Genomic DNA, 144,179 nt, shown 5'->3' with positions numbered 1-144,179 from the left:
CCTTTGAAAATCCCCTAGGTTCCTATTTGCATCTTTAGGTGCCTAAATACCTTGTGAATCTTGCCCTAGGGTCTAGGTTTACAAAAGGACTTAAGCACCTAACTTCCACTTTAGGTACTTATATCCCAGAATCAGTCCGCACTGGGATTCACAAAACTCCTACTCAACTGGCTCAGAATCTTATAGGAACCTAAACTCATTTGATGCCTAAATTTTTGCATTAAAAGTTCCCTAGATGCCTACATTTCTGCCTCTGAACATGTGCACCGCCTCACCACACCAAATGTCCAGACACTTGAGCTTCCAGAGTGAGTCATGAATGGGAGAAGACAGGCATTCCTTCACCTAACTTGTTGGCAAGGCGCAGACAAGTAAGCATACTCAGATCTCACCTACCAGCGTGGGCTCCTATAGGTGGGGAACAGAAACAGCAGAGTGGGGGTGGGGAAAGAAGAGGGCTCACCTGAGATGGTGCTCTGGTACATTTCTTGGTACTTATCTGAGATATGGGAGCCATCCAGTTCTAGACCCCCTTTACCTGAAAGAATTTGAATAGGCATCTGCCACCACTCATGTGAATACCCTAACCACGGAAATATAGGATATTCTGATGTGGGGCTCCTTCAGTCTCTTCTATTGAAGCTGTTTCATGGAGGATAAATAATTTTAAAAAATCATTGGAGCATGAGGACTGGATCTTGGGTCTCTCACAAGTGCTCTAACATGGCTACAGTGTCATTCCCATGGTTTTTCTCTCTCTCTCTGGCCCAATAATGAAGCTATTGAAGTGTGGCTAAATAATGGAAGAATCATTGGGCCAGGGACAGCACAAGCACAAGACTGACTCTGTGCTCTTTAAAGCATTGACCTGAGAAACCCAGAATTTAGTCCTCCTGTTCCTATGGATGTTTTAATTATTTCTCCACAGTGAAACAGGTTCAACAGAGGAGACCAAGGAAACCACAACAGAATATTCCGTAGCCCTATGCACTTAGGACATGTAGAAAACAAGATGCTCTTAAAAAGTTAATAACTATTTTAACTTGTGTAATACAGTAGTTAAAATATACCTTTAGCTGCCTTCTAAACTTTCAGAGGTGCTTGTGCTTTAGCAATTCAGTTCCTACTGACTTTAGAGGGAGTTATAGATGGTAGTTAAATCCTGTTCAACTTGGGTAATTTTTCCTAACAGTGACACAGCTAGTAACAAGATAACACCAATTACAATGATAAACATTCTTACTGTAAATGACAGGTTTCAGAGTAACAGCCGTGTTTGTCTGTATTCGCAAAAAGAAAAGGAGTACTTGTGGCACCTTAGAGACTAAACAATTTATTTGAGCATGAGCTTTTGTGAGCTGCTCACGAAAGCTCATGCTCAAATAAATTGGTTAATCTCTAAGGTGCCACAAGTACTCCTTTTCTTTTTGCCGTAAATGGTAAATCAATAAAATGTAATTGGCTTCTATAGCCAAAGTCACTACAAAAGCTGTATTATTTGACACATGGCACTTTATAGTTTCCTTTACAGCGTTTAGTGTTGTAAAGAGATTTAAATCCAACTGAGGTGGTATGAGCCTTATTTTACTAGCTTCAAAACTACATTGTATAAAACCAAATTATAAAGGCATCTGCAGCAATTGCATAATTAAGGTTGTGTTGAGATTTGCACTTAAAAAACCTGTTTCTTAGGTGCCCAGCTGTTTTTAAAAACCCAACTAGGTATCCATCAGCATCTTAGGCACCTAAATACCATTAAAAGTTGAACAGGACTTAACTACCATATAGAACAGGCCAGCAGCAGGACCCACCACTACTGATGGAGAGGGAGAAGAGACAGAAAACACAGGACAATTTGCCCGTTTTTAAGAAAAAGTTGGGACACCTGTAGGAGGGCTTAAATAAGGGACTGTCCCTTTAAAAATGGGACATCTGGTCACCCTACCTGTGGCCAACCAATCAGAGTCAGAGAGTCTGGAATTTGTAGGATTGTGGTTGTTTAGCTAGAGTAACCCAAAGAAATGTGGGCCAAAAGGGAGCATTTGAAAGTGTTTTCTCTACAATAGTAAATATTTTCCTGAAAAAAGTATGTAGAAAAATCTATAAAACGTTATTGTGCCAAATGTGCAGACTAAAATCAAACCTTAAAGTGTAAAACAAGGATTTTAATCCTGCTCTAAGTGCAAATCAGGCTGTGCACATGAGCTGCGGCAGCTGGTGAGTGCAGACAGGCTCCAGGCAGTGTCCGGTTACGTGTCACCTCTGCTGCCCACCCATCGGCCTTGCTGTCCTCTCTCTGCTTTGCCCCTTCACCTGCCCCCCTAGCCTCGCTGCTCCTCCATATCCCCCCTGGCGGGGCGCCTCCCACTCCCAGTGCTGTGGGGAGAACCAGCCCCTGGTCGGAGCGCTCAGCTCACCAACAGCTTGACCGGCAGGCTCCTTCCTTCCCCCACTGCTTCTCGCTGGGCTGGCGTCCCGAGAAAGCCCAAGACCATGGGTGGTGGGTGGAGCCCCACTCTGGAGAAGTTAACCCCCAGCTCCGCCCCTTTCACCCACGCCTGGAGCCTCAAGACCTCCTGCACCCTCCCCAGCCCAGAGAGCCCCCCCTGCCCAAAGGAGCCCCAGCTGGTCAAAGCCTTGAACCTCCCTGCCCCTACACCTGCCCGGAGGAGCCCTGGGCCAGCCGCAGCTCGGAGTGCTCCCCTCACCCTGCCCAGAGGAGCCCCACCTGGGGTAGCCGAAGCCCCAAACCTCCCCTCTGGCTCAGAGGAGCCCCGGTTGGGCTGGCTAAAGTCTTGAGCCTCCCCACACCTGGAGGAGCCCAGGGCTGGCCGCAGCCATGCCATGCCTCCCCTCCCAGGACCCAACCCGCCCACTGCCCAGGGGAAAAGCATCTGTAGAAGATGCTTTTTGATATGCCCATGCAGTTCCGGGGCGGCTAACGAGGTATGTGCCTCCCCTGGATATTATACCCACTTCCCAGGCCCAAGATCCTCCAGCCCAGGGCACTGGCCAGGAGGAGCCGAGCCCTGCGTGTGCCAAAGCCCTGCACAGTGCTGGCACAGGGAAGCCTCTCCACCCCTCAGCTAAGCTCTGGAGTGCCTTTCGACACTGTGCAGGCAAGACGGGATGGGAGCTGCTTCCAGCCCGGGGGTGGGGGGAAGGGGAGAAAGAGATGAGTTCTGCAAAGTCACAGGCCAGGTCATCGCTTCCCCCCACCTCCTCCTCCCCTGCAGCTGGAAGCAGCTCCCATCCCTTCTCTCCTGCACAGTGCCACAAGGCTGCTGCTGGCCACATTCTGGTGTGAACCCTGACAGAAATATGGGGAAGGGGGCATGTGACCCTGTGTGGCCGCCCTCCCCCACGTGTTGCCTTGGGAAGATGTGGCGCCTGGTATCAGGAGAGGCGAGTCCATCCCGGGGGCCCAGCCAGGCATGGAGGGCGGAGAGCGCCAAGCAGGGAGGGTTGGGTCGGTCAGTCACACACCCCCACCCCCGCGTGTGAGAGAGGTGTACGGGAGTGTGTCACCCCTCTCTGTGTGAACCCTAAAGCCTTAAAGATAAGGTAAATGAAAAGAATCCAACTACACAGTATTTCTTTTTAACAGGAACTCAGTCAACTTGATGTTAATTTGAACTGCATAGTTCTGATTGATTGCCATTGAACTCGCTTGAAAATGAGTAATTTTACCAGGTGTCCCATATTCAGCATAGGGAAATATGGTCACCCTAGACATAGGCTACTTCTGAACTTTTTTAAAAAGTCATTCCTTTGATTCAGGATAGCTGGTTTGAGCTGCACTGAGAGTAGCTGATGGAAATGTCAAGTTCGGCACTTCTTCTGTTTTTCTGATGATGCCAGCCTGCTCACTAGTCCATTCATCCCAAAGACTATAGGGAGATAGGCTGGGCAGTAGCAGGCAAAGCTGGCGCATTGCCTGGGGCTTTAGGGACTTAAGGGGTTGCACAGGGCTTTGGGAAGACGGGATAAAATTCTGTGCTGTACCATTTAGAAACCCAGCACAGAAATCACAGGCCAGCAGTAGGATGGACTGAGGAGGTGCTTCCCTTGGGGTGTTCTGGTTAGCCTCATGTTAGAGGCCCCATGGTGCAAATCATATAATTGGCACATTTAAAGAAACCCTATTGTAAACTATGTCCACATTAAAAAAAAAAAATCCTTCTAATCACAATCTTCCTACACATCACGCTTCAACATAACCATCAACTGAATATCTACAGTTTACACAAACCTTCTATTTCAGTTCAACTTCCATTTTTAACCTCTCTACGCAGCAAGAGATAAGAGATGGCCATCTTGTGTGGTGAAGGTGGAGGCATGCTATTTTGGGAGAGATAATGAGTAGGAAACAAAATGCTGGGTCTAGTTTGCAAGGGTGATGACTAAATTAGGGATTTTCTGGCTTTTTACGGTTGTAACAGGGCATGCTGACCTATTACACACAGGCCTTTCACTAATTTCATCCCAGAAAGAGGCATCTGGGGAGTTGTACATCTCAGGGATCCTGGGAACTTATGGGAACAGAGGCAGGTCTATAAATCATTTCCCTCTTCTGAGCGAGACCTGTGCTGAAGGAGCTGAGAAAGAGACCAGAGAACTCTTGGAGGAGGTAGAAGAGTAAAATTGTTCATTTGGTAAAGGATGGCTTGTGAGTCCCCCTCCGAGGGGTGAAGATTTGGGATTTGTAAGAAAGGGTGTTCACTTGCTAGCTTTGAGAGTTGTGTTATCTGGAAGGGATGGAGTATTCAGTTTGCTGAGGGGAGCAAGGGAGAAAAAGAAGTGGCAGCAGCACCTGCTTTTAAACTTTTTTTCATTTCTTTTCATTTCATTTCATTTTTTATACATTTCTATATTGTTGTGCTGGAAGAACTTAATGGCTGCCATCTTTGATCTGCAGACAATTGCAGACCTGGTTAAAGCCAACTGGTGTTTCAGTCTAAATGGAAGAAGTAATTAAATACTCCTTTATGTAGTGATAACTGGGAACAGTAAGAGGCTATTGGCCCAGTGTCTTGAGCAGATGGCAAAGCTTGAGCAGGGCGAAGGCATGTGGTCCGAGGGGTTTCCCTTGGATTGGTTACAAGCAGGAGGGCTGGGAAAATGTTTGTCAAGCTGTGTGTTAGATGCAGAAAGCCAGGATGCAGCCATTGAAAAAATCAAGCATGGCCTTGAGTGAGGGCAGAGACCCAGAGCTCCTGGTGCACAGAACTGACTGGAGGGGCATATTTGGAAATAGTGAACAAGGAAGGCATGCTGTCTGTTCAAATTATGATCAGGGAAACAGGATTTTGAACATTCTTTGTAACAGGGTGGATTGATCTAAATCAAAGTGATTTAAAGTGCTGATTTTATTATTTATATAACAAGCAGGAAACCTTGATTTAAATCATAAATTTTAATCTTGGTTTATATTTGTACTTTTTCTAAAGAGATGTTGATTCTCATTAAAACATGTTGATTTGCAATTAAATATAACTTTACACTAAATATGGTACTTTTTTTGCTAACCAGGATATACTATCTATGCACACTTTTTATACAAGTAATTATTTACTTTAAATTACATTTATTCAGATTCTTAAATTTTACATTTTAATTATGTTAGAAAATGGTTAATTATGCATTTCTTATTGAATAGATTATTTTTTTAATTGCAACTTACATCAAGCTGTATTTGGATGGAAGCTGGAATTCAATTAAAATTTCACAAAACTAGTATTTTAAAATAGTTTTATGTAAACTAATAAACAAACTTAAATATGTGGGATACATAAGGAAAGTATCAAAACATGTTTTGCATTTATAACTGGTTTATTTTTAAACAAAGGAAGTTTTGTAGTTGAAGTATTGAACTGATTGCTTCTGGTCACCATGTCCTTCAAGGTTTTAAAACTAAGGCCTGGTCTACACTACGAGTTTATGTCAGATTTAGCAGCGTTAAATCGAATTAACCCTGCACCCGTCCACACAACGAAGCCATTTTTTTCAACATAAAGGGCTCTTAAAACCGATTTTTGTACTCCTCCCCAACAAGGGGATTAGCACTGAAATCGACATCATCGTTTCGAATTAGAGTTAGTGTGGACGCAATTTGCAATGGGCCTCCGGGAGCTATCCCACAGTGCACTATTCTGAACGCTCTGGACAGCACTCTCAACTCAGATGCACTGGCCAGGTGTACAGGAAAAGCCCCGGGAACTTTTGAATCTCATTTCCTGTTTGGCCAGGCGAACTCATCAGCACAGGTGACCATGCAGAGCTCATCAGCACAGGTGACCATGCAGTCCCAGAACTGAAAAAGAGATCCAGCACGGACTGAACAGGAGGTACTGGATCTGATCGCTGTATGGGGAGAGGAATCCGTGCTATCAGAACTACGTTCCAAAAGATGAAATGCCAAAACATTAAAAAAAATCTCCGAGGCAATGAGGGACAGAGGCTACAGCAGTGACACAACACAGTGCCGCGTGAAACTTAAGAAGCTCAGACAAGCGTATCAGAAAGCCAAAGAATCAAACGGACGCTCCGGGACAGAGCCCCAGACATGCTGCTTCTACGCTGAGCTGCATGCAATTCTAAGGGGGGCAGCCACCATTATCCCACCCCTGTCCGTGGACTCCGATGATGGGGTACTCTCCGCCATGCCTGAGGATTTTGCGGACGGGGAAGATGAAGAGGAGGAGGACAAGCTTGAGGACAGCATACAGCACACCATTCTTCCCGACAGCCAGGGTCTTTTTATCACCCTGAATGAAATACCCTCCCAACCCAATGAAGCCGGAGAAGGGACCTCTGGTGACTGTACCTTTTTAAATATAATACATGTTATAAAAGCAAGCGTTTTTTAATGATTAAGTAGCCCTGAGGACTTGGGATACATTCGTGGCCAGTACAGCTACTGGAAGAGTCTGTTCATGTGTCTGGGGATGGAGCGGAAATCCTCCAGAGACATCTCCAGAAGATTTCTGGGAAGAGCAGCCTTATTCCGTCCTCCATGGTAGGACACTTTACCATGCCATGCTAGTAGCAAGTAATCTGGTATTACTGCATGACAAAGCCTGGCAGCGTATGGTCCCGGTGTTTGCTGGCATTCAAGCAACATCCGTTTTTTATCTCTCTGTGTTATCCTCTGATGAAGTGAGCTTTAGCTCACGAAAGCATATGCTCAAATAAATTGGTTAGTCTCTAAGGTGCCACAAGTACTCCTTTTCTTTTTGCGAATACAGACTAACACAGCTGCTACTCTGAAACCTCAGGAGAGTGATATCGTTCATGGTAACCTGGTTGAAATAGGGGAATTTAATTAAGGGGACATTCAGAGGTGGCCATTCCTACTGGCCTGTTTGCCTGTGGCTGAAAAGAAATCCTCCCCACAGTTAGCCACGTGGGAGTGGGGGTGGGGAGGCTTTTCCTTCCCTCCTCCCACACCCCACCCGGGCCACCTTGTGAGTTCTCTCCCTATTTTTATAATCAATTAATAAAGAATACATGTTTTTAAAATGATAGTGACTTTATTTCCTTTGCAAGGAAGCTGTGATCGAAGGGGGGAGGGCGGGCGGCTTTCAGGGAATTTAGAGGCACCCAAGGGGGTGGGTTTTCCTCAAGGAGAACCAAACAGAAGTGTCACACAGTACCCTGGCCAGTCATGAAACTGGTTTTCAAAGCTTCTCTGATGCGCAGCGCTTCCTGCTAACCGCCCTGGTGTCTGGCTGCACGTATTCAGCAGCCAGGCGATTTGCCTCAACCTCCCACCCTGCCATAAACGTCTCCCTCTTACTCTCACAGAGATTGTGGAGCACACAGCAAGCAGCAATAACAAGGGGAATATTGGTTTCGCTGAGGTCTGAGCAAGTCAGTAAACTGCGCCAGCGACCCTTTAAATGTCCAAAAGCACACTTTACCACCATGCTGCACTTGCTCAGCCTATGGTTGAACAGCTCCTTACTACTGCCCAGGATGCCTGTGTATGGCTTCATGAGCCCGGGCATTAAGGGGTAGGCTGAATCCCCAAGGATAACTATAGGCATTTCAACATCACCAACAGTTATTTTCTGGTCTGGGAAGTAAATCCCTTCCTGCAGCCATTTAAACAGACCAGAGTTCCTGAAGGCACGAGCTTCATGAACCTTTCCCAGCCATCCCACGTTGATGTTGGTGAAACGTCCCTTGTGATCCACCAGTGCTTGCAGCTCTATTGAAAAGTACCCCTTGCGGTTTATGTACTGACTGCCCTGGTGGTCTGGTCCCAAGATAGGGATATGCATTCTGTCTATAGCCCCACCACAGTTAGGGAATCCCATTGCAGAAAAGCCATCTAGTATGACCTGCGCATTTCCCAGAGTCACTACCTTCGATAGCAGCAGCTCAATGATTGCGTTGGCTACTTGCATCACAGCAACCCCCACAGTAGATTTGCCCACTCCAAATTGATTCTCGAGTGACCGGTAGCTATCTGGCATTGCAAGCTTCCACAGGGCTATTGTCTCTTGCTTGTGAACTGTGAGGGCTGCTCTCATATTGGTATTCTTGTGCTTCAGGGCAGGGGAAAGCAAGTCACAAAGTTCCATGAAAGTGCCCTTACACATGCAAAAGTTTTGGAGCCACTGGGAATCATCCCAAACCTGCAACACTATGCAGTCCCACCAGTCTGTGCTTGTTTCCTGGGCCCAGAATCAGTGTTCCACAGCATGAGCCTGCCCCAAATTGCCGGGGACCTGCGGTTTTAGAGAAATCTGTGTTCATGTCCTCATCACCGCGCTGCTGTCGCCTCCTCGGCTGCTTTTTCAGGTGCTGGTTCTACATAAACTGCACAATAATGAACGAGGTGTTTATAATGGTCATAATTGCTGCAGTGAGCTGAAAGGGCTCCATGCTTGCCATGCTATGGTGTCTGCTAGGGCAATCCAGGGAAAAGGGCGCAAAATGATTTTCTGCTGTTGCTTTCACAGAGGGAGGGAGGATTGACTGACGACATTTACCCATAACCACCCACAACAAATTTTTGGCCCCATCAGGCATTGGAAGCTCATCCCAGAATTCCAATGGGCAGTGGGGACTGCGGGAACTGTGGGATAGCTACCCACAGTGCACCGCTCAGAATGTTGACGCTTGCCACGGTACTGTGGATGCACACCGCTGAACTAATGTGCGTAGTGTGGCCGCATGCACTTGACTTTATACAATCTGTTCCCAAAAATCGACTTCTGTAAAATCGGAGTACTTTCATAGTGTAGACATGGCCTAATAGATCCCATCCTCACATCTCATTTTTATTCATAGAGTGGTAGAGGAAACAAACTTTCATGCTTTTTCAACCACTTGGTTTCTTAACTTTGAATGAACTAGTCATTGAACTGAACTAGTCGAGTAAACTGAAATGAAGACAATACAGTATTCTCTCTGTACCTGCTGTCAAAAGCTGGTTTAGCATTTCAACAAATTCTGGTTCCATGTGCTTAGCCAGTGATTTCCACCAATTCAGTGGTTTGACTTTCTTTAAAGCTTTGGCAGCAAATATTGGCTTGAATATTTTTTATTTAAACTTTAAATTATTTTAATAGATTATACTAAATTGAGGCCTTAATATAGGTTTCATAATTTCAAATTTATATATATTTTTAAAAGAAATGTATTTTAAAAATCTAAATAAATAAACCAAATTTTAAAAATATTTTAACCCATACTGCTTTGTAAATAAACAGGATTGTACCAAAGAATATATCTGACTCATATAATCAATTTTTCCTCCTCACAGAAACAAGCCTGCAAGGCCCAGAATATTGGCTGATCACCCAGGCTAACTAGACAACAATATCTATGGGGTAGATGAGAACCCTATATTGTTTTTTAATGAAATATTTGGTGAAATATAGCTAATGCAACTAAATAAAACTGAGCATTGATATTCTTTTGCACAGTCTTACATCACTGCTTCTGGTGAACTTAGTTATCCCTGGATAATTGCAAGATATAAAAACCGGAAGAATATATTGAATGTATTTAGATAAATCAGTGGCTCATAAAATATAGCTCTGATTTTTCAGACTAAACAAGAACATAAATTGCCAAGACACATAGTGATAAAAGCTCATGCTCAAATAAATTGGTTAGTCTCTAAGGTGCCACAAGTACTCCTTTTCTTTTTGCGAATACAGACTAACATGGCTGTTACTCTGAAACCATGAAACTTGATACACTATCCATTCATAATAGTCACAGATTGAAGCCTGCGCACATCCTTGCTATTGGTGGAAATGTTGACTTCTCCAGCTTTTACTCTAATAGCAAGCATTGTTAAGAAATCACTGTTACAGTTTACTACAGTGTTACAGTTTAGAGTTCCAGATTTCAATCCAGTTTATTAACCGCATAACCACACACTAATAGAAATGAACGGGTTTTATAATTGCTGATAGTGTACAGAGCAAGAGTTTTCTGACTGCATACAGAGTATGTATAAATAAATAAACCAGTCTTAATTACTGAATTGGAGCCATGGTATTTGTCATGCAGTCATCTGAAGCAAGACAGAAAAATATAATCACCTCTGTTAAATTAGGCTTTTATTGCCACCTGGTGGACAATTGCTAGTAACTGATTTGAAAAAACACATGAAAACGAGTAAAGAGAGATGGACTTGTAAACACAGGGCCAAGTTCATTCCATTCTGTGAGGATTCTTAGGCTTAAGGGGTGCGTGTGACGTTGCACTCGATATGATTTTATAAAAATATGCTAACGAGAGTGAATATAATGTAACTGGACCTTCAGGCAAATGGTCTCTTGTAAGGTATCGTTACAAAGTTTATAATCTACTGAGTGTGGTCATCCAATTTGTATAAACTTATCACTCCTGTATCTGAAACTAGAAATATGAAATATAACTCTGAGGTCCTATTGTAGTTATGCAAAGTGTAGGCCATTAATAGTGGTTTGGAATCTTGATGGCTCCTATTAACCAGGAGAATTGTCTGTAGATGGCTCTGTTTTACTTGTAAGTCTTCTTGTATACGTGTGTGCTGGCAAGTGGGTAATGAAGTCTTAGTGACATGTGATCATGTCACCTGAACTGGAATCCATCTTTAACCTGGTGCTTTTCCATTTAGAAGGAGGGGTGGGAACCCAGAGAGGGACAAAGGATTCCTGTCTTATGCAAAAGATATATAAATGGGTGGAACAGAACGAAGAGGTGGTCATCATGAGAAATCCCCTAGCTACCACCTGAGCTGGAACAAGGGCTATACCAGGGGAAAGGATTGTGCCCAGACTAGGAAGGTGTTCAGTCTATGAAAGAAACTTATTGAAACATCTCTAAGGGTGTTATGTTGGATCATATTAAAGAAGTTCTGTATTAAAATCACAAATGAGTTTAATTCCCCATAGTTTGAATTCCAGGGTATTGCTAATTAAGAGGTCTCTCGGGTTTTGGTCTCTTGTTTTTACTGTTTCTCTCCCTCTCTGTGTGAAATTTGCAAGCTGCTAATTGTGTAAGTACATGCTAAGACAGAGTCTGTTCTCAAAGCAATACTTCGTAACAACTACTCACAGAGAGACAGACTCAAAGCGATACTTTGTAACAACAGAAACACCACACAGAGATTCCCCACCCTTTTGTTGTATTCATCTCACTTTGTTAACAATTGTGATTAAAATAGAGATAGAGGATGGGTGATTGGTGTGGATAATAAATGAATGATCAGGGAGGTGCCAGCCTAAGAATCCAGTGTCCATCGGCCAAAGAAGGCATCAAGTGGAAACAACCAGAGGACCGCTGGAGGGCAGACTGGGATCCACCCAACAGCCTCAAGGATGGGAGAACCGAAGAACAAGATAACATCTGGCAGCACGGAGCCGTCAGGAATGTGCCATCTGCTAATTGATTCAGCAACAGCATGATGAAACAATTCCTATAGATTGGCATAGGAATAAATTCCTATAAAAATGGACTCTAGAAACTGAGAACTTTGGGGTCTGATGCTCCAAACCAACTTCCAGGAGCATCAGATGAGCATCTGACAAGACCTTGCTCCCTCCTCATGTCCAGGCCACCTTGGCACGAGCAACTCTAACGCTGAACCTGTGTGTGTGTGTGTGAATAAATATGAAAATGAATGGAATGTTATAGCTATAACTAACTGCTTACTATGATTCTTTCTGGATTCACAATAAATGTGGCATTTTGCTTATCCCTTTAATAAGATCCTGCTGGTTTTTATTTTATTGGTATAATAAGGGTGAGATTTTATCTGTATTCAGTTTTATTATTGTATTAGACATAGACTTGCGTGTTCTATTTTATTTTGCTTGGTAATTCACTTTGTTCTGTCTGTTACTACTTGGAACCACTTAAATCCTACCTTCTGTATTTAATAAAATCACTTTTTATTATTTTATCATCACTTATTATTTAACCCAGAGTATGCATTAATACCGGGGGGTAGGGGGACAAACAGCTGTGCATATCTCTTTATCAGTGGTACAGAGGGCGAACAATTTATGAGTTTATCCTGTATAAGCTTTATACAGGGCAAAACAGATTTATTTGGGGTTTGGACCCCATGGGGAGTTGGGCATCTGAGTGTTAAAAACAAGAACACTTCTCAAGCTGCTTTCAGTTTAAGCCTACAGCTGTTAGGGGACCTGGTTCAGACCTGGGTCTGGATTTGCAGCAGGCTAGCGGGTCTGGCTCAAACCAGGAGGGCACTGACGTCCCAAGCTGGGAGGGCAGGAAAGCAGGGGCAGAAGCAGTCTCGGCACATCAGTTGGCAGCCCTAAGGGTTTCTGTGATCCAACCGTCAAAGTGCAGGGGGGGTGAGAAAGAGTGAGTGCATGCACAAGAAATTTGACTTCTCAGATCATGTTTAAGATCAGGCACAGTTGCAGACAGGAAGAGGAGTTAAATTTACAAATTAGGGGCCTAATTCTGCTAAATTTATGCTGGTATTTATTCACTCAGTCATATTAATAGATTATAAAGCCAGAAGGGACCATTATGATCATCTAGTCTGACCTCCTGCATAACACAGGCCAAAGAACTTCCCCTCACCTAATTTCTGAATCAAGCCCATCGCTTCTGTTTGAGCTAGGCCATAACTTTCAGAAAGATATCAAGTCTTGATTTAAAGACTTTGAGTGATAGGGAATTCACCACATCCCTAGATCACTTGTTCTGATGGGTTAATTACCATTGCTGTTTCAAAATGTGAACCTTATTTCTAGTCTGAATTTGTCTAGCTTCAGCTTCCAGACATAGTATCTTCTCATAACAGAGGGAGGAAGATGAGGAGTTCAGAGGGGTCATTAGATTTCCTGGCTGTGCAGTAGCCTGTCTTCAGCTTCTTAATCCATACTTTGCATTGTTCTGTTGTCCAGTCAATCCTCAGTGCCTCCAGCCACTTGGATATAGCTTTGTAGACATGATAATTTCTTATATTCTTACTGAAGACAAACATCTTGCTTGCCTTATATTAGAGGTTAACAAGAATCCAGCTGTGTTCCTCTGGTCACCTAGCAGTGTGCTTGATGCAGGACTTCTTCTTAGTGATGGCCACGCTAGTACACAAGAGGTTTAGCTGTTTCCAGTTGAGCAGTCCACATGGTAATGAAGGGTTAAATGCCAAGTAGCTGCATTTGAACCAAGAAGTTGCTTCCAGTTCCTGGAAAGTGAGTGGGAAGTTTGGGGATGAAAGAGCTGGCAAACTCAGCCCCAGAAGATTGGAGGTTAGCATTGGCAGACTCTCCAGACCCAAGTCTGGTGACTCAGGTTTCAGCTGCATCCATACTGCAAAATACCCACATCACAGAACTCAGGCTCTGACCCTCCCTCTAGCAGGGTCCACCGGCCTGAGTCCAGAAGGGTTCCTGTGTGGATAGAAATGGGGCTTGGGCTTAAAATGGAGTCAGAGATCGGGTCTAGTGTGTTATGTAGCCATACCCTATATCTCTAACAGCATGAGAAATTTTGCCATCTACTTAAAAAAACAAAAACAAAACAAAAAATCCTGAACATTACAGAAATAGAAAACTGTTAATCACCATGATCACTTCACCATTTCCAAGCTATAGAACAACTTTGGAAGAAACCTGGACAAACTCATGGGTTTGTGTCAATCCATATCGTTTTCAGATAACAGTAAGAATGAGCTTTGCTTTGTGGATTTTTGATTTCATTCAAATTATAAATGCAAAGTGAATTATTAGGATGTGGAGGGTGCTGTCTTACAGTGACAGGTTTCAGAGTAACAGCCGTGTTAGTCTGTATTCGCAAAAAGAAAAGGAGTACTTGTGGCACCTTAGAGACTAACCAATTTATTTGAGCATGAGCTTTCGTGAGCTACAGCTCACTTCATCGGATGCATACCGTGGAAACTGCAGCAGACTTTATATACACACAGAGATCAAAGGAAGATGATGTCTGTCTGTATCTGTACAAGTTTTTTCATAAAGGAATATAAAGTCTGCTGCAGTTTCCACGGTATGCATCCGATGAAGTGAGCTGTAGCTCATGAAAGCTCATGCTCAAATAAATTGGTTAGTCTCTAAGGTGCCACAAGTACTCCTTTTCATCTTACAGTGAATTACTTTTAAGTTAAATTTACAAGTTTCATATAAATGGAGACTACTTACTGTAACAGGAAGTTCTTCAAGATATGTTGTCTCTATCTGTATTCCAAACTTGGTATGCATGCACTCCATGGTCCTGAGACTGGAGATTTGTAGCAAGTAGTGTCTGTTGGACTGCACCTGGGCAGGTGCCCTTCTTGTGCTTTGGACTGACAGCATAAAGGTTGGCAAGGACCTACGCCTCTCCAGTTCCTTCTCTTACCTGGAATCAGAGAAGATCCAAAGCAGAGGGGAAGGAGGGCAGAGTAGTCAAATACAGATATGGACCACACATCTTGAAGAACCCCAGGAAACCTCCATTTCTTCGAGTGCTGGTCCCTATGTGGTGGGTGATTTGTAAACAGTATTTAAACAAGAGAAGGGTGCAAGGATGCAGCTAGTATAGATGTCTGTAGTACTGCTGTCCCCATAGCTGCATCTGCAGAAGAGGCCTAAACTCAGGTGCAACTCTTCATAATGGTATGGCTGGAACTCCAGGTAGCTGCCTTACAAATGACCTGCATAGGTACCTCTCAAAAAGATGCTGTTGAGGTTGCTTGTGCTCTCAAAGAGTGGGCCCCCACCTTGTCTGGTGGACAAATACATGCCAACTGATTACAAAGAAAGATACATCCAGAGATCCACTTAGAGAGTCTCTGGAAAGATGTTTGTCATTGCAATTGCTCTGCTATAGCAACAAATAGCCTCAATGTTTTCCTAATCAGTTTCGGTCTTCACAGATAAAAAGCTTAGGCCTGTCTGATGTTGAGGGAACGCAGTCTCTTTTCTTCGCTGGAAGCATGAGGTTTTGGGAAGAATACCAGTATGTGAATAGGTTGGTTCATGTGAAACTCAGAAATTATCTTGGGATGAATGTTTGGGTGCAAATGAAGGGAGACTTTTTCCCTATGAAATATGGTGTACAGCAGGTCAGCCATGAGTGCTCCCAGCTTGCTCACCCATCTGTCTGATGTGATGGCAACAAAGAAGGCAACCTTCATGGAAAGGTGTGACAAGGAACAACGTGGTCATCACTCCGAAGAGTGGTGTGGTAAGAACTGAGAGTACCAGGTTGAGGTATCATTGCAAAGTGGACTATGAGTGGAAAGGCACTAATTAAACCTCTCAGGAACTGAATCATGGTCAGGTGAGTAAAGATAGAATAGGCTTCCATCAGGGGATTAAGGCACTGATTGCTGCCAGGTGGACTCGCAACAAACTAATAGAAAGTCCTGAAATCTTGAGGGACAGGAGATAGCCTACAATAGCAGGACTACCTGCTGATTCTGGTGATAACTGATTATGTTGTGTACAGGTAGAGAAATGCCTCCATTTAGATAGCAGAAGAGTTTCCACCAGAAAGCATTAGCATTGAGGACAGCTTGGATGGCCTCTGAACATGAATATTCTAGGTCTGATGCCCATCCAAATACCGGCTGAGATGAAAAGGATCTGGGTTGGGATGTTTGATCCTGCTGTTCTGCTGAGTTAACAGATCTGGAAAGGGACAGATATTGACAGGAGAATGGGATAACATTTGTAAGAGATCCAGAAACCAAAACTGTCTGGGCCAATTTGGTGTAATGAGATTGACCCTGACATAGTGAATTTTCCACAGAACCTGAGGTAGAAGGGAGGTAAAGTGTACCTCAGATGGTCTGTCCAGGATAAAAGAAGGGCATAACACCTAGAGTCTCTGTCTAATGCTCCTCTGGAGCAGGAGAGATTGAATTTGTTTGTTTGTTTCGGAAGTGAACAGGTCCCAACATGGTGTTTCCCACCGGATGAAAATTTTGTTGAAGACAGAATTGTGTATTTCCCATTTGTGATCTGTGGATAAGTGCCTGCTGAGATTGTCTACCAGAGTTCTGAACACTGGTAGGCATGTTGACAAGAGTGTGATGTGGTTTCTGGTGTACTAGTTTCATAAACTCACTGCCTCTATGGACAGAGGAAGAGATTTTGCTCCGCTCTATATTATCTGGATGTGATGGAACAAATAAGGAGCAGAAATGTGTTGCAGACTAGATGACCTGTCCTTACCTCCTAGAGACTGGTATGCATTTTGGCTTCCCGGGGGACCATGTGATTGTTCATGTGGGCTCCCCATCCTATGGGGGATGCATAATTAGAGTTGCTTCAGAGGTGGGTGGAAGGAAAGGGACTCCTGATCGCACCTGTTTCAGTTTTGCCCACTAGAGAGGTTCTGACCTTTTGGGGAATGGTTACCTTGGTATCTATGTTGTCTCTGTCTGATGAGTAAACAGACCGAAACCAGGTTTGCAGACAATGGAGGTGAATGACATTATGTATGTATGTGAAGCTATGTGGACTAGTAGGAAAAGAGATGCAAATTGTGATTGTGATACAAAGTCTGAGGGTGAACTGAGTTATCAGGCTATTCATGGCCTGAAACTTTCTATAGGAAAGTAAGAGAATGAGTCTAGGGTTGCTCCTATAAAATCTATAGTTTTTGTGGGAGTCGGAATGGATTTTACTTTGTTTACACAGATCTCCAATGCTATCAGAAGGTGGAGTAAGAATAGAGTCGCCAACTGGGTCTACTGGCTCAATCTGCCTGTTAGTAGTCAGTCATCCAGATATGGGAAAATGGTATAGCCACTGCATCTCATCTGGACCACTACCTCTAAGAAAACCTTTGTGAAGAACCTAGGTGCTGTTGCCAGCCCAAATGGGAGACTCTGAACTGGTAGTGCTCCAGTACTACCACAAATCTGAGAAACTTTATGTGGGACTGGTGACAATCCACATGAAAGTAAACCTCTTTCATGTTGAGAGCCACAAACTATGTGTTCTCTTCTACGGAGGGAATTATTGATGCTGGTATCACCCTGCAAAATTTTGCTTTGTGAATAAAGACATTTAGTTGACGTAGATCCAGAATAGGTCTCCAACCTCCATTTTTCTTGGAAACTATGAAAAATGGGGGGTATAATTCATTTCCTGGATGTTGGGATGTCACTTGTTCTATGGGCCCTCATTGAAGGAGAGCCTCTACCTCCTGATGAAGGATTTCCTCATAAGACTGCAACTGGAGGCTGGTTGATGAAAATACTTTCCTCCCAGAAGATCAAGGCATTTAAAGCCCTGGTCAGTTGGAGTCGACTTGGGATGCTGTCCTAGACCTCTCTATAGCCTCCTGCACCACTAAGGAGTTGGGGGCTGGGTGTGTAAATAAAAACTTTACCCCTTTGGTTGGAATGAAAAAGCATTTTTTCAGGGTAGGAGCACAGGAGGAAGGGGTATGCCCCACCATCCTGGTGGGTTCCAAAATGTCCTAGTTAACTGGGAGGGCCACCCTATTAAGGCCAGAGGGTTGCAGGATGTTCAAGAGGCTGTGTTGAGTATCATGGGACTCCTCATGAGGGATCTGGAGCTCAGCTGCCACCCTCTGCAAAAGCTCCTGGTACTGCCTGTGGTCATCAGGTGGAAAAGGGGATGATGGAGCAATTGCCTCAACTGGTGAGGAGGATGACACACCCATTGAGACTGGCAGATCGGGCTTGACTTCCTCCTCTGCAGACTCTGACAGCGGCAGTGTGATTCCTCCATGCATCCGAGAGTATCTAGTATATGGATTCCATGGAGCCCACTAGGGCCAATAGGAAGGATCGGACAAGGGTGAGGATGTGCAGCCAAGGCTTTGGGTACCAACGGTCCCCTGGGTAGTTGTAACCAGGAGGAGGAGAGCTCCAAGACCTCCAGTTTGTTCTGTCTGGACTTGTTTCCCTTAGGGGGAAAGGTTTGTCTGGAACAACAGATTCAGCCAAAGAGAAGGTAGATTCCTGTTCTACCAGCGGTACTGTCAGCCCCAATGAAAGAATGCTCCAGCTTGTGGTCATGGTGGGAAAGTATCCTCTCCTCCTCATGGTGGTTTATTCTGGTGTTGAAACATCTTTGAGGAGGACTGTCCCAACAGGCGAGGAGACTGATAAGGTAAGGCAAAAATGTCCTCTGTCAGGATCAGCTGATTAGGTGTGTCCAGTGACATGGTACTCTGAGAATCTTATCCGGAATGTACCAGAACCATTGAATGGGTCCATCATAGAACTCCCAGTCAGAACCAGCTGGTGCTGATCTTTCAGCCTGTGAGATCAAGATGAAGCCAGTACCAGCAGATCCTCTTTCCTTTGCGCCTTCCCTTCCTGGAGGGGAAGATTTATGTGGACTTAATTCCTTAGGATCATGCACAAGGACTCACCTGACTTGGACCAACATGGGGAGGGATCATTTTTCTTAGAGGCACATCTGGACAGGGATCCTTTCTTATGCCTGTGATCACATCCCCTACTCTCATGAGAGGGGTTTCTTACACATAACTAATCTGGCCTCTGTTCTGGAGCTTGTGCTCAGCAGGGCACTGCTCACAGTCTGAGGCTAATGTACAGGAGAATCTCCTCAGCTTGGATCCAACTGTGGTCTCATGGCCTTCTCTGTGAGATGTTTTCACAGACACAGCTCTCATTCCTCACAGGTTCAGGGAGGGAAGGAGCAGCAGATGCTGCACTTAGCAGCCATGAGCCTCCCCAAGGCAGTAAAGTTTGTTGCTGATTGAGAAGGAACGGAGCAAGAGATACTGTTCTGAAACCCCGGGACTCTGCATATTCCTTCTTCACAAGGAGAAGTTCCACCAGGGTGGGAGGAACTAAAGAAACTATAAAAAGAAAAGGAGTACTTGTGGCACCTTATAGACTAACACATTTATTTGAGCATAAGCTTTTGTGAGCTACAGCTCACTACATCGGATGCATTCAGTTGAAAATACAGTGGGCAGATTTATATACACAGAGAACATGAAACAATGGGTGTTACCATACACACTGTAACGAGAGTGATCAGGTAAGGTGAGCTATTACCAGCAGAGGAGTGGGACGGAAAAAAACTTTTGTAGTGATAATCAAGGTGGGCCATTTCCAGCAGTTGACAAGAATGTCTGAGGAACTGTGTGTGTGTGTCGGGGGTGGGGGGGATTAAAAATGGGGAAATAGTTCTACTTTGTGTAATGACACATCCACTCCCAGTCTTTATTCAAGCCTAAATTAATTGTATCCAGTTTGTAAATTAATTCCAATTCAGCAGTCTCTCGTTGGAGTCTGTTTTTGTAGTTTTTTTGTGAAGAATTGCCACTTTTAGGTCTGTAATTGAGTGACCAAAGAGATTGAAGTGTTCTCCAACTGGTTTTTGAATGTTATAATTCTTGACATCTGATTTGTCCATTGATTCTTTTACGTAGAGACTGTCCGGTTTGGCCAATGTACATGGCAGAGGGGCATTGCTGGCACGTGATGGCATATATCACATTGGTAGATGTGCAGGTGAACGAGCCTCTGATAGCGTGGCTGATGTGATTAGGCCCTATGATGGTGTCCCCTGAATAGATATGTGGGCACAGTTGGCAACGGGCTTTGTTGCAAGGATAGGTTCCTAGGTTAGTGGTTCTGTTGTGTGGTTGCTGGTGAGAATTTGCTTCAGGTTGGGGGGGCTGTCTGTGAGCAAGGCCTGGCCTGTCTCCCAAGATCTGTGAGAGTGATAGGTCGTCCTTCAGGATAGGTTGTAGATCCTTGATGATGCGTTGGAGAGGTTTTAGGTGGGGGCTGAAGGTGATGGCTAGTGGCTTGAATAAAGACTGGGAGTGGATGTGTCATTACACAAAGTAAAACTATTTCCCCATGTTTATTTCCCCCACACACACACAGTTCCTCAGACGTTCTTGTCAACTGCTGGAAATGGCCCACCTTGATTATCACTACAAAAAGTTTTTTTTTTCTCTTTCCTGCTGGTAATAGCTCACCTTACCTGATCACTCTCGTTACAGTGTGTATGGTAACATCCATTGTTTCATGTTCTCTGTGTATATAAATCTCCCCACTTTATTTTCCACTGAATGCATCCGATGAAGTGAGCTGTAGCTCACGAAAGCTCATGCTCAAATAAATTGGTTAGTCTCTAAGGTGCCACAAGTCCTCCTGTTCTTTTTGCGGATACAGACTAACACGGCTGCTACTCTGAAACCTGTCATTAAAGAAACTATACTAGCCATTAAAACACTAAGTCTAAGATGACTAAAACTATTTACAATATATATTTACAGCTTCTGAAAAGAGAGAAAAATTCTAGCACGCACAGAGGATTCCGATTTGGGCTATGTGACAATAAGCAGGAACTGGAGAGATGTCAGTGCATGCCACCCATTATTCCCTTGGTCCACAGCATGAAGGGAGCAACTGTGCAGATGCAGACCAAGTGACACCACTTGCTCCACGTGTCTAGTCTCAGGCACGTGGAGCACATACGCACTCACGTGCAGAACATATCAAGGGAACCAGCACTTGAAGAGCTACTAACTCTTCTGCCACTCGAACAGTTGTTCTGTGTTTTACATGTGAACCTGATGTAACGTTATGATACAACTTTTTGTATCTCGGCATATTTTCCTGTATGTGATTCCCCTGTGCCCTAGCTTCTAAAATCAAAATTTAAAAAGGTTCTGGGTCTGAGGGGGAGGGGATGGAGGAAGGGAAAGAGTGGTGTTGCAAACAGTGTAGACTGTTTGCTTTACAGCATTGTCTTTTAAAGCACATTAGAAGTGTTAAAATATGCTTAAGATGACAGGAGTGATTCATGACTAGAAGCTGCTCAGGCACATCAGTGACGGGAGAGAAATCTGAAATGTAAATTACTCAGAGAAAAAAACCTAAATGCCTTTCTTCCTGGAGCTCAGAATTTAGGAATTATTTTAATGACTCATGAAATGAAATTCAGTTATGTCCCATGAAGCTGTCAGAATTTCAACCCCCAGACTTGTTTCACAGGCTCTCTCCTTAACAACTTGCCTGATGCGACCACTGTCTCTACTCCTACTCCCTGGGTAGGAAGAGGTGATTCTAACTGAGAGCTAGTGTTCATCTGTCCATTTGCTGTTTTGTTATCTTAGGAAGTTGTGAGCTGAACTCCATATCAGGATTTAAGTGTTTCATTATGTATGAGCACAAGCGAGTACTGTCCTTCATATCAGACATTTAACTGAGGTCCTTCCTGTCTGAGTGGAAGTTAAGATCTGTTTAACAAGAGAAGGGGATAAACTAGTACCCTAGATTATTAAAATCAGTTCTAATGGTGACTGGCATCCAAACCTTAAAACAATTATCAGAATCTTTTAATGTCAGTTTGAACTTTCTACGGTCCCGGATGTGTATCTCTGCCACTGGTATTCCCTGTTGATAGAATACGGTGGTAAGAAGACTGGCACCTAGTCTATACCAGTATTCCCACTATTGCTTCATGATATATTCATGTAAACAAGGCCCAAATGACTGAGTTACTAGCCTTCAGACTACGGTCCCTCATCTACAATAGAGCTAGTACAGTGTTATCTGAACCAGTTTTAAACATAGTTTAAAAACTCTATTTAGCCTGCCAGGGTTGACATGGCCTAAAAATTTTATTAAGATGATGTTAAAATAAAAACAAAACGGTACAGCGTTTAAGAGTAGACATTTCTGCTCATCAGGGAATAAGGTACAGAGTATCAAGGGATGCAAAGTTTGGTTTAGGATCGGATGGCGTAAGGAATACATAATCTGCAATATCCCCAATTGGGGGTAAAAGGTTAACGGATCAAAGTACAGACATTGAAATATGAAGGTATGTTGTTCATATAATGACTATGTTCAGGTGTGGAGTATGAGTGGATACGAGGATGAGGCTGGATTTACCCTCATTTGGTGAGATTTAATGTTCAGTGAGTTTATGGTTCCAGTTCATATGGTCCAATGGAAAAAGTCTCTCATACTACTAAGCAACTAAGCTCCCTTTAGAAAAAAGGTTACCTCAGGTACTGGTAACATAGTTTAGATTGCATAAACAGAGGTTTACTGTAGCAGCCCAATACTAGGAGAAGAATCCTTGTAGCTTCCCCAATTTGGTGCTGCAAACTTTACATGCAATGGTATGGAAACATCTTCTAAAAGGCTCTAGATAGCTGTGCTCTGATAGCTCAAAAGCTAGAGTATTCACCCTGCATTTTTTACTATAATTCACTCTTTTTAACTTGACCTTTCCCTGACTCTGTTTACAGTATTTCCTTGCTAATTAACACTTAGGGCAGCTCCACACACAGAAATAACAAGAAGGGGGAGTTAAAATAATCACCAAAGAAAGTGGTTTTAACTCCCCCCTCTTGTTATTCCAGTGCAAATCTTGATGTGGAGAACACTTATTTTGAAATTGAAGTAACTAAGTTTATTTGTTACTACATTTTAGTTATAGCAAAATTGACTTTAGCCACTTCTATTCCAAAGTAAGTATCTCCCACCCCAACATACCAAAATCACTAAATTGATTTAGATAATCAATTTGGTTACATGGGTGCAAATTTGTGTGTAGTCTATCCCTTAGTTACAATGAGGGTGAGTTTTCCACTGCTTTGTTTCAGTGGAATACTTATTGTCTACTTAAAATACATGAACTGAATAGATGTCCACTGAGGTTGATTTATTCTAGTTTTGTGATTGAAAGGTTATGAAAGGATGTCTGAGCACAAGCTGGCCTCCCTTTGATCCTCTCTATAATTGCAGGATACATTTTCACATTTAAGATCATTCCCTTCTATCTCAAAGGCATAGAGCTACTTACAAATATTAACTGCAATCATGCTGACCTATCTCTCTGGTTCCAGTCATCTGTTTAATATAGAGTAGAAGGTCAGCTCTACATTAAAAGAGCCTGAAATAATTTATATCACTATACTGACCCCTGCAGAGCTTAACAAAAAGCAGGCAGATGTGTAACTCATGAATGCAGCTCCTCAGAACAGCATTGTGTGGTTGCATTAACAGGGGCTTTGTAACCTTCAAGGAAAAATTCCCTCATCCCAAGAGAACAAAACTATTGGCAAATCACAAAACCGCTGTGAATATCAAATACAACACCCTTCCCCCTGTATTTAAACAACATTATGGGTGTCTTTTTAAAAAATTAAATACTGAGATGTCATACCATTTAAAGATAGTATTTTTATGCAACAGGTAAAATAATTTTTATCTCCATTCACTAGGATAGAGATTTAATAAGGAGAGATGGAGATTGACTATTTAGAGACACCAAATTCAATATTAGGTGGCAGTAAGGATTAAGGAGTCAGGCTATGGGTCAGAAAACACAAGTCAACGTGTATTAACACAAAAAAAAAATCTATTTGCAGTAGAGTGGAACACAGGTCATTCTAAAATCATTATTTAATTACATTAAAAGACATCTATGCTTAAGGCTCTTGTATTCTGTTGGCAATTTATTTTCCAAGTGACTCCATTCTCATATTTCAAATCATCCTGTAAAACTCACTTGGTTTGGCTGGCTTTCCACCACTAACTTTCTCTTCAGCTAACATCATCTACACGTATTCTTGTACTTGACCTTTTGAACTCTAAGCACAACTCCCCAAACAAATCCGGAAGCAAGAAGATACAAAAAATACAAATTATCATTACTCTTCCCTGTTGAATTCCTCACCCCACCCCCATCTGTTTTCACTCTGTTTTGACTGGGGCTGGCCAGAAAACCAGAATTCCATTTAGCAAGAAATCAAGGTTTTGACATTTCCTTTCATTCTGCATCAGAAGGACACCAAGACTTTTTTAACTTTTTCTCTCTCACGCACCAACCCCCACCTCCAAACAATATCTCTCTGTCTCACCCACACCCACCCACTGTGGTTAAGACACTTGCCTAGGATGTGGAAGACCTAGCTTTAAGTCCCTGCCCAACCTGATTTGAGGTGGAAACCACAAAATGAATAGGCAGGTTAGTGCCCTAACCATCAGTCTCTCTCTGGCCCATTCTGGGAGCGGTCTCTTACTTTGACCAGAAACTCTACCTTGGACCTGAGAAATCTTCCCAGTGAAATTTGTGTCAAAACAAAAATGTTTCCATGAAAAGTTCTGGTTTTGACAAAAATGCCCAACCAACTTTAGTTTTCAGGAAATTATATTGTAAACTTCTCAGGACAGGGAGCTGTGCTTTCAAGGGCCATGCAGACCTATTAGTAATAACAGTGCATACAGTTCCCCTGTATGCACATGCGAAGGGTTGTAATCACAGAACTTTACCCTTGGTTCTTAGTAATTAAATCCAGATATTAGTCTCTAAGGTGCCACAAGTACTCCTTTTCTTTTTGCGAATACAGACTAACACGGCTGTTCCTCTGAAACTAATATCATTAGAAGTCTAAGCGCTAACACGGTCTAAAGTTCTCTTAATTATGGTGCAGAAATTAAAGAAAAAAGGGTAACTAAACAATGGGCAATTAGTAACATGTATCAGAAGCAACAAGTGATTCAAGTACACAACATAAACTGAATGGCAATGCTAAACTGCAGGATACCTTTTATAATAAATAACTAATTAGTAGGTACTTTATTTACACCACATTAGGTCATATCATTCCAAGAAATATTGATTTAAAAAACCTACCCAAGGTCCTTACACTGATCATAATGGCATAGCAGCAGTGCCTGATGCTTATGCGCATGGCTAGGCATGTGAGCAGCAGCTATATGAATTTTCTGCTTGTAGAAACACTGTCCCCACAAAGCTAGCTGAATAATCATGTTGTGGTTTTCACCTCAAAGTGAAGATGCAGCTGCTGGTCTCTGATTTGGCCTTTTTCTCCCCAGAGGCAGGATCGTTTTAGTTGCGCCACCGTTCCCATTCACACTCAGAAATGCTGCTTTCAGGTTGATTGAATAATTTGTCATAGGATTCTTTCCATATTTCAAGGAAACACTATCCCTTTCAAAGCATTCTTCCAGCGAGAGACCCCGCTGTAAAAGACACTGAATTGCACTTGTTATGGCACATTTAGGGTGACTAGATTTTCTAAATGCAAAACCAGAATGTATTTTGGTGGGGGGGGGGAAGAAGCATACACACAGCAATGAGGAAAAGGAAGGTGCCTATTTCACCCCTTAGCTTCCGAGATTCCCTCACCAAGCATGCAAGATCATCCCCTTCCTCCACCAGTTTGTCCCTCTCCATTGCTCAACCCCTTCCTCAAAGGTCCTTGAAACAAGCAAGTATAGCTATTGGACCTCAGTGCTGCTACAGTAATTCCTGCTGCCACCATGACTCTTCCTCCATCATCTGTTACTGCGGGACCCAACTGCGTCTGTGTTGAGTGCATGCTGTTTTTCTCTACTTCCTTACTGAAAATGCATTGGATTATGAGAAGCCTCAAACAGCACTCCGTAATTCATAGCCTGGCAGCAAGTCAGAATTGAATCTTTGTGCATTTGGGCAGGAACAGGGTCGCAGAGGGGACTGCAGAAAAGGGGGAAGAGAGTGTCTTCAACTTGCCCTTTGTACAATGTGGCTGCACTCATTTGGTATGTCCCCTCTCCAGCTGCCAAGTGGACGTGCATGCAGCGGGGCTGAAGGCTGTTGTTTCATCTAAGACAGTGGTTCTCAACCAGGAGTCCGGGGCCCCTTATGGGGCCGCAAACAGGTTTCAGGGGGTCTGCCAAAATAAACCAGAGAGCAGGGTCAGTACTGGACTTGCTGGGGCGCAGGGCAGAAAGCCCAAGCCCTGCCATGTGGGGCTGAAGCCACAGGCTGAACAAAGCAGCTTCGGGGGGGACGCCTGTGCCCTGCTTGATATCCCCTAATGCCAGTCCTGGCTTTTAAGCTACTGGATATGCAGAAAAACAGTTGTGGCACAGGTGGGCCAAGGAATTTTTATTGCATGTTGGGGGTCTCAAGAAGAAAAAGGTTGAGAACCCCTTTTCAAAGAGAAATCCTGCAACAAGAGCCCCCTACAATGTGAACAGATCTACCCAGCATGAAAGAGATGGAGGAAGGAGTTTGCAACACCTGCAATGTCCCCCAAATGTTCCTCTATCTGGGGGGAGAGGGACAGACTGTCCCAGGGCATCTCCAGAAGCAGAAGGGAGGGTGAGAGATCCACAGGGTCACTGGTTTCTCCCTTTCTCAGTGACAAAGGCTGCTAGATTTACCTTTCATCTTGGATGGGACAAACCTGCTTGTGGGACCTGACAAGTAAGGGCCAAAAGGCACAGATGGGTTTTCCTTGCTCTTGACTGATGCCTACTCACACTTTGCCTCTGGTACTGGGCCCAAGGATGGTGGTGGAAGTGTGAGAGTGAAAGAGAAACAAACAGGGGACAAAATAAGGTCTGTTGAATAGATGAGCTGTTTTCACAAAGGCCTTTGGTGTTGACCAAAAAGCAATCGTAGGGGGGAAAGAAAACAGGGAGAGAGAGAGAGAGAGAGAGAGGAAAAAGCTACAAAAAAAGGTTCAAAACAGACAGCAGAAATTCTTTCCCATCTTCTCCAAACAGAAACCACTGTGGCCTACCAGTTAGAAGCTTTTGTTTTTTCTTCCAGTCTGCACCTGCTGGCAAGAGGTCACAGTGTTTCCCTAAGCATGTGTGGACTTCCGTCTAAGGGATTATATCAAATCTCTAAACTGTTTTCAAGTGTCTTAGCTTTTGTGTAAAACAAATGATGTTATAGTTGTGAAAAAAAGTTGTCATAACATGGAGTGAAACAGATGCAGAGATTCTGCCTGAGTTTCCAGAGAGTCTGAAACAATAGCTAATGGACACATCCTATTCTTGTATGGTGATAGCATTTTTCTACTTCCAACAGGCCCACATTATCAAAGATGAAGCTGAAAATAAAACAGGGAAGCTGAAACCTTTTAATTATGTTTTTTCTGGTATAAAATAAAGACATTGTATAAACTGGTACCTAGACCACAGGTGGGTTTCCTAGCTGCATATAAAGCCATGCTTTTTTCAAATAGGAATGGCAATGTCATCATTTCCTGATGAGAACATACAGATCTCCTTCACTGCCATAGAACACTGTCAGCAACTCCTCGGACTACTAACTAGGTCTTTTGGTCTTAACTTTCATGCAATCAGTTGTTGTTTCAGGAGTTTTTTTCTGGTTTGACACATGACACTGTGTCAAAATGATGCAGTCTTAAATGGAAATATCTAAATATTTTCAACACAAGTGAGGTACCAAAGCCTAACAAGAAGCAAGGTTATCACATTGGCTAGGGGACATCAGTGCAGAGAGTTATCTTCCCGTGCACAAATCCAGAAGCTCCTTATAAAGAAGCCAACAGTATGCCCTCTAGGTTATAAGAGTCTCCAGACACCAAAAAAACTTCAAAAGAAACAAGATTAGTGGGAGTCATTTAAATTTCAAAGACTTTAATATCTGTAAAGACGTTTTGGCACAAAGCCTGAAAACGCACTTAAATGGTTTGTAAACTTGCTTGGCCTGTAACACTTGTTTGATGGCAGCAACCCAGTCTGTGAGGCAGGACCAAAGAGATACTGAAAATGAAAACCATCAGCCGAACACTAAGGCCTCTGGACAACCTCCTTTGAGTCCATTAATCCCAATAATTTGCCAACATTTTCCATTAATTTACCAACAAACATGACAGTTTGTTGGTGCACTGACCATGAACTGTAGTGCAGCTCTGCTTGTCTTAATAGCAACAGTGTGAGAGCCACCAGGAATAAATGGAATTATACTGTTGAAATAGCTACCAACAATTTTCATTGCGTCTTTACTAATTCAGAAAAGTGCAACACACTGAACAATTAAGATGTTACGTAAAATAACTTCCCTTTATTCAAATTAAATTATCATTTCTTTACTGTGTTCTACATTCTACAGATAAAACTTCTGTGCAAAATAGTTTATAAAATACGACAAAAGGCTTTTATTGTAAAAATAAAGTTTCTAGATATACAATTACTTTGCACTATTGACAAATATTGTACAGTATTTGACAATCAGTTTTAATATGTCACATTACTTAAATATATGAAGTCATGTAAACCAATGAACTTACTGATAAGCATTCCATTATTGGTACTTCAGCTTTTTGTGACTGGAACACTATTCTTTTCCCACACCTTACCCTAAGTACTGATTTCGCTTACACACTCTCTATTCACCTTTGTGCACTTTAATAATGAAACTGGGCCTTGGAACAACTCAAGTTCCATTGAAGGATAGAGCATGCACAATCAAATGGGAGGAAGTGAACACTAGCTGGAATATGTGGTCTTAGTCTGGTAAATTAAAACAATTCCCCTAAAAGGTTGTGAATCGGTAACATGAACCCTCATTGATCCAACTCGCTTTCATTCTGCAAGGTCTTCATAGCTAAGCCCCACAAGGTCATACTGGAAAAGAATGGTCCCTCATTACTCCTATATGCAGCAGAAGATGCACGATTGCCCAGTGGGTCACCACAATGACCATCCAGGGTTGTCATTGATGAACGAATCATAGAAATATTATCGGACTGTAGGGGTTCTTCTGCAGATGATACATCTACCTCTGTGTAAGTGAAAGGTGGCTGAGGAGTTTGTTGTGTCTGAGGTTTTGGGAGTTCAGCAGGATCCAGACTCAATTTCTGCTGGATTGTAGACTCCTGGTGTTGAATCATTGACCGCAACTTGCAATAAGATCCTGCAGAACTATCAAATTCATTAGCTGAATTTCCAGCTGGACGAACAGGAAATTTAACAGATACTGGTAACAAAGTAACAGACATTTCTTGGGCAAATGAGTCGGAACCCTGAGATTTCTCAAGATCAGAAGTTTCAATTGCCTGAGTAAATTCCTCTAGAGTATTTGATCCCTCATCACTGGACTTGCAGTGCATTTTCTTGTGCCGCCGCAGAACAGCAGAACGAGTGAAGCATTTGTTACAGGTCTCGCAGGTATAGGGCTTTTCTCCTGTATGAGTCCGCACATGTCTGCGTAGGTCACCAGACCCTGCAAAACACTTTCCTGAGAGACAGAAGTAATACTTTTAGATTTTGTTCCTCTCAATGTGAGTGCCATGAACATGTTTGATTAGAGGGAATATCAAGAGTTTGAGTTAAAACTACATATCAATTCCTATTGTGTCATGTTCTCTGTCTACAACAGTCTCAGACTTGTTCCTTCTATTTTTAAAACTCAATTATTTGTACTTTTCTTCTTCTTGACCCGACTTGCTCTCCTGTATTTCCATATCCTTCCGTTTACAGTCTATAGTCTCAGAAATCCCCTCTAGCACTGGAATGCTGTGACAAGCATTAGTAGCAACCGCTTTTCTCAGTTTGTCTCTGTCTTTGCTGAACTGAATCCCTTTGATCCCTATAGTAGCAGTCTGAGGAACATGGCATGTTGATGACATTTCAAAATACATTTTTCATAAAAGAACTGCACTACCTCAAATACACCTTACAATAATTCCCTCAGTACAGAGGTACTATTGGTCAGATACTACAGGGATGGGTACTGTTATAAAAACTTAGCTGCATTGATAATGTAAACATAAAACCCATTTTGGCTATAGAATAATTTTCAGTGTTGCAATTTTATTATTGCTAGGAGCATTCAGGTACCATGAAAAACTATCAACTTCTTAACATGCAGTATTTACATATTTTCAAAATAAACAGAAGCCAGAGGTAAAATAACTCTTATAAAATTATAGACAGCAATATAGTAAGTGACTGAAATTGGACAAAGATACCAATGTCATAGTGCACCAGGAGAAAAGGATGTTTCTAATTTCTAAAATTGCTACCTTAATTATACACAGTGATTCTGAGATTTTACATTCTTCAAAATAGTATAATTTGACTTTATATAGTTTTGTCCATATTAATGATTGTTTTAATGCTGTACTTTATGTGGACAGGTACCATGAAAATAAAATGTGTTATTTGAAAGCTTAGGAAATTGCAGTTGATCTACTAGCCATTCATTTAAATATATTCTTATTTTTTTGCCATTAAACTTTTGCATACACCTGTTTATATTAATCTCTAATTTTACAAAGCCCAGGCTTTTCTGCATAGCCAATTATGCTGCACTATCACTGGGTCAGTAGGTGTTGAATTTTTGCATATGGTGGACTATTTCTTAAGAGGTGGATCCTCTTGTGGGTCATTTTTGCGCTCAGTCTAGATTTCACACCTTCTCTGTGGAAACCAGATGAACTCGCTATAAGAAAAACTAATCAGAACAATATTAAAGTTTAAAGTAAGCCTATTTTAATGTGATGGGAGAAAATGCTTGCTTACGCTTACTCTAATTTGTATCTGCTGTTTGTTTCCTCTGACTGGGTGAAAGGCTTTACATTAGTTAAGACTCACCTTGTTGCCTCAAGACCCCCATGCCAAGACATACTCTAGTTAGGTGTTTTTATCCTGTGTATTTGCTATCCCTCTCCAATGTTGGTGTTCTTTGAACATGACTGAACTTACACCAAAAGCAACAATAGTCACAGGCAGATAATTAAATACCATTGCAGGATGCTGAAAGGTGCTTGGGGTGTGAGATATTAGATGATCAATAAAACCTCTGTAAACTCACAAGCAAAGATGAATCGCTATCAAAGACAGCAGCTTTGCAGACCACCAGGAAGTGGGATCCATCTGATACAATTTGAGAACTAATATTCTCAGCTATGACCCAGTTATGCTTTATAATTCAAAAGAGCCTTCCCTTTACAAATTAAAGTGAAGGACTAAAGGTTGCTTCCAGCTTTCACTAGGATTCAGTGAGATCTCATTTGAATGTTGCAACCAAATGTTTAGGACAAAAGCACTAAGGCTGCTATTTCAACATACTTCTTTTGGAGGGAGGCTAAGCATGTCCTGGTGATAAACAGAAAGTAAATCAAAGCTCTGAAACAGCTATGATCAGTATTGCTGTTGAAAACCAGACTATAGGGTCCAGAAAGAAGATTCACCACTTTAAACAACATTCACTCTTCCAGTTTCCTTTCTGTATTCTCCATTCAAAATTCACTTGTGATCTCATTTGTGCTCAGCCTAGCACTGTTTTAGGCTTAAAGAAAAAATAACTACCGCATAGGTGATAACAACAGGGCACTTTGTTGAAAAAGTAACATTTGTACCATCAATAATGTTAAAGTCCTATGTATGAGATGGTGTAAACAAGTAATAAAACCAAGCTGAAAACGATTTTAACCATCTGCTATGCCCAATAGAAGAGATCCAGGAAAGGGTATTTCAATCCAGTTTTACTTTGTCTATTTCCAAGTCATCAGTGAATAAGGTGAATTTCCACTAGCTTTTAAAAATAAATATGTATGTATTGTAAACCTTACTTACCACATGCTGAACAGCTGTATGGTCTTTCTCCTGTGTGTCTAATTCTGTGCTTTACTAACTTCCGTTGCATGTTAAATGACTTTCCACACTCATCGCAGGTGAATACTTTATCTGCTGTATGGGTCTTTTTGTGTTCCTTTAAGTTACTAAAGTTACTAAACCCTGGAAGAATGTAACAGACACTAAGATTAAGACGACTACTCACATTTCAATCATAAACCCTAAAGACAGAAAAAATTAATTCTAGCATACCTCTGCCACAGATATCACACAGATGAGGTTTTTCTCCAGAATGAATAATAATGTGACGCTGTACATCACCAGAAGCAGCAAACCTGGAACAGAATTTGGAAACTCAGTTAAAGTGTTTCTACATACCTACTACCTTCCATAGCTGTGTATCATATGGGGAGCAGCTGTTATGCATGCTTCATCAGCCTAGCAAATTCTAGAATGCTTAGAGGACTGTAGTCTGAAATATTAAAAACTCCTAACACTAGATGCTATTAAGGGGACATTGTCAGGTTCAAAATATTTTTTTAACAAACATAATGCCTTAAATTTCAAACATCTATTTTAACAATCAAATTTATTTTTTGCCATTAATACTATTTCTTTAATTTTTGTATTTTGCCCAGTTTGAACAAAAATAGACAAGCCAGTTACAAGTTTGTGTATTTTCTGTCATGTGCTGAATGCAGCAATATTTGTGTTATAAAGACTTCAAGGAAATATTTTAAAAACTCAAATAAAAATAATGAAGACCTATCTATTGACCATAGCTTTTGTAAAATTTAACAAAACCCTAATCATTCTGAGTCTAAATCACGACAATGTATAGCTTTAAAGGAAAAGCACAGAACTGTGCGTACTTTGACTCAACATTTCCAAAAGTTCTGTTAAGTTAAATAGTTTAATTAGACATTGGATATTTTTAGTTAATTAAAAAGTTGCCAATGAACAGAAATCCAAATAAGACCATATAGACTCACCAGATGTGCTGATTTATGGGATACGGCACTAAAAATATATTTGCGTAAAGTAATTTAACCCATCATTCTGTACTTGCTTTTAAGAAGCAATTCCTAATGTTAATCTCTTGTCATTTACCAGTATCCAATAAAGGCAGAAGTGCACAAAGAGTGATGGGCAAATAGACAATAGAAGCCTATGGTGGTATAAATCAACACAGTCTACTCCTGTTACCTAAACCTTGGCCTCTGAGTTGTTATAAGGGTTAAGAAAATGTTTTATTAATACAATCTTAAAACACTGACATACTAACTGTATAGGAGATTAACAACTGTACTAACCTTTTCCCACAGATTTCACAAATATATGGTTTTTCACCAGAGTGCCGACGTAAATGAGTCTGAAGGTTACCTGCCTGAAAAGATGGGAATAAACGGTTTAAAGAGGCCAGAACTAGCTAGTTGGTGTCTGTAGATGAAGAGGTGTAAAGAACAGAATCCAGAAGCTGGCTTTCAGTTCCTAATTTTAAAACGGTCAAGCTTATGCACCATTTGGAGAATGAAGAATTATGCTGTTTGATCAAGAAATACTGTTGTCTACACTAATAGCCAGCTATCTATCTATGCAGCTATAAATTGACAACAGCAAATTGGGAAACAGAAAAAAGAGCAAATTAAAAAAAAGAAAACCGAAGCCCAGATTCAAACAATTTGGAAACAAGCTACATCTGAAAGACTGATCCTGTTAAGTGTGAAAACCTAGAACAACCACCAGGATTACAGTCATGGGGAGATGATTACTTACCAGTAATTAGATTTGTCTTAGTCTCCTTCTCTTCCCTATCCTACAAATAAAACACCACTACATCATGATGTATGACTTCACCTACCAGGAGGCAAAGAAAAATGGTCAGTTATTATCTATATATAATGTACTCAAGTCTGGGGGGAGAGATAGCTCAGTGGTTTGAGCACTGGCCTGCTAAATCCGGGGTTGTGAGTTCAATCCTTGAGGGGGCCATTTGAGATCAGGGCAAAAATTGGGGATTGGTCCTGCTCTGAGCAGGGGGTTGGACTAGATGACCTCCTGAGGTCCCTTCCAATCCTGGTATTCTATGAAAAGCCACACATATTTACCCCCAACAAAAGAAGAAAGTAGGATAAGGAAGAAGAGAAGACTATGAACAAAACAAATTACTGGTAAGTAATTTTTCCTTGTACATCTTCCATCTTCCCTGTCCTGCAAAAGTCATGTTGGCATATCAAGCAAGGCAGATAAGAAACCCAGAAGCATGAAGCACACTTCTTCCTAATAACTCTTTGGCCTAGGCTAAACCTAAAACTTAGGTCAACCTAACTACATCGCCCAGGGTGGGAAAAATTCACAGCATAGTTAAGCTGACCTAAGTCCTGGTGTAGAACCATTAGGTCGAGGGAAGACTTTTTGGAGGGATGGATTAACTACAGCAACAGAAAAACCCCTTATGTGCTGGAGCAAGTATCTATACTGCAATGCTACAGCACCAAACCTGCAGGGCCATAGCTGTGTCACTGTAGCTATAGTGTAGACACAGCCTTAGTAGTGAAGATCAGTGATGGCTCTGAATAGGTAATCAACTGAGACTCCAACTGTATATGCAAGACATAGACATGTTGGAGGGAGGAACCCCAAACATTGTCCAGGAATGTTTTACTTGAGCCCAAGCTCCCTTGTTAACACTTGGCAGCCTTTTTGCAATTCTAGAACTGTTAAGGAAAGCAACTGATTTGGCTTTATTTAAATACAGCTCGAGTAGGAAATGTAAGATACATCTCTCTTATTAAGTGTACAGAGATTCTGGATAATGACCTTTATTCAGTAACCTCCCTAGATAAGGAAAGATCAGAGAAACTGACCTCAAGGCACACACTCCTGACTCTCTCTCTCCTTGAAATCCTCGTAGGCAATGATATTAACTCTTGACAACCAAAGTTTATGGATATAACGTAAGGTGGTGAAAGGAACTATCAGGGGATTAAACAACAAAGAAAAGATTAAACTGATTGCAAAGAACCCATACAAATGAAAAATGACCATGGACTGCACCCTGAAACAGCTTGCTTTTAACCATTTCAAAGTCTTTCAGAAAGAAATCAGATTGACCCTTATGCTCTCAGTCAAAGAGTCAGAAGGCTGAAATCTATAACAGGAAAGGGAACTAGGACAGATGTTCTGGAGACTCACAGAGTCTATGAGCAGATCTCTGGAGCTCTGAGAACAATGGGCATCTCGACTAAGATAACCTCTCCTTTGTATAACCTGACCATGTAGAACTGGGGTTTGGGAGAAGAGAGATTCTCCATGCAGAGGCACAACTTGGGAAGCTTGAAGTACACACATCACAGAATCGGCAGAACCTCTGTTTCCGTTGTACCACAGAACAAACAGGAACATAGGGATTGTCTGCACTTGAAAGTCATTTCAGATTAAGGTAGAGTGTGAATTTAAAGCGCAATAGCTATTCTGGAATAGTTTCCCATTTGGACATTCTTATTTTAGAATAAAAGTATCCACGGGGAGCTATTGCGGAATAGCTATTCTGGTTAATTTCCCTATGCAAATAAATCCATAATCCTTGACCCATCCCCTAAGGATGCCAGGTCAATGAACTTATTATTACAAATTCTGATACCTTTGTTACAGGGGTAACGTGAAGACTGGAGGAGGAGGACAGAAGTACAGTAGAACACCAGAGTTATGAACAGAGCGGTCAACTACACACTTCATTTGGAACCAGAAGTACACAATCAGGCAGCAGCAGAGACCAAAACAAAAAAGAAAAAAAGAAGAGCAAATACAGTACAGTACTGTGTTAAATGTAAACTACTAAAAAAATAATGGGAAAGTTTTAAAAAAAAAGAAGATTTGACAAGGTAAGGAAACTGCTTCTGTGCTTGATTCATTTAAATTAAGATGGTTAAAAGCAGCATTTTTCTTCTGCATAGCAAAGTTTCAAAGCTGTATTAAGTGAATGTTCAGTTGTAAACTTTTGAAAGAACCATAACGTTTTGTTCAGAGTTATGAACACTTCAGAGTTACGAACAACCTCCATTTCTGAGGTGTTCATAACTCTGAGGTTCTACTGTATATCATTGTCCTATCACCTTTGGCCTGATCCCTGGGCTTTAACTCTGCAAAGGAATAAGACTGACTGGCTAGGAAGATGAGGGATAGGCGGAGACTGGGCATTTCAGTGAAAGAAAGAGATATTAAAGATAATGGGATGGGATTTCTGAGCCTGACTGATCCTGGTTGCATTCCACACATTAACTCAGAAGAAGAAAAGGACAGTTGATATGATCCTTTTACAAATCTTTCAGAATGAAGTGAGCTGTAGCTCACGAAAGCTCATGCTCAAATAAATTGGTTAGTCTCTAAAGGTGCCACAAGTACTCCTTTTCTTTTTACAAATCTTTGTGACCAAAACAATCTCAGGCTCAGGTGGCATGTCTTAGGGAGCAGACACTCACACAAAATGTCCTGAAAGAGACTCTGCCGAGAAAGGTACAGAAGAGACCTGCAATGTTATCCTTGATTGCAGAGAAGAGGTTTGGCAAAAAATCATGCAGAAAAGCAGCTGGTATACTGATAGTGAGGGGAAGACATATGCTGGGAGGCAAAGGGCCCTTTCTCAAAGTCAAGGTTAGTGTAAAGTAGGTTCCTTTTGCTCATCTTCTTCCTATATCCAGTCTCAATTTTTACTATTTTAATCTTCCATTTATTTCTAAGTACAAAAAACAATACTGATCCAGCATCTGCTATGCACTTGGAACTGCCATAGACGTCAATAGGAGTCCATGAACTGGACCGACGTAAGACTGGGCCCAAAAGCACAGCAGATGAAGGCTAGAGAAAACAGTGCTGTTCTCATACTTCATACGTATAGGCTGTGACAACAAAGAAAACAGAGGAAAGTGGGAGGAACTAGTCATTATAAAGGCAGAAGTAAATTTTCTTTGCACCTTACTTCTTGGTAGGTGGAGTCTTACAACATGTGGTTATGGTATTGTATTTGCAGAATGGAGAGAGGAGAGAGATATGATAAAAAGACTGATACCTGGAATTTCACTATTTCACCCTTCATTTGCTAATATTCATCAGTACATTAAGCCAAGAACAACAGAATTTTAACCACTGCTTTTGTAAGTCACAACACGTTTTTGAGATGTTAACATAAGGAAAGAATAGGGAGGGAGGTAAATTCCACTTTATGAACAGGAAACTAGTTGTAGCACTTGGATTGCATTGTGGACATTATATTTTGCAAACATGCATACCCTGTATTATAATTAGTCTATCAGCACCTTCAGGAGATTAAGATAGGAGAGAAAAACTGTTTAAGAGTAGTTAAAATGAGAAATCACAGTTTGCAGTACCTTTTGTCAACAGATGGAAAATTAAAAGAATTCATTAAAAACAAAGTCTGTTCCATGAAAAATGTTTTAAGTTGGTCATAGCTGTGATACATACTTTATTTACTGTTTCCTCTCCCCTCCCACAAATCCCCCTTCAATAACTTAAACTAGCCTTGCAAAATGCTACTCCACTTGCCTGAAGCAAGAAATGTTTTATGGTCAAATAAACCAACCATTTTTTCTTATCCTCATCAACATGAAGGGCAGCAATACGTTCTTGCAGCTAGGCTGGTATATCTTCACAACAATTTTGAAAAGCTGCTTTTAATGGTTAGACCCCTTCTGATACTTAGAATTTCAGTCTTCAACCAAAAAAAAAAAATGTTTTTTCTATGGCTAATATGCACTCAAAGCTGTCCAAAATGACTGGACAAGCACAACTGAACACTGAATGTAGGGCCGGACCTCACACTTCAGTTATTAAATCTATCCCAGTATAAAACATGCACTTGACTGTTTCTCTCTCCCACCTCCTGCTCATCCCCCTCTTGTAAAGTGTAAGTATTCTGATATAAATACAGGGTATCTTATGACCAAATAAAATATGGAATAGAGTAAGACAGTGAGTACAGATAATAAATTACAATGAAAAGGTGGAGTCCTAAATTTTCAGAAGTGGTCTCCAGTATTGCTGATGCAGTTTTAGGGACAAAACAAACTGTATCCTTTTTAACAGCCTCCCTGATTGTACCTGTAAGTCAAGTAGTTAGGTGCCTGATATGTGCAAATACAAGTGAATTTAACAGTACCTGCAACTTTGCAATTTAAATATTGGAAGTCAAGTTGAGGCGCAGATAAAATTCAAGGCCAGAATACCAGGAGGGAAAAAATCTGACTTTTATTTCTTAAGTAAACTTAAACTGGATTATTGTGTCAGGCTTTGGAACCATTTGAATTTCAGATAAAAAGAAATTAGTCTGATTGTATTTATGCAATTATCATCTACTCAATGTTTCGTATTTGGACCTCTGGAGAAGTCTGTATTGCTACATTTGGTGTATAGGAAGACTATAGGGTTTGCAACAAATTATATATCTGACTAAGAGGTATTTGCTTTATAGCAGTGGTTCTCAACGTGTGGCCCAGTCAGCACAGAGCTGCAGCCCATTTGACAATCTCAGGCCCAAACAGGTGGTATTGGATGCGGCCCACATAACAGATTATGGGCCACATATGCGACCCATGATGGTAAACAGGTTGAGAACCATTGCTTTAGAGTATGTTAAAATAATAGTATGCAAGACTGACTCCACAGTTCCTATAAACACCACTCAAATTGTATTTCTAGATGAGGTACATATATATTTTAGGCCCCACATTGTTATAATTTGGCAGTGAATGTACTCTAGATTTTAAATATGCAGAGGACTTTTTTTAAAAAATCTACATAGCTAAGCACCCAACCGCTGAGAAAAAAGCATGAAAATTAAAGACAGATTGAGGGAGAGGTGATAGAACTGCTACATAAAAGTCAAAAGGCAGAAAACATCTTAAAGAAACCTAGAAAACTGTAATTTGTATTTTCAAAAGCCACCAAAGGTGGCTAAATCCTAAATTTAGGATTGTAACATTGGACAAAGCCATGTCATTTATATCACTGCAAACAGAACTAAGTTTACTTTTAGAATCAAAACATGGATGCATTTAGTTTAACTGTAAGTATCATAAAATAAAATATTCCCACCTGTGAGAAGTGTTTCCCACAAATGTTACATTCAAAAGGTTTCTCACCTAAAAGGAGAAAAGACAGAACATAGCATATCTAATAGTTTCAACAGAATACAAATGCTTTAAATTGGTATACTTCCCTCTAAAAGATATAATTTAGATACAACTTAAAGCCAAAAGGACACTTACCGAAGTAATTTAAAGAGAAAATTAAATAGGTATTGTGTTTCTGTCATTTACCTCTTAAAGGAGAATCTCTTTGAAATATAATTTATATTTCACAAACAAATAACTAGTAAAAAATGGACACGATTAGAAACGTTCTTAACATTTATACTTTCTTCCTTGCAGCATAAGGGTGAGAATGAGAATTATAAACGCTTGAAGGAAATGTGGTAACTGTCAAATTAAGACAAAATTAAAAGGATCACATCAGTTTTACACACACACACACACACACACACACACCCCTGACCTACAGACTAAAGCTAATCATTCACAGAGAAATCAAGTGTGTGTGAGGTCTTGTACTCTCCCTTTGCAAGATTCTGTACACTTGACAAATCAGCTCCAATTGGTCAGAGACCCTGGAAGCAATCTACAGCCAGTGACTTCTCACTAAAAATAAACTGTATTTAACTGCCTTTACTTTTGCCCTCTAACCCTTCACACTTAGTTGTCCTTTATAATAGGATCCGACAACTCACTTGAGCATTTTGGTCAATAAAGAGCTTTGATGTTTCTCAACCAGGTATAAACTGATATTTCAGTCTCTCTCAAAATTATTTTGTGTAAGAAGCTTGACAAATAGGGAAATCAGTCCAATACACTGTACTTTTTGAAATGTAATTCCACCTAGTTATCAGTTTGAATCAATGTATTCTCTTTTCCACCTATTCCATAGAATCACAGAATAGACTCATAGAATATCAGGGTTGGAAGGGACCTCAGGAGGTCATCTAATCCAGTCCCCTGCTCAAAGCAGGACCAATCCCCAACTAAATCATCCCAGCCAGGGCTTTGAAAAGCCTGACCTTAAAAAATTCTATAAGGACATTTAGTCACTAAATAGTTCTGCCACAGTTCTCCGTTTTAAAGGGTTTCCTAATTTTAGATAATGGGTAGTTTTCACGACTGCATCTGTGATTTAGGAGTCTAAATCCCATTTTCAAAGTGACTAGGGCCAGATTATTAAAGATATTTAGCTGCCTAGAGATGCACTTAGGCATTTAGGGCTAGGCTTTTTAGGTGCCTAGAAAATCACTGTGATCCACAAAGCGTGGGTTAGGTGACTAGGCTCCCTATACAATGAATGGGGATAGATGCCTCAGAATGGGATTCACAATAAGCAGCATGCTAGGCAGCGTGGGGCAGCTCCTCCCCCAAGCAAGCCAGTGGGAGAAGGCAAGAGGAGTGTTTGCTAAACCCTTCCAATCTCACAGAAACAGGCACTTAAGACTGGGCTGCTGGGAAGCTCTTCCCTTTGCTTGGGATTCTCAGCTGCAAACCCTCTCTTGAGATTAGGTACCTATGCTATTTTAGGAAGAAGCCCAGAGAGGGGAGGACTACATCCCTCATTATTTTTAGCCCAGTGGATAGAGTACTCATCTGGGATATAGGAGAGCCTGCTTCAAGTCCCCTCCTCCACCTGAGGAGGAGAAGGGATTTGAACAGAGTTCTGTCTCCTTTCAGGTCAGTGCCCTAACCACTGGGCTATAGGATATTCTGATGTACGGCCCCTTCAGTCTCAACTGCTGAAGCTGTTCCATTGTGGATAAATAATGAAAGCATCACTGATGGAAAAGGGGGAAAATAGGAGGGAGAGAGAATATGACTGTGTATCCTAGTGGTTATAGCATTCATCTCTGAGACCCAGGATCCAATCCCTCTGCACCAATGACTTTTTAAAATTTATTTTTACGCAATGGAACAGTTTCAGCAGGAGAGATTGAGGGAGCCACACATCTTTCATAGCCCTGAGAAGTAACAGATCCCCATTCAAATTCATTCTCCCCTCAGGTCGAGGGGGGGACTTGAACCAGGGGTCTCTGACACCCCAGTGAATACCCTAAAATTTATGAGGGAGGTCCTCCCTCCACCCACGGCTGTTTTGTGTAAGCTCACCTATTGTGTCCCGATCTCTAGTAGGTGAGTTCTGAGCACTTTTACCAGATTGGGCTCTGCAGACAAATCCAGGAGAAGAATGCCTATTTTCCTCTGGTTTGAGACTAGCCCGTGGCTCAGGCATCCAAATGCCTGGAGTGAGGCAGTAGCGCACATGCTCAGAAGCAGAAACACAGGTGCCTATGAAACTTTTAATAAAAAAAATTAGGCACTGAGCGAGTTTAGGTACCTCAGGTTTAGATGGCAACTGGGCAGGAGTTTGTGAGTCCCAGTGAGGCCTGATTCTGGGATTCACGCAACTAAAGTGGCCGTTAGTCACCCAGGTCCCTTTGTGAATCTCGCCCTTTCTGGAATTTTCAGAAGTGCCCAGGAACCTGACTTCCAGGGATTTCAATGGGCGTTAGTCATCTTGGCACTTCTGAAAAATCCCACTAAGTACCTACATACCTTTAAAGGTCTAGCCCTTTGGTACCAGGGAACCGAAGACTCATTGAAAGTCAAAGGACTAAGGGACTTTTGAAACTTTCACCCTATACCTGGTTTCTGAACCATCACTGACGTGGAAAAATAGTCTGTTATCCTTGTCTATCACTTCCCTAATTTTGCAGAACATCAGTCATACCATCTGTGACCCTGAGAACCCGTCAATGGCAACTGGCAAAGGGTTCATTCACTGTTCTGTAACAATAACCCAGGACAGGCCTAACAAACTCACTACACCCAACAAATTGATTTCATAGTATTTATCCAAAGAGCGTCAAGGGAGGTATCTAATAAAAGCTTATGTCATACTGATCTTCATAATGATTGAGAGATGTATGTATGGATGACATTTAAGGAGCTGTGTGTATATACACAAGAAAATATATTTTAAAGTCTGAGTCAAAGCATGGTTGACAAGCAGATTTTGACCAGACAAAGGATGTACATTCAATCATTTGTCTTGGTTCACATGTAAAATAAGTATTGTATGTCAACACAATGGAAGCCCATCTGCATACAACATCATGGATGTGAATGCAACATGGAGCCAGTGCATCAGGGAATAAACCACAAAGGTCATCCTGACTCCGGGGATAAAACAATGAATATTGGGGATATAGAAGGCAAAAGGACCTTTTTCATCCTTCACAGAGGAAGTTAAAAGGAGAGCACATTTTGCATTTATTAAAGGGAAATCCCAACCATGTTGGTTGGAGATGCTGTGAGCTTGCTTAGGGTGAGATTAAATATGTTAGACAAGAGTTTTAACCTGTTAAAAGTTTAGACTCTGCGAAGCATGAAGTTATACTTTTTGTTTTATATGTAACCATTCTGTTTCCATTTGTTATCCTTACTCACTAACTCTTAAATCTTACCCTTTGATAATAAACGTATTTTCACTATATCTCAGCATTGTGATATTATATTTGAGCTGATCTGCAGTTGAATCAAACAAGCTGATATGTGCACTGTTCCTTAGGAGGTAGCTTACCTTGTAATTTCTGAGAGTGTCAAATGGTTAAGGGCTGGATATTGCAGGGGAATGCTTCAAGGGGATTTGGGGATTGGGATGCACCTATTGTAAACCTACAAGGCAAAGTAAGGGCTGGGAGAACCCTGAAGAGATTGTTTCCAGTTGACAGACTGGTCGTGTCAAGGGAATTGATGTCCAGTTAAGTACAAGAAAATCTTCCGATCATTTTGAATACCCTGCTTCTAACACCCAAAAAGCTACACTGATTGTTAGCAGAGCTGTTGTATCTGACCTAGGTTGTCAAGAGGGCACTAAGAAACTACCTCTCTCCCTAGATACCCAGACTATAGAGGGATTTGTAGATTAATGTACCAACACCTAATGCCCTGAGCTGTACACACAAACAAATAGGAAGCAACCCATTACATGGCGCACAGGTGTAGTATGTTCAACAGAATTCACACCATTAAATAGATTGAGTCATAGAATACACATGACATAGGAAGATACTTAATAGGGTAAGCAAACAGAAATTATCAAATTCTCTTCCCTTTACACCCTGGTGTGTGTCCTCTTCCTTTGCCTTTCTGTTTAGTATACCTCCTACTGCTTTAGCCACCCACATGTCCTTGCTTTGTCTGTCTCAATTTCCTATTCCTGTGCGGCTATATCCCATTCCCAGCACCCCATTGACAGTTAAATGGGGCAGAGCACTGAAGAATTACATGATGTACTTCCCACCTCCCCTCCCTCTTTTTAAAACTACATAACAGGAGAATGCTGCAGAAGTCAGACGATGCCATCCCACCCAGTAGCCTGCAGTAGCTATTTGAATTGACTACGAAAATACAACAATCTCTAGAGGAATGTCACATGGAAGCATAAGCAGAATTCTGCTATCTGGTGTTCTATTCATTTCTCGGGTTATTTTGAAAAACAAGAGTTGGAGGAGCAAGGTTTCTGAAAACAACATGGAATTCCTGTACACAACTTCAACTCCCGCACGTGAATTAGCAGCGTACAGGACAGAACAGAAAACCAAATGGGATCAGTCTTGTTACATTTTATATAGTTAAGCTGAATGTGTGTGCAGCTGAAACTGCAGTTAAAAACAGTATAGACTAGCTTGACTGCAGTTGGATTGTGTGTGAATACATGGATTTCAAACAGGAGTGGTACAGTAACACCATAAAGATTACACGCAATGAATGTAAATAACCATGTAAATTTATTATTGCAACCCTGTCCTCCTTGGACCTCCCCCTGTTCAGTGTTCCTCACTGCACTGTGTCTAAAATGAAATTGTAAGATGTCAACCAGAGATCATGTTTTGTTTGCTCTATAAAGAACATAGGTCTCGCTGAATAAATAACAGTATATTTCATGAAATCCTGAATTTACAATATACACTTTTCCACAAACAATTTAAAGTGGTTTAGTAGATTGGTATGCCATATATTTTTTCTGCCCAGAGAAACCTATAAAGAATTAAAATCTAGTGTTTGGGCAACATCATTTTAAAAAAATACTCATGTGAGTGAGAGTTGTAACATGAACAACCGGAAAACCTCACAAAAACTGAATGAGACCTTTTGGAGTAGACCCTATGATGGAGAAAGTTCAAATTCTGTGCAATCTAACAATTTATGGAAATCTAAATTCCCATTACTAAAGACTATGATTTATAAAAGAAATGAATGCATGCTAAAACAAGGGCCACATTTTCTTTGACTTTTGCGCAGAAAATGCACATTCACTTGTCAGATAATATTTATTTGGCGAGATGAACCCTTATGCATTTGTAAATTATGTCATTGGCTATTGGAATATAAAGGAAAAGGAGGGGCAGAAAACATCCATTAGCTGAGTCCCCACGAAAGACACCGTGGTAAATGATTGAAATTAATGGTATTGCTTGAATAGCTAAGCCAGTGGTCACCAACTGATCAATAGCGATTGACTGGTCAATCCATGCCCCTGCAGCGGGGGTGGGGGAGGCTCCACACTGCTCCTGCCTGCAAACACCGCCCCCGCAGCTCCTATTGGCTAAGAACGGGGAGCTGTGGCCAATGGGAGCTTCAGGGGCAGCGCCTGCAGAGAGGGGCAGCACACGGAGCCACGTGCTCTCCCAGGGGCCGCAGAGGCACGTTGGCCCCTTCTGGGAGCGACATGGCTACGTGGTGCACTACTGGCGGGGGGAGGGGGTGCGTGTGGGTGTGGCTTGGCTCATGATGGGGAGGAGGTGCCGATGTGCCTGAGTGGGACTGGGGCAGGTAGGGAGCCTGCCTTAGCCCCACTGTGCCACCAACTGGGAGCCGCCCGAGATAAGTGCCCCCCCTTCCGGGGCCAGCACCCTATACCCCATCCCTGAGCCCCCTCCCAGAACCAGCATCCCATACCGCCTCCTGCACCCCAACACTCTGCCCCAGCCCAGAGCCCCCTCCTGTACCCAAACTCCCTCCCAGAGCTTGCATCCCCTGCCCCAGGCTCAGTCCAGAGCCCCCTCCCACACTGCGAGCCCCTCGGCCCCAGCCCAGAGGCCAAACCCCTGCCCAGTGAAAGTGAGTGAGGGTGGAGGAGAGCGAGCAACAGGAGAGAGGGGAATGGAGTGAGTGGAGCGGGGCTTCAGGGAAGTGGGGGGCAGATCCTGGATTGCCCTTAAATTCAAAAAGTGATCTTTGGAGTAAAAAGATTGGAGACCACTGAGCTAAGCTAAAGTTTTATAAAAGGTTTTTTGAATAAATTTACTGTAGTTCTACAAATTTATTTGTTGGGGACATTAAACATTCAGAGTGATGAGCTAAAAAGTTAGAGTGGGTTTATTTTTCACTGTGACAAAAAATACTAAGCTGTGTTTTCTGTTTTTAGAAATCACTCTGTGCTTGATTTTAAAATGAAGTTATCTGAATGGATATTAGAAGTGTACAGTCAAATTGTTCAAACTCCCTCATTTTCTTTACAAAGTACATATGTCCACTAGGACCATAGTATCCACTAAAAATCTCGATAAACACTGTAACTATCTACCACAGTGTGTTTGGCACTGTGCAAAAGAGAGGAAAAGTTCCTACCCCATATGATTTACAATGGTCTCAATTCAGTGTGAAATACTACAAATAAAGGTACGTCTGCTGGAATTTACAGATTCTTTAACTACAAGGTTTCCCTCACCCACATCCATTTGTACTGACTTTTCTCCATACATCTATGCTTTGGGGAAGTTATACACTCTGGGTATAGAGCACAAAAGGTGTCTCCTTTAAATGTGAGGAAAAAATATGACGTTTACATTTAAATATTACAAAGTGTGCTTTTGAAGAAAACCTTAGAAAATTTAGTTGAGAGAATGGAGAATAAATTGAATCTAGAATGCTTTTCTCTATTAACTTAATATATTCCTGTAACTGTCTTTTTCCCTACATCGCTTCCCATAGAAAGTACATTTTTGAAAGTGAATCCCTATGAAACAACTGTCTTTGAACCAGGAGGAAGTCTGGATGTCATTTTCCTTTTTATCTCGTTATTAAATATTTGGTCTGCAAGCAGTAAAATAACTGTACCTGTATGAGACCTTTTATGGAGCTCCAAATTGCTTGGATGTTTAAAAGCCTTTCCACATAATTCACAAGTATATTGCCTCTGTGACTGAAGAATCTGTGATTGCTCATCTTGTTCTGAAGGACCTTGAGGTCTTTCCATTTCAACAGTTTGTTCAAAACTCTCTGAACTCACAAGATCTTCAGTTTCTTTTTCTTCAACAGCATTAATATTTGTCATATCCATGGTACTTTCATTTACACATTCAATTACCCTTGTTATACTGTTGTCATCTCTCTTAGGTTCAGACAATTGTTCTGCAGACTTCTGTGACCTTAGAAAATTCAGTTTTTTAAGGTGTATTGCCTTTTTTAACCGCATCTGTTTGGTAGGCTGCAAAGACGTGCTTTCCAAATCTTGGTCTGGTGCAGATTCATTCAAGGACTGAACCAGAAAGTTGGAGGGTAAGTGGTCAGAGGATTCTAAAATACATTCAGATTGATTGACAGTACAAGAATTGCTCTCTACTGTACTTAGTTCAGTAGATGTATTGAAAGCAAAGGATTGTTCTGTTATTCTCTCATGGTTGGAACATGCATTCTGCTTGTAGAACTGCTTGCTATAAAAGTTGCGCAGTTTATAATAGTAATTTGGCTGTTTAAATGGAAGCTCTGTGCAATTACCATCTAGGGAGTCCTGTGTCTGTTTCTGTACATCACCTGAGGAAGTATGAAGATTAATAGATTGTGATCCATGGGAATGGTGGTCATCCAACATTTTACTCGCTTGTGCATCTGATGAGCATTCATGCAGTAAGTTAGTACCATAACTTTCATTCACACAGTTAGTCTCTGTAGCCAAAGTACTTTGCAAGGAGAACACACTATTGCAAGGCATGCTGGCAGGAGGCTCTACAGCTGTGGAGGATTTTAAAAAAGTGTGGCAAATGTTCAGCACATTTTGCACTTGCAGACATTGTGCAATATCCAACATAGCTTGTACATTGTCCTGGCTAAGATCAAGGTGCGAAGTGTACATGAAGTCCAAGATCTGGCCTATGCCACCTACGTTTTTAATGTCCAAGTGAAAGACATCATTCTTCTGGCCTGGAGAATTCTGAAATATGGTCCTGATGAAATAAAGCATAACCCTTTATAATATACAAGCACATACACTGCTAGTTTGAAGAGCTTTTTTATAAAATATCTATCAAACACAATATCCTAACCAATGTTCCCTCTAATTTTTGACAGGCCGTGTGCGCAAAAAATTTCTTCTGTGCAAATTTTTCACAGGATGTGCGCGCAAAAAATTTCTTCTGTGCAAATTGTGCTTCTGTGCAAATTTTTGTGTGCACAGTGTTTTGCCGTGTGCGCGTTTAGGATCTGTGTGCATGTGCACACGCGCACAGCTTAGAGGGAACAGCGATCCTAACACAATGTGAATCAATAACTCGATATGCAACATGCGGCTGAGAGACAGTTGCTCTGGTACTTACTGATAAGACTTTTGAAACTGCTTGTAATTAGCCTAACTCTGCTCCCTTTGAAGCAAATGGTAGTTTTACTGTTGACTTCAACAGGAGCAGCTATGCCACTGTTGAGTGCTTTTGAAAATCTCACCCTACACTTGTAATATCTTATGTGCTTTAAATATCAACCTTAATGTTGATGTTAGTGGACTGTTTGTGCAGATGTTAGTGGACTGTTTGTGCAGAAGTGGATAGATTGAGAAGTGGCCTTCCCCTTCCCTCCTGGCAAATAGAATGGGGAGCAAGAAAGGAAGCTCTACATTTAGCTAATCAAAATGAAAATAAAGATGGAAACCCACAGTTCGGAAAATCAATGTGCTCCCCCTTCCAGCAACTAAGCCTTTCCTTCAGGATCTGCTAGTGAACCTCACTGGGGCTCATCCTTCTTAGAGCTCTGCCTAACAAGTAGGTTTAAGTGGCTGGTAAAATGTTCAAGCTGTGGCCATATCCATAGAATAAAATCACTTTATATGCATACTACTGAAGCCTACTGTAATTCTGTTTTTATTTTATTTGTGCTACGATGTTGAAAGGACCCTAAATTAATTGGGCACCCAATGCCCATTGAAGTTCAATGGGAGTTGGGCACCTAACTCCCTTAAATTCAAACTTGACGGCCAAAACTCTTTGGGCATGAGTCAAAGTTTATTTTTACAAAGTTACAGTTTATTATTGACAGTGCTCATGACACTATAACAGATGGAGAAGCATCTGAACGTCAACTTTCCTTCCCCTCATAAAGTCACTATAAACTACCTTCTCCCAGTTATTGTTTTTATATATGTATTATTGGTATCACAAGCTTTAGAGATGGTGAGAGAAGAAACAGGGTAAAAAAAACCCCAAAACCATACCAGACGATTCACTGACAGGCAAGGAAAATTTTGTTGCCCAGCATCCCAAGACAAGTGAATATTAGATGCTGCTTGCTGCAAGGGCTACTGACACACTTTAAAAAGTTTCAGATGCATTGACTAGCACATCAAGAAATTTCAGTGTGTGACTCTGTTCCAGATACAGATTCGGAAAGGCTAAAAAAAGAAAATTGTCCTCCAGCTCAGTCTCCTTTTAAGCACCAAGCAGCAAAAGGGGATGATCTGGTTGTCTGACACACTAAATCTCTCACCTGGCTCTGCTCACCATACTGCAATCCTATACTGCACTTTTGAAGGTCTAAATTAGCTGTTACCATTCAAGAAAGAGATCTTGGGAGTCACTGTGGATAGTTCTCTGAAAACATCCACTCAATGTGCAGTGGCAGTCAAAAAGCGAACAGAATGTTGGGAATCATTAAGAAAGGGATAGAGAATAAGACAGAAAATATATTGCCTCTATATAAATCCATGGTATGCCCACATCTTGAATACTGCCTGCAGATGTGGTCACCCCATCTCAAAAAAGATACAATGGAATGGAAAAGAGCAACACAAATGATTAGGAGTATGGAATAGCTTCCATATGGGGAGAGATTAATAAGACTGGGACTTTTCAGCTTGGAAAAGAGATGATGAAGGGGGGATATGATAGAGGTCTATAAAATCATGACCGGTGGGGAGAAAGTAAATAAGAAAGCATTATTCACTCCTTCTCATAACACAAGAACTAGGGGTCACCAAATGAAATTAATAGGCAGCAGGTTTAAAACAAACAAAAGGAAATATTTCTCCACACAACGCACGATCAACCTGTGGAAATCTTTGCCAGAGGATGCTGTGAAGGCCAAGACTATAACAGTGTTCAAAAAAGAAATAGATAAACTCATGGAGGATAGGTCCATCAATAGCTATTAGCCAGGATTGGCAGGGATGTGTCCCTAGCCTCTGTTTGCCAGAAGCTGGGAATGAGCAACAAGGAATGGACCACTTGATGATTACCTGTTCATTCCCTCGGGGGCACCTGGCATTGGCCACTGTTGGAAGACAGGATACTGGGCTAGATGGACCTTTGGTCTGACCCAGTATGGCCGTTCTTATGAAGGAGCATGCATTACTATTACAGTAACTCCTCATTTAACGTTGTAGTTATGTTCCTGAAAAATGAGACTTTATGCGAAACAATGTTAAGCGAATCCAATTTCCCCATAAGAATTAATGTAAATGGCGGGGTTAGGTTTCAGGGACATTTTTTCCCCAGACAAAAGATATTATATGCATATACAGTATAAGTTTTAAACAATTTTAAACAAACAGTTTAATATTGTACATAGCAATGAATGATTGTAAAACTTGGCTGAGGTGGTACAGTAAGAAGTTGGAATATTTCCCAGGGAATGCCTTTCTGCTAAATGATGAACTAGCACTTGGCTGAGCCCTCAAGGGTCAATATGCTGTTATTAACGTAGCCTCACACTCTACAAGGCAGCATGGACTGAGGCAGGAGGGAGGAAACACAATAGATGCAGGGCAGTAGCTGCAAACACTTCCCTGCAAAAACTGAACATGATGATGAACCCACGCTATCCAGGTGGAGCGCACCACTCCCTCCTCCTGACAGCACATGCACGGCTGCATGGGCGCTGACTTTCCAAAGTGCTTGGGGGTGCGTGCATGAGTGAGAGAGAGAGAGACATGCATTGCCCCTTTAAATACGCTGAGTATGTTGCCCTTTTAAGTAGATCAGCCAGTTCAGACCGGAAGCAACAGCTTCCTGAAAGCTCCCCCAGTTCTGTTCCCAAGCCCTGTGACTGTCCCCTCCTCCACTTTGTGGAGAGGGGGTACGGAGCGGGGACGGGGCAGAACAGGGGAACATCCTGACATCAGCACCCCTCTCCCACCCTCCCTCAACAAGCTCCCAGGAGCAGCTCCAAGGCAGAGGGCAGGTCAGGAGCAGCATGGCAGTGGGGGGACGACCACCTGAACGGCTGCTGGGCAGCTGCTGAGCCACATACCTTACAGGGAATTTAGGGGAGCTGCTGGGGGGGGGGGGGCTGTGAGCCCCCCCCGTTCTAATCCCCACGAGGAGGGGTTGCTCTTCTAGAGAATCCTGCAAGCAGTGGACAAAGCAGGCAGCTGCCAAACAAGGTTACAAGGAAGCATTGCACAACTTTAAACAAGCATGTTCCCTAATTGATCAGCAACGTAACAACGGGACAATGTTAAGTGAGGAGTTACTGTACTATTTATTTGTACTGCAGTATTGGCAAGAGCCTCTAACCAGAGACTGGGGCCCCACTATGCTTGGCACTGTAAGTATATAATGAAGAGAGATCTCAAAGAGCTTACTGGCCAAATATGTACAATTACAAAATAAATTAGGCAGACCATATTTTCTAATTAGACCAAATGTGAGATACAGATTATCTCTGGACAAGTAATCCAAGGTCACCATAATTTTTAATTCCAGCCTGTGATTAGGCATTACTACTTTGTAACTAGCATAAAAGTTCTCTCCTCAGAGATTAAGACATCAGTTATATAGTATCCTGTTAATTCAATAAAAATATATTCCCAACTACATACCTGAAATACTGACTGAAAGCAGCTAATACATTTTTATGTGCTTTGAAGCAGACGCCTTTTACTACCAACATGCAGTCACAGAGAAGGCCTTGAATGCGCTGTTCATGTAGCTGCTGGAGAAGATGACAACTATGACTAGCAACAGTGTCCATGCTAGAATACCAGTTGATTACCTACAATACAATAAGATAAAAATACTCTTGGGATTAAGTTTTAAATTAAATATTGTATTTGCAGAACAAATTTAAAATGACATTAAAAATTAATGTACTATTTTCCCTACCTCGCAAGGGAAACAGAGCTAATGCAGATGTCTAATAATATTTGCAAAAAGAAAAGGACTCCTTGTGGCACCTTAGAGACTAACCAATTTATTTGAGTATAAGCTTTCGTGAGCTACACGAAAGCTTATGCTCAAATAAATTGGTTAGTCTCTAAAGTGCCACAAGGAGTCCTTTTCTTTTTGCGAATACAGACTAACACGGCTCTTACTCTGAAACCTAATAATATTTGGGCCATTTAAAGACAAATGAAAAAACTGTAGGTGATTAATGGCTGTAGCAGTACAGACACAGAAAGTTTTATTAAAGTCAATATTTCCTATTACAATGACATTTTGCACAAATATCTACTAATGGAGATGCTGCAAATAAACTGAACTTTGTAATCATACACTTTCTTTATTCACTTAAATATGTATTAGACTTTAGCAAGCAGAACACAGAATATCCACAAACTTAAAAGCAAATAGGCATTTTGTATTGGAAAAACTCAGTTTCTTAATTCTCTAAACACAGAATAGAAAATCCTGAAAAGACCAAATATATTTATATTTATATCATTTCACTTATAGTTCTCAGATAGGTAAATTATAATAGTATTAGACAAATTCAGGACTCTCATTTGTACTGGGAAAAAAGTTTACATCATATTTAAAGTCTCTTCAAGCTGTTCACAAGAGTGACCTGGAACAGAAAATATCTAACATTTGTTCCCAAATGAACAACTGTATATAATCTATGCTTTAACTTAATTTTTGCCCACGGGAAAGGAGAGGGAATCTCCCCCTTTCGTATGTTTTAGAAGTAGGAGAGGACAAAGAATCCAATCTTTTAGGGGCTTCTCTTCACTACTGGATCTCGCAGTGAAAATTAATTGGGTCACCCACCAAAATAAATTTGCATATACGCCGCATCCTACAATTAAATTAGTTATCCATCACGTTCTCAGGACTACTAGGGGGCACCATCCTGGGACTTTTTTGACATGTCTCCTTTTAATGCATCCTAATTATATGCAGCTTCTCATCTGCTATTACAGGGATGGCCAAACTTACTGACCCTCCAAACCACATATGATAATCTTCAAGAGTTTGAGAGACGGGCATGCTTGCAAGGGCTCAGGGCTACAGCCCTGCAGCAGAGTGGGGGGGCTAGGGTCTTCTGCCTTGTGGGGATGGGGGGTGTTGGAGGCACCTCCCAGGGCTCGGGGTTTCAGTCCCATTCCTTCTGTAGCCTCCAGCCCCAGCAGGTGTGCCCCGGGGGGCTGAAGCCTTCAGCGCCAGCAGGCGCCTCCCATGGGGCTGAAGCCCCTAGACTCCCCTCCCTGTTGGGCAAAAGCCCCTAGCCCCACCAAAGGACAGAAGCCCTGAGCTCCCCCTCTTCCCCAGTCTGGTAGGCAGAGAAGGGGGACAGCATGAGGAGCTACCCGAGCAGGACATTAAGTATAAAAGAGTTGCGGTTTGGCCACCCCTGTGCACCTTTTGTTAAAATTCCTATAAGAGATTCACCAAGTCACTAAAACTTACAAATGGTTCACTGAAAACCCCTTAAGCCTATAATAGTTCCTAAAACCTCTCCCTGCTCCAAAGGATCTTATAGTTTATTAAAGCAATCTGTGACCTTGGTGTGTGTGTGCTTAAGGACAGTGAGTGCAAGTGCCTCGCTCCCCCAGGGGAAGGGAACCCAAAGGCTCTGCAAGCCACTGCCTTATCGGGAGTAATTTCAGCAGCACACTAGGCTTTGTTTTTCTTTTAAATGTTCATTAAAAGTCTCCATGAAGTCTGAACATGGAAGGAAACAGCCTCAGGTATAACACAGGGGAAGGCAGACAGGGAAAGGGTTTGCTCCAATGTTAGCAGATAAGGAATATAAGAGGGACACTATCATCATGTGAATTCCCACTTTAGCACTAGCTACAGGGTTAACATCAGTGTGTAGAAGTGAGGGAGGATCTGGTCTAATGTTAGTGGGTGTGGGGAGGAGGATATACAAGGTTTATGCTAACCCCAATATTACCCCTAGCTACAAGTATACTATGAGGGGGAAGGACGTCACTCGTCTAATGTTAGTGAGTGGGGTAGAGAGATATGCAGTGGTTGTGCTAACCCCCAGATTAGCCCTACTTGCAGGGCTAACGTGAATGTGGGTGGGTGAGAAGAGCTGGTCTAATGTTGGAGGAGGGGGGGACACGCAGGGGTTAGCTCCACATTAGCCCTCACTACACGTATAACGTGTAGGGAGTTGGTCTAATGTTGGTGGGCAGAGAACAATATATATACATGCCATATACCCCCAAGTCAGCCCTAGTTACAGATATAATGTAGGGGACTAGTGTAATGTTGGGGACGGAGGAGGGAACATACAGGAGTTATATACGAATCCCCAGGTCAGCCCTAGTTACAGATATAACATGGGGGGCTGGTGCAATCTTGGAGGGGGTTATACTGAGCCCAATATTACCCCCAGCTACAGGTATAACACAACGAGGAGTCCTTGTGGCACCTTAGAGACTAACAAATTTATTTGGGCATCAGCTCTCGTGGGCAGGACGGATGCTGCTCCAGCGCTGCCGGGTACGGGCAGCAGACTCCAGGGGTCAACTGCGGAAACACTGACCCTGACGAGCGTGGCCGGGCGGCCCCTGGCCCGGCCCCGGCCCCAGGCTCCCAGCACGTGAGGTCGGGGATCTGCTCCTTTCCCTAGGGGGCCGCTCTAAGGTCTCCTCCCACCCAACCTTCCTACCGGCTCCGGCGGCTTCTCTCCTCCATCACCGCGGCCGCCCCATGCCACCTTGATCCCGATCGGGCCACTACCCTCCCGCCCCGGCACTTCCGGCGAAAGCACTTCCGCTTCCCCGCGGAGGAACGGGGGAGAAGACTGGAGGTGGCATGCGAGCCGGGAGGGAAGACGGCAGCGGGGACACCGAGGCGCACGTGCGGCGGGGGAAGGGAAACACGGTGACACCATCCGGAGCGCAGGCGCAGTTGGGGCGCGGCCGTACCTCTTGCTCAGTGGCGGCCGAGTTGGGGGGAGGCGAGGTGGTAGCCGCAGCACGTGCCGGGTGCGGGATTGGCCGTTGGAGGCGGTGGCGCAGCATTTAAAGTGAGTGGAGGGGGACTCGCCTCGGCCTGCGCGGTTCGGAGCGCCTCAGGCGCCTCGGCCGCGGTCTGAGGGGCGCTTGCCGGGCATGGGAAGCAGCTGCGAGCTCCGCGTCAGGCTGGGGCCTCCCCCGCATGGAAGCCGGCTGGAGCAGGCCGAGCCCCGGCTGTGAGGGGGTGTGGCGGGGTCTGTGGCGAGCCGCGCGCTGGCGGCACGAGCCCCTCGGGGAGGGGGAAATAATGGCAGGGTCTGGGAGGCGCGCGCTCTGCCGGGGGCCCCGCGGGGATCGGCCCGGCGTTCACGCCGGTGGGCCACGTGGGCCGTGACCCATCCACTCCTCGCCTTCCTGCGCTGTACGATGGAGGCGGGACCGGTCGTGGTCGCGCTGTCGCTGCGAGGTGAGCGCAGCCTAGCTTGCGGCCGGGGGTGGATCGCCGGCGGTAATGCTCAAGCCTGGGGTAGGCTTGAAACAGGGTGGCCTAGCTCCCTCGCAAGTCTGCCCTACAGAGCTATGTCTGCGCAGCAGCCCATCTGGTGAAGACGCGATATATCGATAGGAGAGAGTTCTTCCCGCAGCGTAACTACTCCACCTCCGCAAGAAGCGGAAGGTACATGGATGGGAGAGTGTCTCCTGCCAGCCTAGCGGGGGTGTGGACAGTGTGACTCTTGCACCGCTGGGGGGGGCTCCTCACACTGCAGAGGACGTCTAAACTTGCAATTTACAGTGCTGCAACGTTCTTGCTCGGAGGTGTGGAAAAAACACCCCCATGAGCGCAGCAAGTTTCAGCGCTGCAAAGCGCTAGTGTAGACAGCGCTGGTAGCTATGCTCCCTCGTGGAGGCGTTTTTTGTTTTTTTTAAAGCGTGGTAGTGCTTTAGCATTGCCAATGTAGACCAGCCCTGAATCGGTCTAAATTATATTGATTTAGACTAGTGCACGCCACCTGCCCTCAAGGTGTGATCATTTTTGTGCCCTGAAAGCTGTAGTAGGTCAACCTAACCTCCAGTGTAGAAGAATTTAGGTCAACAGAATTCTTCTTAACTACACTGAAAAACCCTTTGTGCCAATGTAGGAAGCATCAACACCACAGCACTGTAGCTGTGCTGCTGTGGCGTAGACATGCCCTAAATGAAAGAAATGGGTTCTACAAAAGGGATCTGAAGAAGACCAAGGATGCCTGGCATGAGATACCCCTTTGAGAGAGCCAAATATGGGAGCGAATTTTAAAAAAGGCATGAAGGCAAGACTGGGAGGAGAACTAAAATGAGAAAAGTGAGGTGGAGAGCAAGGGATGGTCAAGGCAGAGGGATAAAGCCTTAAATTTTGAGTGAAAAGACTTTGATCTTTATGCAAAATGTGACCGGGAAATGGTGATAACAGCAGAAAGTCATGATGTAGTCAAAATGCTAGGAGAAGATGGTTTTTATCAGTACAAAGTTGCATAGATTAGAGTCCATGACTTTCCACAGTTCGGAATAAGGGAGGTTAAATTAATTCAGATGTGAGACAATACCATGGTGTCTGAACCAGGATTTTAGCAGCAGAGACAAAGAGGAAGGGCATATTTCAGAAATCTTACAAAGAGAGAACAGCAAGATTTGGCAAGCACTTTAATGTGAGGAGAGAAGGAAAGGCAGGAATCTGAGGTAGTCTGAGTTTGTGACGTGCAGTTTTCAACTGAAAAACATCAGAATAATTATTTGAGTTGTATATACAAAGAAATATTTTTGCAATTAAAAATGAATGTTACATAAAAGCGCAATTAACGTGTGAATCTTATTCACATTTAAGTCTGATAGATTTGCTGTTGGTAGATTGAGCCACATGCACTTAATTTGTGTGGGTTGCTTATGTTTTTCTTAAATATAATTCTCATGCTTTTTCAGAGTTATGATATGAATTGCATTTTTTTTGTAGATTTCAATTTGAAAAAGAAGCAGTTGTAAGCACCTTTGAGAAGAAACTATTTTGATCACTTCATCAAAATGGTGGTTTTTACCTGCAGTGCATGTGGCGAGTCTGTGAAGAAAGGACAAGTTGAAAAACATGTAAACATTTGCAGAAACTGCCAGTGCCTTTCTTGCATGGATTGTGGCAAAGATTTTTGGTATGTTAATGATCTTGCACAATCAGCAGTGACCATAGAAAAGGTTCCTAGGATATGTTGGAGTTAAATTATTTTGTGAGGTATTCAGGGTTTCATTTAAAACCAAAAAAAAAACCCAAACCAACAACTCTAGCTGTAACGTTGCGCAAATACCCTTTAAGTGTGAACCAAAACATGTGCTGTCCTGAGTTGGCAGTTGGTAGACTAGTGGTTTTCAAACTGCGAGTTGCTACCTAGTACTGGGTTGCAGCGGCTCTGGTCAGCATTGCTAACCAGGCGGTTAAAAGTCCCATCGGCGGTGCTGTCCAGCTAAGGCAGGCTAGTTCATACCTGTTCGGACACTGCACTGTGCCCCGTAAGTGGCCAGCAGCAGGTCCAGCTCCTAGGTGGGGGGTATGGGGATCCATGCGCTGTCCCCCGCCGCACTGGCTCTGCACTCCCATTGACCAAGGGCGGTGCCTGAGGTGAGAGCTGTGCGGAGCCGCTTGCACACCTCTACCTAGGAGCAGGACCTGCTGCTGGCTGCTTCCGGGGTGCAGTGCAGTCCACGGTGCCAGGACAGGCAGGAACCCTACTGTGCCGCTGACTGGTAGCTGCCTAAGGTAAGCCTGTGCCCCAATCCCCTGGCTCAGCTCTGAGCCCCCCAAACCAGAAGCCCCCTCCTGCACTCCAAACCCCTCATCCCTGGCCACACCCCAGAACCAGCACCCAGAGCCCTGACCCCCTCCTGCACTCCAACCCACTGCCCCAGCCCTGAGCCCCTGCAACCTGGAGCCCTCTCCTGCACACCAAACCCCTGGTCCCACTGTGCACCCCAACCCTCTGCCCCAGCCCTGAGCCCCCTCCACACTTCAAACCCCTCATCTCCAGCTCCGCTGGGTCACGGGCATCAACAATTTTCTTCCACTGGATTGCCAGAAACAAAGTTTGAAAACCACTGTGGTAAACCATTCCAGTGGTTCTACTGCATAGATTCTCCAAAGTAGTAGCAGAGTGAGAAGATTAATTTCACAGTTTCTATTCAGAGCCTTAAATACAGCCATGAAACTGACAAGAAATTATGCTAAAAACATATAAACAACAGGGGCAGTCATTGGTTCTAATTGTGGGGTAAGAGGGCCCAAAAATTAAGGCTTGGAAGGGAGAGAATAGCATTCTGCACTTCTCTGCAGGTTGAAGTGGGTTAGTTGTTATGTTGCTCCCTCATCTTTGGTATTCTTTTGTTAGTAATTTAAGTGTTACGGCATGTAGGTGCGCATTAAAACTTTTCAATCCCTATTATATGCTACAAACATCAAAGTTACCATGGTTACTCTTTGCAGCTATGAATTATGGTACTTTGAGCTTTTGATTATGGCAAAAACGTTGCTGATTGCTGCAGAATCAGTGTGACTGGAATACTTTTTACCAAAATTGCAGCAGCTCTCCCTGTAAGTACCCAGATTCTTCAAAAATCCCCACTACAGTCTAACTTTCCAAATGCAAAAGTAGAAATTTTATCTAAATTAACAGGAAATAAAATTGTAGGTACAGACCAGTAGGCTCACTAGTGGTAGGATTAGCATTTCCATTATCAGCCCTATTTTTCAGTTATCAATAACTTGATCAGAAAAATGTCCTTAGACAGAACTTGGTAAACAATTCCGAAGTCCAGGAACCAGTTTCTTTAGAAGTGTGTTTAATCTGTTTTCCCATTTTAGCACTAGTAGCTGCTACAGAATTCAGGCCCCATTCCACTTTGCTGAAGGGGGAAGAATGGTCCAATGGTTAGGGCATTAACCTAGAATGTGAACTGAAGCCAAGTCTCCCTTGCTCCTCCACAGACTTCCTGTGTAAACTTGGCCAAGTCACTTAGCCTGTCTCAGTTCCCAATCTGTAAAACAAGGATTAAATAATATATCACAACCTCACAAGAGTGTTAAAGATTGTGAGGCACTCAGATGCTATGGTAATGGGAGCCATATAGGCTCCTTAGATTTGAGCAGTGAGTGGTGCTCTCTAAATGGTTTTTAAACTCTGCCGAAGAGCAGAAAAATATAGCTTTTCCACAATATGAGCATAGGGAAATGTTAAATATAACAATTCTATATGTAATTAGAGATGTATACTACTTTATACGTTTATATTTATTAAAGACCTAATTCTTCATTCTTTGCAAATCTTAACATCCATTGAAGTCAAGTGATATTTATCAAGCTCTAGACTGGCAGGAATTCAAGCAATCCTCAAATATACATGTACTTTACTTCACTCATGTGAATAGTTCCACTGACTTCAATGGGGCCACTAACACAGGCAGACGTGTACACATTTGTAAGCATTAATAGTATTGGAAGCTAAATTTGTATTGTACAATTACAACTCAAGTTTCGCTGCTTATGAAGGTTGCCTTGTTTGAGAGACTGACTGTGACGTGTTAAGTTTTGTTAATTGAAAAGGAACACTGTTTACTGATTTTAAGTGTGGCTTATTAATATTTAAGGGGTGATGATTATAAGAGCCATGTGAAATGTATAAGTGAAGATCAGAAATATGGTGGCAAGGGTTATGAAGCCAAAACTAACAAAGGAGATGTTAAACAACAGGAGTGGATCCAGGTAATAATTTAAAAAAATATTGTATTAATGTTTTCTTTCTGATAACTCAACTTCATTGCAGAAAACTTTGTATACTAAAAAATATGAATTCATATTGGGAAAATAAATGTACAGATGCTTTATTTTAAATAGCAATGCATGTTCTGGAAAAAATGGCCTTAAATGAGGAGAAGAGCAGACAAGCCTGACACTCTAACGTTAATGCATCTCACCAGCTGAGCATCAGAACTTCAGGTGCTGTCCTTGCTCCTGTGCTGGACACTGTAAATGTTAACATGCTCTTCCCCTGCAGGGAGTATGTCTATCTATTGTGACCCTGCTTGCTTTTTAGGGAGCTGAATTTGATTATTTCTCTAGTGGGGTGGTTGCTGTACATTGAGGAAAAGGAGAAAGTGACAACCAAAAATTGGTGAGAGGATTCTTGAGGTTTCTAAGAGGGTTTTAGAGATCTCTTTATCTCAGCCTTGAATGAATGTATGAAGTAGAGAATTGTAAGTATTTATGTAAATAATCCCATTGTCTGTCTCATAATTGAGACTGTATTGTAATCAGTAATACAGGTCTTGAACTGGATTTGTAACCTTGTTTCTTCCACCTCTATAGCAACATCATTGACAGTAGTCACTTGAATTACTTCAAAAATTATCAACTGTAAACTAAGGGCTTGTCTATGAGAACATTTAATTCTCAGCAATGCGAAGTGTGAATCAACTCAACAGTACCCTTAGCGCACAGCAGGTTATGTCTACGTTGCACCTGGGAGTATACTTCCCAGCAGGGGCAGATGAATGTGTGCACTAACTCTACTTGAGCTAGCATGCTAAAAACAGCAGCATGGCTGCAGCAGTTCAGGCTAGCTACCCAAGTACAATTACACCTGACCTGTTAGGTATATACTCAGGCAGCTAGCCTGAGCTGCTGCCCTTCCCAGAGTGGCCACACCGCTCTTTTTCCACTCTGAGGAAGCACACAGCCTTCTACAATGTAGACGTCACATAGGCTAAGTACTTGTGTGGACCGTGCTGACATGTACTAACAGTTCCTTAGTATGTTCTGGTCTCCCCTGCTTTGCAACAGAAGTAGATCAAAGCACACTAAGAAACTGTGAGCAGGTACTTAGTATGTGGCAGGGTACATTCACACCCTAGCTTGTTGCAAGTTAAGTGTTTGTGTAGACAAGCCTTAAAACCACTATCCTGCAGAGCACTGAAACCAGTACCTAACTTAAGTATTTATGTAATCCCATTCAAGTAAATGGGATTACAGATATCATTGAAGTTATTTTAGTATTTGAGTGAATAGCTAGAACAGGGCCTGAATTCAGTAGTGGATGGTAGTGTGAAGATAGGCACTAGATTGTACAATGTACTTACTGTTTAAGTTACAAAAAAGTAGCATAGCTTTACAGTGCCTCCCTGTTTATCTGGTGGTCCCGAGAGATGCACAAAACCTTTGGGGAAGAACCCATGAGCAGTCTAGTGTCTCTTGGTTATGCTTTGACAAACCTGCACACTGGGTTTCCAAATTAAAAAACGATTACTCCCCTTCTTTTAAGAGGCCGTGAAATTCTGGAGTGCTTTATGAAGAGACAACCAGCTAGCATTCTCTTCTAGTACAACTCGCAGGGTATAACCAAACTTTAGTGTAACAAAGTTCTTTGGTGTTATGCTACTTGTCCTACTTTTAGATATTTTAAATTTGAGATGATAGCTGAGCTGACTTTTCTCTCTCACCAGTGCATGATCTGAAAGCGAAGATGAGCTATATAGTGTGTCCATTTAGTATATAAGTAGTGGAATACCTTAATTTCAATTTTCAAACTTAGTGCATCAGTTGTGTTTCAGCTTAGCTGTAAAGTATGTAAATGATTCATATCACTTTCTGTGATTTTTTTTTCCCCTCTCTTCCCTCCCCCACCCCCACCATGTTTTTTAGAACAAAAAACTCAATTGGTATTCCTCGTGCACTTTTTGTAGTACTATAGCACTTTCAGAATTGACTGTATAATTTGTCTAATATAAAGATGGCAAATAGTAGACTATACGCTAAATGTTTTGCAGATGTTATTTATTCAAGGTACTCTGTATTTCTGATCTTACCTTGCATCTGACTTTGCTAGTTAACTCCGTGCTCCTTTGACAAGTTATTCGGCTTCTTTCTTGCAGAAGATTCATGAAGTATTGAAGAAGCCAAACATTAGCCCCAAAGTGAGAAACGTCTTAGAGCAAATGCACACCTATGATAATATTCCAAGAAAAAAGGTCAAATTTCAGGTATGATTTTAATGGGACAGTAGTAGATTTGAAATGAAGACAAATGGATTATATGGTCATATGTGCCACTAACTTGTGTTACCTGAGACAAGTTGCTTAACCTGTCTGTACATCTGTATAATTGGCAGGTGGGGAAGAATAACTGTCTGTCTGAGACTTAATTAATAGAGCATTGATCTTTGGATGAAAGGCCTTCTGTTTAATAATAATTTAGATAAAAATTACATGTTGGAGAAATTGTTGGGTTTGGAGGCCTGCAAGTGCAAATTCCCCCTCTGTAAGTCTGTGTCCCCTCAAACCACACACTTTAATATTTCTCCATTTGCTGTTTCTGCCAACTTCCACATCCGCAAACACACCTCAAAAAATTGTAGTGAACTTTCTGCTAGACATTGTTCCTGCCAGAAACTCACTGCTGTTCAGGGCTCTAACTTATATTCCTCCAGATGACCCTTATGGAGCTGCCACTAGATAACTATGCCAGGTTTCACACATTTTATATAGCGTCCACAAAGAATAGCAGACATGTCTGGGATAAGTGAGCATGTTTCTCCTACTCCATGTCTCAGTTTGTGTGGCTGATAATGGACAATACATATGTTCAGGAAACAGAAGCTGTGGTGAAACTTCTTGAACGATTGCAGAAGAGGTGAACATTTGAGTAGCTTTCTGAGGAATTAATGATTTCAGGTGAATTGAATAGTATTGCCTGGAAACACTGCAATGTAATATACCAAAGCTATAGCGATCAAAAACTTAAACAATGCAGTGTCACTTCATTTGTTCCAAGAAAGGACTACTGAAATAGTACATTGCAATGAGGCCACTTTTTGGCCACACCATTAAAGCCATCTTTTTTTTTTAACCAAAAAACCCTGCTTCTGCTGATTTCTCATATCAAAATAAATTTGCTGCTGCACTTTCCTCTGCAGCAGGAACTCCTGAAACAGCTCCAACAATTTTCTAAACAGATACATGTGAAGCTTATTTGCATTTTAATAATCTGTGCAAACTAAGGAAATGACCTTGAAGTGTGCTCATTTGTCCCATATTTCAAATGGCTTCAGTGAGCCTGAATGTTATCTCTTACTTAATAAACAATTACAGGGTTTAAGGGGATGTTAGCACAATTGGCAGTTCCTACTCAGAAGACTGGAACTAATTCATGACTTGGAAAAGAATTTTGGGCAGCTATTGATGTGCTCAGTTAGAGGCATGGCTGGCATGTGGCATATTATAATAGATGCAAATAATATGCAAAATTAAAGCAGTAGCACAAAGGTGAGAATGAACCTTTTAGCCTGCTGACCACTGTAACAGCTGACTCCTAGAATTCATCAGTTTGTGGTCATATGGTGTTGAAATTATTAAATTTGAAATTATTAATACAGTAACTCCTCACTTAACGTTGTGGTTATGTTCCTAAAAAATGCAACTTTAAGTGTAATGATGTTAAACGAATCCAGTTTTCCCATAAGATTTAATGTAAATGCAGGGGGTTAGGTTCCAAGGACATTTTGGGGGGGGGGCAGACACAAGGCATGATATACTGTACAGTGGTTGGGAAGTGCTCCTGGCTTACCCCACACAGGCACAGCCCACTGCAGGCAAGGACGCTAGGAAGCACCTTTGCAGCAGCAGTGGCAGCTTACCCAGAGAAGAACAGGCTCCAACTTTGCTGGGGGATGCTCCAGGCCCGCCTCTTCCCGTCCCCACTCCACTCCAGGCCCAAGTCTTCCGACCTCTGCTCCAGAGCACACTGCATCCCCACTCCTTCCTACCCCTCCCTCCCAGAAAGTCCTAAGCACCGCCAAACAGCTGTTTGGCGGTGGGGGAAGCGCTGGGAGGGAGGCGGAGAAGAGTAACTTGTGCAATGCTCCCTTGTAAAGTTGCTGCTCTTCCACAAAATCTTACAAGCAGTGGACAGAGCAGGCAGCCAAAGAACGTTAAAAGGGAGCATTGCACAACTTTAAACGAACCTGTTCCCTAATTGAGCAGCGACGTAACTTTGAAACAAGGTTAAGCGGGAGGACGTTAAGTGAGGAGTTACTGTATGGGAAATCACCAGACACCAATTTAACCATAAATTCTTTTATTAAATCCAAAGGCAAAATAGTACTTTATGCAGTTGCTCCAAACATGCCTAAAAAGCCTAAATAACAGACCATTTGCTACATCCAAATAGTAACAAAACATTTATAAGCATTTGATCAAGATACTTACAAATGGGCTAAACCCCAAGGTGCTCAAACCCATATTGGTCAACTCCAGCATGGTCAGGCAGGTATTAGCAATGAACCCTTAAAGAGTTGACTTTCTTTATACCCTTTACAAATGTCATTGCCATTTACTGACTTCAGCTAAAAACCAATTGGAGACAATTCACACATTTCTAGTCTTAATCCAGACAAGGTTTACAACTTCCTTTCTTCCCAAGGCCTTTCTTCCGCTCCTAGCTGTCCAACAGTTTTTCTCATTGCACCTGGATTCACACTGGTGTGTGGGTTGGGGAAGGGCCATGTTGGATCACTTTAAGATTTTTTTTTTAAAAAAATCTGCAGTCACCTATATCAATCAGGGGCCTTCTTTTCACTTATCCCATTAGTTATTCTTTGAACCATACATTCTCCCTACTTTATTCCTTTTGGCCTTATAACTCATTATTTTGAAAGCCTTTCTTCTAACTTGCTAGTCATGGCCTTTCTTTACAACACCCACACATTTCCTAACCAAACTTAAGTTAATTTTAATTCTTTAATTTTATACTTATCCTACATATGGTTAAAAAGTTAAAATTGAATGCTTGTCACTTCTCATTTCTTTTTCTGCACAGAATTGGATGCTGAACAGCTTGAATGTTGACAATAGTGCTCTCCTGGACCAGGTGTGGGAGATCTTTTCTGAAGCAACCAGCAACGTAAGTCTAATCAAAGCCACAATCTTTCAGTACAAATACAACAATAGGGCAACAGGGTGGAGACTTTCAAGACTCCTATTGCGGTCACTGAGTACTATATATTAGGGAAGGGTCATTGCTGGTGTCCAAAGACAAATGGAGAGTACATGAGACCAAATTCTTGCTAATCTATGGCAGAATGTATTGCTGATGCAGCATAGCTGGGGTATTCACAACAACCTATGAAGGTAAGCTATAGGCAGTGACAGCATCGTGGTGGTAGGAAGGTTATGTGTAAACTTCTTATCCCAGACTGCTTTTTCTAGTAAGGAACAGAAAATCCACTTTCTGATCATTGCTGCCCCAATCCGACATCTGTGTCCAATTATATTTTTGAATATTTTTTCCATTGTAACCAAAAAGTATGTATATTGTCTCATTATCCACCCATTGGAGTGTTTTATTAACTCATTTTATAAGTGCAACTTTAAAATTGGATTTTTCTATTGAAAAATAGCTTTATTAAATATAAATGTTATCTAATGCATTTTAAGATTAATAATTCTGTTCCCAGACACACAGCTTCATTAAGATGAATTTAAGGTTAAGTATATCAATACTGTAAGGGTAAAACATCAAAGGTGTGTCTCAACTGTCCCCCTGTCAAGTGTTCTAAACCTAGGAAATTCAGAGTTAAGGTTACACTTAACTTAGCATTTCTTAATATGTTTGGATAAGTTAAGACAACCAAGCAACTCTAACTCTGCCCTGTAGTGATGTCCTACAATAATTGTCAAGTATGATTAAGGTATTTTTACTGTTTGTGGTCCCAGCTATTCCGTTTGTTTGTTTTTTTTCCCCCTTTGTGGCCTCACTGCAGGGCAGTAGTAAGTTTGTTACTCGAAGTGTAAATGTTTTAAGTTTGGAGAGTATGTGCTTGTGTTTTCATGCAAAACGCAATGGTGAATCCATGCTTTAAGTACAAAATGGAACTCTGTCTTGCTTATGGAATTGTAACCAGCAACTTTCAACAATTTTTTTTAAAAAACTTTTATCTATGTGAGCTGGATGCTCCCAGTTTGTTTTAATATTCTGATTTTGCTTAGCTGTTGCCAACACCTTCTGTCTCTCATAGAGAAGTACGTTAACCTGTTCACTATTATATTTTAATTTAGGAACTACCCTCTGCCTAGACTTGCCTAGTTCCCTGTTACTGCTTGCCTCCGCTTCAGAGCACTCCCATCTGCCTAGAAATGTTGCTATTGCACTGAAATTAAGTTTATCATGTTGGAACTTCTAAAATAATGAATAAACTAATATATATTGCAAATGCCCACTTCATTCTTCTAAAAACAAAATTAAGTGGAATAACAAATGACAAGCATGTATGTGTTGTAAATTTTAACATCTCAGATGGGACAGTTAGAGTAAGGCATGTCCTTTCATCTTCAACTGAGATGCATTATCTCCAGCAAGTAATGCTATTCCTCAATAATTGATCATGGTGTGTATGGTTTTTTGTTTTGTTTTTTTTATTCAGAGCATAACATCTCCCCCTTCTCTTCTTCCCCCCCACCCTGCCCCTTCCCCAATAATGCAGTAGATCTGGGTGGCATTACCAAAAGTAGTATGTGGAAGACATTTTTATTACAGTATTTTCTTTTAACAAAAGGGGCCAAGCAAAAAAGAACTAGAGAAACCATTGCAGAAAGTAGGAAGCCAGCCTGTAAAAAGTGAAGTAAACCCATTGTCTACAGAAAAAAATGAAATGACAGCTGATAAACTTGAGAAGAAAAAGAATAAAAGAGAACTAAAAGAAAGACAAAAGAACAAAAAGACAAAGAAAAAAGAAGTGAAAGTAGAAAGCCAACAAGATAACCCGGAAAATAAAAAAGGCAAAAAGCCTAAGAAAGAAAAGGAAGGTACTGAGAACGAAAATGAGGAAACTTCCAAAAGTAGTAATGCAGAAAGGAAGAAGAAAAAGCATGAGAGAAATAATACAGCTCAGCTGGAAATAAATGGAAATGGCAATCATAATGAAGAAAAACAAACAAATATAAAGAAACACAAACGTAAACATCCAGAAGGTATATATCTAGCTCACATTCCATGCAGTTTTTAGGAAAGGCTGTTTTCTTCTTGGCATCTTGAAAATTCAGTAACCTGCTTTGGTAGAATCTTTACGACACCTATCATTTATACATTTTTTTTTTTTTTAAAAATGCAACTTAAAAAAAACATTGTAATGTGATGCAAGGTTTATTTTTTATTTCAAAATCGGGAAAAATATTACAGCAAACTCCAATGCCAAGAATAGAAACTTTTTAATTGCATTTTTTAGTAATTTAAATTTTTTAATATTTCCTCATTTATCTCTTATCTCCCCGTTCTCTAGAAGAACCTTACACCACAACAAAAAGAATGAAATATATAAAAACATCTGCAACCATGGAAACTGAAGAAATTGGGGATGCAGATAAAGGTATCTTCAAACTTAAAGTGGAAGTTTAGACATCTATATTTTAGTAAGAGTGATTTCATAGTCAAATAACTAAGTGCTGCTATTCATTTGGGGCAAAACGTTGATTTGCCAAAACTCTGAGCAAAGGGCTGCCCCAGGAGAAAGCCGTGAACCAGATTGTGACTAAAGGCTTGTTTTCACTACCGGGGTGGGTCGACCTAAGTTATGCTATTCCAACTACATGAATAACATAGCTGGAGTTGGTGCAGCTTATGTCGATTTACCCCAGTGTCTTCACTGTGTTGAATTGACGGGAGATGCTCTCTGGTCGACCTATCTTACTCTTCTGGGGGAACACCAGAGTCCACCGTATAGCACTCTGCTGTCCATTTAATGGGTCTTCACTAGACCTGCTAAATTGACGCTGCTGCAATCTCCCCGGTATTGAGGATAAGCCCTCAGTCTGTTTCATACCTTGCTCCAGGGGAAGTAATCTCTGTGAAGGTGATGATATCTGGTGCAGACTATTTCCCCTGATTTGTTGGTTCAGCTGTACTGGCCGCTCTCTACAGCACCCACTTCCACCCACCTTCTAGGAATGAGTAACAGCTGCCCCGCGCTGCGCCCCCCACCCACCCCCCCCACACACATAGGCTGTTCTCACTCTTGTGTTCCTACATACAATATGGATAGCAGCGCAGAGGAGTAAGAGGGTGGCATGTCTTGCACCTGCTTAGTCCTTCACATGACATGATAGCTGGGTCACAAATTGGCCTTTGCTATTTTTAACTAGTTGTATTTGACACCCAGGATCTGTATAATGAATCTTTTATTGAGCCCATGTAATTTGGGGTTACAGTTTTTTCAAATTTAGTAATTGTGTTAAATTTGCCATCTGTGTTTTTGGAAAAAGAAGGGAAAAAACCAACAAAGGAGCTGAGATAAATTAGATCTGATGAAAAGCACGATATAATAATAATTTTTAAGGGCTCAGTTTCTCCCTTTCCCAGGGTGGTGTCTTGTCATTTGTTCTTCCTTCCTCAGCTGGTGTGCTAATGCAACAGCACCCACTTTGGTCAGACCAAGCATTGCACAGAATCCACTTAGTCTGGCGGGGCAGTCAGTCAGCATCTCTTGCTTAAGGCCTGGTTGGCTCTAGAAAATTAAGTGGATTTAACTACATTGCCCAGGGTGTGAAAAATCCACAACCCAGAGACACAGTTAAGCCAACCTAACCCCCAGTGTCGACAGAACTAGATCAATGCAAAAATTCTTCTGTCAACCTAGCTGTTGCCTCTTGGGGAGGTGGAATACCTATGCTGATGGGAGAACCCCCTCCCATTGGCGTAGGTAATGGCTATGCTGAAGTGCTGCATCTGTGCTGCTGTAGCATTTAAAGTGTAGACAAGGCCTGAGTCTGTATGGTAGGCCCATTCTGGGCTGTGAAGGGTGTTAGTTTCAGTCCTGCTGGGGTTTATGGGTTTCCTCCTTTATCCTTGGCAGAGTTCACTGGTCCCTGTCCTCAGCAGATCTGGAAACTACTTTTGGCTGTTAAGTTTCTGAGGGACTGGTAAGGGAACCCAGGCCCACCCACTCCACTGCATTCCAGCTCAGGACCTTTAAACCAGGCGGTGGAATCGGGCCTTGGCAACTCCTCCTGCTGTGCTGAGCTTCCTACCTCCCTAGGTTCTGTAGGCTTCTACAGCCTGTGTATCCATCATCCCTTCTCTGTGTGGCTTCACACCAGCTTTCAGGCAGGACTTTCCTTCTCCAGCTTGCTTGCCTCTCTGCTTCTCAGCTCTTTTATTCCCCCAGCTGCTATGAGGCTGCCAATCAGCACTGGCTGGTGATTGCTACATTAACTTCTTGGTTGCCAGGCCAGCATGGGGTCTGTACACCCCATTACAGTAGCTAACCTGAGGAACAACTTGCTTGATCCTTGTGCCAGGGTGGTGGTGGTGCTGCAGGTGCAATAATAAGGCAAGGATAACGGAACTGGACAATCGTTCTGTGATTAGTTTTAGCTAGAACATGTGATGAAAAGATGACTTAGAAATATAGAAGATATGTAATACCATTATGTTTTTAACAATATTATAGGTAAATTCAACTGGAAGGGAACTATCAAAGCTGTTCTGAAGCAAGCCCCAAACAATGAAATTTCAATAAAAAAACTAAGAAAAAAGGTATAGTAGAGTCTTCATTTTTAAAACCCCTTTTAGTTTGTGAAATAAGTAGTTTTCTTTTAAAACTATGTGGAAAATATACAACTATCCTACATAAACAAAGTTTGAGCATATAGTCCTATGCCATTGAATGAACTGGTTAATTAGTAAATCATATAAAGATTCAAAAATGTGTGATTTAAGGAGTTTATTCTTTTTTTATTTTTTTTTTAAATTGGAGACCCCCAATCCAGTAAAACACGATCTAAGGACATAAGTTTGCAATTTCAGCTTTGAGTTGTAGGTATTAATAGATTTCTTGCTGGATTTTAATTATTCAATGTTATTGAATTGAGACGTGTGTGCATTTTAGTGTGGAATGTTTCCATAAAAAAGTGGTGGAAATCATTCCTATTAACTTGAACTATTTTATTTCCTTTTTGTGTAGGTTTTAGCCCAATATCATGCAGTAGTTGGTGAACATCATAAATCACAAGAGGATCTTCTAGTTATATTTAATAAGAAAGTGAACAATAATCCCAAATTCAAGGTTTTAAAGGAAAAAGTTAAACTCATGAAATAGAAAACGAGTGTTTTCATAATGCTCAAGTTTTACAATTGCAGACTGTCCAAATTCTCCTATCATGTACGCAAATGCAGCTTTCACTGACTTCAGTAGATGCTGAGTATGTATCACAGCATAATTTAGCTGTAATTCTATTCCTGGATTCCCCACTCCTTTTCTTCCCTACACTATGTACAACTGAAAATTTGGGAATGGTTGCATATGTTTTCAGAAATTTTGTTTTTACAGAAAATATATTTTTGGTAGAACTTTTAACAGACAATGGAAAATTGCTGCCCATTCTATTAAAATCTTTCATGTTACTGAATTTATGCAGGTGTGCTTTTCTTTATTAAGACACAGGTTGTATTGCACCTTTGCAGGAAGCAGTACAACTGCAAACTTGATGATGGATTAATAGAACACATAATGAAAATATTTTGTGTTATAAGAAGCAAAATGTTTTGGTCCAAAACTAATGGTGTATACTGCAGATCATACGTGCTAATATTTTAGCATCCTGTTTTGGCATAAAAGGAATAATTGAGATTTGTCTGTCAAGTCATTATCCATTTTGTTTAATTTCCTAATGAACACTAAATGAAAATACATACCTTTTTATATAAACAAAGTTAAAGCTGTTCATATTTCATTACTATAAATATTTGGTTAGAAGCCAAGTAAAGCGTGTGGTTTTTGTTAAGTGTGGGCTATTGCCTCAATTGGGAATTTGACAATAAATACTGATAATACCAATTTATCAAATTGAGGAAATTTTCCCCAATTTTATCTATCCTTGTTTGTGCTTTTAGAATAATTAATACTACCTGCAATTTTAATTAGTGCATTATTCAACTGGAAGGTGTTAAATATCTCAGGTTTCAGAGTAACAGCCGTGTTAGTCTGTATTCGCAAAAAGAAAAGGAGTACTTGTGGCACCTTAGAGACTAGCCAATTTATTAGAGCATAAGCTTTCGTGAGCTACAGCTCACTTCATCAGATGCATATCGTGGAAACTGCAGCAGACTTTATATATACACAGAGAATATGAAACAATACCTCCTCCCACCCCACTGTCCTGCTGGTAATAGCTTATCTAAAGTGATCATCAGGTGGGCCATTTCCAGCACAAATCCAGGTTCTCACCCTCCACCCCCCCACACAAATTCACTCTCCTGCTGGTGATAGCCCATCCAAAGTGACAACTCTTTACACAATGTGCATGCTATGTCTACACTGCCAGATTAAGATGTGAATAACATCCCTTAGGTCAAGTTACCATGGGGTCTGCACCACAGGGGGTCAACAGAAGAAAATCTCCTGTTGACTTACTCTACCCCTGACAAGAAGAGTAAGGTATAGGGGTCGACTGGAGAGCGATCAGCAGTTGATTTGGCAGGTCTTTACTAGATTCCCCCTAAGTCAACCACTGGGGGATTGATCTCAGAGCACCAATCCCCACTGTAGTGTAGATCTGCCCTTAGTTAAAAGAATCTTGGAAATAGCCCTACTCATGGGGGGGAGAGAAATCATGCTCCTCCTTTCACTGTTGTAATGTTGAAAATATCCCCTTGCTTCATTAAATTAAACTAAATCTCTCACAACAGTCTCTTTCTACCTCCAATTTTAAAGAAAGTAGTAATATAGCTCTACCATGCACCACTTCCCTCTCCTTCCTCCCTTTGGTGGCTGCCTTTACCACTTCAGGTGGGATTGGGAGTTGCTCACCCCAGACAAATGGGTTTGAGATCATCTTCATAGGGAATGCTATCTTTACTACTCTTCCACCAACCAACCCCAGGCATCCTCTCTCATGAGAGCTTGCTTCATCAAGGAATGGACTCTCCTATGGTTTGATTCTACAGAACCAGTTCCCATGCACTACAGAGGCAGGTACTTTTATTTAAGGTACTTCCTGGTACTAAAGAATGGTAGTTGGAAACCCATCCTAGATTTGAGGCTACTCAACACTATATGAAGGCACAGAAATTCAAAATGTTGACACTAGTGGTGATTATTCCATCGCTAGCTCAAGGGGATTGGTTTTCAACCCTTGACCTTCAGAGCTCATATTTCCATGTGATCTACCTATCTCTCAAACAATTCCTACATTTTACTGTTGGCCAGGACCACTTTCAGTACAGGGTGTTCCCTTTTGGCTTGTCATCTTCCCAAAGGGCCTTTTTAAAGATCATGTTAGCAGCACTAACACTAAAGGTATTTTAGTCTTCCTTACCTAGATGATTGACTGCTGAAGAATTGCTCCCTAGAACTAACTTCACAGGCAACTTTGAAGCCTACATCTGTTCCTCAAATTAGGCCTACAGTTAAACATTCAAAAATTTACTTTTACCCCTGTGCAAAACAAAATTCAGGGGAGTGCATCTCAGTTTAGTAATGAAAAAAGTACCTTCCACTGCATAGGTTTGTGGCTCTTTTCATCATAGCCAATACCATCTAACTCAGCCCCCAAACCCCAGTCAAGAACTGTCTTCAATTGTTGTGGCACTTGGCAGCTGGTACCTCTTCTTGCATGAGAGGAAAGTGATCAGGAACAGCCAGCATGGATTCACCAAGGGAAGGTCATGCCTGACTAATCTAATCGCCTTTTATGATGAGATTACTGGTTCTGTGGATGAAGGGAAAGCAGTGGATGTATTGTTTCTTGACTTTAGCAAAGCTTTTGACACGGTCTCCCACAGTATTCTTGTCAGCAAGTTAAGGAAGTATGGGCTGGATGAATGCACTACAAGGTGGGTAGAAAGCTGGCTAGATTGTCGGGCTCAACGGGTAGTGATCAATGGCTCCATGTCTAGTTGGCAGCCGGTATCAAGTGGAGTACCCCAAGGGTCAGTCCTGGGGCCGGTTTTGTTCAATATCTTCATAAATGATCTGGAGGATGGTGTGGATTGCACTCTCAGCAAATTTGCAGATGATACTAAACTGGGAGGAGTGGTAGATACGCTGGAGGGGAGGGATAGGATACAGAAGGACCTAGACAAATTGGAGGATTGGGCCAAAAGAAATCTGATGAGGTTCAATAAGGATAAGTGCAGGGTCCTGCACTTAGGACGGAAGAACCCAATGCACAGCTACAGACTAGGGACCGAATGGCTAGGCAGCAGTTCTGCGGAAAAGGACCTAGGGGTGACAGTGGATGAGAAGCTGGATATGAGTCAGCAGTGTGCCCTTGTTGCCAAGAAGGCCAATGGCATTTTGGGATGTATAAGTAGGGGCATAGCGAGCAGATCGAGGGATGTGATTGTTCCCCTCTATTCAACATTGGTGAGGCCTCATCTGGAGTACTGTGTCCAGTTTTGGGCCCCACACTTCAAGAAGCATGTGGATAAATTGGAGAGAGTCCAGCGAAGGGCAACAAAAATGATTAGGGAACTGGAACACATGAGTTATGAGGAGAGGCTGAGGGAGCTGGGCTTGTTTAGCCTGCAGAAGAGAAGAATGAGGGGGGATTTGATAGCTACTTTCAACTACCTGAAAGGGGGTTCCAAAGAGGATGGCTCTAGACTGTTCTCAATGGTAGCAGATGACAGAACGAGGAGTAATGGTCTCAAGTTGCAGTGGGGGAGGTTTAGATTGGATATTAGGAAAAACTTTTTCACTAAGAGGGTGGTGAAACACTGGAATGCGTTACCTAGGGAGGTGGTAGAATCTCCTTCCTTAGAGGTTTTTAAGGTCAGGCTTGACAAAGCCCTGGCTGGGATGATTTAACTGGGAATTGGTCCTGCTTTGAGCAGGGGGTTGGACTAGATGACCTTCTGGGGTCCCTTCCAACCCTGATATTCTATGATACCTTTGTCACAGACCACTCAGGAGTCTGAATGTGGTGCCTTCAGCGGTGGCTTAGGACCATTTATTCATCAAATAGTTTAAATATACTACTTTCCATACTCACCTGCCTAAAGGAATCCTTCAGTTGATGGAAAGACCATCAGAATTTTTGCACAGGAGTCTCATGTGCACATCCTTTCCCCATGGTCGTCATAATGATAGATGCCTTCCTACTAGGGTGGGGAGCACATCAGAATGCTCCTACAGCTCTGGGCAAATGGATGTCGCAAGAGACCATGCTATACATCAATCTCTTTGAACTCATAGCAATCAGATACATCTGTCTCCAGTTTCTACCACTAATCAGGGGCAAGTACATAAAGATCAGGATGAATAACATGTTCTGCATGTATTATATCACTGAGCTAGGAGGAGCAACCTCTGCACTGAGGTTGTCAAGCTTTGGAATTGGTGCATTGCAATCAGGTCATCATCACAGCAGCCTATCTTTGAGGGGTTCAAAATGTGAACATAGCTAAACTACATATTCCAGCAATGGGGCACCCCCTCAACTACTCTTGGGGGGGTTCTGCATGACTGCAGAAAACTGTCTCCCTGCAGAATGCCTATGCTTCCCTGCAGAAAATGGCAAGGAAGCTGCACAGGGAGAGGGGGGAACCATGGGCACAGTTTTTTTGGAGGGCTTTGTCCTCCTCCAAATAGAGGTGAGACATGAGGGGGCACATGGGTTACGTGCCACTCATCCCCTCCCCCTCATTTCTTTAAGCACAGAGCTGCCCAGCTGAAGGAGACTGCTGCTGGGCTCTGCTGACTCTGCAGCTGAACATCACCTCCTGGGTCCTAGTGCCAGTCAAGCTCCGCTTGTGTGCGCGCTGGGAGCTTCCCTGTTTTCTGTACAATTGAGTGCCCTCGGTGGGGCTGAGTGAGGTGCAGCAGGGGCGGGGGTGTTACCGGAAGATTTGGAATCAACTCTACTAACTTATCGAATTCGGTAATCAAGGTTGTTGCCTGCCCTAGAGGAGTTTCCAGGGAAAGCTGCAGCTAGCTAACGTTCCCTTGAAAGGACGTGGCTACAGCCCTCTGATCAAAAATAGGGAAGCAAGCAGTAAATACTTTGAAAACAGAAATAATATTTAATTGCAAGTAAGTGGTTACAGTAAAAGAGTAGAGATAGATAGAATCGGGTTACAGTTAAAAGGGGAGTGAAGGAGGGTGGCAAATAAAGACAGCACTACAATAGCAATTTCAGTTTAACTCTGTGGCATATGACACTGTAACAGTCGAATCATTCGCTTAATACTCTATATACCTTATAACAGTCAAGCATGTAACAATATATTAATTAAACATTCAATATTAAATATTTAAAACTAAGCATCTAGTAAGCGCTGGCCTGGCAGTTGCTACATGGGTGGGAAGAGATTTCACTCAGACCACGAGCACCCAGCTTTATTGACACTTGGAACCCACACGTGTCAGGGACACAAACAGGTAAACAGAAAGGTGAGGCTCACAGGAAACTTCTCTCTAACCCCTCCGAGGTGGCCTTTGGTCCTTCTGCTCTGTCTGGATGCTCGGGAGCGGTGCTGGCGGGGAGCAGCAATGCCGCGGTGTGGCTCCAGCGGCTGCCTGCTTCCACTGAGGCGAGGTTCCTCCTCAGAGAGCGGATAGGGAAGCCTGCTTGGCTGCTGCTGAGGTGGCCTCCTGCTGCCTGGGGGGCGGAAATAGCCGTTGTCAGGGGCAACCTCGGACCCCTGGGTGGACTGCTGTTACTGCTGCACGAGCGGCTCGAGAAGGGTGCTGGTGAGCGGGGCTTGCAGGGCTGCGGTGCCATGTGGCTGGGAGGGAAAGGCCGTTAGCTACTTACAGAAGCCGTTGCTATGGCTTGTGGTGCTGCTGCTGCTGCTGCAGCTGCTGCTGCTGCTTTGTGAGCGATGGCTGCCAGTGAGCGTTGTCTGAGGCTGTCTGTGAGGGCGAGTGGCTGCTACTCTGCCGCGGTCAGGAAATAGCTGTCTTACCCAGCAGGGCTCCAGGGCCGCAGCTCTGTGAGCGTTTTCTTTCTTCCAGCTGTCCGGCAGCTTCCCACTCGCCTTCAGGTCCCTGCCCTCTCTAAGGTTTTAGCCTGCTGGCTGTCTCCTTTATCTACAATTTTCAGCTCATTGGCTGAATTATGCTAATAAACGATAGCTAATCAGCTTTCAAGTATTTGCATATGCTCATTTATGTCACAGGCACTGATGCGACACACAAGCTCAGCCAATCAGCCTCGATATATTAGCATATGCTAATTGTATACTAATTAGTCATATGTACTAGAAGCTTGGCCTCCTCCCATAGACTTCTATGGGATTAATGTATTCCTATGGAGCTTGTCAGCTGACTTTTGGATGACCCCTAGCTCCTGTCTGTCTGAAAGTCCCATGGATTCCTACGGGCGACAATGTATGGCTATGGGATTTTGCTGAGTCATTCCCCACAGGAAGTGGAATAGACCATTGCATCATAGGAAGTGAAGTTATTACATCATATACAATAGCTCCCTAAGTACCCTAGAAATGGGATCTCCCACTATATTACATCACCCTATAGCTGCCATTACTAGATTTTCTAATTTAAACTATTCTTAATTTTTACTTAATTACACGTTTATTCCTAAAACTAATTCCTGTTCTGAGCATTCTAAAGGGTCTTAATACTATCACCACTCATTTTATGTCTGATTAAGCCAATTATATTTTTTTCTAATTTTAAACCCTTTCTCAAGGTTTTTTTGCAAATTTCCAGTTTAAAGTATTGTAAGGCATTTCAGGCAACTGAGGCAAAATATCTGCTCTCAGTGGGGGAAATGAGGGAAGGAGGGTGAGGGGGTGGGAGGAAGAGGCAGTGGGGAATGAAGTGGGAGTGGAATAGGGCAGGGGAATACGGGAGTGAGGGTAGGGGGATGGAGAAGAAAAGAGGAAGCAGGACCTCAGCCTGCAGCATCCCCTCCACAGCAGCTGGGACTCACCCATTAAGCAGGCCCATCGAACCTTCACCCTGACAAACCCTACACCTGGACCCCTCTGACGAGCCTCCCACACCCAAACTCCCAGCCGCTCCCCCAGCACCTCCCCCCCCCACTGAATCCCCACTTCCCCACACCAAGCCCCATCTCCCCACACCCAGACCCCTCCCCAGACTGAGCCCCAACCACCTTCACCTGGAGCCCCTGCAGAGACCCGTTTCCCCTGCACCCAGAACCCCCCATGTGCCCCTGTGCATCCAGATCTCCCACTGAGCCACCCGCACCCAGATTGCCCCACACAGAAACCTCTCACCCCACACCTGAATCCCCCCACACTAAGTCCTTCCACACTTGGATCCTGCTGGGCTGAGCCTACCCACTGACACCTGGTGCACCTGGCGCAGAGGGGCAGGGAACTGGGTGTTTCTGGGACAGGCCCCACTCTTGTACTGTGTCTGGGTCAGGTGCAGCCTCACTGCCAAGTCCCTGTACCAGGGGAGGTGGGGGCTTCAGGGTGATCTCCCACATCAATGCAGCCAGTGGCCTGTGCTCCCCACTGTCATGCAGGAGCCGCATTTATTTATTGACAAATAAAATTAGCAAAATTTTAAAATATTGTGCTCATAATTTTTAATTCTTTGGTGCAGAATTTTATATTTTTTGGCGCAGAATTCCCTCAGGAGTACCAGATAGACTTGTTCGCCATAGCAATAAACAAAAAACGTGCCCACTTTTGCTCCAGAAGCAGGGTGAGTCACTAATCTCTGGGGGATGCCTTTCACCTTCATTGGTCATCAGATCTACTGTACGTGTTCTCACTGACTCCTGTAATAGTCACAGTTTACTCAAAATAAAAAAGGACAAAGCCAGAATCATTCTAATAGTTCCAACCTGGCCCCGACAAATATGGTTTCTTTACCTGATAAAGCTGGCTGTTTGCTCACCAATCAATTTCCAGGACACTCCTCATCTCCTCACCCAGGAAAGTGGGAAGATCCTTCATCCCAGTCTTGAGGTAGAACCCCTTTACATTGGGACCAAGAAGAAAGGCACCTCCATTTAGCCGAGTGCCATTGTCTAGTGGAGTCTTTCCTGCTCTTAGAGAGAATGTCTTGTACAATTGAGGAGCATGCCCATTCTAGATGGATGCCCATCCAACTATCACCTGAGATGGAGCAGATATGGAGTGGGGTGTTTGATTCTGCCACCGTGCTGGTTTAGGAGATAAGGGAAGTTCAGGATGGGAATCAGAGGATGGAACGACATGTGGAGGAGGCTGGAGAACCAGAACTGTCTGATCCAGAAAGGGGTGATGAGGATGACCATCACCCTGTCATGTCAGATTTTGTGGAGTGCTTGAGATAGGAGCAGCAGTGGAGGAAAGCATAGTTGAGTTGGTCTGACCATGAAAACGGGAGAGCATTGCCCCGGGAATGATAATCGAGGGCTCCTCTGGAGAAGTACAATTTGCTGTTGGTCTGAGAAGTGAATAGGTCTCTGATTGGGGTCTCCCATTGTTCAAAAATGTTGCATATCATTGTATCATGAAGCTCCCACTTGTGGTCAGTCACAAAATGTCTGCTGAGCGAGTCTGCAAGAACATTCTGCATCCCTGGAATATAGGTTGTGGGTAAGGCGATTTGATGTTTGATGCACCAGTTCCAGAGATTGACCACTTCTATGCAGATCTAGCATCCTCCTTGTTTGTTGATATAGAAAACTGTGGTGGTGTTGTCTGACATGATCAGGACATGATGAGATCAAATGAGTGGGAGAAAGGATTCACACATCTTTTAATCTGCTCAAAGTTCCAGGATATTGATATGCATCTTGAATTCTCAAAGTGTCCAGCTGCTTTGTGCCATATAGTCATCCATATGGTTTCCCAACCTACCAGGGACACATCAGTGATGATAAATTTGCTTGGAGAGGAGGGAAGAAAGGGAATTCCTATGCATGTGTGATGTGGGTCTGTCCACCTTAGAAAAGACAACAGTACCTTGGTCAGGACTGTCCACCTGAGGATCATAGAGTGACAGTTCAGAGCCATGTCTGAAGGCAGTGAAGGTTAAGTATTGCAAAAGTGGTCACAGAGGTGCACAAAGCCATGTGGCCCAGAAGAGACAGGGAAGTCATGACTGGTACATGTGGATGGTTCATTATGTGAGCTATGATAGCGTTCATTGCCTGAAGTCTGTCTGTCTGATGTGATAGAGTTTATGATAGCCCCAATGAAGTCTAGCAACTGTGTGGGGTTGAGGATTGATTTCTTGATGTTGATGCTGTCTCTCTCAGTGGAGCGAGGACTTGAGTAACATGGAGGTCAATGTGAGGGCCTCTTGGCAGGCTTGGCTGTCAGGAGTCAGTTGTCAAGGTACAGAAAAACAAGTAGACCATAATGCTTGATGTGAGCTGCTACTACAGAAAATACTTCGAAGTCTCTGGGAGTGGTAGCTATTCTGAAGGAAGTACTGTTACGAATTACACCTGGTAGGACACACATACAACTGCTGCGAATTATACCTTGTAGGACACGCACACAAATGCTACGAATTACACCTGGTAGGACACGCACACAAATGCTGCGAATTATACCTGATAGGACACGCACACCAGTGCTACGAATTACACCTGATAGGACACGCACACCAGTGCTACGAATTACACCTGATAGGACACGCACACCAGTGCTACGAATTACACCTGATAGGACACGCACACCAATGCTGCGAATTATACCTGATAGGTCACGCACAGTTCAAATCTAGGCTGAGGCACAGAAACAAAGTCCACAACTGCAGAGTTCCCAAAAGACACTAAGTTTATTACGCTTGAGCATGGTGCCCCCCTGCTAGCCAGGGGGGGACCCTGAATACAGATTATACAAAGGTTATATACTTTTTAGCAAAGCATGTTGCCCTCGTGCATCGGAAACTTTAGCCAATAAACAAACCCTTGTCTTATCTACCACCTATCCCTGCTTGGTGCATTCCTCGTGCTATGCCAGTATGTTAATTACACAGCGTGGTCCTAAAGCCATGCATCAGTAACTTTTATTATCAGAATGGGAGGCCTCACATCAAGACCAAGAGACAGGGAGTTAGAGACTGACAAAAACCAGATACTGGGAGTCAAGGCAGGCTGGAGACAAGGAGGAGGATTTTCACAGGGATTCAGTATCTAAGGATCACTCCTCCTGGTGTATGATGTGTTGGCATTTAAACAATGGTGGGCCCCAAACCAAAATGGAGTCACATGTGCTAACTTTTCCTTAACAGTTCCTGGTATTGGAAATGGTCAGCATTCACCGTAAATCTGAGAAAAAGTCTGTGGACAGGATGAATGTTGACTTGGAAGTAAACATCCTTCATATCGAGAGCCATTAACAACATGTCTTTTTCTAGGGATGGAATTATCGCTGCCAACATGACCATGCAAAACTTTAGTTTATGTATGAAGTGATTGATGTGGTGGAGGTCAAGAATTGGTCTCCAACTGCCTTTTTTCTTGGAGATCAGGACGTAAATTGAGTAGAACCCTGTTCCTTGATATTCTAGAAGAATGTGTTCTATTGCTCCCCGATGCAATAAGGAGTTCACTTGGTAGGTGAGGATAGTTGTTGTGAGAGTGGTCCCTGAAGGCAGATGGTGGGGGGGAGGAGGTAGCATGACAAACTTGATCGTATAGCTGTGGTGGATGATATTCAGCACCCATTTGTCTGTTATTGCATTTGGTGCTAAGCAACCCCTAAAGGGAGTGTGTTGTACCAATAAAATAAAAACCAGCAGGATCTTATTAAAGGGAAAAAGGCAAAATACCACATTTATTGTGAATACAGAAAGAATCATAGTAAGCAGTTAGTTATAGCTATAACATTCCATTCAATCTCATATTTAATCACACATTCATTCATACAAACATACACACACAGGTTCTGCAAGGTTGTTATCATAGTTACCAGCCTTAGAGTTGCTCATGCCAAGCCACTGGCCAGGTGGCCTGGACATGAGGAGGGAGCAGGGCCTTGTCAGATGCTCATCTGATGCTCCTGGAAGTTGGTTTGCAGAATCAGACCCCAAAGTTCTCACTTTTTAGAGTCTATTTTTATAGGAATTTCTTCCTATGCCAGTCTATGGGAATTGCTTCATCATGCTGTTGCTGAATCAATCAGCAGATAGCACATTCCTGACGGCTCCAAGATGTTATCTTGTTCTTTGGTTCTCCCATCCTTGAGGCTGTTGGGTGGATTCCAGTCTGCCCTCCGGGGGGGGGGGGTCCTCTGGTTATTTCCACTTGACGCCTTCTTCAGCCGATGGACACTGGATTCTTAGGCTGGCACCTCCCTGATCATTCAGTTATTATCCACACCAAGCATCCATCCACATACATCCTCTATCTCTATTTTAATCACAATTGTTAATACAACAAAAGGGCGGGGAGTCTCTGGGTGCTGTTTCTGTTGTTAGAGTATTGCTTTGAGTCTCTCTCTCTGTGAATTGCTTTGAGAATAGACTCTGTCTTAGAATGTACTAACACAATTAGCAGCTTGCAAGTTTCACACATAGAGGGAGAGAAACAGTACCAAAACCCAAGAGACCTCTTAATTAGTAATACCCTGGAATTTGAACTATGGGGAATCAAACTCATTTGTGATTTTAATACAGAACTTCTTTAATATGATCCAACAAGTGGAGGGGTCGCAAGGTCTTAGGCTCTGTGGTTGTTGGCTCTCAAGCTCTTGCCAAAAATACCTTTTGGTCCGAGGCAGGGCTTGACATGAGGAAGACAGTGAGGGGAGACCAGGGAAGTGAGATCTCTGAGTCTGGTAAGGCAAAGACCTCTTGAGATTCAGCTACTGATTTGGATCTTCCTGCTATGAGGGGCATTCTTTCCTCCATCGGCACTGCACTGAGAACTTCCCTGGTATGAGCAGTTGTGGGGTGCCAGTGAAGGCAGTACCAGTGGTTCAGTGCCCAGGACAGTTGGATCCCATAGTTTCTGGGTCTTCTTCTCTTGTCTGTTGTACTTGGAATGTGCTCTGTCCCCTTAGGCTGAGCTAATGGAGGAAGGGCCCATTTTCTTGGATTTAGAGGAATAATTAGCCACATGCTTTTGGGAGTGCTTCCAAACTTCCCAACTAGGCCCCACCATGAGGTCAGTGGAGTGGTTGCACCAGAGTCAGACATAGTAGTGGGAGGCATGTTCCTCGCTGAATCAGACCAATGTACAGGAGGGGTTCCCTGACCTGGATCTGAGTGTGGTCTCATGGCCATCTCCATGAGATTCTTGCGGAGATGAAGAACTCAGCCTTCTTGGATTTGGCTGGGAAATACAGCACCTAGTTGCAGTGTGAGCTTCTCCCAAGCAGTAGAGGCAGCATTGATGGTCATCACTGACTGAGAAGGATCGCAGGCAGGATGCACAGAGTTTGAAACCTGGGGTTCTTGGCATAGTCCTGGCCATTTTTACAAAGTGATATTACATCTTAGATTACTAAATATTGATTTTTAAATGTATTTTTCACCATATATGCTATGTTTATTATTTATACATGGCTTGAAACAGTTAAAATATACTAAAACAACAAGGAGTCCGGTGGCACCTTAAAGACTAACCAATTTATTTCAGCATAAGCTTTTGTGGGTAAAAACCTCTCTTCTTCACATGCATGGAGTGAAAGTTACAGATGCAGACATAAATATACTGACACATGAGAGAAGGGAGTTACCTCACAAGTGGAGAACGAGTGTTGACAGGACCAATTCGATTAGGGTGGATATAGTCCACTCCCAACAACAGATGAGAAGGTGTCAATTCCAGGAGAGGCAAAGCTGCTTCTGTAATGAGCCAGCCACTCCCAGTCCCTATTCAAGTCCAAACTAATGGGGTTAAATTTGCAAACGAATTTTAGTTCTGCTGTTTCTCTTTGAAGTCTGTTTCTGAAGTTTTTTTGTTCAAGTATAACTACTTTCAAATCTGTTATAGAATGTCCAGGAAGATTGAAGTGTTCTCCCACTGGCTTTTGTATGTTACCATTCCTGATGTCCAATTTGTGTCCATTTATTCTTTTACGTAGGGACTGTCCGGTTTGGCCAATGTACATGGCAGAGGGGCATTGCTGGCACATGATGGCACATATAACGTTAGTAGACATGCAGGTGAATGAGCTTCTGATGGTGTGGCTGATGTGGTTGGGTCCTCTGATGCCTACATTCACTGTGCACCTAATTTTAGGGTAAAAGTTTCCATGGCACCTATTTTTCTTCCTCTGTGCATACATCACTCTAGGTGTTTAGATTCCTATTTTCAACCTAAGCCCCAAAGCAATTCATGAACTAGGATTGTTTCTGTGACTTTCTAGGAGCCTAAAAGTTAGCCATTGCAATGCTCAGCTTCACACCACCTAAATCCCTTTGTGAATTTAGCTCGTCTCTCTGTGCCTCAGTTCCCCATCTGTAAAAAATGGGGGGAATAGAACTTCCTACCACACAGGGATGCTGTGAGGATAAATTCATTAAAAGATACTATAATGAGGGTCATATAAGAATGTGAGATGGATGGAAACACTGTTTAGGGAGGAAGTTGCTTTAACTTAGTCTTTTGTGAAACTGGGAACATAAAATATCATATATCACTTGATACAGAAGAGTTGCTATTCTATACAGCTGTGCTAACATAATCCATCATATGTATTGCAAATGTAAGGTGGCAGGTCCCTAGCCCTTTATTTACTATCACCTTTATCCTCACTGGTGATTTAATGCTGTATCCATGAGTGCAGACAATCTATTTAGGATGTTGGGGAAAAAAAAGTCTAGGCTGTGATTATATACTATGTCAGAGATGAACTGTGCACTAAGCAGACAAATTTATTGATGGCTTAAAAAATGCCTGCCCTACTTCTGCTAAGAACACAATCACATTTGGGCCATGTCTACACTACCAATTTGTGTTGACAAAAGTGATGTCGACACCCAAAAGTTGACATAATAAAAATCACTATTTCATGTTCACACTTGCTCCCTCTGTCGGCAGATCGAATCCACAGTGTGGACACCATCATCAACAGTGTGAGCAGTGCACTGTGGGTACCTATCCCACAGTCCTTCTGTCGCTAGGTGCTGTGGGACGACGGAGTGGATTGCGGCACATCTTGGGACGGTACTAAATGTCCCGTGATGCATTACTTTGTGTCCCACACTCCATGGGTTTCCAGCTTTCTTTCATGGTATTTTTTCAACAGCCCTTCTTTGCTGTGCACCCCAGCATCTTTGTGAAAAGGGATGGATCCCACACTGCTTTCCTATGCTCTGTTAACTGTCATGAAGACATCGCGAATGGCAGTGCAGTTAATTGTGAAGTTCCTAACTGAAGACTTGCGGGCGCCCGACATTCTGTGTGATATGGATAGGAGCAACTTTAGATTGCTTTTGGCATTCACAAAGCAGATGCATACGGTAGACCCGTTGCTTTTGGGCTCATGAAACAAGCACTGAATGGTGGGATTGTATCGTTATGTAGGTGTGGGATGATGAGCAATGGCTACAGAACTTTTGGATGCGGAAAGCCACCTTCCTGGAACTGTGTGCAGAGCTCGCCCCAGACTCGTCGCACAAGGACACCAGAATGAGAGCTGCCCTCTTGGTAGAGAAGCATGTCGCAATTGCTGTGTGGAAGCTGGCAACTCCAGACTGCTACTGGTTGGTAGTGAATCAATTTGGAGTGAGGAAGTAGACCGTTGGGGCTGCATTAATGCAAGTGTGCAGGGCAATAAATTGCATCCTGCTACAAAGGACCGTGACTCTGGGAAATGTGTGTGAAATAGTGGACAGCTTTGCAGAAATGGGTTTCCTTAACTGGAAGGGCGATAGGTGGCACAAATATTCCAATTTTGGCACCAGACCACCTTGCGATGGAGTACTCAATAGGAAGGGATACTTATCCATGGTGTTGCAGGTGCTTGTGGATCACCGTGAGCGTTTCACTTACATCAACACGGGGTGGTCTGGGAAGGTGCATGATGCATGCATCTTCAGGAACACTGGCCTATACAGAAAGCTGAAAGCAGGGACTTTCTTTTCTAACCAGAGGATTAGAGTGGGGGGTGTTGAAATGCCCATAGTGATCCCGGGGGGCCCTGCATACCCCTTACAGCCATGGCTCATGAAACCTTACACAGGACACCTGAACAGCGGTAGCGAGCGGTTCAACAACAGGATGCCGGATGACAGTTGAATGTGCCTTTGGCAGTTTAAAGGCACGCTGGCAATGCCTTTAGGCAGATTAGACCTCACTGAGGATAACATTCCTATGGTCGGTTTCAGAGTAACAGCCGTGTTAGTCTGTAGGTATTGTTTCATATTCTCTGTGTATATATAAAGCCTGCTGCAGTTTCCACGATATGCATCTGAAGAAGTGAGCTGTAGCTCACGAAAGCTTATGCTCTAATAAATTGGTTAGTCTCTAAGGTGCCACAAGTCCTCCTTTTCTTATTCCTATGGTCATAGCTGCGTGCTGTATGTTGCATAATCTCTGTGAAGCTAAGGGTGAAAGGTTTGCTCAGGGATGGAATGCTGAGGGAGATCGGTTGGCCGCTGATTTTGAGCAGCCAGATACCAGGGCTGTCAGAGGAGCCCAGAGGGGGCTATTCAAATCAGGGAGGCTTTGAGGCAGCACTTTGACAATGACCACCAGTAACATATCTCTGTCTGGGTTGCTTCAATGTTACATTACATGTAGTTTTCCTAGGGGGCAATGATGACATCTGGGGCCTTATATTCCTGTAATAAAGTGATTAAAATGCCTGTGCATGTCTTGGCAGTGCCTGCAATCTCACCTTGTAGGAAAAAAAAAAAACATAAACATACTCACCATTAAAAAAGTTTGCTTTTATTGCACAAGAAACAGCACACACAGACACACAAATGCCTGGCGGGAAAGGAGGAACCAGGGAAGGGCAGACTTTCACAGCTGAGTGTAGGTCCAGCTATCATTGCGAAAGTTGTCCGAGGGGATGGAGTGAAGGGGAAACTGAGAAGTCCCGGACGAAAGTGCTGGCGGAGTTTTGGGGAGGGCATGGAAAAGAGTTCTGAATGTGCTGCAGTGGAGGTTGGGCACTGATCTGCTCAGTCTGCAGCATTATTAAGGACTTCAGCATCTGCGTTTGCTCCTCCCTTACGTCAGTCATCCGCTACATAGCATCCGTAACAAGCGGATGATTCTCTTTTCTGTCCTGCCATTCGGCTTCCCAGCAGTCCTTTCATTCCCTTTTTTCTGCATTGGAGCACTGCAGGATCTCCCGGAACATGTCTTCTTTGCTGTGTCTTGGGCGCTTTCTTATCTGGCAGAGACCCTTGGCCGGGGTACATGGGGTGTTCCTTAAGGCCACATCTGGTGAAGCACAGGGGACAATGCACAGCGGCGGGATTGTTAAATTCACATACAGCATTGAAACATTTCTGTTAAACACACCTTTTGCAACATTGCCATCACTTTCTCACTCACCCTCGCCAGGCTCACATCTCTGCGAACACCCAAAACATGGTGAGTGTTGGGGGTGCACCACAAGGGGAAAAGAGAGCACATACTCTTAGTAAGGGTTGTGGTGCAGCGTTCTAAGGAACAAATTCTAAAATTCTCCCACACTTTCCCATATATGGGGATAATTCTAGCAGACATCTCACTGCTAAGGGTAAGCAGGGAAACGAGGGTACATCTACTCCATTCTTGTGACTTCCGTCATGCTCCCTATGCTGCTCACCTGTGTGCCGCTTTGGTCCCTGCACAAGTGATTGCCAAATGGCACGGGAAAGTGTCCTACAATGGGGGAAGGAACAAAGCTGCTCTGCCACGGATCCTTTGGTAGAGGATTACCCAGTATCTCCAGGAAAGTTTCCTGGAGGTACGTCTCTGGAGTATTCCCATGAGATCTTGGCATGCATCAACACCCTGCTCCACTGTACTGATTTGCTACAGAGGGAAATCTCCAGCTCACAGAAACACAGCCAGCCTCCCACATTTCTATGCCCTGAACCCACCACTGCATTACACAAGCCACAGCCACTTACCAGGAGTCTCATCTCCTGCTTCTTGCTTGCCGGAGAGCAACTGCTGAGACTGGCTAGGCACCTCTGGAGTGGAGAACAGTTCCTGGCTGCATGCCCCACCGGGTGACCCTGCGAGGAGCTGCACATCCTCATCCAACTCCACCTCTTCATCAAAAACTTTGTCCTCCGAGTTAGGTCCTCTTTCTGCCACCTCCGTGCCCTCCGAAGTATCCACGGGGGTCTTGGCAATGGAGGTGGGGTCGTCACCAAGAAAAACATCCAGCTCCTTTTAGAACCAGCAGGTCTTAGGCGAAGCAGCTGAGCAATGGTTTGCCTCCCTTGCCTTACGGTACGCCTGCCTCAACTCCTTTATCTTCACTCTGCAGTGCAGCTTGTCCCAATCATAGCCTTTTTCGCACAAGCCTTGAGAAATCTGCCCATAGGTATCCCAATTCCTGTGGCTCAAGCACAGCTGGGACTGCACAGCCTCCTCTCCCCATATACTGAGCAGATCCAACAGCTCTGCAGCGGTCCAAGTGGGAGAGCATTTGCTGCGATAACCCGCTATGGTCACCTGGGAAGATGAGGTGAGACCTCTCCACGCCAAGCAACCAGGAAATGGAATTTCAAATATTCCTGGGGCTTATAAGGGGGAGGGGAGGATGGTTTTTTATCTGGTTGCAGGGCAGTGGAGTTCAAATTGCTGTCCAGAGCGGTCAGGATGGGCATTGTGGGACACCTCCTGGAGGCCAATTAAAGCAATGAAATTAAATGTGGTGTCTACATTCGCGCTTTGTTATAAAAATGTAGACGAAAAAGATGTAAATCTCTTGTGAGATGTATTTTGTTGCCAAAACCAGGCATTCTCCTGACAAAATTCACCTTGTAGTGTGTACGCACTCACTGTTTGAGTCGACAAACGGCAGCTTTGGCGACAAAACTTGGAGTGTAGACGAGGCCTTGGTTTCATATAGCACATTTTATACTCAGGATCTTAGTAAATACTTACTGAGAGTAGAGTGACTTCGTGGGCAGTGGAGCAACCAATAGGCACTTGCCCCAGCTCTCACATGTAGCCTGTTTTATTGAGAAAAGGGAAGCTTGGGCAGGATACTACTGTTTTCTCTTGAACCCTACTGTTTTTGAAAAGTACCTTAGGATCTTCAACTTCCTCCTGGATAGTGAAGAGATAGGCAGAAATACACTTGGGATTGTTCTTTTCCCACCTGCTTAGGATGTAAAGAATAGCACTACTGGCAAGAAGAAAAGAGAAACTGATATCTCTATTCCTTGCACTTTGTGCATAAAGTGGTGAGATTTGTGAAGGTCCTTAGTTTCCATGGGAGTTTATTCCACAGTCTTGGACTGCCCCCAGAGAAAGTTTTTTGTCCCGCACAGATGAGCTTTACTCTTATTGTTGAGAGTTCCACTGTGCCAGAGAAGCAGTTTGTTGACTCCAGTCTTTGTCCTTAAGTTTTAGGCAATCTGTTACATATCCTGAGCCCCAGGCAATGGAGCATTTTGAAGATAAGTACAGAGACCTTGAACTTTATTTGAGATTCTATGGTAAGCCAGTGTAAAGAGGAAAGGACGGGTCTTGGTATGTTCGTGGTAGACTGTGTTGCTAAGGAGACATGCTTCAACATACTGTACTAGTTGGAGTTCTCTGAGTACAGAGGGCTTCATGTCCAGCTATACTGCATCACTGTCATCCAGCCAAGAAGTGATGAATGCACGAATAACTGAGGCCAGGTCATCTGAACAAGCCAGGATGGGACAGAGTTTCCTAGCCAAGCTGAGATGGTAGAAAGCTTATTCCTCTCTACATATTTTTTAAAAGGTAATGGAAAGATATCATAATTGAGAGTGAGAAGGGAACAGAGGTTCATAAACTGTCCTGTTGGAAGAACGATTAATTGGACAATCTTTCACTATCAGCTCTTCCTCTTTTGGCCTTCAATATTTTTGGAAAAGAAAATATCCAAAGAACAAGCCAAATCTATACTCCAGTACAAAGGTGGGCAAACTATGGCCCATGGGCCACATCCGGCCCGCAGGACCCTCCTGCCTGCCTGAGTTCCTGGCCTGGGAGGCTCGTCCCCGGCCCCTCCCCTGCTGTTCCCCCTCCCCTGCAGCCTCAGCGCACCGCGTCGCTGGCGCAACGCTCTGGCCGGCCGGGCAGCGTAGTTACAGAGCCGTGGCATGAGCTGGTGCTCTGGGCGGCACGGCTGTAGCGCCACCAGCCACCGGTGCTCCAGGCAGTGCGGGAAGGGGGCAGGAAGGGTTGAATAGAGGGCAGGGGAGTTTGGGGGCGGTGGTCAGGGGTCGGGGCAGTCAGAGGGCGGGGAACAGGGTGCTTGATGGGGCAGGGGGGCAGTCAGGAATGAGACGGGGGGGTTGGATGGGGTAACAGGGGGCAGTCAGGGGTGGGGGGTCTGGGGGTAGCCAGGGGACAGGGAGCAGGGGGTGGTGGATGGGGCAGGAGTCCTGTGGGGGGCTATCAGGGGACAGGGAGTGTTGGATGGGGCAGGAGTCCTGGGGGAGCTGTCAGGGGGTGAGAAGCAGATAGGAGGCGGCGGCCAGGCCACGCCTGGCTGTTTGGGGAGACATAGCCTCCCCGAACCGGCCCTCAATACAATTTTGGAAACCTGATGTGGCCCTCAGGCCAAAAAGTTTGCCCGCCCCTGCTCCAGTATCTACCCCTACCTGCAGTTTCACATTTCTAACTTTCCCTTTCTCTTTGACATCAGGATATCCCCTCATTTTATTAAGCTAAGGCCTGGTTTACATTTAAAATTTAGGTCAAACATAAGTACGTTACTCAGAGGTGTGAAAAATCCGTATCTCTGAGTGACATATCTATACTGACCTAACTCCTGATGTAGGTGCAACTAGGCTGCCGGAAGAATGCATCTCTTGATGTAGTCTGTCTGCACTGTGGGGCTATGCTGGCATAGCTATGGTTTTGTAGCTAAGCCAGTACAGTATAGGTTTTGCAGCGTACACATGGCCTATGCGTGTCAATAAATTAAATTGTCACCTTTCCTCTAAAGCCCTCTCTCTGACCCTGACAGCATGCAGGATAAATCTGTTTTAAAGCATTTAAATCACTGTGACACAAGTCACAAAATGAGTGAAAAATAGTGCTGCAATTTCAGTTTACTGCAAGTGGTATTCAGAGCTTCACAACAGATTTTCCTTCTGTTCTTCCCAGTGACATGTTCTCATGCTAGCTCTTAGCATATGGATATTAATGTTATGCTGAGGGCTGCATTAAAATGCCCTTCATTCGGGATCAATGTAAGAAACAATCAAGCTGCATTATGGAATAGACAGCTGAAACCATAGGAGCCCCCAAAACACGAAAGCCATGCAGAGCTGGTCAGACACTGAGCTATGTGGGGGGAAGGGTTTCACTGGTTATTGTTTGTTGGAGTTGGGTATGGGAGAGAGTGTAGACACATGCATAAACACCACTACAGGAGAAAGAAGGCAACAAGGTAGCACCAGACAACCACAGAAGCATTGGTAGCAGGACACTGAGAAAAAGTTGAGAGAATTTTTGGGCTAAGTGCTGGCTGGAATGGGGCTCGGAACTATGAGCAAACAAACTGTCCCCTGTTGTTTGAGTCCAGCTGTGTTCTGGGAGGCAGGACTTTGTATATTCTTTGTAAATAAACAGGATTGCATCAAAGAAATATCTGACTCCACATCAATTTCTCCTCATAACAGAAACCATCCTCAAGACTCCAAAACCTGGCTAACCCCTGAGGTAAAAAAGAACAACATTAATATATTATTGACAAAGAATGAAGGGCACTTATAGGTTTGATTTCTGCCCCTATGTTACCCTTTGATTCTTGGTGATGAATAAATGACACAGTCTTTCAGGGAGGGAGCATAAGGCTCATGGGTGTGCACCATACACACACATTTAAAGAGCAGGTTAGACAAACACCTGTCAGGGATGATCTAGATAATACTTAGTCCTGCCATGAGTGCAAGAGTCTGGACTAGATGACCTCCCTTCCAGTCCTATGATTCTATGTAAGGGGATTAATGGTTTGGTTTTTGGTTGGAGAAAAGTCTCCTCCTGACTCCTCTTTCTTAGCAGACAAAGTAAGAGTTCTGCAGCCAATCAATACTCTACTTCAAAATTATCCTGCCTTAGACCCCTAAATCATTTGCTAATGCAAAAGCTTTTATAAATTTTCATAGGCACTCCATTGAACTTCAGGCTTTTATTGATTTTCAGAAACACTTTAATTCATTAGAAAAACTGTTTGTTCTTTCAGTTTCCTTCTCTTACACCATAAAGTACACACCTGCTTTTTTCTCACTGTTGCAGTTCCCAGCTCATAGTTTCTAGCTTTGCTTTGTTTACATTGTTGACCATTTGAGAGGCAACAGATCTGGGGAGTTTGCGGTTGGGGAAATTTCCTCTGGGAAAAGAAATGGGTGACAGAGTCTGGGTATTTTCTAGTGTTCATTGTTTATTTACAAAATAAACCCAAGTCCTATTTACTATGAACAGAAAGTAACAACTGCAGAAACTGCACACAGACAAAAAATGCCTTGACAATATAATTTTCATTCACATTGTAATCATGATGTCTAATCAGCCCACACCTAACCCTGTGTGTCTTTCTTTTGTACATTTTTTTTGGTACATTTGGTACATTTGGTTGTTTCCTGAAATGGGCACACACAAACAGGGGCAATTACCCCTGAGCATTCAAAAATCAGAAAACAGACCAAGATGAAATATTTGAAATCAAATCTCATGATTAAGCTATAGTTGAGATATTTGAATCGGTGCGATTTTTGAATGTATAGGGTTGGCAATACTACTGTGCAAATAAGAAAACAATACAATGGACAGAAAATAACCCAAAAGAGAGTGTCTCAATAACTGTGTGTAGATATAAATTTATGAACAGAATTATATGATGGGATCGCCTGCAACAGCATGGGACTGGACTTGTTGACCCAGGAAGTCCCTGCCAGCCTGCATCCTTTGTTCCTAATTCACTTGTAGGAACACCAGCTAAAATACCAGTGAATTCAGCTCAGTTGCCAAGGAACAGCTCCCTCTTCTCCCTTGATCTCTGTCTTTATGTTTAGCACAAAAAACATTCAGTTCCTTTCTCCTTCCTGAGCCCTTGACTGCTTTTGTCCATCGTGTCAGTAGCCTATAAAAGCATGACCAAACAGGATGTCAAAGCAGTGACTGATGAACTGTGGGATGATAGGAAAAGAGTTATTTGCCATGTTGAGGTTTATCGCACCCAAGCTTGCTTTCTTGTTATCCTGGTACACAAAAAAATGTCTCCAACCAAACAGAAGCAGCGAAAGTATGAATTTTAGTCTCTCCTCAACCTCATTCACGTCAGTGAGAAGAAAATTTCAATTTCTGTTCTGTCTACATTGTATTGTTTAACCAAATTTGTAACCAGTTAGCAAGATGGCTTACATCCACACAACAGGATTAACTCTCAATTAGAAATTACATGCAGTGTCGTAGCTGTGTTGGTCCCAGGATATTAGAGAGACAATATGGGTAAGGTAGTATCATTTATTGGCCACTCCGAGTATATTTCTGAGACCTGAAGAAGAGCTCTGTATAAGCTCAAAAGCTTGTCTCCCTCACCAACAGAAGTTGGTCCCATCTTGTCTCTCCAATTAGTAACTGTGAAAATGAAGTGTTAATCAGTCTTGCCAGTTGCCAGGGGCGGCAGGTTTGTATAATTTTTGGTGGTGCCCAGAATGGGTCCAAGTCCCACCGCCCCCCAATACCTGCCTAAGGCTCTGGGAGGGAGTTTGGGTGCAGGAGGCGGTTTGGGGTGCAGGCTCTGGGAGGTAGTTTTGGTGCAGGAGGGCTGTGGGCTCTGGGATGGAGTTTGGGTGCTGGGTGTAGGCTCTGGGCCGGGATGCAGGCTCTGGGAGAGAGTTTGGGTGCGGGAGGGGTGCGGGCTCTGGGCTGGGACAGAGGTTTGGGGTGTGGGAGGAGGTGCAGGGCATGGGGCTGGGCCAGGAATTAGGAGTTTGGGGTGCAGAGGGCAGGCTGCCCCAGGGCTGGGGCAGGAGGCCAGAGGGGACTCCCCCCAGCCCTCTCCCCGCTGGCAGCAGTGAGTTGCGGACGAGAGGGGCCCCTCCCCAGCTCAACACTCACCCAAGCCCTCCCAGGCTGCTACTCAGGAGGTCCAGCCAGGATACCCCCCCGCAGTCAACTCAGAATCGCCTACTGGGGCAGCGGGGGCTTCCATGTGCCTCCTCCCTCTGCAGATGCAGCAGCCCCCTCGGTCTGCCCCTGGCACCACTCCCTTGTAGCCGGCAGTGAGGTAGCGCAGCATGGAGCAGCTGCCCGCTGCCCAGGGCAGGCGGGGACGCTTGGGGGAGGGGCATGTGGGAGCAGCAGGCGGGGCCGGGGGAGAGACCCGGCCCTGACCATTGGTAGAGTCGGGCTCCCCAGGCCCTGAATTTGCTGGAGCCCAGGCACCACGGTCCCATACAACTTGCCGCTCCTGCCAGTTGCCTATATTGCCACACAGTTCTTTTCCTCTAGTCGTATCATAACACAGTTGTTCTGCAATGCAGACAACGCCCTGAACCATGTTTGTGTAACAAAGTTGGCTGATCATTCTGCTTCCCAACTCTTTTAGCTGTAGGATATCTCCAAGTGCATTGCCTTGCCAAGGCTGCCTCTAGGTTTTTTGCCGCCCCAAGCTCCGAGAGCGCAACTGCCCAAGCAAAAAAAAAAAAAAAAGGGGGGGGGGGGATGGGGGTCAGCCAAAATGCCACCCCTGGAATTGTGCTGCCCCAAACGCTTGCTTTGCTAGTGCCCAGAGCCGGTCCTGTGCCTTGCTGTTTTTAGTATGGCTCTGTGTGTATTGTCCTCTGAAACAGTATGCCCAGATTTTCACAGTATACACTAATGCACAAAATGGTAGATGTGGAATATAAACACTTGACACAAGACTGTATTGTGGGAAAAGCTGCTCAGTAGACACAACTTAGCTGTGTTTGTTGTAACCAGAGCAGATGTGCGTGTTGCAACCTAATTACAAAAACATCTTAGCCCAAAAGATGTAGTCAATTGTTTTGCAAAGTACAGTCTTATCAAATTTAGGAGTGGAAGTCCTGAGTCTTTTACTTTGCTGCCTGACGTAGTAGAGACTCTTAAATGTTGCTTTGCTGAACCAATTTGGCCATTTTTATAAAACAAAACAATGTAAACAACCAAAATCCCCTACAATACTCTAGAGTAACTGCTGCAAACACTGCAGTTTCTCTATGATAGTGGTTTGGACTATTACTGTAAAATACTGTAGTATTTTTCTGTAAAGGTACTACGGTACTTACTTCTCCCACTCTAGAGCAATGATTTAAATGAGTTATTTTGAACAAATACGTGAGTGATTATTTCCAGGGGGAAAAAGCCTTCCTCTATTCAGCAATATTTTTCACAGATTTCACAATTTCCCCCTGGGCTCCACTACTCAGCAAAGCTTCTCTTTAAAAAAAACCCCACATGCAAAACCAATTACAGCATACAAAAAGTCTATTTAAGTAGTTTTGCCTTTCAGACATTAAGGAAATGAATGTTATAAGGAATAACGAGGAAGAGGATGTGCAGTGACCTGCAGAGGAGAGAAGATCTCATATAGGGATGACACACTGGACCTAAAAAATGCCCTCTACATTCTACTGCCATCCTTCATTCACACTCTTGAGGACCATTTGGAGCAACAGAAAACCCGGCAATCCAGGTCAGATGCAACACAAAAGTATCCATAGCCCACTTATTCCTGCCCTATTGAGTGGGCAGATCTTTCCCCACACATCCCACCAGCCCTTGGAGACTTGGGGTGTCTTCACTGCAGAGTTAACTTGAGTTGACTATACTTGAGTTACTTCTCTCCAGTTAGCCTAGCTCAAGTAAGGGTGGCCACACTGTGAAATAACACTTGACTTCTATATCCACACTAGTGCTGCATTCACTAAAGTTTCCAGGGACATATTCCATGGTTTATTATGCTGAAGTAAGCTGAACCACTCAATTTCTTTCCCAGTGAATTGTGGAAAAACTTGTTTGTCCTTTCTGGGCATACAGGGGAAATTGTAGGAAGGCACCGGAGGACTAGCAACACTTGAATGGAGCCAGCCTACGTCCGCACTGCAGAATGGAGCTGATAAGTTGTGGTAACTCAAACTTTAGCCTACACTTCCTGACAGGCCAGACAACTCAAGTTTAAAGCACTACCACACAGAAGTTCAGAGTTTTTGTTTGTGGACAGGATTCAAGGAAGGAGCAACACTCGGGTTATTATTCAAATTAACTTTGCAGTGAAGACAAACCCATAGAGCAGCAGCAGTCTGGATGGATTGCTGGGTCCAACCCTGATTACAGAGCAAGATCAAAGAAGTAGACTGGAACCAATGGAGCCATAAAAGTTCAAAAGCGTTTATGTGCAAATATTTGTGGGCTCATGGCTGTTTCTTCACAGGGGCAGAGTTATATGAAAACAAGGGGGAGGAGCCAGCCAGCTGCCTCCATAAGCAAAGGAGAAGGACAAGAAACATCATTAAACCCTGTGACAGGTTTCAATCAGGCCACCAAACCCCTAGGGGGTGATGGAGAGCTATAGTCCCACGGGCAGGCCTTAGTCACACCTTTCGGGTGCTGGGGAATTAGCGGAAAACGTATGCCGGCATGAGTCTGCAGCGCGCCCCCTCGAGCCCTGGGGCGCGCCGGCACGAGTCTGCTACCCAAGGCAGGTTGGCCGAGGTAGGGGAACGCAGGCCCACCCAACTCCACTGCGTTCCAGCCCAGGGCCCTGACAGTGGCGGGAGGAGACGGTCCTGCCGCTGGGTCAGCGGGGGGCCATCCGCGCCCCGCTGACCAAATACACCCACCACATGGTGCAGTTCTGCCCCTGGGCTACTTCCTGGTCTCTCAAGTGGGCCTCTCTGGTCCCTCCAGCTTGTCCGGGCGTTCAGCTGCTGGCAGCTCCAGCTCCCCCCTCTGTGTCAGGCTCACGCTGGCCCGGGTTACAGCCTGGCCCCTCCAGGTCCTCCGGGTACTCAGCAGCTGGCAGTCCTGATCGCCACAGGCCTTCCTCCCGGTCAGGTTCCTCCTGGGTCGGCAGTAGGGTCTGGAGGAAGCAGCCTGTGTCTGTCTCTCTCCCTGGTGCTCCTCTCACTGGGCAAAGGGCCCCCCCCTTTGTACTTCCTGTCCCACCCCACCCCTTCCGGGGATCAGCGTAAGCTTGGTCTGGCCCCACCCACTCAGGCTGAGAGGGTGGCTCTTTACCCTCTGGTTCGGAGGGAAGCCACCCTGGCTCCCTACAAACCCCAATCCTTTGAAGATTAATGCACCTGCTTAATTTTACACACTCTGCACATTGACTTCAGTAGGACTATTCACAGTCCATAAAGTTAAGCAAGTGTGTAAGTATTTTTTGGAGTGGGACTTTAGATACTCCAGCCCCTAGAGGGACTACCAGTAACTACCCAGGTGCTATCTGCGGGAAAAGAATATGCAGAAGATTGGAGGGATGAGGACCAGCCAACAGGGAAGCATGTGCATGGAAATCTGGGGAAAAAACAGAATAGGTGGGAGTAAGATTTAAATGAAGAGCATAAACAATTTGTTTCAAATGAACAAAACATTTATCCTATTAGTCATCTTAAAATTCTTGACTAATTTCCTATTCTGATTTTTCCTTGGAGGCAATTGCTGCAGTTGTCATAGGCATGCTGATCGTGAATGGGACTGTGTTTGGATAGTAGAATGGGAATTGGTCAGTGAGACAATCTCTGTTCAGATGTGGCTCACACTATTAAAAAAAATGGAGAATTCCTGAACTGAAGTGAATTCTCAATGGATATTAAACTGCCCACTCTCTGTGGAAATTATGGATACCTTGCCCTCTACTGAAGTAAGTGCCCATGAGTCTCAAGAGGTTTAGCTACTTCAGAGAAGTACAATTCAGCTTTTTAAAAATATGTTCCCTTCAGCCATTGTATTGTATTGCTGTGCAGTGTTAAGGAGTTTTTGTATTCTACTGTAGAGGACAGTGCATTTCATTAAGGGATAAAGTGATCCCTGTGTATTTCAATGGTGGATGTAGTGATAATATAGTTTATGTGAAAGTTTTTAAAGTGCCTCAGGATATAGGGCATATATAAATTTAATAGATTACTAATTTTCTAAAAACTACCCACATGCTTGTTTTCAAGAGTAGATGCAAAACCACAGAAACCACCATATCCCTCCCTCTCTTTCATACATACAATAAACAAACACACCGTCAAAAAAAGTCTTAACACCCTGAAAGCTGCCCCCAGATGTACTTAAATGTATATGGAGGTGCGGGGAGGGGGGAGGGGAATTCTAGCAGAATAGTCCCACAGAGGAAAACATTCACAGTGTTATAATCCCTGTGAAAGTAAGAATAGTTTGTTGAAACTGTAAAGAGAAATATTGCAGAAAGTATTTAGGAGAGAAATAGTGTGTGGATTTGGTGAGAGATCATAATGTCTCCTCACATTATATTCTTATTGTTGGTGACGGCAAAAGTGAGGGCAAAAATCATCCCTTTAAAGTAGCCAGGGATTCTTTTGCAGAGCAATGTAAAGTGTTGAAACTATCTTTCATCAAGGAGAGAGTCAGGAATTTCAGACTAAAGCAATGTTGCTGGATAAACTACATGCTCCATAATTTGCACTGACAACTTTTGGAGCAGAGGATGGAGTAGCTGGGTAGATCAGATGACATTTTTATACAATGCCTCTCTTTTAAATTTTCTGCCTTAGACTTCCAAAGGTGCCCTGTTCACCTTTTAACTGCCTTTACATTACCTCTCTTCCCACCTCTCCCCTCATGCACTTCAAATGCATGCGTGCTTATAGCACATTCTTTGTATCAAATACACTATTATATGTATTGTCTTCCTCTTAAAGGGTCAGCTCAGGGTTGCACTGTAATTTAATACACACATGAGAATTCTCACTTGAACTCAACAGTTTGTATATGTATAATGTTCAAGTTAGATCAGGTTTTAACCTCTGGTTATACTTCAGCAGATTTGCATTAAGCTGCTGACTCCAAGTGCTTTCAACTCTTTGGTGATGTTTTATATTTAATAATGAATATAAAAGAATTTTAAAAAAAGACAGGCTAGACAAAGCCCATTAAGATTTAGTACTATTAAACGGCTTCTTCCTAATCTCAGAGTTAGATTGTGTTTTTAATTTGCCCTCTGTAAGGCATGGCACCTAGATGTACCACCCCAGGAGCAGCCCAGGGAAGCAATTTTGCATCTCTTTTTTGCATGCCACCCTCTTGCTTCTGTGGTGTTATAATCTACTACAGAACCCTACCCTATAGCATAATCAGTTGGTGCGCAGATCCATTGACCACCCTCCCTGTGTAGGAGGGCATAGCACGTGTGGAGCAGTCACCCCCCAGAATAGCATCAGCATGAAAGGGAAAGCCCAGCCTCCATGCCCTCTGATTAATTAGGGGCTGGGCAGAGAGGGGAGCCAGCCCAAATCCCCAGTTCAGTAAGGGACTGGGAGAAAATCCCACCCCTGAGTTCCTGCTGCTGGTCCTCCTTCCTTTCACTGGAAGGGAGGAATGTAACACCATAGCAGAAATCTGTAGCCCTGATTGGCAAGAGCTCTGGTTGGATAGAGAGGTGGCAGGAAATCCTGCCCCTAACTTCCTGTTAAAAGCTCTCTGGGACTTGGGTGAAGAATTCACAGGCAACCAGAGAGGATGTGTGGGTGTGGCAACAATGGCTGCTGAGACACTGCAGAGCGTCTGAGCCCAGGTCCAGGGCACAAACTCAGGGAGCAGCCTGAGTGGGTGTCCTTGGTGAGCCAGCACTATGCTGCATGTGAAGATTGGCCAAGAGCCCAGAGGGAAGGATTAGTGACGGAGAAGCTGATGCTGGGGGGACACTGAGGCTGTTTGTTTGCTGATCAAGGTGCCTTGCTGATAAAGCTGAGTGAGACTAATAATGGTGTTGGCATCACTTGAGGATGAATTCTTGGCTCCTCACAGGCTGTAGGAGGGGGTCTCCACACCAAAGCAAAGGGTGGAGTTCTGGAACCCACTACTGGCAAGGGAAGTCTCTGCCCCACAGGCTATGCCCATGGGGTGTGATTGTAGTTGGAGAGTGGTGGTATGAGTCCCCCATGCCCTGACTGTGAAATGCATCCAGTCCCCTCAACCCTCCTCCCATGTGTTATTTCTGACCTTCCACTTTGATGGTATACATCTCTATACCTCTCCCCTATTGTCCCTTTCACTCCCCAATGTTTCATCTCTTTTCCCTTACCTTCTCTCCTACCTCTGGTGTCCCACCCTCTATGTCGTTGCAGGAGAACAAGAGTATATTGAATACCACTTTCTGACATTAAGGGAAGGACAGTGGGGATATCACCGTGCCAGTGTTAGGTCTTAAGGATGGGTGACTGCCTCATATTATTATTTAAACTAAACGTCTGACGACCACCAATAATACAAACATAAAACTGACCACAAACATTTCTGTAGCTTTGGATATGTGCCTTCTCTCTCTGGCCAAAAGTTTCTTTGTTTCTGAACAGACCTTTCCACCTTTGGTAACCTACAATTGCTACTGTGGAGCCTCAGCAGGTTTGTCTGTGTGATAAGGTGGCTACCCCAGACAGCTGAACAAAAGGTTAACAGGAGTTTGAGACCCCAATTAGCCCACCTTGCTGTACCTGGAGAAGGCATCAGGCTTGATTTATTATGACACCCCTGTAGGGAAGAGCTTCTTCATAAACAAGGAAGTAAAAGCTGAAGAGGAGATCCAGGAGAGGGGGCCAGGACAGAGAAACCCAGGGGAGAGGCAATAGGGAGTTCTTGCTCTCTGGGAAGAGCCTGAGGAAGGCAAGCTAAAGAAGGCCACAGGGACAGAGTTAATCCCGGTGGTGAGTTTTGGGGGGCAAGGCACAGAGAGGCAGTCAGGAAGGGTTGGCATTCCAGCAGAGAAAGAATGAGCTAGGAGGACTGAGGGAGAAGCCACAGGCCTGGGGCCAAGTAGTAAGTGGCCCAAGGAAACAGCAGTGCATCTGAAGGAGCAGACCTGCCTGCTTAATACAGGATCCCTGGATTAGAACCCAGACAAGAGGGTGGGATTGGGTTCTTCTATCAGCCCCAAGGAAGGGGCATACAAGCTCAATATAAGGACTACTGAGCCCAGGATGGACCTGAAGCTCAGCCTCCAAGAGGGGCCAAGGAATAGCCCAAGGGGGGGCAGAAGGAACTTTTGTGTTGGGACCTTTTTTTTACTTTTGTTACCCCAAATGGGGAGAGACTTTAAATTGACCTGATCAGAGGGATACGTCACAAGAAGAGAAATCACCACAGAGCTAGAGCAGCTGTCAGAAGGGGGCTGTATATGAGGAAAGAGCTGCTATGTATGCCCAGCCAGAAGGGTGCATGTCTTCCACAGGCTGCTTGCCATTTTCAGATTTTACCTGCTGTGCAATAAATTTGGAAGTACTTTTTGATGCAGGGAAATCCCACTTCACACTCTGAAATAGATCATTCTCCCAACTCAATGTACAGAACTGTATAATTGGCTAGATGCATTATGAGGTGGAGAATGTATTTTTTAAATTATTTTTTCCCTAAGTCTTGCTCTGAAGAACTGAGTTTTGACCACTGATGCAGACAGAATGTCAGACTGTATAGTTAGATGTTCCAGAATCTGCAATATATACTGAAAACCTCAAAAGGGTTGGATATTCTTCTGATACAAGTCCACACATTGAGCTCTTATCTCAAATGGTCCTCAAATCAAGAGCTGGATGAATATGGCAAGATTTTTTCCATGAATAGAAGTTCAAATTTTTAAACAAACTTGCTGAGACTGTTTACATTCCTTGTGTTTTCTTTATGCAGATATTCTAGTGAACAAGTATACTGGCAGGAATATTTGCCATAACAATAAATTTCATGGAACCTTGGAGAATACTTGTGGAAAATGAAATCTGAATTTGATACAAAAACCTGATTCTAAGAATTATACCTCTTCAATCAGGGAACCGAAACATACCATGCAGCCTGTGTGTCCAATCAAGAATTTGTGTTAAATTTGCCCAATAAGCAAACAATCTAGACACTAGAACTGGTCAGAAAATGGCAAAATGTAAACAAATTTTTCATTTTTCTAAACTCGATAAAAAACAAACAAACCAACCACCTTTTGGTGGAATTTTTCCAGTTCTTCAATGAAACAAAACAAAAAAACCCTTGGTTTTTAATAAAACATTTTTTTTGTTTGTTTTTTGAAAAAACTCGGATTTTGAAAACTGAAAAATGTTCAGCTTTTGGTATTTAAATTGAAAAAATAGACATTTTTGAACAAAACAACTTTCCATAAAAGTTTTCATTGAAAAAAGGGCCTTTTTTGTGGGGGAAAGTCTAGAGGAAAATTTTCAACCAGCTGGAATATGCAAGAGGGGCTCCTGGAGAATCCCTCCACTGAATTTTACCCAGAGTAGGAAAAGATATGGGAGTTAGTAACACAGAGGACATGCAAAGAACAGTCCAAGATAAACAGCAATGGTGGAGCCTTGTTTGTGCCCTAAGCAATTTCTGATAGTGTGGGAAACATTCAGATTCTACTAGACCAGGAATTATTCATAGAAATATATACAGCAAATAACTGAAAAAAAAAATCACAATCTGCAGATAGAAAGAGGTGCAATTAGTCAGATAAAGAACTTTGTTTGAATTTTTTTGCTAATCCCTACACCAATCTGCAACTTTAATGCCCAGGAATAATCATTACTTATGCAAAGAGTCCCACTGTTTTGATTCCTCACCTAACATTTTAGTCATTTTGGGGCAGTCTGCCTCCTAGCCTGATAACTGATAGTTCTTTACCAAGCTTTCAATTTCTCTGTTGGAGAAGCTCCATGAAAAGTGAACATCACCACCACTCTTCAAAAGCTGAACATTAGTGGTCTAGGGTTAAGGTCAATAGGGAGGTAGTGATGAGAAGCTCTTATTTCAGTACTTTGCACAATGCCTGCTTTATAGATAATCAGAGAGACAAGGAAAAAATATTATTTGATCATGTAATTTAAGACTTTATCACAGTGGATACACACAAGTGGTACGAATTAAGGTTGTACAGGCCACCTTAAATTTGGCGTTTACTAACTTTTGAGTGCTTGACTTTGCAGTCTTAATGCGAATAATACTGACGCCCACATAGGTCACCAGCAGGGTTGGAACCTGTAGATCCATGGCATAGCCATCTACCACCTGAGCTAACAGAGTAAATGATGGCAGTTGTAGGTTACCATCCTCTGTCAATGGTATTACAGAGGGATGGGGGACACCGTTTGTTACAGGGTTTCACATATATTTGCAAAAAGAGGAATGCTGACACTAGGGAATCTTGGGTTCCATTCCAGGTTCTGGATGGGAGTGTTCTCTAGTGGTACCACACCCTTCTTCCCCTGTCCCCTCCAGCCTAAGTCTGGTCTCCCACTTCCAATGGAAATCTCTTTGCCTGGTCATATCCAGTTTCTCTCTCCAGATTCACTATTTGAGCCTCAATCTTCTCCTCACCCTGGCTCCCAGGCCCAGTCTCCATCCCTGGGTTCCTCATCCCAGCCCCTACCCTACCACAGGGCTCCTCGCTGGAATGTAGTCATCTCCCGCTTCCAAACTCCTTGTCCCAGTCTTCTTGCCCAACCAGTCCTAGTCTTTCCTCCCCCCGAACTCCTCATCTGACCTCAGTCTTCCTGCCCCTCCACTTGCTCTCAATCCCCACTGTCCTCTTAGAATCATAGAGCCATAGAATATTAGGGTTGGAAGGGACCTCAGGAGGTCATCTAGTCCAACCCCCTGCTCAAAGCAGGACCAATCCCTAACTAAATCATCCCAGCCAGGGCTTTGTCAAGCCTCACCTAAAAAACCTCAAAGGAATGAGATTCCACCACCTCCCTAGGTAATGCATTCCAGTGCTTCACCACCCTCCGAATGAAGAAGTTTTTCCTAATATCCAACCTAAACCCCCCCCACTGCAACTTGAGACCATTACTCCTTGTCCTGTCCTCTTCTACCACTGAGAATAGTCTAGAACCATTCTCTCTGGAACCCCCTCTCAGGTAGTTGAAAGCAGCTATCAAATCCCCTCTCATTCTTCTCTTCTGCAGACTAAACAATCCCAGTTCCCTCACCCTCTCCTCATAAGTCATCTGTTCCAGACCCCTAATCATTTTTGTTGCCCTTCGCTGGACTCTCTCCAATTTATCCACATCCTTCTTGTAGTGTGGGGCCCAAAACTGGACACAGTACTCCAGATGAGGCCTCACCAATGTCGAATAGAGGGGGACAATCACATCCCTTGATCTGCTGGCAATGCCCCTACTTATACAGCCCAAAATGCCTTTAGCCTACTTGGCAACAAGGGCACACTGTTGACTCATATCCAGCTTCTTGTCCACTGTAACCCCTAGGTCCTTTTCTGCAGAACTGCTGCCTAGTCATTCGGTCCCTAGTCTGTAGCAGTGCATGGGATTCTTTTTGTCCTAAGTGCAGGACTCTGTACTTGTCCTTGTTGAACCTCATCAGATTTCTTTTGGCCCACTCCTCTAATTTGTCTAGGTCCCTCTGTATCCTATCCCTTCCCTCCAGCGTATCTACCTCTCCTCCCAGTTCAGTGTCATCTGCAAACTTGCTGAGGGTGCAATCCACACCATCCTCCAGATCATTTATGAAGATATTGAATCAAAACCAGCCCCAGGACTGACCCTTGGGGCACTCAGCTTGATACCGACTGCCACCTAGACATTGAGCCATTGATTGCTACCTGTTGAGCCCAATGATCTAGCCAGCTTTCTATCCACCTTACAGTCGTTTCATCCAGCTCATACTACTTTAACTTGCTGGCAAGAATACTGTGGGAGACCGTATCAAAAGCTTTGCTAAAGTCAAAGAATAACATGTCCAAGAATAACATGTCCACTGCTTTCCCCTCATCCACAGAGCCAGTTATCTTGTCATAGAAGGCAATTAGATTAGTCACGCATGACTTGCCCTTGGTGAATCCATGCTGACTGTTCCTGATCACTTTCCTCTCCTCAAAGTGCTTCAGAATTGATTCCTTGAGGACCTGCTCCATGATTTTTCCAGGGACTGAGGTGAGGCTGACTGGCCTGCAGTTCCGCGGATCCTCCTCCTTCCCTTTTTTAAAGATGGGCACTACATTAGCCTTTTTCCATCCGGGACTTCCCCCGATCGCCATGAGTTTTCAAAGATAATGGCAATCACATCCGCCAACTCCTTTAGCACCCTCGGAGGCAGCGCATCTGGCCCCATGGACTTGTGCTCGTCCAGGTTTTCTAAATAGTCCCGAACCACTTCTTTCTCCACAGAAGGCTGGTCACCTCCTCTTCATGCTGTCCTGCCCAATGCAGTAGTCTGGGAGCTGACCTTGTTCATGAAGACAGAGGCAAAAAAAGCATTGAGTACATTAGCTTTCTCCACATCCTCTGTCACTAAGTTGCCTCCCTCATTCAGTAAGGGACTCACAATTTCCTAGACCACCTTCTTGTTGCTAACATACCTGAAGAAACCCTTCTTCTTACTCTTAAGATCTCTTGTTAGCTGCAACTCCAAGTGTGATTTGGCATTCCTGATTTCACTCCTGCACGTCTGAGCAATATTTTTATACTCCTCCTTGGTCATTTGTCCAATCTTCCTCTTCTTCTAAGCTTCTTTTTTGTGTTTAACATCAACAAGGATTTCACTGTTAAGCCAAGCTGGTCACCTGGCATATTTACTATCTTTCTACACATCGGGATGGTTTGTTCCTGCATCCTCAATAAGGATTCTTTAAAATACAGCCAGCTCTCCTGGACTCCTTTCCCCTCGTGTTATTCTCCCAGGGAATCCTGCCCATCAGTTCCCTGAAGGAGCCAAAATCTGCTTTTCTGAAGTCCAGGGTCCGTATTCTGCTGCTCTCCTTTCTTCCTTGTGACAGGATCCTCAACTCCACCATCTCATGGTCACTGCCTCCCAGGTTCCCATCCACTTTTGCTTCCCCTACTAATTCTTCCCTGTTTGTGAGCAGTAGTTCAAGAGCAGCTCTGCTCCTAGTTGGTTCCTCCAGCACTTGCACCAGGAAATTGTCCCCTACACTTTCCAAAAACTTCCTGGATTGTCTGTGCACCACTGTATTGCTCTCCCAGCAGTTATCAGGGTGATTGAAGTCTCCCATGAGAACCAGGGCCTGCGATCTAGTAACTTCTGTTAGTTGCCGGAAGAAAGCCTCGTCCCCCTGGTCTGGTAGTCAAAAGCAGATTCCCACTCTGACATCACCCTTGTTGCTCACACTTCTACACTTAATCTAGAGACTCTCAGGTTTTTCTGCAGTTTCATACCGTAGCTCTGAGCAGTCATACTGCTCTCTTACATACAATGCAACTCCCCCACCTTTTCTGCCCTGCCTGTCCTTCCTGAACAGTTTATATCCATCCATGACAGTGATGTGAGTTCCAGTCATGTGACAGGTTTCAGAGTAACAGCCGTGTTAGTCAGTATTCGCAAAAAGAAAAGGAGTACTTGTGGCACCTTAGAGACTAACCAATTTATTTGAGCATGAGCTTTCGTGAGCTACAGCTCATCAGTGAGCTATAGCTCACGAAAGCTTATGCTCAAATAAATTGGTTAGTCTCTAAGGTGCCACAAGTACTCCTTTTCTTTTTGCCAGTCATGTGAGTTATCCCACCAAGTCACTGTTATTCCAATCACATCATAATTCCCTGACTGTGCCAGGACTTGCAGTTCTCCCTGCTTGTTTCCCAGGCTTCTTGCATTTGTGTAAAGGCACTTAAGATAACTCGCTGATCATCCCACTTTCTCAGTATGAGGCAGGAGCCCTCCCTTATTGCGCTCTCCTGCTCGTGCTTCCTCCCGGTATCCCACTTCTCCACTTACCTCAGGGCTTTGGTCTCCTTCCCCTAGTGCTCCTAGTTTAAAGTCCTCCTCACTGAGTTAGCCAGCCTGCTTGCGAAGATGCTCTTCCCTCTCTTCGTTAGGTGGAGCCCGTCTCTGCCTAGCACTCCTCCTTTTTGGAACACCATCCCATGGTCAAAGAATCCAAAGCCTTCTCTCCGACACCACCTGCATAGCCATTCACTGACTTCCACGATTCAATGGTCTCTATCCGGGCCTTTTCCTTCCACGGGGAGGATGGACAAGAACATCACTTGCACCTCAAACTCCTTTATCCTTCTTCCCAGAGCCATGTAATCTGCAGTGATCCGCTCAAGGTCATTCTTGGTAGTATCATTGGTGCCCATGTGAAAAGCAGAAAGGGGTAGCGATCTGAGGGCTTGATGAGTCTCAGCAGTCTCTCCGTCACATCATGAATCCTAGCTCCTGGCAAGCAGCAGACTTCTCAGTTTTCCCAGTCAGGGCGGCAGATAGATGACTCAGTCCCCTTGAGGAGGGACTCCCCGATCACCACCACCCGCTGCCTCCTTCTCCTGGGAGCAGTGGTCATGGAACTCCCTTCCCTAAGACAGTGCATCTCATGCCTTCCAATCAGCGGAGTCTCCTTCTGCTCCCTTCCCTCAGATGTATCATCTAGTCCACTCTCCGCATTACTACCTGTGGAGAGAACATGAAAACGGTTGCTTACCTGTATCTGCATTGCTGGTACATGGATGCTCCCCTTTCTTCTTCTGGAGGTCACATGCTGCCAAATTTCTTCACCATCCTTCTGTTTCCGCTGCAGAGCCTGTTCTGAATCTTCAGAATGTTATGCCCTTAGAAGCATATCCTGACGTCTGTCCAGGAAATCTTCAGTTTCTCTTATGCAACGCAGGGTCGATACTTGTTTCTCCAGACCTTGAACCTTCTCTTCCAATATGGAGACCAGCTTGCCCTTGTACAGACAAAGTCACTTCTGTCCTGTGGAAGAAAGACAAACATGGCACATCCTGTGCAGGTAACAGCAGCTGAACACTCACCATCCATATTACCTTCCTTCTAAGAGCTTCCTCAGGTGTTGTAGTAACTACTCAGAGAAGCCTGCAAGATGAAAGCCTCAGTGGGCTCTCCCCAGGCGAACTCCCAGGCAAACTCCCTCTGTTTGCAGCTCCCCTGGTTCGCCGCTGACTGCCTTTTTATAACAGTCAGGCCCACTTAAGGCTCACGTAGAACAAAGCACTCCCAATTCACACTTTTCAAACAATAAAGCACACGGTCAAATTGACAAACTGTCTCCACAACACACATTCAGATACTCACCAAGACAGCCTCCCTAATGCAGCACTTAGCGTAACTCCTCTCGGACAGATCCCAGGCAAACTCCCTCTTCCTTCCACATTCTTGCTAGTAATCCCAGCTTTCTTGCCCACCCAATCCCAATCTCCCACATCTCTCCCTTGAACCTTGTCCAACTGGTGTTTCCCCCATTTCACCCTTGGCTCCCAGTCCCAGATCTTCCCTCCTCCCCTTACCACCAGGATCCTTGTCTCAATCTACTCACTCTGTCTTCCACACCCCCAGCCCCTTGTCCAATCCAGCTCTTGTCCTCTCTGCATTTGAGTCAGGCTTGTCTAGGAAGTGTGGCAGAGGAGCCAAATAGCAGCAGAGGGACCACTGGGCACACAGGAGATCCAGTCGCCCTGCTCTGGTGCCTGATGTCACAGCAGCTGGGAAAAACAATTACAAGGCAGGTCTTGCTCAGCCTTTGAAGTTCTGGGCAAAGATCATATTCAACACATCTAGAATCTTCTGAGAATTTAGCTACCACATGTGCAAACTGAAACTTTTCAGAGGCTTATAACGTAATCAAATTTAGCTGTTTTTACGGGAAAAGCAAAAGGCACATTCCTGACACAAAAGAAATACCTTCTTCTACCAGGCAAAACTTCAAGTCCCTGCTGCAAAGCTTGTAGGTGCGCACTTCTCAACAAAACAATAAGTTTTTATAACATTAAAGGAATTTTTTTTTCCAATCTCATTCCCAGAAACTGCTAAACTAGTTTTTGCTGAAAGTTTTTTTGTTTTTGTTTTTTTTAAATAAGCAGCCTAAGGTAGATTCCCTGTCTGGAAAATTTCAGACCAATGGTTAGTTTGGCAAAATTATAAGCAATTGAAAGCGTCTTGTAATATAAACTCTTGGACAACCCCTAGTTGTTACCTACCACCCCACACTGGAAACCATATGGGATATCATCAAACAACTACAACCTATACTCAATGGGGACCCCATTCTGAAAGAAATCTTTCCTGAACCCCTACTTCTGACCTTCAAACAATCCCCCAACCTCTCCAAGCTCATCAGAAGAAGAAAACTCCCCACAGACCAGGGCACACCAACTCAAAGTGGCACCAGATCCCACAAGAACAACAAACAGCAGCAAAACTGGCAGACATATCTACACTTCAACAATGATCAACTCTCCCCACAACACACTTTTCAAGATCCATTGATCCTACACATGCTTATCACAATATGTGGTATACTTCATCCAGGGCACCAAATGATCCTATAACAACTATGTGAGTGAACCCAGACAATCACTGTGCTCTCAAATAGGAAAAAGAAAAAAAAAACACCTTATCACCTGTAGGTGAACACTTTTCACAAAGCGATCACTCTATATCTGACCTTTCAGTCTTCATCCTCAAAGGAACACTTTCAAAAGATAAACCTGAACGTTTAAATTCATTACTCAGATAGACACCAAAAATTACGGACTGGACAGAGACACTGGATTTATGGCTTATTACAACAATTTGTAACCCACAACCCCTCTTTTTTTGTCCTGTGACTGCAGAGGTGTTTGTGACGGGTTGGATCACAGAAACCCCGTTGGGGCTGCCACCTGATATGCTAAGACTACTTCTGCTCCTGCTTTCCCTGCCAGCGTGGGACTCCAGCACCCTGTCTTGTTGAGCCAGACACGCCAGTCTGTTCCAACATAGACCCAGGGTCTGAACCACATGCCCCAAAGTTGCAGACTTAATTGAAAGCAACTTAAGAAGTGTTCCTATCTTTGACACTCAGATGCCCAACTCCCAATGGGGTCCAAATCCCAAATAAATCCGTTTTACCCTGTATAAAGTTTATACAGGTTAAACTCATAAATTGTTCGCCCTCTATAACACTGATAGAGAGATATGCACAGCTGTTTGCCGCCGCCCCCAGTATTAATACATACTCTGGGTTAATTCATAAGTAAAAAGTGATTTTTTTAAATACAGAAAGTAGGATTTAAGTGGTTCCAAGTAATAGCAGACAGAACAAAGTGAATTACCAAGCAAAATAAAATAAAAAAACACGCAAGTCTAAGTCTAGTACAGTAATAAAATTGAATACAGATAAAATCTCACCTTCAGAGATGTTTCAATAAGTTTCTTTCACAGACTGAACACGTTCCTAGTCTGGGCACAATCCTTTCCCCTCGTACAGCCCTTATTCCAGCTCAGGTGGTAGCTAGGGGATTTCTCATGATGGCTACCTCTTTGTTCGGTTCCACCCATTTATATATCTTTTGCATAAGGCGGGAATCCTTTGTCCCTCTCTGGGTTCCCACCCTTCCTTCTAAATAGAAAAGCACCACGTTAAAGATGGATTCCAGCTCAGGTGACATGATCACGTCACTGTAAGACTTCATTACCCACTTGCCAGCACACATTATACAGGAAGACTTACAAGTAAAACGGAGCCATCTACAGACAATTGTCCTGGTTAATGGGAGCCATCAAGATTCCAAACCACCATTAATGGCCCACACTTTGCATAACTACAACAGGACCTCAGAGTTATATTTCATATTTCTAGTTTCAGATACAAGAGTGATACACTTATACAAATTGGATGACCACACTCAGTAGATTATAAACTTGTAATGATACCTTACAAGAGACCTTTCGCATGAAGCACATTCCAGTTACATTATATTCACACTCGTTAGCATATTTTTATAAAATCATATAGAGTGCAACATCGCAATGTTAACGGCCACTCTACATTGAATAGTCCCTAACAATATGTGCTAAGTACTTATGCTAAACAATCTGTTCCATCTTGCATTTTACAGTTACTGTGGGAATACCTTTTCCAGACCTGAAGAAGAGATCTATGTGGCTTGAATGCTTGTGTCTCTCACCAACAGAAGGTTCTCCAATAAAAGATATTACCTCACTCACCTTGTCTCTCTAACCTTTTCTATAGACATGGCTACCTGTCCTGACTATAATAATAATAAACCTGAGTTACACACATTAATAATGACAGGTTTCAGAGTAGCAGCCGTGTTAGTCTGTATCCGCAAAAAGAAAAGGAGTACTTGTGGCACCTTAGAGACTAACCAATTTATCTGAGCATAAGCATCCGATGAAGTGAGCTGTAGCTCACGAAATCTTATGCTCAAATAAATTGGTTAGTCTCTAAGGTGCCACAAGTACTCCTTTTCTTTTTACACATTAATAATGAACATTTGTGATTCTATTAACCCATTTCTTCTGAAAATTTACCACACAGTAACTGGAGCTTTCCTTTTACAGGGTCCATGCTACATTTCTTGTGCACTCAAAATTCCCATTAAAGTCAATGGGAGCTTTAGGTGTACAGAGAATATAGGCTTGAGCTCATCATGGAAATTATTTTTGTCCCTTAAGTTGAAAATATCCTATCCAATTGACTATGTTCAAAGCCACATCGTTGGAGGTTTCACATGTTCTGCTTTTTCAACACATCAAGCAACAGTTATATCCTATTTGTACAATATGTATTTTAGGCCTGATCCCACATTTTTTCAGCACCTAGATTTCCCATTACCAGACTAATTGGCTGTGTTGCAAAACTACAGTGTTATAAGAGGTTTAGGCCTGTTTCAAGTTCCTCAACATCATGAAAAACTTGGGAACAAGAAGTAATATTTGAAGACAGTGGTATTTTTGCATCATTTTACAAAAATCTGTCCACAGTCAATAATAAATAGAATTTATGATGAAATTCAATACTTGCAAAACTAAAAAGTTGCATAACATGACAGAAGTGTGCCAATATCTAAAATTAATAAAGTTGTAATTATGAAAAGCAACACATATTACAGTAATGCCATTCAGAATTTAGAAATATTTCTGGATATGAAATTTCATTTATTAAATAATATTTGGTGAATCAGCTACCTTGATGAAAGAATGTATATACTTATTTAATTAAAACAGGCCTTTTAATTTATCATAGAATGTCTTAAGGATGTCGAAGAAAATCAGCAGTTATGACATTCTGAAGAATGACTAGGAGTTTAGTGTTAGAATAATTGCACAGTGCTGTAAGCAGTTCAGAAAACAGGGGATTATTTAACGATTTAATTAAAAACAAACAACGATTTTATTGAGCTGACAGACTAGTATGATCTGCTTCCATAACAGTGTGTTGAATCTTCAAAGCAGCATTAAGTAAACTATTTAATTTTCATTCCTTATATAGTTCAGCTCTTAAATTTGGGAGCTGTTGACAAATGTTTTATTTTATAGCCTATATTTTTGCTATTATGACTTGTTAATTAGATATAGACCAGGAGTTCTAGAACTGGGGGTTGTGAACCCTCAGGGGGTCATGAGGTTATTACATGGGAGTTCGTGAGCTGTCAGCCTCCACCCCCAAACACCACTTCGTGAGCTGTCAGTCTCCACCCCCAAACCCCACTAGCATTTATAATAGTATTAAATATTTAAAAAGTGTTTTTAATATATAAGGGAACTCATAGGCTTGCTGTCTGAAAGGGGTCACTAATACAAAAGTTTGATAACGACTGGCATAGACAGTGCTGTAAGTTTAAGAGCATAGTTCCCTAACAAAATATTCTCCTCAATTTGAGTGGGGGTGGGGAAGTGTCCTTGCCTACACATACCACGTGTGTATTTTCTTTGTAAAAGACAGTTACTTGCCAGGCACTGCCCTCCTGCTGCCTCTAGGGGAAGGGAAGGGGAGTAGCCCCAAAGATTTCAGATCACGAGGTATCTGGGAGGAAGTGAAGATCCCTGCCAGAGCTGGGACCCTTGATCCTCCGAGAGAGTAGGAAAAGAGAAGTTAGTCAAGCTGAGATGGGTGACCCCCTGGCCTAACTTCAGTTCTTCCTTACCTTTAGCTGTCTTTTAGTTAAGAAGGCTGGGCTCTCTTATCTCAACTTCAGCCATAGCTGATTGGCTTTCTTTACCTGAGTCATCAGGTGACAACTAGCTGGCAGAATGTCCCATTCCACATCTGAGGGGCGCTGGGACAGCAAGGTAGACCTGTTCTCATAACCTTCATGGAGAAGTCAATGGGAGTTTTACATACATAAAGTCTGCAGGACTGGTTCTTCATTGTCCACATATGCAATATACTAGATACACTGTTTATACCACCCATGCAATACTTTCTTTCTTGCTCAATACCTTAAACATACATTTCATTATTGTCAGACTACCTTACTGATAGTTGGGGTTGGAAGTGGAGCCTGACTGGGAATTCCACAGCTGAGTTATCTGAATATTATAATATTTTAGTAGCATGGTTATTGGGTAGCTACGATGAAGCATTCGGTCTATTTTTGGTGCAGATGTGAAATTGTTGACAGCAAATATGTATATCCATTTTTATATTACAGCATTGGAATTTATGTGATTGGGGTCGGGTGAGGGTGTTATTTGTTTTTGTATCTCAGTTTCATTAAACTACAGTGGGTTCTACTATCATGCAGCAATCAGACTGACTCAATGACAAGTTCTCTTCTATCTGTTCACTGCAGTCCTGGTCAGACTCCATTCTAGTATGCTCCAGATTTGAAAGATTAGACCATCTTACAAGCAGATCCTTTCTTCAGAGGTACCAGTGTTCCAAACTATTTGGTAGATGTTTCACACAATTGTTATATGCCAAAACTGTCAACTCCAAAACTAATCTCATTTTATCTAATTACACACTGACTGCCTAACTGCTTGCTTCTCTTTGGGTTTGAGAGAGATCCAAAGTGAGCTTTTAAAAAAAATACTGCTTCCTTAAAAAGTTACAACAGATGGTAAAGGAAATATTATAGAAACCAGGGAATTGATTTTTCCTCCTTTTAGCTGGTGAAACTACTGAAGTAAATGAGTTAAACGGTCATAAAACTGGAGTAACACAGTAATGAATTATGCTGTAAAAGACTTATTAGTTCACTGAGGATCTTTCCACTGACTTCAATGGGCTTTGGATCAGGCCCTTCGTTACCCCACCAGTTCAGGGTTTTTTCAAACAGTACAATATACTTTCCAGTACTCTGTCAAGTTCAGTTTCAAATAACTCTAGCAATTGGTTTCCACTCCAATTTTAAAATTACCATACTATGAGAAGTAGTGCAGTAATTAAGTATACTGTTGTTATGTAACTATAGCAAACAATTCCATCTTTTCTACTTTCTAATTTTCCACTGAATGATAAATGAATGTCTACAAAATCGAAGGAACAAAAAAAAAGGTTATATACATTTCTCACAGCAAATGTTCATGGTGAGTAAAAGCTGACCCACCCCACCCCTCAATATTTCTTCATATTTATAGTGTTTGTTTTTTTAATCAATGGTTCTATGTAAAATATTCAGGCATGGTACTGTTTAAAGGTAAAACATACTGTAATCTATATAAAGAAAAGGAGGACTTGTGGCACCTTAGAGACTAACAAATTTATTTGAACATAAGCTTTCGTGAGCTACCGCTCACTTCATCGGATGCATGCAATGGAAAATACAGTGGGGAGATTTTATATACACAGAGAACATGAAACAATGGGTGTTACCATATACAGTCTAATGAGAGTGATCAGGTAAGGTGAGCTATTACCAGCAAGAGAGGGGAAAAAAAAAAAAAGCATTTTGTAGTGATAATCAAGATGGGCCATTTCCAGCAGTTGACAAAAACGTGTGAGGAACAGGGGAAGGAGGGGGGAAATGTGATATATGCCATCAACTGCCAGCAATGCCCCTCTGCCATGTACATTGGCCAAACTGGACAGTCTCTACCTAAAAGAATAAATGGACACAAATCAGACATCAAGAATTATAACATTCAAAAACCAGTTGAAGAACACTTCAATCTCTCTGGTCACTCGATTACAGACCTAAAAATTGCAATTCTTCAACAAAAAAACTTCAAAAACAGACTCCAATGAGAGACTGCTGAATTGGAATTAATTTGCAAACTAGACACCATTACATTAGGCTTGAATAAAGACTTGGAATGGATGTGTCATTACACAAAGTAAAACTATTTCCCCATGTTTATCCCTCCCACCTCCGTTCCTCACACATTCTTGTCAACTGCTAGAAACGGCCCACCTTGATCATCACTACAAAAGGGTTTTTTTTTTTCTCTCCTGCTGGTAATAGCTCACCTTACCTGATCGCTCGTTACAGTGTATATGGTAACACCCATGGTTTCATGTTCTCTGTGTATATAAAATCTTCCCACCATATTTTCCACTGCATGCATCCGATGAAGTGAGCGGTAGCTCACAAAAGCTTATGCTCAGATAAATTTGTTAGTCTCTAAGGTGCCATAAGTACTCCTTTTCTTTTTGCGGATACAGACTAACAAGGCTCTACTCTGAAACCTGTAATCTAAATAGTACTTCCGTTATATACATCATAAAACTTGATCTCTTTGATGAAGAATTTTCTCTCATCACATTTGTTTCATTGCCCATGTAAACAGAGAACTCTCTACCCTCTATGCAATAATTTAAAATGTAATACATTTAAAACAAACATTTATTATCCATCTTATTGTGCCTGGATTTCAGGTTACAGTCCATAGGTATGGTAAAGCAACACAATACAGAAATTACTTATTTTCTTCAATCCAGCAACAGTTTCTTACCAAGATCCTAACTCATACAGTTTCACTAAAGTATTTCTGCACAAATTCAATCACCACTAATGTTTATTTATTTAGGAAGTTTTAACAAGTTTACCAATCTTTGTCATGTAACTATCAGAAACATAACACTTATTACAAGTTAGCTTTTGTTTAAGGAGACAGGAATATAGTAATCAGATCTTTCTATTTTGTAGGGTGTTATCATATTACAGAGCGAGCGTCATTACACCACCTATAGTATATCATTACTAGAGTGAGTGAAATCTCTCTATTACACATATTTAACAGACCAGGCATGTCTATCAAATATTAATACTCAAAACAACTGGATAGGCGTACGGATTTTTTTTTTTTGAAGGTGAATCTACTTTTTCTGAGTACTGAATAAAAGGTAACCAAATATCTAGTATCTATTTGTCCTCTGTCTATTTTGCTGGATACATCATTGGTATCTTAATTTTTTTCCATAACCACAACTTCCCATATGTTTTTTAACCATTCCTCTATGGTGGAGCTATTTTTCTTTTTCCAGTGAGAGGCTACCAATAGCTGACCAGCTACTAAAGATTAATTCTTCATTTCCTCCTGTGTGATCATTCACCACTAAAGTGTTACAAACATTTAACCTTAATAGATGCCACACTTGACAGTTACAGATATTGGGCTTTCCTGCAGCCTTTACTTAAGCAAAACTTCCACTGACTTTACTGATTCAAATGTCAGTATCACATCAGTAATCAAAGATATCATGAAGCAGAATTACCCTTTCTAATTAATTAATAATTACTATTAGTAAGATGTATGTTTGTTGCCATATAAAAAGCTACAAAAATATGATTACTTCATTAATTGTATTCAATTAACATATCATTAAAGATGATTAGATGAAAATGTAACAGAGACATCTTATAAATACCAAAGATAAATGGACTAGATAAATAAATTTTGAGCCCTAATTTTTACCTTGTCCACATGCTCGAGTAACAAAGAAAGCAACTATACAGTAAGCTTATTAGGAATTCTGTGGGCTGTGTTTATTGAAACATGCTTACGTGAATTTATCAAAAGTAGTTATATGACAGATAATTCATCTACTGAGAGTTGAAACAAAGGCAATCTATTGTACTGTTTTATTAGTTTTTTTAAAACTTTTCTTTTTATCTTCTGTTTTAGTACTAAGAACCTGGTTATTAAATTCAATTACAGGCTTCTCCCACAATATTACAGGATACCCAGAGTTCTCATAACTCCCAAACCCTTATATTTGACTCCTGTCTTGTCTAGACTTTTGTTCTATCTTTGTTCTAAGTGGATGCAACTGCACAACAAGGTTTGCAAAAGGCTTTGTATGTGTGAAGAACAGGGATGAATTGTTTTACAGAAATAATTTTATCATAAATACATATATTACACTTCTATACTTTTGAAGTTGGGACTACAGTACATTTGGAAAAAGATATGTAGCTAGGGCTTTAGATCCTAAAGCATCAGACATGATCAAAAGCATCAAAAGATCTATAGGATCGAGCCCACAGTGAATCACCACATTCTGTGATAATGGTTTATTTTCTCCTTTTTGTATCTCTATTAATGTAGCATTTGTCTAGTCATCCTTCTGAGGGGCAATATCTGCTTTGTAAAATGATCCTGGGAAAGTACAATTTGCAAAGTATTCCTCTGAAGTCTTGCCAAAGAACCATAATGTATAAAAATAGCACAATTCTTCTTATTTATTTGCATTACAAATAAATATGGGCCCTACTTCATTGTGCAAAGTGCACAGCCCCTGCCTTGAAGACATAACAATCTAAGTACGCAATTGGTGAAATCCTGAGCCCACAGATATCAATGGCAAAACTCCCACTGACTTCAATAGAGTTGGGTTTCACAACACACACTCTCTCTCTAAATCTCATGCTGGGATTTTCAAAAGGAGTCTATGGGAATTAGGGGCTCAAATCCCATTGAAAAAAATCAATGGAATTCCATCGCCTAAATCCTTTAGGCTACTTTGAAAATACAATAAACCTTAAGAATTAGAGTCCAATAACATGGCTTAAATTCACCTATTATCATAACTCATCAAAATAAATATACATTTGTAGGGCCAATTCCTAAATCGCCATTTTGTTTTACCAGGGTTGTTGTTTGGCCTCCATGTTGGTACCCCTTCGTGTTTGTTAAGATGGTGCCCTTTTTCAAACAAAGGCGGGAACTGATCATGTAACAAGTGTAATCTGCCCAGAGACAGGAAGTTATATAAGGACTAAGCGCACAGCACTCCAGATTGTCCGCCCTCAGAGCAGCCCAGTACCTAATAAGTGAAACCAGCTGAGATGTCAAGTCAAGTCAAGACCAGAAGCAGCATTCCCTCTAAGCTGCATGCCTGCATGGCCACATAACAGTCCATCAAGTGCCACGCACTTGATTATTACAGCTGCGCACATCCTGAGCGATGGCAACTTGTGTTTATCTTGGTAAATTCAGTCAAATAAACTTGTCAGAATGTCAGGGCTTCATTATGTTTTTGATAGGAATAAAGAAAAAAATAACTTGAATTTTGCTCCGTATTCGCTGGACTGGTGCTGACATCTCTCTTTGTGCTGGGAAACTGGGACAGAGAAGGACACGTAGCCAAGGGGCAGTTGCAATGTGGTGTGCAGTTGCTACTCTCTTGATTTTCACCCAGTTTTCGGTAAGATTGATAGAATTTATACTTGTAATATATGTGTGTTTTGCTGATAAAAGTACATATTTGCAATAACCTTATAGGGTTTTCGGTTCAATTTAACAATGTTGCTGTTCAATATAACGATTAACTGTTCCAAGTTGCTTCTCTCACATCAAACATATAAAACAAATACTATTGGTAAAGTCTTGCCTACAGTAATTGAGTAAAATGTCAGAGTTTAATGTAGAATTTTAAAAATTATTATTGATTTTAATTATTTTTGTGGAAATTCTATTTATTAACAAAAGCATATCCTTTTAACAGCCATGTTTAAATGAAGGCAAACAGTATCAACCAACAAAGGAGCAAATCCTAAGAAGAAATGCTGCCTCACGTTCAAAGGAGAGTGGCTGGATGAAATAGTAGAAACAGAATCTCAACAATCTAGAGGCAAGATTCGTGTACAACTGAGGGAAATATTCCAATACAGTGCTGATGTGGGCTTGATCTGCAAAATTTGTGCTGGAGCTAGAATATCCAGTGATTTCTCTACAGGCAAGAAATGGGAAGATAGATGGAAATTGGACTACATGAAGAGGCATTTATCAAGCAAAGGTCCTGAATCTGCTGCACATATTCTTAGAAGCATAAATTCTCGCCCACTGGGATTTGACTTGCAAAGTATTCTATCCGAAACCACTAACGACAGACAGAAGAGACTGGAACTGATGGAAAGACAATGTTCAAAGCCAGAAGAAATCAAATTTCTCATAACGTTCTGCTTGCAGTACAAATGAACAGCTCCATAAACTCTGTGCAAAATATAAATGATCACATGGCAAAGTATCTGCATGTACCAATGAGATGGCGTAGCAAAAACTATGCTTTTGAGTTTTTGGAATCAAACAACAGTGTTGTCCATGGAGAAATCATGTCAGAGATTCGCCTGTCTTCCTATTATACACTTATTATTGAAGAAAGCACAGATATTTCTGTTAAGTTCAGAGATGCAGCAGCTGCAGTGTTTAATACACTGTTTGGTGGATTTCTACACTCTCAATAAGCTAGACTTGATGAAAATGGTGACGTTCACTTCTGATGGTGCTTTTGTCATACTAGGAAAAACAATGGTGCTGCCATGCAACTCAGGGAGTGCATTCCACATTTAACAGAAAAACACTGTGTGGTCCATTGAGAAAATCTGGAGTTAGTCGATGCGTGGAACAAAGTACCAATGTTGAAGAAAATAGAAACACTTTTGAAGACCATCTATACAGTCTTCTGCAGATCCTCAGTCCAAAGAGGACAATTTGAGGAAATGGCAAACATCTCAGAAAATGAGACTGTAGCATTTAAACCTCTAAATAAAGTCAGCTGGCTATCTAGACATTTCACAGTAAGTGCTTTGATGTGCAATTAAGAGACCCTTCCTAGATACTTTGAACGTGAAATCTCAATTCACCCGATAGCAAAGTACTGCCTGAAGAAGCTTTTTGACACTAATTACGGTATCACTCTGACTGCATTAAATGATGTCTTATATGAATTAGCAGAACTGACCAAATGCTTTCAGAAGAGCTCTTTAACAACAGTTGAAGCTGTACAGTTAGCAAGGGTCCAGATCCGCAAGATGAGAGGACACTATCTAGGAGAAACAGTCTCTTGGACCAACAGTGTGAAAAATCTAATTGCATCAAGCACAAGAGATGAACAATTCAGCGGTGAATCCATTCTAAGTTTCATATCTCCGGGGTGATCATCTGAATAAAAGGTTTCCAGAAAAGGAACTAAATGAATAGGTAGCTTTTGATTTTGCCTACTTTCATCACAGCAAATCAGTTATGATTTAGCATTGAAAACATTAGCAAGCTAGTTGACAAATACAGAAAAATTTTGGACCTTAGCCGAGTGAAGTCATCTACCCAAAACACCATGGGAAAAAAGGAGTCCATTGTGAACAAATACAACAATTAGAAATACATAATTGCAGAGAAACATTAAGCAAAGTTGATGATAAATTTCCAGGAAATGGTGACTTTTATTCTACAAAAATGCAGAACAATAGAGTGTACTTTCACAACTGGTGGATATATGTGCAACTTTCCAAGTCTCCAATGCTGACTGTGAGCATGGCTTTAGCCATATGAATAATATCAAAACTAAATCATGAAACAGATTGAAATAAAATCACCTGGATATGCCAACGAGGATCAAATTTCATACTTCAAGTGGTGAAGAAGTAAACCGTGACACTCTATATATACACTGGAAGAGTGGTAAAGACAGAAAAGAAAAGGTTCATAGCCAGTGGCAAGTGTCTGCCCCATCATCTAATCTGCTAACTACTGGCCTGGGGTCTCATTCCAATGACAGTGATTAGTGGTCTCCTAAATCAAGAAAATAAAGTAATTTCATACAGGTGTCACAAAAAAAAGGGAATATATATATCAATCATACATAAAGACACTAGATGAAAACTTTTAATATCAAGCCAAGAGATATCTTTAATTTCAAGCATAAAGTGTAAACATTTTATTTCATGCATCAATACTAATGATAAAATATTTTGTTTCTTATATCAAGAAAATTGATAATTTTCTTTTATGTCTCAAAAGGAATAGATACATGTAATCCTAATAGGCTACTGAAATTTTTGCAGTGTTAATTTTATTATTATTTGATTTCATATTAAATAAACATCTGAAGCAGTGTACCTTGTTTTAATATTCTTCCTTTCTTCTTCTTCGATACCTATGGTAACTTAAAAAAATATGTTATATCTAGGTTTTTTGTTTCTACTGGTGGTGCCCATCCTCATATTACCTCGATATTGGTGCACATAACAAAATTCATTCTGCACATAGATGGAAAAAATTAGAGGGAACATTGACCAGAAGAGAAGACCAGAACTTACCTGTTGTTCCTGATTGCTCCTGATTTCCTGCGCTGTTCCTGTGGATTCCAGAGTTCCTGGTTCCTGTTCCCGAGTCCTCGTGTGATCCTGTCTCGTTCCTTGTTCGTCAGTGACATGGTGATGTATTAATTTTCTTGATTTATTGTATACCTACCAACCACCTGTATTGTTTGGGGACCTTGGCTTCAAGCCTATTTGTCTGTTAACATAGGAGTGCTTTATTGCTTGGTTTCAGAGTAACAGCCATGTTAGTCTGTATTCGCAAAAAGAAAAGGAGTACTTGTGGCACCTTAGAGACTGACCAATTTATTTGAGCATGAGCTTTCGTGAGCTACAGCTCACTTCATCGGATGCATACTGTGGAAACTGCAGAAGACATTATATACACAGAGACCATGAAACAATACCTCCTCCCACCCCATTCTCCTGCTGGTAATAGCTTATCTAAAGTGATCATCAAGTTGGGCCATTTCCAGCACAAATCCAGGTTTTCTCACCCTCCGCCCCCGCACACACAAACTCACTCTCCTGCTGGTAATAGCCCATCCAAAGTGACCACTCTCTTTAAAATGTGTATGATAATCAAGGTGGGTCATTACCAGCACAAATCCAGGTTTTCTCACCCCGCCCACCCCCCTCCAAAAACCACACACAAAAACTCACTCTCCTGCTGGTAATAGCTTATCCAAAGCGACCACTCTCCCTACAATGTGCATGATAATCAAGGTGGGCCATTTCCAGCACAAATCCAGGTTCTCTCACCCTCCCACCCCCTTTTTTTCAAAAAAACACACACACAAAAACTCACTCTCCTGCTGCTAATAGCTCATCCAAAGTGACCACTCTCCCTACAATGTGCATGATAATCAAGGTGGGCCATTTCCAGCACAAATCCAGGTTCTCTCACCCCTCCCCCCACACAAACTCACTCTCCTGCTGGCAATAGCTCATCCAAAGTGACCACTCTCCTTACAATGTGCATGATAATCAAGGTGGGCCATTTCCAGCATAAATCCAAGTTTAACCAGAACGTTGGGGGGGGTAGAAAAAAACAAGGGGAAATAGGCTACCTTGCATAATGACTTAGCCACTCCCAGTCTCTATTTAAGCCTAAATTAATAGTATCCAATTTGCAAATGAATTCCAATTCAGCAGTTTCTCACTGGAGTCTGGATTTGAAGTTTTTTTGTTGTAAGATAGCGACCTTCATGTCTGTGATTGCGTGACCAGAGAGATTGAAGTGTTCTCCGACTGGTTTATGAATGTTATAATTCTTGACATCTGATTTGTGTCCATTTATTCTTTTACATAGAGACTGTCCAGTTTGACCAATGTACATGGCAGAGGGGCATTGCTGGCACATGATGGCATATATCACATTGGTGGATGTGCAGGTGAACGAGCCTCTGATAGTGTGGCTGATGTTATTAGGCCCTTTGATGGTGTCCCCTGAATAGATATTGCTTGTTCACTCTTATTGGTTGTGGGGTTCTTTGTTTAATAAACTTTGTTCTGTTTGTACCTCTATATTTACCTCCTAGTACTTTAAGAGTCATTATTACTTCCGGTGATAGATATGGGAATGGGGGGGAAGGAGGGGGAGAATCTGTACTGGAAGGGAGTTTAAGGGCAAATACTAGCTCCCTATGCTATTGACGTGCTAGAGGGTTTGTGTTGTAATAGTGACCTGCCTAGCCGGTTAACACATTCACCTTATCTTTTCATGTAATTAAACATATTTACAGCTCAACTGATAAATGATTAACAAAGAAGTGCCATTTCTATGTAAAATAGATTAAATAAATATTCAAAACAAGTTTTTAAAACTGTCCACATATAAAGCAAAGAACAAAAAATTAAAAATGCTACATTGGATTATTTCTTCTGCAATTTAATTTTTAAGATGGTAAATGTCCAAGAACCAGTTCCTATGATTCATTCTGCTAAAATCTGACCAAGCCACTGTACTTTGTTCCAGAAATTAAAAGTAAAGAAAAAACTAAATGGAAACCATTAGACTGATTAAATGCTACAGCATGAGACAGCCAAAAGAACCTACAGAGAGTCCCTGATTTTAAATTATTTTTATATTATGGGCCTCAATTCTGAAGCCGGATCCAGTTACCTAGCATTGACTTCACTGGTGCTCTGTGTGGTACTAAGATCTGTTTGTATGGGTTCAATTGATGGATTGGGGCCATAGCCATAATTGGTTATGGGTGAATGCATAAGATTGTCTCTCCCTAGAAAATATATACAAATTGTATCTCTCTTCCTGAAGCAATTCATGTAGAAAGCAGCTTTTATTTGTAAGAAGTGAGAAATAACCTAGGGAACAAAAAGTAAAGAACCTGAATGAAATGGAAAGGCATTTTTACTGGACCAGGGTGAATGATTTGTAATTAATAATTTATCCAACTAACTCAAATTTGTTTTCTAATCACAGAATACTGAAAAAAGATGTTAACATGGTACATGTATACAGGAATAGACCTCAACCTTACTGTTCTCCGTTACATAGTTTCCTCCAAAATTGTTCTAGTTCACACGCTCAGACACAAACACTGTAACAACCTGTTGAACACAAGTAAGGTTCCCTTTTAGGCATCAAGATGACCAACAACTGGCTTGTTCTGGTTATGATCTACCAGGAGACATGGGACATTTAATACAATTTAAAACATTTTCACCTGAAGGTTATTCTCTTTCCACTCCTTGGGAAAAATATACTTAATAAAATGGATCCTTCCCAGAAAATAAACACTCCACATATAAATATCAGATAAACACTTCTATTCTTATTACTCAATTACTGAAAATGTTTCTGGTTTATACATCCTATGATGTCTTCAGTCATCCCATGAAATTATAAAGTGTTTTGCCTTTATCTTCTTTGCCAAAGTTCAGGTAAATGCACTTGTTTTGTTTTGTCAAGTTTCAACCAACATTTCTATTTTTGGCACTCCATAACTCTTTATCAATTGTCTTTTAGAATAGTTCTCAAAGTGATTACAGAGTAAACCTCTTCTGTTACAAATTGACTCATGACTATACGGTAGCACAGTATTATTCTTATTAAAAATCTTTTGTGCCCTTTTTACCTATAAAAGGTTAAAGCAAACAAGTATATATCAAAACTTTTACTGGCAGGTTCATATAATGCTCCAGCCATAAATTATAACTTTACTTTTCTAACAGATTCTTCCAGGTTAGGAAAAACAGCAACCCTCTCCCACTGCTAATCATTATCCCAGTGAGGCTGCCCTTCTGAATGCGTTTTGTATATGTCCAAGGCTTTAGTATGGTTACAGAACACACTATATATAAAATGAAAATATGTAGTAAGTGAGTTTGGGGACCACCAGATGAGTCCCCTCTCCTGGTTGTATTTGTCAGGTAGGTGGGGTCTTGTAGGTAAAGACATGCTTGTACAATATTAGAACAAAAATATATATAAAACTATAAAAAGCCATCATATACAAATTTGATTTGTATTTTGTGATATATATAGAGAGAGCAATCCTATTTTCTGAAAAGAAACAACAAACTGCAGTAAACTGGATAAAGACTGAACACTTACTGACATACTGTGCTATATTTAAACCTTCTTTGGAAAGAAACTGAAAAATTGCAAATAGGCCTGAAGCCTTTCTATGGCTCCTGTCTTACCATGTACAGATTCTCCTGCGTAGGTATAAGAAGCGACTGACTTATCCCGGACACACACGCTTTGAGCAAGTCTGACACAGTGATGGGTTGAAGAAAGCTCTCAATTCCACCACCAAACTGAAGAGAGATGACTAACATACCTCAGAAGCATATTACCCACTCTCTGGGCACTGGTATATCATCCCTTGCCAGAGATGACTCCTTGGTGGCACTCAAAAATACTTCAAGAGATTTGCATTTTATTTGAATGTACCCGTGGATACCATCTATCCTTCCCATGGGCTCAAGGTGAGTCAAGATACAATGCTATCAAATTACTGGTCTCCCTGTGTCCTGCACCCATGCTACAGGTCAACGCCACTCACCCACCAAAGGGACACTTAAGAGGTTGAAATAGGTGTAGCAGTTGTGGCACTGGGGCAGGATGCAGGCACCTACCTGCCCCAGTGACTGGGGCAAAAACACTGTGGATGGACACCACAGCTATAGGCTTGGTCATCCCCAAGCCTAAGGTTGCCAACTTTCTAACTGCACAAAACCAAACACCCTTGCCCCGTGCCTTCCCCGCCACTTCTCTAAGCCCCCCGCCCCCACTCACTCCAGCCCCTGCCTCAGTCACTCGCTCTTCTCCACCCTCATTTATTTTCACTAGGCTGAGGCAGGGGGTGGGAGTGCAGGAGGGGGTGGGGGCAGAAATTAGGGATTCAGAGTGCAGGAGGGGGCTCCAGGCTGGGGTGGGGGAGCAGGCTAATAAGATTGGGGGGGGGTGAGGGGGTGCAGGCTCTGGCTGGGGCTGTGGGCTCTGGGGTTGAGCTGGAGTTTAGGGGTTTGGAGTGTGGGAGGGGGCTCCGGGCTGGGAGAGGAGGTTCAGGGTGCAGGCAGGGGCCCAGAGCTGGGGAAGGAGGTTGGGATGCAGGCTCAGGGAGCGAGTTTGGGTGCAGAATGGGGCTCAGAGCTGGGGTGCAGGAGGGGGTGTGGCCTCCAGGAGGAAGTTTGGGTGCGGGGTGGGTTCTGACCTGGGGCAGGGGTGTGGGCTCAGGGCTGGGGCAGGTGGTTGGGGTGCAGGCTCTGGGAGGGGGCTCAGGGTTGGGGCAGGGGTTTGGGGTTCCGAGCTGGGGCAGGGGGCAGACTCCAGCTGGGCTGGGCTTACCTCAGGCAGCGGCACAGCAGGGCTAAGGCAGGCTCCCTGCCTGCCCTGGCTCCATTGCTCTTGGAAGCGACTGGCATAACCGGCCCCTGGTGGAGGGGCCAGGCAGCTCTGCACGGTTCCTAGCCAATGAGAGCTGTGGAGCTGGCACTGGGGCAGCACGCGGAGCTTCCCTGATCATCCCAGTCCCTGCGCCTAGAGGGAAATGCCATCCGCTTGCAGGAGCCGCATGGAGCCTGCCTAACTGGACTTCTAGCGGCCCAGTCAGTGGTGCTGACTGGAGCTGCCAGGGTCCCTTTTCGACCGGGTGGTCTGGTTAAAAACCGCAGGGCTGGCAACCCTACCCACGCCAGCACCACGTTTCGTCCCCGTGAGTGAGGGACGCCACCTGTGGGGCTCTTGCTTTTAGAACAAATTACTACAAAAGCGCACAGTGGTTTTTAATAAAAAAAAGAACTACCAAGACAATAAGTCACAAAAATGGACATCAAGGCAGCACACCCCCCGGCGAGCGCGCCGCTGAGCCCAAGGGCTACAAGTGCTTAGAACGCCTCTATTTATAGCTCCCGCTCAAAAGCCCGCCCCCCACCTGCACTTCCTCCTGGCGTCACTTCCGGAGCAGCCCAACATGGCGGCGGGGGTGGGTGACAGGGACCCGCTGCTACGGCTGAGACGCCACCTGAGGGAGGAGGTAGAGCCCCAGACGCTGCTGCTACAGCCTCCCCCCGGGGGAGTGGCTGGTAGGTGATTCCTGGAGCCTGTGGGGGGGACTCCCCCCTTTAACACGGGGGGGAGGGGTGGTGCGTGACCGCTGCCTGGGTGGCGCACGGCGCCTCCCCTTCTCCCCACGGCCTTGGGAGAGGAGGGCAAGGCGGGGCCCGCGCGCCCCGGTCCCTAGAGCCCTCGCGCGGGCGCAGCGGTGTCGGCTGCGGGGAGCGGGGGGGGCTCCCCTGTGGAATGCGGTGCGTGCGGGGGGGGGGGGGCGCCAGCGCCGACAGTCCCGCGGCTTTTCTTACAGCGTGCTGTGCCCGCCGCCGGGCTTTCCTGCAGCAGCTGGGGTGCCGGGCAGACGGAGCCAAAGGAGACCGGCAGGGAGAAGGAGCCTCCGGGCTGATGTGGGGAGGGGAGACGATCGCCCCGGGGCTGCCGGTGGCTGTACTAGATGTCTGGTCTAGGGGAGTAATTGCACCAGTTCTAGGAGTATTACACTGGAGGCAGCACTTTCAGCTCTAAGCCTGCCTTACACTTCCATTTTAGGGGGTTAAGTGTGTCGTTTAGAGGTTTTTAATTGAAGTAGTGAACACCAGTAAAACCCTGGTGTGGCCCCTATTATACCAGTATAAATGTGGCTCATGCCAGTGCAGTTATTAGTCTTCCCATAGGGGAATAAGTGGCTGTAGCATGCCCTGCTATAACTATATCCATGGTGGGGGGGGGGGTGCTGTGCTAAGGGGTGGTACCTCAAACTACACTTTCTCATGTGGACAAGCCCCTTGTGTGTGAGTTCCAATAGCTGGCCCTGTCTGTCAGGGTACATATTCTCTGCCCCTTATGCTAGCCCCCCCCCCCATACACAGCTGCTGAGGAGAGTTTAACAGTACTTCCTTCTTGTGAATTTATAGGTGTGTCAGACATCAGGTTGTGGTAATTTATTGTTATGAAGCTATTAAAATGTTCATGAGAGGAGGGAGAGTAGTGGGGAGGAAGACCTGTACCAAAAGTGAAGGACAAAAAAAATCAGAGGTCTCACACCCTTGTTGCAGAGGATCTCAGGAATACAAGAATCGGATCTCAAAGCAATGTTTATAGGCAGCATAAAGGCCTCTGGAACTGTGGACCAAAGGGGGTTGAGACAAAGGGAGGTTCCAAAGTGGTAAGTTAGGCAAATTGTGTCATAATAGATTTAGCAAATGATTATGCAAATCACAGAAAAATATAAAGTGAAATAAAATATATTACCATGGCAAGGGTGTTACTGAATGTTTAGTACTCGGGAAAAGAGAGAGGCAAATCCAGGGCAGTTATAAATTAATATGCTTGTCATAATAAAGGAGGCTTAAAATATATGAAATGTTCAAATATGCAAATATTTCTGCAGATATTCCCTTTAGTTTAGTTAAATGTATGTGTTTTGTTTAATTAGTTGGTCTTTCAACATCGCAGGTAAAAGAACATATATCCTTGCTTTCAGAACCACATGCTCCTTTGCCCTCACACTGATTCAGTCTGCTCTAAAATTTGTAAGGCACTCAGATCTTACAGTGAGAATTCTAGAAAAATCTAGATTTCCATGTAATCACTTTTTTACAGTAACTTAAGTTAATATTCTCTACGTATCAAACTAGCTCCTGACACTGAAAACTTGGCATGTGACATTGGTAGGAAGACGATCTATGGGGAAATTCAGCTTGCAAACATCAGAATTAATGAAAATGGATGCAAAGAAATTAGTGTGTGGAACACTGGTCTTACCTTTGCATGTGTGTCTTTCATATTAAACAAATATATTCTTTCTTTATAATGAGTCTTAAGTGGTTAAATAACCTTTTCAGCAATGTAAACAGCTCTTAATGTTTCTGGCAAGATACACAAACAGTGTATGCTGATTATTTTTCATCAAAAGGCACCTTGCTTAGTTTTTGTTTTTATTTCAGGAAATTTGCAGAACCTTTTTAGAATGCTTCCATTTTAATTCAAAATATTTTTATAGTGAATACATTAATCTCTAAAGAAGAATGAATTAGAAGGATTAAGTGTCCTATTTTATTTTAATAAAATGATACTCCATTTACTGGTGGTTTATAACAGAGCAATCATGATTTTGTTTACAGAAGAATCTACAAATGTGGAGAAAAAAGAGAAGCCTCTTCCCAGACTTAATATTCACTCTGCATTCTGGATTTTGGCATCAATTGCTGTGACATACTATGTTGACTTTTTTAAAACTATCAAAGAGACCATTCAAGCAGATAGGTAAGGGACCCTCTTCTTAAAAAGAAAAGTTCTATGTATATCGTCAGTGTCATACACAAAACATGGTATTTCTAAACTTTGCATTATTGCTGTAGATTTCATCTTTGTGGTCAATTAAAAAGTTAATTTTTCCATATAAGCTTAAAAAATTCTTCTTACACAATAACACAGGATCCAGTAATCGAATTATAGTACATTATTTTGCTATAGTATATGGGAACAGAATTTAGAACTTGCTCTGTCTTTTGGTCCTATATTGGGTTACATTTTGGAAAGGACATACAGTGTCTTACTTTGGCTCTGCAGAAACTGTCTGTTTTTGGAAAATTCATTTGAGTTTGAAAGAAGTTAACACCATTAACCAAGGATGGCTTACTGCACTCCTTGAGAGTGAGGGAAAGGGAATTAAAATGTAAAAATGAGGGGATAATACCTGGATTTAAGATAGAAGTCAAAAGATTAAAAAGGTAATATTTATTTTCATTGCTATTTGTCCTATGGCATTAGTTTACACAGCTAATGTATTTGTGGGGGGTGGGTTAAGTTGAAACCATTAACCCAAAACCTTCATTGGTTTTGAAGGAGCGAATTGAGGATCGAGTCTTTTAAGTATTTTATAAGGCCTCAGTTGTGCAAACACTTACATATGCTTAAACTTTACAACTATGGATAATCTATTGAATATGAATGGGACTACCCATAGTAGTAAAGTGCATATTTTCAGGATTGGTGTCTGAGACTGCACACTCGTCAATAGAAGTACTAGTGTTATAGTTGAATTGGAGTAAAGATTTGTAGACCCTGTGCGGATACAAAATTTGTATCTGCGTCCAATCCGTAAACACGGTGCATGGATATCCGCATCCACCAATGTGGCTATCCACAGATATAAAATGGATATCTGCAGATTTGCAGGGCTCTAAATATTGAGCTGGTTTGAAATAGGGGTAACACAAGTTATGAACTAATCTTTGTTGAGAAGTTTTGGGATATTGGAGAAATTCTAAAATTCTTGCCTAATATTATGTGAGCTAATACATAAATTCCATATATTGCACGTATAGCAGACACAGTCATAATAATTAATTTGTAGCACATAGTTTTCATTCATCGTGTGTGTGTCTTACTAGGTTATCAGTTTTGAATATTGCTGATATTTTCTGGGCTCTTTATGAAAATGGCTCTCATGGTGAGGAGAGGTGGCAAGCTTTTTTTTTTTTTTTAAATGAAGTAGCTGCTTCCAGTGGCTTAATCTTGTGCCAAAGATTATTCTACAAACATTGTGAATTTTACATAGACAGTTTTATGTTTCAGGAAACCAGATAATTGTTACTGATAAGCACTTCCTTATCCAGTCATTGGATTTGGTTTGCCTTGATTATCACTCATGTAACTTGTCTCATCCATGCATACACATAAGAACAGATTTAAAATCCATAAAACATAGAAGTTTTCAGAGCTGTAAAGTACTATTATGGTACTATAAAAAGGTAATGAAATTTAATATCAACTTGTCTTCTGATGTGTGTATTTTTTTCTTTAAATTTAAAAATTATGTTTAGGATCAGATCAATAACTTCCTTCCTGAATAGAGTAGAAAGACTTGGAATGCACTAACACTTTTGCATTGTTTTCAGTTGGGCTGGTGCTTGATGAGTATTTTTGAAAATCTGTCCCCAAATGTGGTTGAGGGTCCGATTTTGTGCTGAGCTGTTCAGTCCCCTGTGATTTGAGAGTGCTTAGCTCCATGCAGAATAAGGTCCCCAGTGTCCCCTTGTCTCTACCAGTGCACATCTAAGAGCTTTGCTGCAATATTTCAGAGCAGGTGATCTCTTGAACAAAGACAATTGCTGTGCTGTCCTTTGTGGTTTAGTAAATTCAACTCAGGTGATATAAATTTGCTTAATTTGTAAAGTTGAGCATATTTGAACTCTATTTGGACATATCTCACCAGAAAATAATTTTAAAAAATAATTTTCTTCTAGGAGGTAAGAAGCCATCACCTATAGTCCATAATTTGTTAGCTTTCTAAGCTCCATACATGTTGAGTTCCATACACTGTTATGCCTGGATTTGAAATAATTTTTCCTTATGGTTTTGTTTAGCCAGTGTATTAAACTGTTTGACTCTATTAGAATCCTGTAATGAGTTTGCAGATGTGAAAGTTTATTAAGACATTTAACTAACTTTCCGTGTGAGAATGATCTGAGAAAATACTGTAGTTTAGGAGTTGAAAACAAGGTAATACTGTGTATTTAAAAAAAGAACTTTTTTCCAAGGGTTGCAGTACCGCAGAACTAAGTGGAGTTAAACTTTAGTTAATCCAGGAAGGCTTCTGTTTGATGATGTTCAAAGAAAAGCTCAGAACTTCACTTTATATAAAGAACTACATAATAAACTGTCATATGAAATACAAATGTAGTGGTTATCCTCTGGCTTGGGAATGTGGCCAAGTCTAAACAAAATAGTTTTGCCAATATAGCAATATCAGTAAGGGGGTGTGTTTAGAGAGGTTGTGTGTGTGGTTTTTTGTTTTTTTTGGTTTGTTTCTGATACAGTTCTGTATCAGCAAAAGTCTAGAACAGATCCAGTTATACTGGCATAAAAATGCTTTTGGTAGTATAGTTTATTTCACTTTGATGATTTGGTGTAAGCTATACCAGCAAAAGCACTTTTGATGGTATAAAATGGATTGGTCCATATAGCGATATGGCTAAATCTTTTCTAGTGTAGACCTGGCATGAGCCTAACTATATAGGACTCTGTTAATCTGTTGACAAAGCTTGACTAACAAAAAGAATTGTTCCAGTATATTTATACACTGCAGAGCAGAACTTCACTAATTCCCCCTAATTACTGAGACTTGTTGCAAGTAACTGAATTTTGTGAATTATTGTGATACGTTATTCTTGCTGTTATTATGTATCCTAAGATATGCTTCAGTACTTTCTTTGTTTTATGCAGATGTGTTGTATTTTGTGAAAGTAATGTACTCCTAGTAACATCAGCGTTTACTACCACACAATAAAAATCTATGAAGTAAGGAGCTACTTGTGAATTAGAGTGATGGATAATAACATGCAAACTGAAATTTGTCTGTATTTAATTTCTTTATTTCTTTGCAGTTGGTGCTTTGTCCTCGGCAGCTGTTTGTTGGTTGCAAGCTTAGCTATTGCTTTTTACTGCATAATATATCTAGAGTGGTATTGTGGAATTGAGGATTATGATGCCCAGTATCCAGTATTGATACCTGTCACAACTGCCACTTTTATTGCAGCAGCAGTTTGGTAAGTTAAAGTGCTGCAGAAATACATAAAACTTCTGCAAAACCTGAAGAGGGATTACCAATGGTAACACCAACAGGCTGTCTAATTTAGAAGTGCTATAGAATGGTCACTTCTGTAGATTTTGGTCAAGTCCAATAATGTTACTCACTTCCATCATTTTTTGGTTGCATTTTCCTTGTATTGAAAAAGTGAATTCCTAATTGTTGGAAAGCTATGATTGCAGACTGGAACTGAGGCCAGTAATGGTCAAAATTGTATATTAAGTCCACTTCTAGGTGTGCTGGGTCTTCTATTTTTTCCAAGTGTTACGAAGATAGAAAAGTCCTTCACTACTTTTTGTTAAATTAAAGGTGATTGTTAAAAATAAAGCTGAGAAGATAGTGTATAACTGACAAGTTAGTTGTACACCGACAGTATTTAGTTTTGTCCTGTTTTTCAAGGTGGCATCTACCTCAAATTGCCTTATAGCCAGACTGCTGGTCAGTACAGATAGCTTTTATCAAACTTGCAGAATACTGCTTAAATAGAAAAATTTCAAGATATTTTTGAAGGATTTATAACTTGGCTCTTACCTAAATGCTCCAGCCTGATGTCTTGCTTTGTAAAATGCTAAACTCTTATTCCCAGTCTATAACAATTTTGCATGGATACAGAAAAAGAAATCTGCAAAACAAGAAGTTTGTGTATTCCAAGTTTCACTATTGCATGAGTTTTCAGACAGTGCCAGTAGGTGACCTTATGACACATCTGCTACAAAACTTGAGAACAAAAGGGAGGGTGAAAGAAGAAAAACTGTCACACTTGGCTTAAAATTTCTGTTTTTGTTGCTTAAGTCAAATCTTATTCTCAGGTTATACAAGGATATCTTGGAGTTCTCATGGTCAAGGCTGCTTAGCTGGATGATTTTAAAGCTTTTCATAATTGCCAGCCCTGCACACTGAACACTCTCTAAAAATCAAATTGCTCATCTTATTTCCTACATAAACACAGACAGTAAGAAGCCTTAAATTAAAAGTTCTTTATGCTGATGCCCTCTCTTCATGGCTGTAATATTTGTTGTATAGGACAATAATTAATAACTGTTTTGTTGGGAGGGTTTCTAGTAAACCAAGAATTGTGGCACAGGTGTGTAATAACATGGTGCCACTTCTATAGAGTTGTCTTCCACACCATAACAAAATTATTTGATTGTGTAGAAGAAGGAGAGAATTTATTACAATACTGACAGGTTTCAGAGTAACAGCTGTGTTAGTCTGTATTCGCAAAAAGAAAAGGAGTACTTGTGGCACCTTAGAGACTAACCAATTTATTTGAGCATGAGCTTTTGTGAGCTACAGCTCACTCCATCGGATGCATACTGTGGAAACTGCAGAAGACATTATATGCACAGAGACCATGAAACAATACCTCCTCCCACCCCACTCTCCTGCTGGTAATAGCTTATCTAAAGTGTTCATCAAGTTGGGCCATTTCCAGCACAAATCCAGGTTTTCTCACCCTCTGCGGCCCCCCCCCCCCACGCAAACTCACTCTCCTGCTGGTAATAGCCCATCCCACCATCAACCTCAGCCTGGTCCAGTCCACACAAGAGATCCACTTCCTGGACACTACAGTGCTAATAAACAATGGTCACATAAACACCACCCTATACCGGAAACCTACTGACCGCTATTCCTACCTACATGCTTCCAGCTTTCACCCTGACCACACCACACGATCCATCATCTACAGCCAAGCTCTGCGATACAATCGCATTTGCTCCAACCCCTCAGACAGAGACAAACACCTACAAGATCTCTATCAAGCATTCTTACAACTACAATACCCACCTGCGGAAGTGAAGAAACAGACTGATAGAGCCAGAAGAGTTCCCAGAAGTCACCTACTACAGGACAGGCCTAACAAAGAAAATAACAGAACGCCACTAGCCGTCACCTTCAGCCCCCAACTAAAACCCCTCCAACGCATTATTAAGGATCTACAACCTATCCTGAAGGATGACCCAACACTCTCACAAATCTTGGGAGACAGGCCAGTCCTTGCCTACAGACAGCCCCCCAACCTGAAGCAAATACTCACCAACAACCACATACCACACAACAGAACCACTAACCCAGGAACCTATCCTTGCAACAAAGCCCGTTGCCAACTGTGCCCACATATCTATTTGGGGGACACCATCAAAGGGCCTAATAACATCAGCCACACTATTCACCTGCACATCCACCAATGTGATATATGCCATCATGTGCCAGCAATGCCCATCTGCCATGTACGTTGGTCAAACTGGACAGTCTCTACGTAAAAGAATAAATGGACACAAATCAGATGTCAAGAATTATAACATTCATAAACCAGTCGGAGAACACTTCAATCTCTCTGGTCACGCAATCACAGACATGAAGGTCGCTATCTTACAACAAAAAAACTTCAAATCCAGACTCCAGCGAGAAACTGCTGAATTGGAATTCATTTGCAAATTGGATACTATTAATTTAGGCTTAAATAGATACTGGGAGTGGCTATTTCCCCTAGTTTTTTTCTACCACCCGCCCCTGACGTTCTGGTTAAACTTGGATTTATGCTGGAAATGGCCCACCTTGATTATCATGCACATTGTAAGGAGAGTGGTCAGTTTGGATGAGCTATTGCTAGCAGGAGAGTGAGTTTGTGTGTGTGGAAAAAGGGGGGGGGGGTGAGAACCTGGATTTGTGCTGGAAATGGCCCATCTTGATTATCATGCACATTGTAGGGAGAGTGGTCACTTTGGATGAGCTATTACCAGCAGGAGAGTGAGTTTGGGGGGGGGGGGGGGGGGGCGGAGGGTGAGAAAACCTGGATTTGTGCTGGAAATGGCCCAACTTGATGAACACTTTAGGTAAGCTATTACCAGCCGGAGAGTGGGGTGGGAGGAGGTATTGTTTCATGGTCTCTGTGCATATAATGTCTTCTGCAGTTTCCACAGTATGCATCCGATGAAGTGAGCTGTAGCTCACGAAAGCTCATGCTCAAATAAATTGGTTAGTCTCTAAGGTGCCACAAGTACTCCTTTTCTTATTACAATACTGTTTTCAAATAAATTTTTGTCTTTCAAGATTGGGGTATTGAGTCCTTAATCTTACTTCTGGTACAATATGCCAAATATGTGCAGGATATAGTAAGTGACATTAGAACTACTAAAAAAAATTTAAACTTTTTGTTTTTATTTCCAGTCTCAACATTGCCTTATGGCCTGTATGGTCATTTCTCACCCCTATGTTGCTGTTCACTCAGTTTATGGGTGTTGTGATGCTTGTGTCACTGCTGGGATGAGTCACATAAGGTAACACATTTTTAAATATTTATGTACATCCACACATTTGTTTTTTGAATTACAATAACTTTCATTTGACAAACCAATTGCACTCTAACAAGTTTAGTCAATTATCTTGTCTGTAAATTAGTCCTTATGCAAAATATGCAGTTTTTACATGCTGAAAACTAATCCCTCCCCCCCCTCTTCATTTCTGAATTATTTTTCAACCTTCAGGAAGGAGCCAGGGTTGGAATTTGTTACATCTGTGTTGGTGCTAGTGGGGTAGAGATGTTGGTAGGTGGTATATCAGTGTGTGTCTTCGTGGTGCTTTGGCCATAGTGCAGGAAAGAAATGTACTGCAGAATAGGATTAAGTGGCTTGTCAGGGAGATGGACCACTGATTGACTGAGGGTGGGGAGGTCTGTAGGTGAGTGTACGCTGTGCTGGCATTTATCTGGCTGAAAGGAGGAGTGGCAGCTACAGGAAGAGATGGGACTAAAAGCAGGAATTGCAAAGCATGCTTTGTATAGAGCATTGGAGTAAGGTGGGACTATTGCTAGCCTCTTAAGAATTGAGTTCCTAATATGCCATTAACATAGCATTAAAATTAATACGTATATTGGCAAATATGCAAAAAACAAAGTCCCTAACTAAAATGTTACCTCAGTATCTGAGGGGAAAACTTGGCCCAAACTCTACTAAAATTCCCAATAAATGTGGTATTAGAACACTAGTGACTTGAGAAGAACATTGCAATATTTTTTCTTTTGCCTCAAGCAATATGAACTCTTCACTTGAACCTTTTTTCATCCTGTGCATCTCACGTTCAAGGACAGGGCGAACTTTTAGGTTTCCTCCTCCATTTCTCCCACATACTTGTATATCTTATTTCCCATATTCCACATGCTCTGGTAACTGAGGGAGTTTTTCCATCCTTACTTAAAACATTGTCAGTCTGGATTGTAAGCAGTAGAGACCAATGAATTTAGACATCAGGAACTTTTGGCCAAGTGGCTGAAACTTTATTAATCACAAAAGGATTACTTCTGGGGGCAATCTGTCCTACTAGCAAAGGAAAAAGGAGAAAACTATTGACACCCATTTGTTACCATTTCTCCCCTTTCTTGATGCTCAAATCCAGAGCATTCCATTCCTAGGTCTCCTCCTTCCCACTTAAACAATAGCCTTTCTTTGTTTGCAATCCAGAATGGCTTGAGAAACCACTAAGTCTCATGAGGTGGCTCATGCTTCCTGCAAGTGAGCCACCTTTTCTAAGGGAAAAGAATTTCCCCTTGCAGATTTGAGACCACCATCCCAGTAACTACCCTCCTGAAAAGGGGATCTGACCGGCTGTACAACCCAAAATTGTGATCCTCTGAAAGTAAAGTAAAGCAAACAAAAAAATCCAAGCTGCACAACACAAAACCACGTATATCCATGTCAGTTCAGCAAACAGCTTATACCAGCTGCTGGAGCCAAGAAAGAGGCCCTCTTCTGTTTAGCCTGGCTCTTTATTAACTGCCCTGTGCAACAGACATCCGGATTATCCAATGGTAGCTCCCCTCCTAGAGAAACTGGTTCACTGGCTAGCTGACTGGTGTTACAGGGCATAGCCTAGTGGGTTAGCCTGTCCTCGGCTGCCCTCCGCTGCCTGCCCATCCTCGGCCCTGTAAACCCGTTCTAAGAGGGCCAGCATGCCTTTATGTGAACACAGCGATGAAGAATGTAATGTACTCCTTTCAGTTTCTGTCTCTAACTCTAAAGCTAACACATCTGAGATAACTAATAGTTCTGACAATATATAATGCTAGTTTTGCTTTTGTTTGCATAAAAGAGCTAAAATAATATAACTAATCCTTACTTTTCTTTGAGTTTCTAGGTGTCAAGAAATCTGCCTTTGCAAGGAGGTAACTAACTTGGTTCACTACACTGTGTGCAAACTTTAAATACTATGGATTCCTTGTGAACCTCTGCTGAAAAACATGGCAATATTGTATTTCAGAACTTTAATATCACATTAAGAGTCTGATTCACATTTACAAAAGCAAATCAATTCAACATTCATGACAGTTCCGTCTGTCACTAGCCATGTTATTGTTGGAATTTGTAGGGGGAAGAGGGGTGCATGTGCTGCAATGCCCAGAAGCTACAAGGCTGACTTAAAGAACTGATCAAATTAAGGTGTCACTAAAGAGTCCTAGAAGGGTCTGTTATTAGTAGCAGATGTCTGGAATGGGAAGCGAGTTGGATAACATATCAATGTCAGCTATTCAGAAGAGATGAGAACTTTCAACTTGAACAACTCAAGTGAATTCGGAACATAACCTCTGAATTGTGTACTGAATTTAATGATGCAAACTCATCAAAATATAGTGCAGTATAAGTATGTGTGCAGTCTAATTTGAAATTGAGTGGAAACTGTTGGCCCTACGAAATTTACACAAAATATTGGTTCCTTAAGCTTTGTATGTAAAGAGCTCGCTGTTTCAAATTATAAGGCAACAGTTTCCTTTTAAACTAAATTCCTGTGCTCTGTCATACCTTTTAAAAATGATAATTCGGAGAATCTCTGCTTAAACTCAAAAGTTGTGTAATATCTCAGCCAATAGCTTGTCAGTCAGTTGTTTGACTTTTTTATCAAAGTATAAATGCAGTAATGTAGAACCTATTTTAGTGACCCAAAACTTATGATCTTTCTATTTCTTGACCAAGTTTATGTATAGTATTACAAAGGTAGGTAACAAGCGAGGGATGTATTTTTAAATGCAATTTGTCTAAAAATAATAATCAGTTGACTTGGAAGTACTTGAGATTTTGATTTAAATGTTGTGCCACTTAACACAATTAAACCTTATTAATTCCATTTGAATTCTAAAAGTAATCCTACAATAGATGACCATTCTAACCCAGGCTTATACCCAAAGAGATGAGCTTCTGGCTGGCTGTCAGTTCAGTTTTTGTTTGTGTATCTTCTGCTAAATTATTGGTATTTGGAATTAGTGAATCAGGCTCAATCTAGATGGACAATGTTTATAAACTTCTGGTATGCCATATTTTATCTTTAAAGAAATATTCTGGTCTATTGCCTGTTACTGTACCTCCATTAAAATTTTGGGGCCAGATCATCTGCAATAGCAAAGAAGCCACAAGCAGGTATGGGAGTAGGCCTTCAACGATGGTGTAAACCTCACCTTTGCACACCCTTGATCCTGGTACCATTGTTAGCCACTTTAGTATCCCTGGCATAAATTAGAGCATCTCAAAAGAGTGGGTGCTACTAGAGGTTCCCCCTTTGCTGGTGTGACCCTCCTGTGGCTCTGTGACCAGATTCTGCCAGCACTGTGTAGCCATGCGGCAACAGAAAATATGCCCTATGCCTAGAAAAATTATTGATCCATAAAATTTTAGTACATATTTGTGTTTCTTTGCCAATTCAGACATGTACATTTTAAGATCTTTCCTAGACACAGTAAGTTATGAAAAGTACAAGTGCCACTTATTCTCTTGATTTTTGTTTGCTTCTCTGATACAAGATTTGGGGAATTAAATTGCACTTATTCACCATTCCTCCTCCCTATCTGCTGTTAAATTAATTTTGTGTATTACATGGAAGAGTGCCTATTAACCAGATTTCCCTTTCCTTTCTCATCAAGAAGGAAATCTACTATAAATTTAAAGGCAACTAGTCATGCAACATTGGGAATGTAAAACTGTTAGTTCATTTTGGTTGAGATTAACAAATATTTTTCTAGAAAACTACAGCATTTAATCACAGAGATGGTGTTGGGTAGAGTACTTAATGTAAGATACCACCAAAAAACAGGCATTTTAAAACTTAAGAATGCTTCAGCTCACATCTACTGTGTACTAAATTTATTCTTTGTGATTGTTACTTGAAATCTGAGATAGCAAGCCAGCATATAACGACTACAGGAGGCTAAATCATTTAACGTGTATAAATTTTCATAACTCAAGCTATAAAATCAATACTAGTGCTATTTCCACAGTATATGAAGTGTTTGTCAACATTTAGAAGCTCATGGGACTAGCCATCATTCTGATAGGCTCTAATCTGTCTTAAAACAAATTGCTTCATTTTGGAAAACATGTTACTCAAAGCATGCAACATAAGTGACCCATCAAATTAAAACTGGTGTTGTTTGAACTAGCTGGTACAATAAGTTGATCGCTTGAGTAAGTCTCTTTTAATTTTAACCTTGCTGATCTAATGAGAGCTGGAAATATTCTCAAATAATAAAAGGGAGACTTGCTGCAGGCTCAGGGTTTTCAACTTGTTTTAAAAATTCCTACAGTTTCTGCATGTGTGTATATATGTAAATTTGAGATGTATTTTGTTTATCATGATGCCTCAAATGTATTATTGCTCAGGTGTAGTAGTTCTGTCATTGTATACATCAACAACATGAATTGGTTCCTTTTAAATCTTGTATATTTGCATTAATAAAACACTATGCAGCACACTTAATTTTACAAAGCTTCTGACTGGAAGCTTTTAATAAAGTTTATATACAGATGAAGATGACTGATTCATTTTCAATGCCTCATTCCTTAAACAATCTGATTATGGTGTTCAAGAACACAGTAAACATGTTGATTTGTGAAGCAGGTATGTTGTAATAATTGGGCCTATGAATTTACCCAATTATGAGCTCAACTGTAAAATAAGTGAAAGTTCATAAAGTGTTATAATAATCTATAACAAATGTTGGGGGAGTGGATGAAATTAATCCAAACAAAGAGGCCTACTGATACAACTCAAGGACCATGTTAAGATCATACCTGGCAAACACAAATGTGGGACCAGAAATCAAGGGACTGAAATTGGTGTGTTAAAAATTAGGCCTATTTGGTTGGTATTTCACGCATCACTCCCTTTTGAGGGCCTCAAAAAGCAACTTTGGGGGAAATGCTGGCTGACTGAAAAATAAGAGATGAGGAAGGAGTGAGCTTCCCCATCATTGCTGCCACTGCCACCATTTCCTGGAACCACCCGATCTTTATCCTAATCCTGAGAGATGTTCTGACCAGCCTGGGCCAGAGAGAGGGGGACAAGAGCTCGCCACACCTACCTGCTCCAGCTAAATCCTGCCACCACTTGGGGAGGAGGGGTGATGTGTGTGTCTCATGCGTACATGCGCGTGTTGCTTTATTTCTTCTTTTGTATCCCTCTTCTCTTTTCTTCTGTCTAAAAGATCTGTCTTAACTAGTCAAGGCTACATATTTTGCAGCACTGCTGTAAGTCTGTGCCCAGAAAGGCAGCACCTAAACAGCCTACTGCTAGTATAAGTTTGCCAGGTCTCAAGTGGTTAATAAAACCCTGTTTTGTGCCTGCATTTTTCCAGCAGTGAGGTTGCCTGTGAAAGTCAGAGGCAGAGAACCTACATTTTCTATCTTTGCCCATTCTTCTCCTTTCCCATGTGTGTCTTGTTTTGCCTTTTAGGAAATAGGATTGGACGTTAGCAGCGGCAGCAGCAGCGACTCCGGCCTATCTCAGCTAACCTCTTTTCCCCAAAAAGGACAGTTATGGCCATCTGTAATGCCATGGGGGAGATGGTTTTAAAAAAAAAAAAAGGGGGGGGGGAATTGAGAGGGATCTTTCTAAAAGCTCTCTCCTGCTAACTGGAAAGGGAAAAAAGGTTGTTTAAAATAAACCCCTTATTAATACTCTACATTTTAAATGCTTTGACTATCTTTGCTGTACTTTCATTGAAGGGTAATAGATTTTTTTAATAGTGCCATGATTCTAAGCAGGCTAAGGGATACTGTTTTCAGAAATGACTCAAAGTTGATCGGAGTTAAATTTATGAAGTGTTCACTAACCAGCAGCCTCCAGGGCTGGACTGTCAAAACAGAACTTACACCTCAAGTTTGAGGTAACTCCCTCTGACTTTTTTTACACTCAAATCATGATGAAAACTAGATTACAGCGAGGCATATGCTCGACTGCCTCCTTGAACTGGGTCTGGAATTCTAAATGGTTAGAATACCTGATTTACCAAAACTTGATTGCTAGCTTGTGTTGACAGACACTGAGTTATTATAAATACTCTGTATAACCACTTGGGACAGATTCACTGAGGCCAGGGTCTTGCCCAACTGCAAAAGAGCTCTTCTGCACATGGACATGTGGAAGCCTATGAAATAGTTGTCCTAGCTGCGCACCCATCTTGCATCTGTGTAGGTGTTTTGATAGGTACTGGTTGTCTACACATCATCACAGTGAGAGGAAATATTGTTAAGACACTGGCTGTGAATGTCTTATTAAATTTTGGACTGTAAATGAAACATTTTAGAAGCTAAATTCTGCCACCAAGCATGGGTTTTTTCAGATCTACAGTTGTGAAAATGTTAGACTTTCATGACAAGCTAATAGATTCCAAGGCCAGAAGGGTATTCAGTCTGACCTCCTATATAATATAGTCCATAGAACTTCCTGAAGACAATTTCTTTAGAGTATATCTTTTTTAAAGTCAAAATCAGATTGTTTTGTTTTTTTAATTTGCCAGTGATGGAGAATCCACCATAGCCTTTGGTAAACTGTTCCAATAGCTAATTACCTTAACTGTGCCTTATTTCCATTCTGAATTTGTCTTTAACTTCCAGCCATTGGATCTTTTACCTTTTGGCTGCTAAATTAGAGCCACCTTCAAATATTTGTTCCCTATGTAGGTACTTACAGACTGTTTGAGTCACCCCTTAAACCCTCTGTTTCTTAAGCTAAATAGACTGAGCTTCCTGAGTTTCACTATAAGGTATATTTTCTAATCCTTCAATCATTCTGCTGGTTCTCAGAATTTATCACCATTCTTGAATTGTGGAATGTACTCAATCTGAGTTGTGAAGAGTGCTGTACCCACAAAGCATCTGTAGTGTAGACAAGCCCCTGACTCTAAAATAGACAATAGCTGGACAGAATCACTTGGTATAACATTGAAGGGTGTGGAGAAAAAGGTGGTGTTTTGTGCTTAACAGGCAGGGTGTATTTATCAAACATTTAAATATATTTTTCTTAAATAAACATTTTAAACCTGAAATTGACAACCTGTGTTAAGGCCTGCATTTACTATAATCTATTAAAATTACTTTAACAATAACTTCATCAGTAAGTCCTCTAACTTTAATGAGTTAAAGGGCGCTGATTTCTTTTAAAACTAGAAACAATCAGGGCTAAAACATCTTAACTTTTGATGTCAACAAAAGCTTTATAAAGGTCACAATGTAATTACTCTAATAAATTGGTTAGTCTCTAAGGTGCCACAAGTCCTCCTTTTCTTTTTACATTAAGTAGATATGTTTTCATCCTTTATGATGGAGCGAATGCTGGTATTTACATTTTTCTCAAGTATTTTCAGTTTCTGCTGTACAGAAAAGCTTTTGTCTTATTTAATTTGGTTTCAATTTAGCTAGTAGGGGCAGAGAGTATTTTCTTCATTTAGACTAGTTAATTCAAATTGAGAAACCAGTTGGGAGGTGAAGAAGCAGGAAAGCTTGTTCCCTCTTCCAGCATATGACTAAAGACCAGCTAGGAGCAGAGGTGGTCTAATTCTGAAAACTTGAAGGACGTGGGAACAGATTTTCAAAGGCATTTTTGTACCTGAAGATGTAGAGAGGTGCCTAATGTGACTTTCAAAAGTTCCTAAGCAGGTTAGGTGTCTGACTCGCGTTGAAATCAGTGGAAATTAGGCTCCTAAGCTGTTTAGGAACTGCAGCCTATGTCTTCCCAGGAATTTAGGTGTTGAGAGGCTCAGCTCCCTATATGATGCATGGGGATAGATAGGTACCTGGGAACAGGCTCTATAAAATCCAGCATGCTAGGTGGGGAACTGTCTAAGTCATTGGGACATGGAGACCAGGATGTGTGCTCTGCCCCACACCCAGGCTGGAGGTAAGCACCTCCCTCTGCTTGGGATCTACTGCTGTGAACCTACTTGAACTAGATGCCCAGGCTGCAGGAGGGTGGTTGCAAGTGGTGGGTCTTCTTTAAATTTTAGCCCAGTTTTAGAAAACTCAACTGGGATGTGGAAGACTTGGGCTCAGTTTCCCCACTCTGCCTGGTCTGGAGAAAGAGATGCCTGTTCAAGTCCTTCTCTCTTACAAATGTGCTTGAAGCACTGGGCTAGGGGGTGTTCTGATGTGGTTCTCTGTTAAAGCTGCTCTGTGTAAATGAACAAGTCTTTGGAATAGAGGGACTAGATCAGGGGTGGGCAAACGTTTTGGTCTGAGGGCCACATCTGGGAATAGAAATTGTAGGGTGGGCCATGAATGCTCACAAAATTGGGGTTGGGGTGTGGGAAGGGGTGAGGGCTATGGTTGGGGGTGGGGCCAGAAATGAGTTCAGGGTGTGGGAGGGGGCTCTAGGGTGGGGTGCAGGAATGGGTGCAGGCTCCAGCTGGGGGTGCAGGCTCTGGGGTGGGGCTTGGGATGAGAGGTTTGGGGTGCAGGAGGGTGCTGTGGGCTGGGATTGAGGGGTTTGGAGGGTGGAAGGGGGATCAGGGCTGGGGCAGGGAGTTGGGGCTTGGGGAGAGGCTCAGGGGTGCAGGCTCCCAGCGGCGCTTACCTCAAGGGGCTCTCAGAAGCAGCGGCATGTCCCTTCTCCGCTTCCTAAGCGGAGGCACGGCCAGGTGGCTCCGCACACTGCCCCATCCGCAGGCACCGCCCCTCCACTCCCATTGGAGTGCTGGAGGGGGCCATTGGAGCATGTCGGAGCCAGAACGGGGCCATGCTGCAGCTTTTGGGAGCCATGTGGTGCGGCCCCCCGAGCCTGCGACCCAGCTAGAGTGCCGGAGCAGGGCAAGCCCCAGATCTCGCTCCCCAGCAGGAACTCGCGGGCTGGATCAGGCCTGTGGATCATAGTTTGCCCCCCGCCCCCCCAGAATAGATCATGCATGTTCCAAGTGAGTGTCCTAACCAGCAGGCTTTGGAGTCAGTCACTCTCTCTTTGGCCCAATGACTCACTAGAGTATTTATCCAAAGTGGAATGGCTTCAACAGGAGAGACTCAGAAAGACCCATATCAGAATATCCCTTAGCCCAGTGATAGGATGCTCAGAGAGGCAGGATTTGAACAGGGGTCTCCTACATCCTAGTTGAGTGCTCTAACTGCTGGGCTAAATTATAAGGGAGGCATCACTACTATCTCTTCTTGGATTTTGAAAGGGGTCCTGCAGGTGAGAAAGGTATTCCCCCACCTATCTCCACCAGCTTTGGGGCTTGAGTTGGGACTTAGGCATGATCTAGGTGCCTGGATGTCTGGTGTAAGGCATTATATGCATACCCGGAGGCAGAAACTAAGGTGCCGAGGGAACTTTTATCACAAAATTTTAGGCACTGAGTGAATTTAGGGTTAGGTGGCAGCTAGGCAGAGGGATTTTGGATCACAGTAATGCCTAATCTTTGTGTGGATCTGGACCTGCATTTTTAGGTATGTAAATATCTTTGAAAATCTGGCCAATGAAACAATCCAGTAATTACTTACTACAGTTAATATTTCTGTTGTTTATTAAATCAGTTTTAAGTGAGAAAATATTGATAAACTTACTTTTTTTCTTGTATATCTGCACATTTAAGGTATTTTTATTTAACTAGTAAAAGTAATTTAAAATGCTTATATATTTATTGAATTCTAATTTCCATCCAAAGACAGCTTGCCATATCCCAAGTAAAAGGTTATCTAGTAAACAAGAAATGTCATTCACCATTTTCTGACATAATGAAAAATAAATTGGAATAAATGTATGCTAGATAGCCTAAAATAAGTGCATATAGTGTTTCCTACTGGGTAGCTAAACTATGAAATTTGGCATAAAGTCAATATTGGGTTGCAAATCAGCAGGTTTTAATGAGTATACCATTAAGTGAGAAAGAACCTTTTTAAGAAAATAACTAAAGTACAAATGCAAGATTAAAACCAATTGTTTAAAACAGTGGTTTTCAATCTTTTTTCATTTGAAGAC

General features: G+C 42.5%; 3 protein-coding genes and 2 long non-coding RNA genes across 10 annotated transcripts; 2 read left to right on the top strand and 3 right to left on the bottom strand.

The window, feature by feature from the left end:
• Positions 1-28,308: 28,308 nt before the first annotated feature.
• ZBTB49 (zinc finger and BTB domain containing 49) lies at positions 28,309-54,154 on the bottom strand. 2 transcript variants are annotated; one of them, XM_073342509.1, is made up of 8 exons: positions 54,049-54,154; positions 51,026-51,198; positions 46,060-47,165; positions 38,936-38,982; positions 33,139-33,212; positions 32,078-32,160; positions 31,826-31,987; positions 28,309-29,483 (listed from the first exon to the last, which is right to left on the bottom strand). In XM_073342509.1, the coding sequence occupies exons 2-8, from the start codon at positions 51,175-51,177 to the stop codon at positions 28,810-28,812; spliced, it is 2,298 nt and encodes a 765-aa protein (XP_073198610.1). In that variant the 5' UTR covers positions 51,178-51,198; positions 54,049-54,154; the 3' UTR covers positions 28,309-28,809. The 2 variants fall into 2 exon arrangements, with proteins under 2 accessions (XP_073198610.1, XP_073198611.1); XM_073342510.1 differs by lacking the exon at positions 31,826-31,987 and having other exon boundaries at positions 54,049-54,127.
• A 77-nt stretch (positions 54,155-54,231) lies between these two features.
• Positions 54,232-109,511, top strand: LYAR (Ly1 antibody reactive). Of its 4 annotated transcripts, none has more exons than XM_073342513.1 (11): positions 54,232-54,408; positions 54,932-55,013; positions 56,322-56,511; positions 58,994-59,108; positions 61,274-61,381; positions 64,215-64,298; positions 65,950-66,364; positions 66,673-66,759; positions 68,839-68,924; positions 83,804-83,982; positions 109,447-109,511. In XM_073342513.1, exons 3-11 carry the CDS (start codon positions 56,390-56,392, stop codon positions 109,496-109,498), a joined length of 1,248 nt encoding a protein of 415 aa, XP_073198614.1. In that variant the 5' UTR covers positions 54,232-54,408; positions 54,932-55,013; positions 56,322-56,389; the 3' UTR covers positions 109,499-109,511. The 4 variants fall into 4 exon arrangements, with proteins under 4 accessions (XP_073198614.1, XP_073198613.1, XP_073198612.1 ...); XM_073342512.1 differs by having other exon boundaries at positions 54,929-55,013; XM_073342511.1 differs by lacking the exon at positions 54,932-55,013.
• Positions 74,389-75,708, bottom strand: LOC140910024 (uncharacterized). Its single transcript, XR_012158402.1, has 2 exons — positions 75,146-75,708; positions 74,389-74,989 (listed from the first exon to the last, which is right to left on the bottom strand). It is a non-coding gene; the product is annotated as an uncharacterized lncRNA (long non-coding RNA).
• On the bottom strand, positions 95,588-120,444 carry LOC140910755 (uncharacterized). 2 transcript variants are annotated; one of them, XR_012158725.1, is made up of 7 exons: positions 119,836-120,444; positions 119,113-119,308; positions 108,737-108,947; positions 106,884-107,049; positions 106,032-106,303; positions 101,197-101,402; positions 95,588-95,923 (listed from the first exon to the last, which is right to left on the bottom strand). It is a non-coding gene; the product is annotated as an uncharacterized lncRNA (long non-coding RNA). The 2 variants fall into 2 exon arrangements; XR_012158726.1 differs by lacking the exon at positions 101,197-101,402.
• Positions 120,445-125,260: 4,816 nt separating this feature from the next.
• Positions 125,261-138,744, top strand: TMEM128 (transmembrane protein 128). The gene is made up of 5 exons (XM_073342507.1): positions 125,261-125,391; positions 127,483-127,624; positions 130,750-130,911; positions 134,124-134,233; positions 136,086-138,744. The coding sequence occupies exons 1-4, from the start codon at positions 125,280-125,282 to the stop codon at positions 134,221-134,223; spliced, it is 516 nt and encodes a 171-aa protein (XP_073198608.1). The 5' UTR covers positions 125,261-125,279; the 3' UTR covers positions 134,224-134,233; positions 136,086-138,744.
• The last annotated feature ends 5,435 nt before the right edge of the window (positions 138,745-144,179 follow it).

The sequence above is a fragment of the Lepidochelys kempii genome, chromosome 4 (assembly GCF_965140265.1).
Source record: "Lepidochelys kempii isolate rLepKem1 chromosome 4, rLepKem1.hap2, whole genome shotgun sequence".
Lineage (NCBI taxonomy): Eukaryota > Metazoa > Chordata > Testudines > Cheloniidae > Lepidochelys > Lepidochelys kempii.
The sequence above is the reverse complement of the archived record's forward strand: the minus strand, read 5'-3'. Positions and strand labels throughout refer to the sequence as shown.

What these genes read in the sequence shown, in the direction of transcription:
- ZBTB49 (XM_073342509.1), bottom strand. Translation starts at nt 51,177, where the DNA reads ATGGACACTGTTGCTAGTCATAGTTGTCATCTTCTCCAGCAGCTACAT. An exon ending in CCATAAAAGGTCTCATACAG is followed by an intron (nt 38,983 to 46,059) that starts GTACAGTTATTT and finishes TTCTCCTTTTAG; the next exon opens with GTGAGAAACCTTTTGAATGT. An exon ending in TGTGAAATCTGTGGGAAAAG is followed by an intron (nt 32,161 to 33,138) that starts GTTAGTACAGTT and finishes ATTCTGTTCCAG; the next exon opens with GTTTGCTGCTTCTGGTGATG.
- LYAR (XM_073342511.1), top strand. Translation starts at nt 56,390, where the DNA reads ATGGTGGTTTTTACCTGCAGTGCATGTGGCGAGTCTGTGAAGAAAGGA. An exon ending in GATTGTGGCAAAGATTTTTG is followed by an intron (nt 56,512 to 58,993) that starts GTATGTTAATGA and finishes TTAATATTTAAG; the next exon opens with GGGTGATGATTATAAGAGCC. An exon ending in TTTCTGAAGCAACCAGCAAC is followed by an intron (nt 64,299 to 65,949) that starts GTAAGTCTAATC and finishes TTTTAACAAAAG; the next exon opens with GGGCCAAGCAAAAAAGAACT.
- TMEM128 (XM_073342507.1), top strand. Translation starts at nt 125,280, where the DNA reads ATGGCGGCGGGGGTGGGTGACAGGGACCCGCTGCTACGGCTGAGACGC. An exon ending in TCCCCCCGGGGGAGTGGCTG is followed by an intron (nt 125,392 to 127,482) that starts GTAGGTGATTCC and finishes TTTTGTTTACAG; the next exon opens with AAGAATCTACAAATGTGGAG. An exon ending in GAGACCATTCAAGCAGATAG is followed by an intron (nt 127,625 to 130,749) that starts GTAAGGGACCCT and finishes ATTTCTTTGCAG; the next exon opens with TTGGTGCTTTGTCCTCGGCA.